Below are 111,479 nucleotides of genomic sequence, written 5' to 3'. Positions count from 1 at the left end.
AGGCAGGATCATCCCCCGAAGCCCCGCTAGCTCTTCCGGGCTGGTAGCTTGCCGGGCAGCCTGCACATTGCCGCCCGGGGTGAGGCCCTCCCGGAAACTCAGCGATGCGACCCACGCGTCGTGCAGTGGTGGTACCCCGGGTGTGGGCTGGCAACACCCGTTCCTAGGCGAACCCTTCCCTGGTCGGTTGCCGGGCTACACCCCAACTGACGCGTGGGTCCGACTTGCCTCGGGCCGGCGTCTCTTCGCCGTCCCACATACCCCGCCGTTACGGATGGAGTAGTGGGTGCGAGATTTTCACCGTAACCTCCCCTTTAAACGGGGAAGTTAAGGCCACTCTTCGCATTACCCTCCTGATTGGTAATTATCCCAACGCACCCGTAGGGTGCGGAACCGGCCGTTACCAAGCGACGGAGTGTTATAAAGTTTTTACTGCTGCGCTGAGGGGGAAACACTTAGCCCCCAAGCCTTCTTCCTCCAACTTTTTGCATCTTGCGCCCAAAAGCTCTACTAGCCTCCGCCCTCGCTCCCCATGGCGCCCCCACCACAAGGAAGGGAAAGGAAGGGAAGGCCCTGAAGAAACCGGCGGCCAGCAAGAGCGAGGGCGGACGTCTGAGCGCACGGCGAGTCAATGCTCAATCACCTCCCTAGGGACTCCGGGAAGGTCCGACGGCTCCCAAGCGAACACGTCGGCATTCTCCCGGAGGAAAGTGTTGATGGCGCTTTCCTATTCAGTAGTAAGGTTCGCACCGACGGTGACGGTGCGCTTCTTGTTGCCGGCTTGGAGGGGCAGCTTCTTCACCTTGGTGGCCTCCTCCCGGAGCTTCTGGCCCTTGCCGGGGCACGAGCTCGAGCCTGCGCTTCCCCCGGAAAGCTCTTGCGGGGTAGCGTGGGCCTTCTTCATTGCCGGGCCGTCACCCGGCAAGCCTTCGTCTCCGGCAACATCCTCGTCACCGGCGTCGGCTGCGGCGGCGGCCCTGATGACCTCGCCAACGCACCAGGCCGCGTCCTTGAGGTCGCACCTGATGGACAGGACTCCGTACACGGACGGCATCTTCATCACACCGTAGGCGCAATGCGTAGCCGCCATGAACTTGATCAGCGCTGGCCGACCAAGGATCCGGTTGTAGGGCAACGGGGTGTGCGCCACGTCGAACACTATGTGCTCGGTCCAAAACGCTTCCCGGGACCCGAAGGTCACCGGCAGCGTGATGCGCCCCATGGGGCGCACGATCCCGGGGTTCACTCCCCTAAACGGGTCAGTGGGTTTCAGCTGCTTCACCGGCAGCTGGAGTTTCTCCACCAACCTGGCGGATAGGAGGTTTAACCCCGCTCCATTGTCCACCAGCACCTTGGTCACCGTCATGTTGCTGATGATCGGTAAGACCACGAAGGGTATGACCCCGGAACCCAGCTGCCGTGCTGGGTGATCGTCGGTGCTGAAGGTGATCGGCACGTGCGACCACCTCAGCGGCTGCTGTGGCTCTGCGTCCGGCAACAACGCGCACACGTCGCGGGTGAGGCGCTTCACCGCGGCATGAGATGGGAGAGCGTAAGCTCCCCCATGGATGCAGGCGACGTCGCGGGGCTCCTGGAAGCCCGGCTCGTCGCCGCCAGTGCAGTCAGACTCGCGCTGCTCCTCAGCACGAGCCCTGTTCCGTCCCCGGGGAGGGCGATCCCTGCCAACGCGGGCCTGGCCGCGCCCTCCCTGGGCTTCCTCCCTGCCGACGCCGGCAGGCCTCGGCCCCGCCCTGGGGTCGTTCGGGCAATCTCGGGAGACATGCCCGATGTCCCCGCGGTTGAAGCAGGCACCGGCTACTCGGCGCTCCTCGTGGTGTTGTTCGCGCCGCTGCTTGATTCCCTGCAGGATGCGGCAGTCCTGCGCGTCGTGGGTGGAATTGGCGTGGATGGGGCAGCAGGGTGCGTCGCCCTGCTTGCCGCCAGACCCGCCACCGGGCGAGGCCTTCTTTGCAGGCCTCGCAGCAGCAGCCCCCGACTCCGCAGCGAGGACTTGCTTCCCGCTGCGCTTGCGGGAACCCTTCTTCTGCGAACCCTCTCCTGGGCTCGTGGCGGCTTTAGCCGCAAGTTCGGGCACTAAGCGCCCTTCCTCGGCCATGCCGCACTTGTGCGCCAGGGCGTAAAGATCCTGCGTCGTCCGGATCCGATGCGTGCTCAGCTTCTCGTGCATCTTGGGGTCGCGGACGTTGATGGCGAAGGTGTTGACGATGGCGGCAGCCTCCGCCTCCGGGATGGAGTAGGAGAGACTGGAGAAGCGGTTGACGAAGCTCCGCAGCGTCTCTCCCATCTTTTGCACGACAGTGTGCAGCTCCGCCATGGTCCCCGAGAGCTTGTAACCGCCTTGGAACATGCTCACAAACTGCTCGCACAAGTCCGCCCAAGTGGCGATGGACCCAGCAGGCAGGTTGAGCAACCAGGTTCTCGCTGATCCTTTTAGGACCATCGGGAACCAGTTGGCTCTGACCTTGTCGTCGGCGCCGATGGCATGCATCCCCAACGTGTAGGTCAGGAGGAAATCCTTGGGATTCACGGTCCCGTCGTACGTACCGAGCGCCCGCGCTCGGAACTTGCAGGGCCATGTCACCCGCCGCAGCTCGCGCGTGAATGCAGTGCAGCCGTCCTCGGGGCCCATAGGAGCATCTTCCTGCTCCTGCGGGCATTGGCGCTCTACCTCGCGCCGACGCCGGCGCTCCAGGCACCGACGCAGATCCTCCTGCTGGCGGGCATCAAGATGTCGCGCGTGTCACCTCGCGCGACGGTGGGTGATGAGTCCGAGGACCCCTCCGGGTCCCCGCCTCCCGGGCCTCCCTGCGGGGGAGGGTTTTCCCTTGTCGCGAGGCACGGGGCGCGTCTCCGAGCTCCGGGTTCTGCCCGCGGCCGGAGCCTGGCGGGACGCCCTCGCCCTGCGGCTGTAGAGCGGTGAGCGCGAGGAGCGCGTCCACCTCCTCGCCCCATGTCTCGTGCGCCGGCGTGCCCTGCTGCGGTTCGTACCGCACCATGACCCGCGCGGTGTTGATGGCCTCCGCCGAGGTCTGCGCGGGAGGCAGCCGGTTTCCCGAGCGGCTGCCCTCCGCCCTATCCCCAGACGCACCCGGGTGCGCGGGGTGCGACCTCGCCGGCATCGCTCGCGACGCAGTATGCTCGTGGCGCGGCTGACGCTGCGCGCCCTCAGCCCGTGATTCGACTCGCTGGCCGGCGGGGGCGGCACCATGTCCGCTCACACGGCTGGCCCCGGCACTAGGGGCCGTCGGCCCCCTCAGCCGGTTATTTGCTGACGGCCGATGAGGCGGGGCGGCACCATGTCCGCTCACACGGCTGGCCCCGGCACTAGGGGCCGTCGGCCCCCTTAGCCGGTTATTTGCTGACGGCCGATGAGGCGGGGGTGACAGCTGCGATTGCTGCACTCATGAGGGTTCAGGATTTTCCTGAACCCGCGACGCGGGTTGTGCGTCATGCGACCGCGTGTGTGCCGCTGGGGCTTCACGCGGGTCGATCCGAGGGTCACCAGCCTGCTTGGGAGGCATGGTGGTTGGCTCTGTCGTCGAGGAGGACGAGGCCGATATTGGTGTAGACGCCGCCGGCGGCGGCCACCGGGGAGCTCTCCTCACGCAACCCCTACCTAGCGTGCCAGATGTCGTCGCACGGGGCTTCGACACCAGGGCTGCGCGAGCACCCCCTTTTTAGGTTCGGCAGTGGGCTGCGGGGATCGCTCCGGCGATCGCCGGCGGGACCGATGCGAAGCGTAAGAATGCACCAAGAACACATGCACACACTTTTTACCCAGGTTCGGGCCACCTCGCGATGTAAAACCCTACGTCCTGCTTGTCTGAGCTTGTATTACTGTGAAATCGGCTGTTTACAGGTTGCCGGGAGAAGCCCCCGGGTGGTCTCTTTTTGGCTAAGTGTTCTTTCCTACCTCGGGCTATTGCCAGTGTTGCCCTATGAGTTGGCTCAGCAAACGAACCAACGAGCGAAATGAACCAACCCGAAAGCGAACCAACGAAAAACCCACCCTTTGACCGTTGGCGGGTGTCCTCCTTTTATAGCCAAGGGGATATCACAGGTGCCACGGTGTAGGACTCGAAGAGGGACTCGGTGGAAGATATGGTGGCGGCGGGAGATTATGGCGGTGGTGTGGCAGGAAGTTTGGCGGCGGAAGATTGATGAAGGAAACCTGCGTCACACGAAGAACAAGAAAACCAAAAGCAAGTTCGATCTAGTAGAAAAAATCTGAAAAACGATCCAATCTAATCCAACAACTCGACACGATTAATGCAGCAAAGATTCAACAATGCAAATACTAATGTGAAAATTGCAAGGCTCAGATTGGTTCTAGGACAAGGTAACTAATTCTAATTTTTTTTGGCTTTTTCTGGACGATAGGTAAAAACAGATCTAAACTACGGATAAACTGGAAAAATCTCACCGAGCAACCTTAAGCTCTGATACCACGTGATATGGGTCGGGGTGGCCCGATCTTTCGATGAGATTGATAACTCTCGATTTGTGTAGGAGGTGACGTTGACGATCTGACTACGGCCTAGGAGACAACGCCTTAGCAATCGATACACCAACTCTAAAGGGTTATTGATCACGCGGGGGCACGATCAACCTGACCACGAAGGTCTTTGTTCCTGCAAGCAATCGAAAAACAAGCAAGAACAAGATAAATAGCAGATGCAATCTAAAATTGCGAATATACTATATCAAACCAATGTCTCAACGAGACGATAAGTTGGAGTCTTGACGACGGTAAAACAGGTGGTCTAACCGACACACGCGATTACACGAAAGTAGCAAAGATGGCTAAACTTTATCTAATCAAAACCCAAGGCTCCTTGGGGGGGCTCATGGGGTATATAAAGGAGGAGGGAGAGATATTTTCGTCCACCTTGAGTAAGGAGGCCGAAATCCAACTCTATCCCTAACTTTCCTAACAAATTACAACTCTTTAGAAAACAGAAAAACAGATCCGTCAGCTTGTTTTGTCCGTCACGGTCAGCACGAGTCGAATCTCTTGATGGGGCCAGATCCGTTGGAAAGGTCTTGTAATTACCTTTCCAACAAGAACTTGTTTGCTTGATTTGGACATCGGATGCGGCCTGGGTGATTGAAACAATTTCGGGTCTCCTGGCAGCTCGGACCCGAATCGGATTCAACTTTAATTCGTGATATTTTTCTCTAGCAAGCTCCGAATCATGTGCCGTTTGATTTGTTGGAAAGTACACTTGAAATTTTTCCCTCTCAGCTGTATGAATGCTTGATTCTTGTTGGCCCTCTCGTTCGCCTCCATCGTATCTCATCTTGACCTTCGACTTGAAAAGCTCGACAAGATGCCTACGTAATAAAACGAGACCAGATAGTAGTGGCTCCGCCTCTTCATAAATATGACAATGAAAACAATTACTACTTGAATTCACTTGATTATAAATCTTGTCAAATATTATAGAATTGAGGGTACCAAAGGTCGTATCCATGGTTGGCATGTCCATATCAGCCCCGCCCTCGCGGCGGGAACCTGCGCCCGGGAACACCTCCTCCCGGCAAGTGCCTTCCCGGGAGGTGCCCAGGCGGGATCATCCCGGGCTAGTAGCTTGCCTTGCAACCTGCACGTTGCCGCCCGAGATGAGACCCTCCCGGGAACTCAGCGATGCGACCCACGAGTTGTGCAGCGGTGGTACCCCGGGTGCCACCGGTGTGACACTCGCTCCGACCCATATTAATTGTAGAAATATTACATGTATCTTTGGGCACATTTGAGACAATAATATCGGTCGGAGGGAATATGTTTTTGGCAACTAGTAATTGGCCACGCCCAACTCCTTGCAATTTACGTACCCTAGAGGAATCGAAAGAATTTTTTTTAGAAAGAAGGCTTTTCAGCCCTACTTTATTAGAAAGTCGACGAGGTTCTACTAGGGATACCAGTTTACAATAAGGACAACCACCAAACAAACAAACAAAAGGATAAACAGTTCAACGCCCAGCAATCCAGGGTTCCAGCCAGGAAAAAGAGTCTAAAACAGAGCTAACTCAGCCAATCCCACGAGCCTCCGTAGACTGGAAGTTCCTGTAGAGTCGCAATCAAGTGGAGCGTCGGCGCCCGCTTCTTATCCGGTAGGAGGTTCTTCCAGTGCGCCAAGAACGCCATTGCTTTGTAGATGACCTGCATAGGGGAGGCACAAACACGTTGATTGAAGACCATATCATTACGCGTAAGCCAGAGGGTCCATGCAATCGCCGCAAGCAAAGACCACATCTTGTGATTAGCCGCCCACCCCCTACGCCCAACGCAAGCTCATAGAAGTCGTTCTCCGAAAGGGGTGCTCGAGCCCAACCTAAGCAATCGCGGATATAACACCAGCAAAAGAAAGCCACATGGCAAGTAAAGAGCAAATGTTCCGCAGTTCCCGGCTGGCCACACAATCTACAACCTTCGGGACCTTGCCAACCTTTCTTCATCAATTCGTCAGTGACTCGAATTCGACCTTTCAGGCACATCCACGTGAAGATCTGCTGTTTCAGAGGAATAATGGCCTTCCACAAATCCATAATCTGGAGATCGCAGACCCAACGGTGCATCAAGGCATCATAGAGAGATTTAGTGGTGAAATTTTTCTTGGCTGTAAGCTCCCAGCGAGCAATATCAGCCGAAGAGTCCAAAACCACATCAGCCAGGAGAGCATTGAGGGAGTGCCATTCCTCCACTTCCCGCTCACCAAATGATCTCCTAAACGTCAAGTGAATTGTCCGATCAGGCAACACCTCAGCCACCATGGCATGCTGCTGTTCCGAGCAGGCAAACAGCCTAAAGAAGGAAACATTCAAGGGAACCTGTCCCAGCCAGATGTGGGACCAAAAGAAGACACTTTTACCACTATGCACCTCGTAAGCGCTCCCTTGAGCGAACCAGTCATTCACCGAATGAAGTCCCTTCCAGAACTGGGAAGTTTTAGAAGGGGAAGATTGGAAGAACCCCCCGTCTCCTAAATACTTCCTGCGAAGGAGAGTACAACTAAGATCATCATCACCCCTCTCAAGCTTCATGATCCACTTCGAAAGCAACGCTATGTTCCTCACCCTACTGTCCACAAAGCCCAAACCACCAAACTGCTTTGGGACACACAGCTTATCCCAGCTTACCATATGGTACTTTCTTTTTTCTCCGATGCCTTCCCAAAAGAAACGAGCCCGAATCATATCCAGCTTATAATGGATCCCTTCATTAAGCTTATAAAATCCCATCATATACGTTGGCATGTGATCCAAGCAAGAATCGATCAAAACTTTACGTCCCCCAAAGGACAAGCTACCACTTTGCCAGCCCTCTAAGCGTTTTTGAACCTTATCCACAATCCCCTGGAACCTTCCAGCAGAATTTTTGTGGGAGCAACAGGAATCCCCAAATATTTCAGAGGAAAACAGCCCACTTGGCAATTAATCTGATCCGCCAGCAATTTTTGTTCTTCCGGCTCCATCCCAACTCCAAAGACCTCACTTTTTTGGTAATTGATCTTCATACCCGACATTGCCTCATAACAATAGAGCAGAAATTTCACAGTTCTAATTGATCGAGGATCATTATTGATAAAGAGGATCGTGTCGTCAGCGTACTGCAAGTGCGAGATGCCCCCAGGCACCAAGTGTGGAACCAGCCCCTGCAGATGCCCTTTGCACTTAGCTGACTAGAGCATCGCCCCCAACGCATCCCCGACAAGATTGAACAGAAGCGGGGAGAGCGGGTCCCCCTGCCTTAGACCCTTAAACGTTCTGAAATAGCTACCCAATTCAGCACGTGAATTTTTGGCTCCTGGGAGCCAGGACTCTCGATAGAATGGACCAATGAGAATCGTTGCTTTGGGTGGTTCTGTCAGTTCGGCCCGAGTCTTTTTGGCCCAGTATATTGTAGAAAACAGTGACATATACTAGGCCGTCCATGTTTGTTTTGATGGGAGAATTCGAATTTGAATGGAACAACACTAAGGAGCTGTCTCTTGGGCTGGCACAGGAGGTTCCGTTAAACCTGGGCCATATGGAACATGGTAAACCTGGGCCATTTCGAAATTCTTGTACCTGTCTAAAAACCTCGAACATCTCAGATCCACGCAGGCCCGCTGGTTAATGGTGTCACTGGGCAGCGAACTCACTCGTGGGGGAAGTCCTGTTAGAGAGAAAAAAGAAGCTTCGTTCTTGCTATCGTCGTTCTGGAGGAAGTCGTGCCGTTGAAGGAAAGCGGCGATTTCACGACGATGGACAATACTGAAGCATGGTTTCCTATGGAAGATCTGGTGTCGACAGGTGTTTTCAGGTGAGTCCGATTTATGTAGATCTAGTGCTGGAGTGTTTTATCGTTCAGAAATCGTAGAGAAGAAATATGGTCGTTTCATCGATTTTTTCAGCGGATCGAATGTTGGGCTTTGCGGCGTTGGTATAGATGGGGACAGGCTAGAAGGATTTGCGGAAAGAACTACCGCATTACCAATAATGGCGCTTCGACCCCGCGTGATGAATTATGCGCGGATGATGGTGGAAACGCGACGCCGTCAGCCGGGAAATCTTCTCCTGTACCTGATGGTTGGATAAAGAGGTACGTGCTCAGAAGTGGCGATTGTAATAAGTAAGACAACAAAATATTTTACGATTACCCTATTTTCTTCTTGTAGTGTGCTTGCTAGTTATCGTACTGTAGTTCTGCCTGAATAGTATTTGTACTGGATTGAACAATTTGAACAGGGTTCGTGTTGCTGATTCGTCTGAAGAGAGGAAAACGAACCCTGATAAACCAACGGCTTTGGAGAACACCATCAGAAGCTACATTGAGAATAAGAGGCCAATGGTCGTGGATCCGTCTGTTGGAACAACGTTCGATTCACTGGACGAAGCATACAGCTTCTACAATCTTTATTCCTGGGAGATTGGGTTTGGAATCAGATACGGAAAGAGCAGGCTAAATGTTCATAAGAAGAAATGTATGCAGGAAATTTTGTGTGGATGCTCTGTAAGTTTACTGATTTCTGCTAAAGTATTATACAGTGTAACATTTGTGTATCTGAATGTCTGAATTTTCTGAGATGTTTTGGTATCAGGGACAGCCGCTAAAAGACAACAGCAGGTCGACTAGGTGTGGTTGCGGCGCCATGATTCGTTTACTGAGAACAACAGATGGAGGTTGGTACATTTCGGAACACAGGGCAGAGCACAACCACCCCCTGTCATCTACTTGTGGCGAGAAGTTGCACTGGCAGTCGCACCGACATATTGACAGGCATGCAAAGGATCTGGTGGTGCACTTACGTGAAAATAATGTCAGCCTGGGTAAAGTTTATAGTATAATAGGAATTTTTTTGGTGGGATGGAAAGTATTCCGTTCACGAAAAGGTCTTTAAGAAGCCTGTGCGGCAAGATCAGTCGTGAGCAGTCTGACAAAGATGCGATGAAGACAATGGATGTATTTGGGAAGATGATGGACGAGGACCCTGATTTCAAATACACGGTCCAGCTGGATGAGGACAGTCGTATGAAGACACTCCTATGGACTTCTGGAAATTGCATTGACAAGTATGCGTGCTTCGGAGATGTTATCACGTTCGATACAACCTACAGGACTAATCTCTATGATATGCCATTTGGTTTGTCCGTGGGTGTGAACAACCATTTTCAGAGTATAATTTTGGGAGGTGTTCTTATGCGTGACGAGAAGGAAGAGAGTTTTAGATGGGTGTTCAGGGAATTCATGCGATTGGTTGGTGGCAATGAAAACCATCCGAAGACCATCCTGACAGGTACTTATGGCAAATGTCTTGTAAGATTTATTTGGTTTGTAATATAATTTGATAACCTAATTCTTGAAATTTCACTTTACAGATCAGGCAAGAGCTATGGAGCTGGCGATAGCTGAAGAGCTGCCAAACACTAAACATCGCTGGTGCAAATGGCATGTACTGAAGAAAGCGAAAGAATGTCTTGGCGCTGTCTACGGTAAGAGGTCAAGTTTTAGGGCAGAGTTTCATCATCTGGTGTCGGAGCTTTATACGGAGGAGGAGTTCGAGTTGGGTTGGGCATCAATGCTTGAAAAACATGGGTTGCAAAAACAGCCATTTCTGACGCAAATATATGAGGTGAGGCAAAAGTGGGCTATACCATATTTCAGGGATACTTTTTGCGCAAAAATGACCAGCACGCAAAGGAGCGAAAGTGCGAACCATATGTTAAAGGGCTATATTCCTCCGGGTTGCTCTATGCATCTGTTTGTTAAGCAGTATGCGAAACTCCAGTTCGACAGAGACATGGAGGAAAGCTACCAGGAGAAGAGGACAGCGCTGGTAAGTGGTTATTTTATTTCTGCCAACTTCAGATGCATGTGTTCTACAACAAGGAGGATACTGTTCATGCATAATGATGTTTTATTTTTGTAATAGTTTGCAGTCTGGTGTTGTGTTGAAGTCTAATTTGCCTATAGAGAGGCATGCTGGGAAGATCTACACCAGAAATATGTTCGAGCAATTTGGTGAGTGCCTTTACGAGTCAGGTCATTACCTTGTAGACGAGGTGGAGGCAGGGAGGTTGTACACTGCAAGACATTCGAGGTCAGGCTCGCGAGAACAATGGTGCAAGGTTCTGTTCCAGGTCAAGGTTGATCGTGCGTCAGAAGAGTTTGAATGCGAGTGTGGATTTTTTAGCCACGCGGGGCTGCAATGTCCTCATGTGCTTAAGGTAAACTAATGATGCATGTATTGTTTTCCTCAGATTTCGAATTCGTGTGTCAGCTTGCTTATACCGGTGAGACCGCAGGTGCTAATTCACCTTGGTTATGAGGAAATACCCGGGAGGTATATTATGAAAAGGTGGACAAGGGATGCAAGGGACATTCTGCCGAAGCATCTTCGACGGTATCAGAAGGATATAGGTAACAATGGTTTGTTATTTCACAGTTCATGGCTCCGCTGATTGTTGGCGATGGTTGGTGCCTCTAGGTCGTCGATCGGAAGGACAAAGTGGTCAGGGTTTTCGACCCTGTGTTAACGGACAGTAGCAAGGAGATGTATGAGAGGAAGCACATTGAGAACGTCTATTCGCTGCTGGATAATATGGACGAAATAAGCAAATATCTGTCAGATGATTGGTCCTTTATTCTTAATGAATGGGGACCAACATTCAACCGAGGAATGCATCCTCCCGGACCAGTGTGAGCGTGATTTTTTTACTTAATCAAAATTGACTAATAGATATGTTTTTGCACTAATGTGTGCTAAATGTTTGCAGGAAGGATACTGGAGCCGTGGTGTTGCGGTACGCAATTGGGTACGAGGAAATGGCGAGGTTCAGCTGCCGGGTTGGGTAAGCCATAATGTGAAAGTGTATCGACATATTTAATTTTCATTAGCAAATATTTGAATAATCAATGGATAAACTGTACAATGTAACAGGATAACATAGATGAAGAGAAGATAAAGCTGTCATACGACCTTGTAACAATGGGCGAGAATGTGGGGGAGAGACTGGCGTTCGTCTGAATGCGTTCAAGTCCGTCAGCTTTGAATGAAATTACGTAGGGTGTCCAAAAGGTTTATTCCAGCTTTACGAGAGGAGTACGACAAATGTTTGTGGATTGTGTTAGTTCAGTGTCAGCTTACCTAGACTGGGCATGGATGGAATCCAAATTATGTGGAATTTCTAAATTATAGACTGAGTGTTATGTCCCATTCGTTATCGTCTGTTTGTTTAAGTACAATGTTCGTATGATTTTCATTCCACTGAGACAAGTATAATGAAAATCAGGAGTCTGGAAAAAAATGTTTCGTGGTATTCTAATAGCAAAACTATCATCTTACTAGATGAATGTCGGACAGTACGCGATCAGGTGTGCTGTTCCTCTATGCACATGAAATAATGGCTTGTAAATACTCGGACAGTTTAGATTATCGTCGTGAAAAGCTCATCCTCGGTATATGAAAAAAATAGCATATATATTGCTGTGGCATTGTGTGGCCTCTAAGAACTAAGAAATCTGAACGGCAGTGTCACGATTAGAGCACGAAGCAAGTGATATTGAATTTAGTTATATATCAAGAACAGATGAAAAAATACAGGGATGTAGGGAAGCGGAGAGAATACTGGAGTAAAATTCAAATGAGATTGCTAATCAGACCGGTTTATGTTGTCACATAAATGAGCGATCACAGGGGGCGTTAAATTCATTAGATACAGCTCCGTCAGAGGAGATAGTGTATGAAAACTACAAAACATGGAAGGATGATTTTATGGCTTCGAGAGCATCAGCTGGCATCATAGATGAATTCTCTTCTAGGCGCATGACTTCATATAACAAAGTTCGACGATGTTCCTTAAGGGTGTCTTGACATGTTAGAGAAAAATGTGTTGTCAAATGCAGATGAACTGGATTGAGAAACCAATCATTTTTTTAATATCGATATGTTCAACTAAATTTACCTTGCACAGTGGCTTCACTAGTTTTGAGCCATCATAGTGCCGTGCAAAAAAAGATGTGCACACTCCAGACTCTTCACTGATGAGTTATGAAAACAAAGGTCATTGCTCTGTGGCAGTTATTGTTAAAAAATATAAGTAAAAAATAATGTTGCACATTTGACGGACCCTTTAAAATTTTCTGAAATTATGATAGGGAATCGACGAGTCCATCCATCAGTACCACATGACCAATTGTCGTAGAACGCTTTGACACAGACGAACAGTGCTGTGAGAAGCTTGTCCGAAACGAACTGGTGTAGTTTGAGTTGGCGGTTGGAAAAACCGTCAGTACCAGCTGATGGGTCAAGCACGTGGACACACTTCTCTAACATGTCAAAGTGGTAAACGCACCAACAATCCTCAATTTGAGTTGGTATGACATACTGCGAAAATTGTAATAAACAAGTCAGTAGTGGCAGATGTTTAATATATAATTTAAAACTGGTGTAATTTAGAAACATTTTGGTGCGTACCATTCGTGCGGTTACCGGGTTGAATTCCCTTGCATCGCTGATGAATTGGTTGTGGATTGACTGCACTGACAATGGGTCGATGTTTGATAGCACGATAACTTGCTAGCAGGAAAAAACAGATTGGTGGACATTCTGTGAAAGCGGAAAAATCAAAGGATGATAAGTTTGTATCATAAAAAAACAAGAGTAATGGCTAACCGAGAAATCAGGTTCCATAATCTTCCACCACCGCTTTCCTTTAGAATCCTTAGATGAAGCGGCATCGATCTGACCTAAACGTCTCATTAGAAGAGAACACATGTCATCGCAGAGTGGATGTGATCCTACTAGCTGCTGCCTGATTTGAGATCCATCTAGCTTAAGCAACCTAGGATGAACATGAAAAATCCAATTCCTGTTAACATAAGAAAAACATACGTCATATATTGTTGTCTTGGTCAAATATTTGAATGGCTAAGAGTAATATGAAGGTGACCTTGCAAGGACTGACATTGGCGCTCTGGTCATCCAATCAACAATTGCGAGAGTTGCAACAGGAGGAGGTGAGCGGGGGATTGATCCAACAACCCATGGATCTCTGGACATCCTTGACGGTGTCAAAGATGTTTTTGAGAGTGGCGTAGTGGCCTTTTGCCCAAAAAGAATGACACTGCCATCTTGCGGTTGATCACACCATTCTATTATCAAGTTTGAGACAAACTTCCTCATGGAACTTTGTCAAGTCTAGAATTGCTGGGTCGTCTGGTTTTGGAAGCTCGCTGAACAATGCGCCAGTAATCACGTCTGATATGTTGGCGGTTTGCCTTGGCGTGTTTGAAATCGTAGCAGCTTGGCAAGAATCGACGTGGCGTGACAGTTTTAGCTTCTTTGTTATACCTGCAGCAAGGAGAATTCAATGTGTGATGGCTGGAGAAGTACAATATAGAAATCTCTAAATTCTAATTCGAGAAAAAAATTAGATGCTTGCCTGACTTATCGTTTGGGATAGAGCCGTCCGATGACCCGGTAATCTTAGGAAGGTGGTCTAACTTGCGATTGAGTGGGCTATGCCCGGTAGAGCTCTCTGCACATGTTAATGTAAATATTGGGTTTTACCTAGCGAGTGTCATGGGAGGATTTTTTTTTTAAATATATGTACCTACCTTCACACTCGGTGGGTGATTTCCGTGAGGTTGAGAATTGGTTATCTGAGGGAGTAGGCGCATCGCTGTTCAGCATTGGTTGGGGTTGCCGGGGGTGTCTGTTCAGATCACAAATCTCACGCCCTGCAATGGTGCAGCAGCTGCAAGGCTTGCCGTCTGGCGTAAGCAACTTGTCGGCGAAAGCAAACATCTCATCCTGACACTTACGCCTGAACTCGTTCATGAACAACAGAATTCTGGCGTTGTGCTCTTTCAGTAAAACTGGGGTTTTTGTTTGGATCTGACAGTGTGACAGGGAAAACCGATCAACATTGTAAGTTTAAGAATGCAGGGATAATATGCTTGCGGAACTTACGTGCATGGGATGGTTGGCGCGGAGGTGACGAGCAAAATCATTAGGGCCAAGGTTCGTGCATGATGCGGCTGTGTTGCTCTGTGGCGGGTGCGCCAGGTCGTTAGCATGGCGACCAAGACTTCGGTTTGCCGCATGGTTGTTAGATGGCGTGGCCTTGATTGCAATCTTGGCCTGTGAAAAGATAAATAAATCTGTTTATGAGTAATGAGGAACGATAAAAAAAACGATCTGGTATTGTATGTGAAGCAAGAGCGTGGTCACCTGTGCCGATGGCCCTGGAGGAAAAAATGACCCATCGCCACCGTTGACCGAAGAAAGATGATCAACCATTTTCTTAATAGTTTCATAATCGAATAGGCAAATCCGAGGTGACAAATTTCTGGGCTTATTATATACTCCAAGATCTATATGATCGAGGTAAAAAACCTGCATGAGATGATCAGGGAGCGGGTTAGAAAAAATTAAAATTGTGCCGACAAATGAAGATAATTATAGTCCTGCAAGGAAAACATGACAAATGATGTTGTTCAAAACAAGAGATTGAAATACCTGTAGAAACAGATGGCACCCCCCGATGTGAATTGACGTGTGGCCACTTGTGATATCAGACTTCAGTTTGGTTGCTGCTAGAGCGATATGCTTAAGCACGTACTGCCCCCAATTAAAAGATGATACATTTTTTTTGACCAAATTAAAAGATGATACATTTGAAATGCATGCCAGTGTGCCGATCAAATCCAGCGTGACATAATCATGTTTTGCCGTAGGGGCAAGCAAATTGCCAATTACGTATATTAAGAATGATATCTTGAAGCAATCTATTTCTAATTGTGACGACTGCTCGGATATAGGCTTTAGAAGGTAGACCTCGGCGAATTTAAGACTATGGATGCCCTTGTGTCCGGCAATGGCGGACTGACGAGTGTACTCATCAAGTGATTCTGAGAAATTTGTGGACTCTGCTAAAACTGTCTTGGAACCAACTGGTATATCAAAAACCTCGTGGACAGCTTGTGGGGTGAGTTGGAAACTGGAAGAATGATCTATATCAAGTGACATGGTCTGGGTATCTATTCTTTCAAGTAGCCATGCGCTAAAACGAAGGTTTATTTTTGGCAAAAGGTGTAGCTTGTTCATACCATGGAAACCCATCCCAGCAATGATGGATTTTTTGAAATCGTCAAATTGACCTAAAATTGTGCAAACCTTCTGAACAGAAATTCTGGAAGTGAAGGATGGTGTAACTTGGCCAGCCGTCTGGGCCAACGAGTCTTGTTGTTCACTGTCGTCTGCGTCGAAGACGAGAGCTAGATCCTTTCGTGGACAAGCGTCCACCTTTGACACTGTTTATTGATAAACAGAACACGGCGTCAGGAAAGGTTCAGAGATAATATAGGACATGACAAAAGACGAACGTCGTGCAGGTCCATGGCGAGATGAGTATCATGAGACGAAACAAGAGATCACGTTGGTGAGATTTGGACGAAGTGTTAACGTGTGACTGCCCTGGCGATCCTTCTATTGAAGGAGTTTCAATGAAATCTGGTGTTGGTGTCTGGTGGTTGAGGAAGGCGGATTAATGTGAAACGCGCAATTAATGTAGTTGTGGCTGGTGATTTGCACAAGTCTACAAAGGCTGAAGTCGGTCTGCGGTGTGCTCAGAATTAGCGTGCCCCCCTCGGCCTAGACACTCATCGTTCACCAGTTTGGGCGAGTGATTGATCAGTTCGGTATGTCGTCCACCAGCGCTAGGGGAGGCGTGCGCCGGAGAGCTCAGTACGGGAAGCTGCCGCTGATCAAGTGCACGAGCTTCAAGACGCATGTGGTCCGCCAGTTTACAGCTACGACCTGGATGAACAAAGGCTGCGATTTCGTGAAGTGCATGAACCGCAACGTAAGTGTTTAGCAAGATGCATTTTATGATTTATGCGGAAATTAATTAATACTTTATGTCGTACCAGTGGTCCACGGGGTCTCACCGATACGGGACGCGTGGGTTGCCAGTGACAAAGCCCCGTTAAGTTGGCCTCCCGGGAACGATAAGCCCAGGAAGCCTGCCCCAAGGAGACGGTCCTTGGTGAAGACAAAACCAAGAGCCGAAACAGAGGAAGCGCCCGGGAACCCTGGTCCCGGAAAGTGGAAGGAACACCTCCACGGCAACTGGCCGTGTGCGCTAACAAGGAGGGGGCACCCCAGCAACCCGCGCTCGGGCATGCAAGCGGGGCCCGAAGAACAATCAAGACAGGACGAGACGGCGGACATAGTGCATTTAATGCACGGACAGGAGTCACATCAGCAGGGCTAGTCTTGCTCAGCAAGGCTAGGACGTCTACTCTGCAATTCATTTTTTCTATCGTGTACAGTGGCCTGGGCGCTGCATGGCGTCCAGCGTGGATCAACGGCAGTGTAATTCCTGTGGCGATGACACGCGTATAGGAGACGTGTCGCGCTGCATGCATCGGCACCTGTGGTATCCCCTTGTCTATAAAAAGAGGACCAATGCCACCGGTCAAAGGATTCCGCTCGGTTCTGTTCTAGTCATAGCCAGTAGTAGCAAGGAGTATCACTCCGGTAGGCAACAACCTCTCTAAGGAGAGCAAGTAGCTCCCCGGGAACCTCGGGGCATCCTATAAGCCATACACATATTTGTGAATACAACTCCAAGCAGGACGTAGGGTGTTACACCTCCGGGTGGCCGGAACTTGGGTAAATTCACGCGTTGACACTTCGTGTCTCTCGTCACGCCGGCGATCGCTGGAGCAATCGCCTCGCCCTCCACCGAACCAAAAAGGGGGTGCTCGGCATCTCCGGTGCCAGAGACCCGTGCTCCGACATCTGGCGCGCCAGGTAGGGGGGCGTGCAGAGAGCTTCAGGTGACCGCCAGCGTCATCGTCTCCACCACCGGCTTCTTCATCAGCGACATCCTCCACGACTAGCTCGCCATGTCGACCAAGAAGGCAGACGGGCCCCGGGTCAACTTGCGCGACACGCTCGCCATGCGCACTCGATCCCACGATGCCGCACGTGCGTCGCCAGTTCAAGGGGACCAGGGGTCCCCTCCATGACAGCAGCAACAACCGCAACTGTCACCCCCACCTCCTCGGCCGCCGATGGACAACCGACTGAGAGGGCTTGCGGCGCCTAGTGCCAGAGCCAGCCGCGCGAGCGACGTCAACGTCGCACACGCCAACCAGCGAGCCCACTCGCGGGCTAAGGATGCGCAGCGGCAGCTGCGCCACGACCACAGCGTGTCGCGTGCGACGCCAACGGAGTCTCGGCCCTCACATCCGAGGGGACCGGGCGACCGGGCGGAGGGCAGTCGGTCGGAGAACCGGCAGCCTCCCGCCCGAACCCCGGCGGAAGCCATCATTGCTGCGCGTGTTATGGTGCGCTACGAGCCACCGCAAGTCACGCCGGCGCATGACGTGTGGAGTGCGGAGCCGGATGCGCTCCTCGCGCTCGCTGCCCAACAGCCGCAAGGTGAGGGCGGCCCGGCCGGTTCGAGCCGGGGACAGAACCCGGGATGCGAAGACACGCCCCGTGTCTCGTGGCATGGAGAGCACCCTCCACCATCGGGAGGACAAGGAGACGAGGATCCCGAGGGATACTCGGACACGTCATCGACCGTCACGTTAGGTGACACGCGAGGCGTCCTAAACGCCCGCCAGCAGGAAGATCTCCGCCCGCGCTTGCAGCGCCGGCGCCGGCGCGAGGCAGAGCGCCAGCGTCCAGAGGAGCAGGAAGACGCTCCCATGCGCGCCGATGACGGCTGCGCCGCGTTCACTCGCGAGCTGCGCCGGGTGACATGGCCCCGCAAGTTCCAAGCGTCAACGCTCGGGACGTATGACAGGACCGTGAATCCCAAGGACTTCCTCCTGACCTACACATTGGGCATGCACACTATCGGTGCCGACGACAAGGTCAGGGCCAACTGGTTCCCGATGGTCCTCAAGGGATCAACGAGGACTTGGTTGCTCAACCTGTCCTCAAAGGAAGAAGGGCTCTCGAAAACGCGGCGGAAAGCAAGTGCTTGCCGCGGAATCGCAGGCTCCCTAGAGGCCCACCAAGAAGGCGGCGTCAGCGGGAGCATCGGGTAGCAAGCCGGCGGTGGCCGCGCGCTGCCCCATCCATAGCAACGCCACCCACGACGCGCAGGACTGCTGCACTCTCCCCGGCAAGCTAGTCTTAGACGAAAAAGCAAGTAAAGAGCATTGAATATAATAAAGCTTGAGCAAATGAGTTCACAAATAGCATTCGGAATGACAAGAAAAGGCTAACACAAAGAAATTTTAAGGCGCCTTGCGCCACTTGCAAGAAAATGAGGCGCTCCCGGGGCGGCTGCGTCAGCGTCCGGTGCATCCTCGACGCCGGGGGCTTCTCCGGCAACCTCCTCGTCAACGGCTTCGGCTTCATCGACCTTGCCCTGCATCTGCGTCACCATCTCGTCCACCACAGCCTGCACTGCTTCCCGGTGGGTCTTGGCCTCTTCCTCGTCTGACCAGGCGTCTAAGAACGCCTCGAACTGGAAGTCGGGGTGGGCGGAGTGGACCTGGGTAAGGATTTCCCGGTGACCTGCTCGGCTGCAAGGCCGACCTGCCGGTCCCCGAAGGCCGTGATGCAGTTATGCAGGCCGTTCAGCCGGCCACCAAAGTCTGCGAAGAAGGAGGTGAAGCTGCCCATGTTCGCCCCATCGAAGGAGGTCACCGGGATGTCGAACCCCTGCAGCGCCTCCACCGCCGAGTCCGCCAGCTTCTTCAGCCTGGCTACCTTCCCCGTCCTACGGGCCCGCAGCTCGGTGCACACGCCGCTAGCCTCCTGGGCCTGCAGCTTGTGCTCGCGGCACTCGGACTTCAGCCTGCCGATCTCGGACGCCATGTCAAGCTCACCCTGAAGGGACGAGCTGGCATCTTGGGCGGCCTTGAGCTGCCCCGCCAGCTCGCGCTCCCGGGAGTGAACCTGGTCCTGCAGCTCCTTCTCCCGGCGCGCCGGAGCTTCGGCTGCTGTTGCAGCCGCCGTCTCCAGCTCTCCGACCTCGCGGCGGAGGCGCTGGATCTCCATGAAGTAGTTGGACAGTAAGTCCGTCTTCTCCCAGAGACGCTCCTAGAACGAGTCCAGAGCCACCTGGTGCTCGTCCTCTCTCTTGGCGTGCGTGGCCTTCACCAGCTCGAGCTCCCGCTGGTGCTCTTGCTGGAGGTCCCATAGTTGCCGGAGGACCTTGGCCTCCAGCACCCCTTGCACGGCGGGCGCCGCCCTAGCCTGCTGCGCCTGCTGAAGCTCCCCCCGCAACCATTGCAGCTCGGTGCGCCGCTCCTCCGCCTCCCATCGCGCTGCGCCCAGTTCCGCCACCACGTGGGCATGGTGCTGCTACGCGTCGTTGAAAAAAATCGACGAACATCCGCTGCTGCTGCTGGATGTTGTCGATCACTTGGTGCCCTTGCTGGAACACGCTGGGGTCGAAAGTAATCCGACCCCATGAACGCCCGGCGAACTCCCCTGCTCCCAGGCTGAAGGCGGCTCCAGCGGAGGAGGAGGACCCCGCCGCAACCGTCTGTGATCCCGAGGGCGCGTCAGGATTCGACGACGCGACGCGCCTCCGGCTTGGCCGAGCCCCGCCGCTCCTTGCCCGTCCAGAGGGGCGGGCCGGGGGCTCGGGGGCTTCTCTAGGGCGCCGCTGCTTGCTTCGGCTGGCGGAGGCTACCCTATGTCACTTGCCGCAGGCGGCGCCGTCTGTGTGGCGTCGCCTGCGGCAGCAGTCGTGGCCCCGGCAGGCACCGTGGCAGATTGTTGAAGGGCTCCGGCGCAGGCAACCTCCACCGAAGCATCGTCTTTGACCTCGCCAGTGAGGTCGATTACCCGCACCTCGATGAGCGCGAGCGCAGCTGGAGCATCCCCGACAACTGCACGAAGAGCACCTGCGTCAGTCTAGGAGATGGCACGGGTAAGTGAAAGAAATCTTGGAGCTTGCACGTACCTGCCGCCGGGCCGGTGCCCTGCGAACTCGAATCGGGGACCCCTGTGTCCGCAGAGGCAGCTGCCGCCGCAGTGACGGCCGCGTCAGCAGCGTCCTGGTCACCACCGCCCAGCGTCGGGCGGGGTTTCTTGGTAGGGGCGAAGTGCTGGCCTGCCCTCTCTTCCTCGAAGACCTGGGAAATGTAAAAGTAAGCTAAGCAGACATGTAAAATTCGCAAAATCCAGAGCGTTCAGAACAACGTCGAACTCACCCCGCCGGTTTGAGCTTGAGCACACTGTCTACCAGGATGCTCCTCGCCGGGGGGCCGCTACGTGCGGGGGGAACTGGCGGAGCCGGCGGGGTAGCCGGAGCGGCTGTTGCAGCCCCACCGCTGCCGCCGGAGGCCCCAGTCCCCGCATCGGCGTGAGGCTCCTGAGGCTGCGGGCTGACCTCCTGCCTGCTCGCCCGCTCCGCCGTAGACCGCCTCACCAGGGGGACGTCGTCTTCCTCGTCCTCCTCCTCCGACGCGACCCCGCTGTCTTCCGGGGGGGCGACCCCGCGGGCTGTCGGGGGAGCATCGTCGTCGTCGGAGTTGGAGTCTCCTCCGATGCCCAGCGAGGAGTCGTCGGAGTCCGAGTCCTCCGGCCTGGTGGAGCCCTGGTCCTGACCCCCCTTCCCCGAGTTGGCAGCCGGCTCCTTGCCATTGCGGGGCCGGGGCTGTGAGAGGGGGGGGGGTAGGGCTGCGCCGAGGGGTCCTCCATGATCCCCCACTCATCGCAGAGTCGGAGATCCCGGGCTCCCGGGTTCGGGATCACGGTGTGGAGCGGGTGTGCTCCAAGCGGCGGCAACCAGAAGGCTTCGCCCTCACCGGTGATGACCTTCACCCAGAATTGCACCTCTTCCGGCAAGAGCTCTGTGCGTTGCAGCCGGGTTCGGTCGCCCGGCCCAGTGTACATCCATGCCGGACCGGATGCGAGCGCCGCTGCAGGGGAGCCACGCGACTCCTGATGAAGTGGCGCGCCACGTCTGTGTCCGTGAGCCCAGCCTCGTGGAGCGCCCTGATCTTGGCGCAGATTGGGGCCAGCTCCTCGTCCTTCTGGTCGCGGATCGTCCAGTCGTCAGAGCCCTTTGGGGGTCCAAGGGGTTCCTCATGGAATTCCTGGAGCTCGTCGGTGCGCATCCAGCACTAGTCGCGGCGCCACTTGTGCTCGATCTTCTTCTTCCCCAGCCGGATGAACTCCGACTTGAGCCTGTCACGGAACCGGAACACCACGCCCGAGGACAGGAGAGCCTTCGCCTCTGTCCTCGGGTAGTATTAGTGGCGAAACAGAGCCACCGATGGCATCACCCCCACGAACGCTTCACCGAGGTGTTGGAAGACAGCCAATGTGAAGAACGACGTGGGGTGAATTTGGGCCATGATGAGCCCGTAGGTCTCGATGATGGCAGAGAGGAAAAAAGAGTGCGGTGGCACGAACCCGGCTAGCATGAATCTCCCGAAGATCCGGAAGTACTGCGGGTCGCGCTCCGCGCCGACGGGGAGAACCTGCGTCGGCCCGTCTTGGTGGCGAGCGCCAAGACCAGCTTGTCCACCTTCTCACCGTTGTACCCGGGGGGAAGAAGGCGAACTTGGCCCGCATTTCTTCATCCTTCCGGGCTCGGTCCGACAGCTCCTTCTTGCTGGCCTTCTCGCGCTTCTCTCCTTTGCTGGTGCTCCCCTTGGGTTTGTTCTGGCCCTTGGAAGACATCGGCGGGAGTTGGGGAGTGGTTTGGCTGGAGTTGGGGCGTGGAGAGCTTGGGGGCCAATGGCGGAAGTAGGAAGCAATGGGAAGTGCCCGCCGCCAGCCTTGGGTATTTATCGGGGCTGGCGGGCTGCAACTGACACCCGCACGATCGGCAATAAAGTGCCCTAAAGAATCGGGAATTAAGAAGGGTGTGCGCGACGTGGCCTTAACTCTTTGGTGATTATGGGGGATAAGGCATGAATCGTGCGTCCGACCGTTTCGCTCGGGAGAGCGGAACTGCAAATATGGCCCACAAGGCCGGGTGCTAGGGGACTCCCCTTCGGACCCACGCGTCGGATAGGGCGTAGCCCGGCAACCGACCAAGGACAGCACTTACCGGGGGCCCCAAGGCTGCCGGCCCACAGCCGGGGGCTACTATTGTACCAGTGGCCCACGGGGTCCCATTGATACGGGACGCGTGGGTCGCCAATGAGAGCCCCGCCAGGTTGGCCTCCCGGGAACGATAAGTCCGGGAAGTCTGCCCCAAGGAGACGGTCCTTGGTAAAGACAAAGCCAAGAGCCGAAACAGAGGAAGCGCTCGGGAACCCTGGTTCCGGGAAGTGGAACGAACGCCTCCACGGCAACTGGCAGTGTGCGCTAGCCGGGAGGGGGCACCCCAGCAACCCGCGCTCAGGCTTGCAGGCGGGGCCCGCAGAATAGTGAAGACAGGACAAGACAGCGGACGCAGTGCATTTAATGCACCGTCAGGAGTCACATCAGCAGGGCTAGTCTTGCTCAGCAAGGCTAGGACGTCTATTTTACAATTCATTTTTTCTACCGTGTACAGTGGCCTGGGCGCTGCATAACGCCCAGCGTGGATCAATGACAGTGTAATTTCCATGGCGATGACACGCGTATAGGAGACGTGTCGCGCTGCATGCATCGGCACCTGTGGTATCCCCTTATCTATAAAAAGAGGACCAATGCTACCGGTCAAAGGGTTCCGCTCGGTTCTGTTCTAGTCATAAAAAGAGTCATAGCCAGTAGTAACAAGGAGTATCACTCCGGTAGGCAACAAACTCTCTAACGAGAGCAAGTAGCTCCCCGGGAACCCCCGGGGCACCCTGTAAGCCATACACATATCCGTGAATACAACTCTAAGCAGAACGTAGAGTGTTACACCTCCAGGTGATCCGAACCTGGGTAAATTCACGTGTCAACACTTCGTGTCTCTCGTCACGCCGGCGATCGCCGGAGCAATCGCCTCGCCCTCCACCGAACCAAAAAGAGGGTGCTCGGCATCCCCGGTGCCGGAGACCCGTGCTCTCACTTTAACAGCCGCAGGAAGGGGGCTGCGATTTCTGGTACTGGGTCGACAAGTACGTCGCGATTCTGTGTGAAACCGGGACTGTACCTGCCAGATCAACACTGCTGATCCCAACTGGATGGGTGGAGGTCGAAGGGGTAGGGTCTGCGACAGAAATCAATTCAAGTATGTTGCAAGCTGGGGCTGAAGATTTGGGTGAAATAGGAAAGTCGTTGCTGTGCGTTGCGAGAGAAATTTCAGAAATGCTTAAGATTGTAGCATGCGTGCTGATTGTACTAGTTGTTGTTGAGATGTACAAGAATTAAGGGTAGTGTTTTGAGTTGTCTGTATGAGCAATGAACGATGTATGAAACAAGAAATATGGGCGATTTGAAATAATAAAACGATGAGATTTATTCCATCATTACATAAAATGTCTGGGATACAACGATGACGATAGAAATACTAAGAGCATGTACAATGCAAGATGTTTAGGTGGTGTTTAGAAAAAACATAAAATGGAAGCATAATGAGGAACTCAAACTAGATTAACGCTGGACTATCCAGCGGCTACTCTTCATCTGACGAGATGCCGATCACCGTGCGTTCCGCCACTGTAGGATCATGGGGTAACCAATCTTCATAGTGATTTCCTGGGCCGCAAACGCCCTGGACCTCAGAATCTGACAAGACGAACTCGAAGAAATCGTATGGGCGCGATCTCTGTCCTCCCGGGGAGCGAGATCTGCCCGGCGGGACTCGATAGATGCAGAGTGAGAAACAGGATTGCTTCCTGCAGAGCGTGGTTGCTGGTTGGGCGGCGATGCCTGGTAGCGTGAGCGTGATGGGGTCGGGCGCTGGCGACGTGGGGTAGTCGGAGCTCGTCCACGGTGAACGATGGCTCTGGCGCTCCCAGAAAAAGCAGTTCTGGGCATTGCGAAAGATGGTGGGGTGCGTTGGCGACCGCTGCATCAACGAGCCCTAGTCGGCCTGGGTGAGGATGGGAACTCATCGCCCGAGATCCACCAGTACAACGAGTGCTTTGGACCGGACATTGTGGTGTGCTTCTCTGTTATGGGGATGACGATGATGATACATATAAATGACGAGTATGTTGGATTGGTCGCGCATTCTTTCGTGATGACTAACTCGGCCAGGGGAACCATGCACCAGTTCGAGAGAGAAAAAGAAGACCGTGCGATGTGAGGTTTTGGTTATTCGAATTAAAATGCATGGATGAGAGGGCACGAGGAAATATATGAAATAGAAAAAAAACGTACGGAAAATGGAAGTGTGATTTCAGAAATAAGAAAAATGGTAGTGATAATTCGAATAAAAAAAATGATGCGGACTCTTTAGTATCCAAAAATATGGTTCAGGTAAATTTAACATGACAATGTCATATTGTTTGCACACCTCTCTTGGGGTCCAGATAATATGCTTCAGGTAGAATTGAAGTAAACTATAAAAATGGAAATTTATGGTCAATTTCGTTAGTAGGTGTTCCGGCCCAGCTGGTATGTGATAGCAAATAGTGGACCAGCAAATTTTGGGATTTTTCGCCGAACATGTTCATTGTAAAAATATGGCCCAGCAAAAAAGAAGGAATTTCCTGGACCGAACATGTTCCTTTTTAAATGAAGGTCCAGTCACCGCAAATCTTATGCCTGGACCGAACATGTTTCTTCCAAAAAGATGGCCCGTCAAAAAAAAAATTTACGTCGGCCAAATGAAAAATACGAACCAACCTGGGCCAATACAAAAAAATTGCGGTGGTCCACGTACCTCAGGACATGTACAATGGGGTGACGTCAGTCTTCTCTTAACGATGCCACATAAGATAAAATCTGACTTGAAAGAGAGAGAAATGAAGAAAAGGCACAAGCCTTTTTTTAATTAAGAGATGATCTCTTCACAAGAATGATAAGACAAAGATAAGGCAAATTTCACATTGTACTAGATTTTGTCTTTTCTTAGCATTTATTTAGTTAATTTTATTCATCTAAGAATTAATTTTAAGATATAACAATAAGAGATAACTCATTGTACAACATGTTTTGTTGTCTTTTCTAATTGACGTGTCACAGCTAAGATAAGGCAAGGCAGTCTTATCAACCATTGTGCATGCCCTTAGTGAGCCAGCCCATGATAAGGAAGGCCGGAGATGAACCGTTTCAACAATAAAAAACAAATGGGCTCCGGGAATACCGGGCCATACTAAAAGGGGTTGTCTCTATACTATAATGGACCGGCCCACCTGTACTGCCCGATAGGGGAATTAATGGTCCAGATATAGTGATCCCTGACTCTCGAGAGCCAAACTGCATTTTCGCCCAGTTCACCATTAAGATTGATGCAAACTTTCCCAGATTCTACCACCATACAGATCCAACGAATCCATTGCTGGCAGAAGCCCTTTCTCTGCAGCACCTCAATTAAGAAAGGCCATAACACCTTGTCGTATGCCTTCTCGAAATCAAGCTTCAAAGTAATGCCCGACGATTTTGTTCTAGCCAACTCATGTAGCACTTCGTGGAGAATAACAACCCTCTAAAGAATATGCCGACTCGGGATGAACGCAGTCTGCACTTTACTAATGATCCTAGCAGCCACCGGGGTCAGTCTCATCGTAAGCACCTTGGTCATGATCTTAAAGATGACTTGAGCAGACAAATAGGCCTATACCGTCGAAAAGCTGATCCCGGGTCAAACGCCTTTCAGTTTAGGGATCAAAGTGATCACCCCATAGTTCAAACGCCCAAGGTTCAGCCTCCCAGCATGCAGCTCATCCATTAGTTCTTTCACAAGATCCTTCACTTGAGGCCAAAATTCTTTATAATATTGCACCGGGATACCATCCGGCCTAGGCGCCGTATTGGTTTCGGTTCTTTTAATAGCAGCCTCAATTTCCTTCAACGAAAATGGGCGACAGAGCGCCTGATTCTCCTGCTGCGAGACCCGCTCGTCGTCCACCCACACATCCTCAGCGAGATGAACAGAAGCATCCACCTCTCTGCGAAAAAGCTGCTTGTAGTACTGTGTGATATGCTCTCTCAGCTCCTCATTTTCAGTAATCAATCTGGAATCATCTTCAAGGGAAAGGATAGAGGCCTTCCTCTTCCTTCCGTTAGCAATCTTATGGAAATAATCAGTGTTTGCATCGCCCTTGAGCAACCATTGTTCACTCCTCCTCTTCTGCCAATAGACCTCCTCCGCCGCATACACCCCGACCAACTGCGCTTCCACCTCATATCTAATCTTCCAATCAAACCAATCAGACGTAGCAGCATTTAACTCCGCCTGTTTGTCAATCTCTTCAAGTCTGGAAACCAGCTCCATTTTCCTTCTTCTGATCTCACCTCTGCAATTATTTCCCCAACCTCTCATAAACTTCCTCACCGCCCCCTGCTGCAATTTTTAGAAATCAGCAATCTCCTCCTGCCCCCTGACAGGCCACTTCTTAAGGACAACCTCCTTAAAAGAGAGATCCAGAAACCACCCTGGTTCCATGCGAAACTGGTACACTCTCTCCTTCTTAGTTTCACCCAAGTCCACCAACAAGGGATTATGGTCAGACCCAACTCTCACCAAGGTATCAGTAATTGCAAGGGGAAACAAGGTTTCCCAAGAACCATTCATGAACGCCCTGTCCAGAACCTCAAAAGTGGGGTTTTCTTGTTTGTTTGTCCAAGTAAACCTGCATCCCACCCAATGCAGCTCCCTAACTTGCATCATATCAATGGCTGCATTAAACTGCACCATTGCAGTTTTATGCAGCGCACCCTTAGATTTCTCATCACCAAAGCGAATCAAATTGAAATCCCCACCCATCAAAAGAGGCCCTTGAGCCTGCAGAACGTAGTCTATAATTTCGGCCAAAAAAGCAGCTTTTCTGTCATAATGAACAGGCCCATACACATTCAGGACTTCCCATTGAAGCCTAGACAATTTATTTCTGATCACCATACTAGCAAAGAAATCCCCCTGGGATGACGAGATAAACTCAAACAAATCTTCCCTAACTGCAATAAGCAACCCTCCCGAGTGTCCCACAGCTGGTTTAATCTCCCAGAAATACGAAAAAGAACCCTCCTGAGAGTGATTTGGCGGCCCTCGTGCCCGTGAGATTCAGCGTGAAAAGGAGCTTAGGGACAAGTTCGAAAGAGATAGGGATCGCAAGCAGAAGGAGATGGCTTCCAACGTGAAGGATGGTGAGAAGAAGCATCTCTTCGGCCACACGTGTATGGGTTCGGGTCACAGCCAGAAAGAATGCTCAAATCCGATGGTGTGCTATGCGTGCAAGAATCCGGGGCATCTGTCTGGACAGTGCCCTGAGTTGCGCAAGAAGAAGAAGGGGCTTCAGATCTGTGGGAGTGGAGCTGAGGGGAATATGTTCTACTCGCTTCAGGTTGAAATTCCCAAGAACTTCAGTATGCCGACGACGGTGGCGGGAGTGCTTCGAATCCAGAAGGGGATGTGCTCTGTGGAGGCGATTATCCGGGAACTGCGGGTTCTGATTGAGCAACCGTGTGAATGGCGGGTGAAATCGATGGATGAGAAGGCTTTCCTGGTGGAATTTCCCAACAAGCTGACCAGAAGTGGTTTGACTAAGTTCGCTAATGGCTTCTGTTTTGTGACTGATCCTTCGGTGCACGCCATAGTTACAGCTGCAGAGGGGGAATTTGAGAGCTTCGGCGAACTGACAGGGGTGTGGGTGAAGCTCTTTGGCCTTCCTGCATGGGCCAAACTGAGGAGGCTGTGGGGGATCTTTCGTATATGATTGCTGAACCCACGATGATTGATCTGGATTCGCTGGGAGGAAAGAGGCAGAGCCCGGTCAGACTGCGATTGGCATGTCAGTCGCCTAACGAGATTGATGGGCGAAATGAGGTTTACCTGAATGGTAAGGGGGTTAAGCTTGCTTGGGAGGTGGAGAGGAATTCAATTTCATCTGATTCTGAACCAAAGGATAAGCAAACACAGCAGGTGGAGCCAGGGAAAGGGGAAGACAAGCACACCGATGAGAATTCTGAACATGACAAAGAGAACTCTTCGGGTGATCTTCCTTCAGGACAGAATAGCAGATGTGGAGGAGCAGGTTCATCGCTGCCATCTAAGCAAGTTCCGTTGGAGGGGCCTGAAAACGTGGACCTGACACCGCTGGAGTCACCGGGAGGCTGTGGAGCTTTCCTGCAGCCGTGCTCAGGTCTTCCTGAATTGTCTTTCACTGCGCACAAGTAGATCGGCTTTCCAGAGAAAGTGTTAATCTCGACGTCTGACTTGTGGAATGAGGAGGAGGAGGATGGAGCAAAATCCAAGTTGGCGGATGCAGTGCTGCAGGCTCCGACAGGACTGTCAGTGGAGGCGGATACCCAGACGGAGGTGCTTGTGTCTGAGATGTTACCAGTGGCAGAGAAAGGATGGACTACAATCCCAGAGAAGAACAAGAAGGTTAGGTCCCCGGTGCGTGCGACCCGTCAGAGCTAGAGGATTCCGAAGGACGGCATTCCAATGCAGAAGCGAGCGGAGATGCGTGCGAAGCAGAAGGACAACATCCCAGGTACCTTTAATTTTACTGTTTTACAATTTGTTCCCAACTCTGAACTTGCGGATATTGCTCGTGATAGTAAGGTGGTTTTGGGGGGATCTAGTGAGGAAATTGATGCGTGCTTGGATCGATTTAAAGCTAAGGACCTGGCGGAAGCGCAGTTGGCGGTGGTGAGAGCTGAGATTCTGCAGGCTGCTCGGCAGAAGGCTGCCGAGCAATCAGCAACAGGAGACGGTGCCGGAACTGGTGGAATCTGAACCTTGGCATGTCCCGGAGGATGAATGTGGTCATTCTCTGTTGCGTGTTTTTGAGGATCAGCTTGATCGGGTAATGGATTATAAGTCTCCTGGTTCTGTTTTGCGCAAATCTTCTGGGAAGCATAAGGGGTCTTCCCAGAAGAAGAAGAAGAAGAGGGGGCGGAAAACGCGTTTCAAATGAGAGTTCTCTTTTGGAATGTGAGGGGTTTGGGGATGGCGGGTCGGCGGGGGCAGGTCTTGGACATTATTAGACAGAACCAGGTGGTGATCTTTTGTTTTCAAGAAATTGAAAGAATTAGGAGCTGAGGTGTCAAAAAGATTCAAGAACGACTATACATCTGTGATATACTCCCTCCTATTCATATTAATTGTCTCAAATTTGCCCAAATATAGATGTATCTATGCCTAAAAAGCGTCTACATACATGTAAAATTTTGACATTTGATATGGATCGGAGGGAGTACATGATTTTGGTTTGTTCTTCGGTCCGATTAAATTAGATTAATAGCATAGTCCTTTGAGTCGGAAGGAATATACTCCTTCAATCCCATATAAGTGTCACAACGTTGTCTAGATACATATCTCACAACTTTGATACGTATCTAAACGTGTTTTAGTGTGTAGATACATGTGTATCTAGACAAAGTTGCAATACTTAATAGTTAATTGGATCTATGTCATTATAATTTTCACCCGTTGGACATATGCCATTACAAAAACTTGACTCGGAGAAATGCCACTCTAACTTTTTTATACCTCTATTCATGCCATTTTGTCCAATACCATCACATATATTGTCTAAATACGTATATATATAGCTCTATACGAACAGTTTTTTTTTCATCCCAAGTCAAATAGTTATATTCCTCTTCCTCTTATTATCCCCACGCGCTTCTCTATCCTGACCCTAACTTGAATGTTTAAATTTTTATAAATTTCTGAGAAGTTTGAATTTTGGGCCAAATTTGAATGTTTTGAACTTTTATGGCGCCTGGAAGACTCGAATGTACTGATGAACGTTGTAAATAGGGGTATTATGGTAAATACTGTTGTACACGCTGAAATACATGTATTTTATGAACAGTAAATAGTTAGAGGTATAAGAAAGTTAGAGTGACATTTCTCCAAGTCAAGTTTTTGTAATGGCATATTTCCAACCGGTGGAATAGAGAGTGACATAGATCCAATTAACCCTACTTAATATGGGATGAAAGGAGTAATTATTTTTTATCGGTGTTAAACGTAAGAATGAATGTTCTTTATCATCAAAGTTTAAATTATTAGTGTAGGCTACTCACTATGTAACCCTAAAACCTAATAGAACATAGGGTGAGACAAACTGGTTGTCATCCGCGTTTGGGCGGTTGATTTCGGACCGGACACACAATTCTGACCAGGTGAGGAGCCGTCGGCGGCGGCTCGCCCTGGCGCCAGCGGTCTCCCGTGACCCGCGGCTGGCGTGCTGCCTTGATGTCGCGCCCCCGGTCCGTCGTGGCCCGGCCATCCTTCTAAGCACGGGAAACAGATGATCTTCTTCGGCTCCGGCCACGCCCCAAACCCAAAGTTGATCCTCGAGCCTTACCTCTTCTCCACGATCACCTCCTCTCCTCTGTCGCCGGTGCTACTCGGTCGCCAGAGATGAGAGAGCGAGGGAGAATGATCGAGGGAGAGAGAGAGCGACGGGAGGAAGAGATTGGATCGGGAGGAGGAAGAATAAGGGAAGGTAGGTGGAGATAATGGTGGATGGGGTCTTTTTGCGTCAGTTTTGTCCACCGAGAACGAAATGTGCGGGTAGGCACCAAAGAGGTTTTCCGTAGAACATAATCTAAACTATTAAAAACCAACGAAGCACCTACGGAGAGCAATTCAACATGGTTTTGACGTAAGCCGCGTATCAGGTTCTCGGTTCTCCACATCGCCTTAAAAGAACATAAAATAAAATAAAAACAAAGAAATGCTGATAAGTTATACACTTTTTCAGTTGCCCCATTTTCTTCCAATTATATTTCTCTTTGATCACACGGTCTTCTTAATTGTATATCTTTGTTGCTCGCTTGCTTGACACGAGACAAGTTCTAGTGCTAACAAGCAGTGCTACTTAGTATTACCAAAGAGTAATGAGAAAGTATTGCTTTCTTAGCCTCTATCTATCATGTTACAAGATTCGAAGTTCAAATTTAATCTAGACATTGACTTACAAAAAAGACATATTTTGATGTGGATAATATCTTAGAGAGAGAGATATGAAGGTACTATTGGCCGCATAAATGTCTTTTGTTCTTTGTGTTGTGTTTTGAGTTGAAGTTTTGTTATTAGATGTATCGATGTTTAAAAAACGTCTAGATGCATGTAATATTTCGGCAAATAATATGGGTCGGAGAGAGTAGTATATTGGCATCTTTTCTCTCTATTAATGTCAAAAGATCTGGATAGGATTACCACAAGGTACCTAGGGCGCATAAACGCAACTCTGTTGAAGAATCCAAATTCAGGCACTCCTGGTACATGCACATTGTTGTTGCTTCCACACCGGAGATACCTTCTGAACAAGTACTCTGCATTTTAATTGCAGAAATGAATGGAGATCAAATTATAGTATGGCATGGCATATGGCAGCATTCTCATACGCAAGGCCATGAACAGGCTGTTAATGTCAGAGATCAAGTCCTATTTAAACCCTGCCGTGTGGAACTACTAGTTGTAAATAAAAGCTCCAGCATGTTGGCCCAAGGCCAGAGACAGATAAAAATGCTTATACTCAACTGACACATCATTAATGTAATTGCCTAGGACAGGAGCTTTGGTTTTGATGCTCAGTAGCCATAGCATGAAGTACCCCCTTGTGGTATTGTTTATCAGTTAATTCAAGGTTTAACTGTCATTCTTGCTGTGATTGCTCAACTGCAGCTCATCCTTTGCTTGAACTAACTATGAATTGCAGATGTTTCTTGGAAACCACATGGGTGAATGAACTTGATGCAATTTCTATAGATCAGATCAAGTGGGTTACTTAAGCTGTATGTAGATCAACCTCTGTTTATTAGCAATTACCATAGAACGAGTAGCTGAGCAATCAGAAGTTGAAACCATCCCGGCAAAGTTTCATCTTCCTCGACCCTGACATTTGAGCCCACCCATATGTGACTACATTTCATTCCATGTGTCAATAAAGATAACCCAGACCAGCAGCAATCAAAGGGTAAATTTGTGCTGCCCTACAGATAACTTCAATTAAACTGAGTCCTGAACAGAATAAAAGGAAGCTCGAGTATAAATAGCCCAGGCATCGCAGCATAAATTACTGTCATATCCTCAAGCATATAAAGCAGAGGCTAATCAAGTTACAGTTCTGAACCAAATAGAACACCAGATATACCACAAGAAATACATGCCATGATTATTTAGCATCCAGAACAACCCATAATTAGAAAAAGGAAGGCCAAAAGGTAGAGGTGACAAACTCAGCTCAGGTACAGTTTATCCAGTAATACAGTACATTACAAGATTAAAATGGTGCCATATTTTTATACATAAAAGGAACTAAACACGCTAAAGAAAACAAACCAAGGTTTTCTCATGACGCTATCTAGTAGTTTCTGTAATCCACCGAGCCCCCTACAGTTATTAACACCTGAAAAAAGGCCTCGAGTCTCATCCTACATTTGTCAAGTAGAGATCTTATGATAGGTTCATCAAACCACCAGCCTTTCTACTTGCCTTAAAAAAACTCTATGTTATGCTAGGAAGATGCAGATTGCAGAAGGTACCAATTGAGGTTGAAAATGAACACCCAGAGTACCCCCATATAGCATGACGCCCTTAAACAATCTGGACGTAGTCTGGTGTGTCAGACCTTGGACCGGCAATTGTCCGGTACACATACAATTTCTCAACAGGGCTTTCATCCGGAAGTGCATCCAAGGGACATGCTCGTCCAGGATCGTTCATGATCTCCACAGTAAGGCGAGGCATCTTTTGTGCAAGCTGTCGGCATGCGCCCAGGGTCAACGAGCATGACGACATCCAAAGGGATCGCATTGTCTCCAGCTTGGCAGCATTTGCCAGCAACGGCTTATTCCCAAATGGGCAGTCCCTGATCTCCAGCTTCTTTAGGCTCTTGCAGCCTGAGAGGATATAGTGCAGGCCTAGATCGCTGTTCCCAGCGAAGGCTATTGAAAGCATCTCAAGACGATCAGCATGTTCACCGATTGATTTAAATACAAGATCTGTGAGAAGGCCGGAGACAGAGAGGCGCCTAAGGCCCTTGCATGATTCCACAATGGCACTGAAACCTGCATCAAGAGACTGTTGTGTGATGTAATCTGGAGTACGGGGCTCAAGGATGCATAGGCGGAAGCAGGTGAAGTTGGGACGGTTCTTTGCAATTGTAATAAGAGCCTCATTCGTCATCCGCCTGCAGAAGTAGAGGACCGACTCCAACATGGGACAACTGGCAGAAACATCAACAAGACCTCTTTCAGTCAACAAAACTTGCCCAGCACCAAAAGGGTCAGAAGGGAAGACCCGCAACTCTTGTAGTTTACTGCAAGTTGATGCCACGACAGCTAGACCATGGTCCTCAATGAGATCCATGACCTGAAAATCACAGATTAAACTTTAAATGAAAATGTGCAAAGAGCATGAAAAGACATTTAACCATCAGGGAATTAAGATCATAATTCAGTTTTGAAAACTACACTGCTGGAGCAAGTAAATATCTGAAAACATTTTGGCAATCAACAGAGGGGCAGATGATTTATGCCAGTACAGGAATCCTAGCTCACCAAGAGATGATGGTAGTTTCAGTTAAGTCATACAATGCAGCCAACATGATATTACACAACATTCCTGTGCAGAGTGCAGACTATACATATGCATGATAAGACAGCAATTACTGCTAGCCACAAACTCTTGTCACCATGACATCTATGTTTGAATAAAATGATATGTGTAATATTGATTATGCTTTTACAACCTTATACCAATAGAACTCCCGCAACATATTATTAAAAATAACATTTTCAAGTAGCATCTAGGAGATCACAAAAGGTATGAGGTACATCAAAGTGACATTCATGATTCATGCATATAGGTTCTCATGGAATCAAGCATTCATAGCAATATTCTCGCAAAAGGTTTTGAGTGTATTTGCAAAACTCTGTGGATATTAAAGTTGATATCTACTAAAAGCACGAGGAAGAGTTGCATACCCATAATTGCTGCAGATTCTTGCATCTGCTAATAAATTTAATGAGCTCAGGGCCTCGAACAGTAGCATAACTCAGATTAAGTGATGTGAGGCCTTCACATACACCATAAAATGCTGACAGGTAATCTGGAACAGCATCCCAAGCCCCAGATAGCCTTCTCAGGCTTTTACAACCTGCAAATGCTGCTTCAAGCTTTGCAAAGAGATCTGGATGATAATCAGCAGAGAATTTGCCAGTTCCAAGTTCTACTATGTGCGGAGCCTTACGAAGGAGACTAGCAACCTTATCAAGAGGGATTGCATTATTGAGCTTTAGAGTCTTGAGATTGTGACATCTGGTCACTAGCCGCTCAAGTACTGCAAAATTGACCTCCCCATCTAAGCATGAAAAATTAAGAGTTTCCAGAGAAGTGAAGGATTCTGGAAAGCTACTGAGCCAATGACTGGAACAATCCTCAATATAATTCTCTTGAAGGTCAAGTTCTCTCAAATTTCTGCAACATCAAGAGTGGATAGAAGTTAGCACTTGAAGATAGCCGATGAATCATATCTCAGAAGAATTATTAAAACTGGAACAAAGGTAGCCATTAGCACATTACCAATGGTACCATCACTTGAGAAACAAACAGAGCCCATACAAGTATTTGGTGGAAGGAGCAAGGAGATTCATGACAGAAGAAAATAGCTCATACAACTTGGCTATGGCATACAAAATCATGATAAAGTAAAATGGACTGCCACATGATGGGGTATTTAGGGGCTATTTAAGCCCTAGACAGAGGAGGCACGACAGCGTCTTGCCGGCAGTCATGCCTCAAAAGCAGGGGAAAAGAGGATTGTGAGATAGATTGTTTATCCTCTGATTCATTGATAAAGGATACATGCTCTCCTCTGATATTAGCTTAACTCATAAGAAAGCAATCTTTAACATAAGGTAATTAATATTCTCTCTAAGAAGGTAATCATAAAGAGATAAACCTTTGTAATAAACTGCTGCCTAATCCTTGGTGCGCCTCCTATAGGGTTGTAAGCCCATGACATCGATGCATCAAATAAAACATATAATTACCTAACATATTCATTCATTAATTGTTTTACAGATCCATGTATTCTTTTTTCCAGCTACACCACTATGTGTCAAGAAATTTATGCTTATAAAAAATTAAAATTACATTCCCAGTATTTTAGTTGCTATCCAGTGTCTCGTTGAGATGGAACCATCTGGAACAAGTTATATCATTTACTAATAGAGGTGCTACGGAGGAACGACCAGTGTAAACCGGCATACCAAAACGATTATCCTTGACGTAAAGGTTTGCTCTGCATTTTTTTATGCAATGATACTACGAGAATTTCCTTCACCAAAAAGGGACTTGCTAAGATCTCCATTATTTGCAGCCTCAGTATATGATCAGTTTAGGCTAGTCAGACTTTTGTATATCTTGGATCTAGAGCAGGGACCCACTCATCAGACCCAACCACCTCCAAACCACAAAAGTTCCGAGTAAACAAAAATAATATAAACTCAGCAACTCGGACCCAATGATGTAAACTATCAACTCCATCCACACCTCGATATTTAGGCCTTTAATTTGAAAACAAAGTAAATGTTGAATTTATACAGAAAAATATTTTGAGCTAAGGACTAAACAATGCTTGAAGTACATAACTAAAACAATATTTAATTACTATGACATCTCAACCCAAATGAAAAAACTGTGCACCCCTGCCTATGCTGTCAAAATCTTTGAAGGACAATAACCAAACAGAACATGAGAAAAAAGCTTGAGCATAACTGCAAAGTAGGTCAACAGATCAACACAAGGACTCAAAAGTGAATTTACCATTTGCTTTTCTTATATTAAAGGGTGCACCTATAATAAATCTATCAACCATAAACAGTAACAGTGATGTTGAATTCCAAGAGGCCCTAAGTCCAAAGACCCGACAAATTGTACCGGAGGTAAGTGGTTTCAGGTTCAAGACCGACCAACACGCTATTAGTAAAAATAGCTGCAACGTACATCAGAAGCTAGAGCTAAGAGAGGGTCAGGCATTACAATCCAACTCTCCCCCAAGTCTATGCAATTCAATGCCCAGGCTCTATCTAATGAGCTATCCTCACATGTGCAAATATGGCATGATACAATAACCGGAGCACATTTGGTTTTTCTCGAACTCTCTTCTATGTTGGAACATAACATCGGCATATCATCAGTCAAACCTCACTCACTAACCTTTCCTCAGAGCTCAACTATTTCCTATCACTCAAAAGTCAAAATGATCCATATGATGCTGGTTAGGCACATTAAAGTACTAAACAAATGGACCCCTATCAAATTCCTAAGTATCAAATCTTAAAGGTAGGGATCTAGTAAATTATTAATTCTTTTTTTTTCATTGATTCCAGCAAGCTCGACAGCTCGACCAATCACCCTACCAGAGCAAATTTGCTTGTTTCAATGGTCCATTACGTGCGAATATCATGAACATCAGGTTAAAACATCACATTCCCCCACTTAATGAAAGATTGTAGTCATAAGAATCTTCAGCATCCCACAAAAGGGGAAAACCGCTGAACGGGAATCTGCATATTGCAAACATGCTACTTCAGAATCTAAAAGCTCAAATCAGGAGGGTAAGTCCACATACACCCTTGAATGTGGAGTGAAAATGAAAAGGAGAACAGTTCAAGTGAGATCCGGTGCCTCATCATGTGCAAACAATACAATTTTTAAAGTAAAGGTGCATCCAATTGGTTCTAACTAAACCTGAAATAATCCCATCCTTTTGGGAAAAAGATAAAAAGGGATGAATCCATCATTGCTAATGAAATATTTTATATGTCAATCCCACAGATCCGTTCGCAAGACATCAAGCTCTCACAATCCAATCGATCGCAGTACACACATCTGAGGCAAAGCTTCTGCAGGACAAGATAAAAGCTAAATGCAAATCATAGCTCCATGTTTTGGAGAAGACAACCAAGATTTTCCAAGAAATCACTCTTTCGACGCTAGATTAAATAGTGAGCAGCTAAAAGAAAAATACACTTCAGCATCAGGGAAAATAATCGAAAAAACAAGTCCAGCTCACACCAGCAGAGCTAGAAGTTCAGTTTAACGCTCAGAAATAGATCAAATCTGAACTGAAACTTACATCTACCCCAAGTACTACCCAATCAGAAGAAGAAACAAAGCCAGTTGTGTAGCTCAAAATCGTTAAAAGCAACCCATTTTGAGAAAAACTCTGAAAGGTGAAATCAGTTCAGTGGAACAAGAACCGAGTTCAGATCACAAAAGGCACCAAGAAATCTCCCATCTTCAGCTAGAAAGAAGCCGAAAGAAAGCTCAAATCTCCACACAAAGGAAGCAAAGAAGCACCCAAAGCTCCAATGTTTAGCTCAAATCTTGAGTCCCGAGACGCGGCGCCTCACCTGCAACCCTCGGTAATGGCGGCGAGCCCGGCGGTGCTGAATCCCTCGCAGGAGACGAGGCGCAGGACCTGGAAGTTCCTGAAGGAGGCCGCGATCATCTCGAGGCACTCGTCGGTGACGACCATGCGCTTGAAGCTGAGCTCCTCGAGCAGCGGCCAGCCGTCGGCGGCGGCGGCGACCCAGGGCGCGGCCTCGGCGCCCCAGGCGGGCGGGACGAGCCCGAAGTCGGCGAAGTGCGGCTTGCCCTTGACCTCGGCGGCGCGCACGGAGGGGAACCGCTCGACGGCGTCGCGCGGGGACGTGGCGTAGCAGTTGGCGACGGCGAGGCGGCGCCTGGAGCGGCGCTCGGCGCGGAGCCAGCCGCGGCAGGCGCCCGCCGCGGCGCCGCGGTCGGCGGCGGCGGGGAGGAAGGAGAAGGCGTGCTCCCAGACCTCGTCCGGGAGCGAGTGCCACGGAGGCTGCGCGGCGCCGCCGCCGGAGCGCGAGCCGACGCCGCGGCCCATCGGGGCGGCGCTGGCCGTTAGGGGGCCGGGCTGCGTGCGTGTGTCTACCCGGCGGCGGCTGCTGGGACGGGCCGGTGGAGCGCGTGGGGAGGCGGCGGTAGGGAGAGCATCTGGAGAGAGATGCAAGAGAGTCTCTCTTCTCTTCTCTTCTCTTCTCTTCTGGGCTCTGCTCTCTGCCCTTTGGTCTTCTCTCTACTCCTTCTCTCCTCCCTACCTCCCCCTCGGCTCACTCTCTCTCCCCCTCCCTTCCTTTTCTTCTTATTCTGCAGATTGCCATTTTTTCTGTTATTTTTTCTGCTTATTTTTTATGTTATTACATACAATGATTGGGTGTCATTTTGTTTTCATTGAAGACATATCAGTAGTACATTTTTCTTCAAGTCTTATTTATTTTAACCATTTTTACCACATTTTGATAAGTTTATTCAGAGAGGTAGAGAGAGAGAAATGAATTTCCATTTGTTTTCTATGGTGAGCTAGGAATGAGGTAGTAGGGGAGAATGGACAGTGATGGAAGTGGTGGTAGGAGGAGGGTCCCTTGTTTCAGCTGGCGTCTTTGGGATTCCGGGCCATGTATCCAGGATTGTCTGCGTACGCATTCTTGCACGAGCGTCTACGTGGTAACTACCGGTAGTTGTAACCAGTACGTATTTCCTTTTTTTTTGGAGGAACCAGTACGTATTTCCGTTGGCTCTAAAATAAAACTTCATACGATCTAATCGTGAATTTCATTTGTATTTTTGGTGTGAATTGAGCTAAATAGGCGTGGATGCAGTTTGAGATGGCACTTGTAGTTGAATGTATGCGAGGTAGTACTGATTCTTGTTTGAGGTACACTAGTGAAGGGCAGGGTGTGTGTATTATTGTATTTCTTTCGATCCTAAATTTTTGTCGTGGTTTAGTTCAAATGTGATCTAAAACCACGATAATAATTTAGGATAAGATATCATATTTCTAATTTTTAGCCTTTTAGCTCATCTCACAATAAAACACTTCATAATTCAATATATATATTTTCCATCTTTATTATGTCTCGTCATCCTGTTACATGATTGTAGCCTTATCATTCCATAAACACTATTCCAAGATCCAGAAACTTTTACACATCACTATTCGCCCCTACAGGCCTTCGGTTCACCACCGTCCTCCATCATCATCATCCTTTACAGATAAGTTCATTTCACAACTACATTCATGAACACAAAACCTATCTTCTAAAAAAGAAAATACACGAGCCACATTCATTTCATTTTCTTGTGAGTTTTTGCACATTCGGACAGGAGCAATTGGGCCGCAGAAGATCCGGGGGTCTCTTGCGTGTGGTCCCCACGGGGGGAGGAGTGGTCAGTGGGAGCCAATGGCGAGCATGTGGTGGCCGCATGGGCTCTCGCCACTTTTTACTGCTGGTTTTATCAGAGCAACACGTCCAAAAGAGAAGACCAAAGAATGTTACGGAGTAACAACAACGAAGAACACAGTTAACCCCAAAAGATATCACGAGCAAGTTTTACTTTCCCCTTTTTTGACCTGCCTGCCCCCCTCTTCGGTCTTTCACGGCTTCACTTCTCAAATCCCAAATCTCGAGGAGTTTATATTCTTCTTAGCACTTTTTACTGTTGATTGAAAACTTGGAAAAAATCTTACTCGTGCAAGAGGCTGGGTTAATTCCGTCGACATGAGTGGAGGTAAGTAATTACTACACATGCTAAACCTATCATTAGTTCAAAAATCTATGATCTCTTGACTTTGATTTAAATGCTTTCTTCTCTTGTTAAAGTGAATATTTAGTTTTTTTTGCCATTTTTGTTGTAGTAATTCTATTGGAGCTATCCTCCGGTTTGGTGCTAACTCCATTACACCGATATGTTCGTTGCATAACACATATATAGAGTCTACCACATAAGAAGAAGATTTGGCAAAGACTTTATATCTAACGGTGTTAACAACTCATTAAACGGGATCCTTAAAATAGCACTACACTACATTTGCCGGTTGGATACACAAATAAAGGAGCATTGACAAAGTTTATAAACTACAAAGAGAGGGAAAAAAAACTCTCTTGTCACTCTCATTGTTTTCTTTTATAGACGTGTCACTCTCAAATTCTCAATGTTAGTAGTCACCACATTTCATAAAAATAAAGCCCTTTTGACAACGGGTCTATTTACAACGGCATCATCGTTAGTTACTGTTAATAAAAAAACATGCAAATTACCAGGCTGCCCCTAAGATCCTAAAACACCTGTCATCCACCGATAAGCACATCCCGTTCTTATCCCTTGACCTGCCACGTGACAACAAGGCTATTTTACTGCAACCCCTGCAGGAGGCACAAAAATAAACATACCAAGAAGAAGAAGAAAAAAATTAAAGGCTTCGAGAGCAGTGAAAAAATTATATATGTACCGCGGCACGCACGCAGCATCACGGGTCCCAAGCCACTGTTTGTTTACCGCTTGATTAGTATTAACCAGTAAAAAAGGCTTCGAGCCGCGTGAGGTTACGAAGAGGATTATTAGTTTACACCCCGATCCAAATCAAATCGAATCAAATGCGGATGGGAAGGCAGCTGATTAGCTTTAGTTAATTACAGCTGTGATTAGTAGGAGCAGTAAGTAAGTGGTGGTAATTCTATGGCAGTGAAATTTGCTAGGGTGAATTGTAACTAATGAGCCGCCGATTGAAATTAGATCAAGCTGGCTGCGGTTAGATTTTAACATCAAGAGATGGAAACGATCATAAATTTGTGAACAGATCTCTTGCCTTGCACTATTTATTTAGATAAGCTCCATTTAATAGCGCCAATTATTGGAGACAAAATGACCGAAGAAGCTTCCTTGCACGACGCAAATACTTTCTTTTTACCTTTTGTTTGTGACGTACTAGTGTCAAATTCTCTCACGCAAAGTTTTCTTCAAGCTTTGCCCTTGCATTATACCACAATTTTACCCTTTTTCTTTAATTTTCATACCTCGACACATTGGTGTGCTTAATACCACCGTAATTTGACTACAGGGCCTGATTCGTACAAAAATGTGAAATGTAAAAGGCTGGGCCAATAAGCCATCCATCTAACCCCAACAAGAACTTCATTATGCTCCTAAAAAAGTTGGAATCATTCCCTAACCCTAATCCTTGGAGCATTTAGTAGTTAGATCGCCTTCATGGATGGAGAATGGCATGATGCTTGGCTTGCTGCTGCTGCTGCAATCTAGTCTTTTCATGGGAGGGCCCCTCCTCTTTTTCCAATTTTCCTTGGCCGGCAAAAAAGGCTACAGGGAGGCACCACCAGCAGGCTTGGGTACACTGCATCTCGTATCATCACCTCCTGCTCTTGCTCTTGCCCTGCTACTGCAAATGCATCATCTCATGCTACCTCATCATGTACTTCAATCTCTCTATCTATCTCTCCTTTTCTTTTGTTTGCAAACTTTTTTTGAGGAAATTCTGTTTGCAATTATCTCTCAGGCTCCAAACCTGGCTCATGATATTATTATTATTTTTTGAAATTGTCCTCTTACATGATTTTTATTGAAACATCTTCATTTCCATTGAATAAAGAAAAGAAAAATTCATTGGCCTGGGAGTATATTTCTCCATTTCGGTACTTTCACAAAAAAATTGTGCTGTAGAGAGAGAACACAAACGAAAAAAGCAAAGAGGGGAGGAGTGAGCATGATGTGAGGATAGGGGCAGTGGGCCCGGCTGTCCAGATCCGATTGACCAAATCATTTGCCAACTCAAATTACCAAAGCACCCTCCAGATGACGTCACCACTCACCAGCACTGCTCCCCTCTCACTCACTCAGCCTGCTGCTGCTCCTTTGCTTTTTTCCCCGGACCTCCCGCTTTGGCCTGCTGACGCGGTGGACCCGGACGCCTTTTCCAGGCCTGCGTTGGCGAAAACATCATCGACCCGCCCCCAGCTTTTTCCCCCCTCTCTGCTTGCTTATCCTCTCTGTTTCTTTTTTTTTTTCTTACACGACTTATCTTCTCTTTTATTTTGTAAAAAAAATAAGAGTCAGTTTCTCTCTTGGATTAGTAGATGCTTGATGATGCGTGTGGGCTTTGGGGGCGTGGAGAGACGTAAGCCGGTGCAGCAGGCGCACATGCGTTTTTTTTGGTGTTGTTATTACCGGCCGGTAGGTAGGTACCCTGTCCGTGCATCTTGTTCCAATGCGATAAGAAGAAGAAAAAAAGAATGTTCATCCGAATTGATCTCATCTTAAAGGAAAGAGAATGAGGGACGTTGATCCCACTGGCATTTGTTGTTTCGGCCGGAGCACACGAAGCTTGTTTCAAAACTTTATTTAGTTATTTATTTTGTGTCGGTTTTGAATCCGGGAGTTCGAGAAGATTTATACATTATACATATGGTTTTGCTATTTTTCAGCCGACTGAGAAATAACTATTTTCTTAGCCAATGATAATAACCTTTTGATTCAAATATTGAGATTCATGTAAGATTAATGTACCTCCGATTGATAAGAAAATATTGATTGGATGACTATAATTATTGACTGAGAAATAACATTGGGAATTCATAATTCTTGTCAAGGCTATAAATCATGCTTGTTATGAAAAAGGACCATGCCCTGACTGCTAAAAAGTTTTTTGTTTCCCAACGGTTTGGCATGCTAATTAGGAAGCATGCTCACATGGATCAGCGCATGTGAGGTTATATATGAATGTGTTCATGTGTTTGTGTCTTTCTTGCCATAAGAAAGAAACGAGTTGACCAGAAAAGTTCCACGGGATAAGATCCAACAAGGCCATATGCATGCTAGTTGCTACATATAGCAACAGATCCTAACGGATGGCCGAACATCGAGTGGTGTCAAAAAATTCGGCAGGTTAGGCAACGCACGGACCAAAATACCTCCGTCGGCACGCTTTGATGCCACATGTGGATGTCACTTTGGGTTTAACATCTCTGCAGCTTAGGGAACATTTTCAGGTAACAGACACAACCAGCGTGGGGTACTACATACATTGCACCTGCAGGCTGCAGCCACGTTCTTTCCGACAGCTGGAGGGATCCTGGCCGTCCGTTGAAGGGGAAGAGGCTCCGGTTCTCCCCTACGTGTCGATCCATCCGTAGGCTGCAGGAAAAAAAGAGTTAGGAATGTGGATGGACAATGTTTGACAAAACAACACCCACACCTATGGATTTGATGTGAAGGACAGGCGATGAGACGTGCTTACTGTTCAGATGAATCGGCCGTAGCATGTAGGCAATGATCTCTGGACCTGTACTTGAGGTTCGCACATGATGATACAGATGGAGAAATTCTTGCCCAAAAACATTTCAGAGTCTGCATGTGTTTAGATGGATCATGGATTGCCAAAATGGTACTGACATGTGACCTCATTCATTTGTACATACATACCCTCACGAAGAAATCATAAACGACACTTGGGCCTACTAATATGCAATAAACCTGTGAGAACCAAAACCTGGTAAACACACAATCTTCAAGAAAATAAAAATAGCCAACTGATCTCCAAACAAGCATGACAGCATCAGTAGTATTTGTGTAAAAATTAGCAACTTAAATTGCACCATATGTGTTTATTTCATTTCAAGCTCACGTGAATAGATCTCAGGATCCTATCACTCCTCATACTACCTTCTGCGCTTCGACTTCGAGAGTATCGCTGATAGTCTCTCTTTTGCGGTGGTGAAACCCGTGGGTTGCTTCCGAGAACCCCTCTTCCTTTTCCTTCTTCCCGTTTTCCTGCCGGCAAGACGCTGGCGGCGTGTCTCGGGATCTGCCCAACCCCTGCCCCACTCCGAGGAAGAAGAGAAGGATTTTGGGTTACTCATCAGCAGCAACGTAGCGGCATCAGGGTATGCATATAAACCTTCCTCGTCTGGTTGTGAACTCAAAAAGTTTAATCCAGCTCTTGTTGGCTCTGGATGCTGGAGTACAACACGGGGCTGTAAGCGTAACCAATAATTAGTTGAGGGATAAAAAGAAAGTAATGTCCAACAAATAAACAAATGTATTACACTGCCACAACATCAAAGGCGGATACGTGTTTTCAATTAGTGCAGTGTTAAACCCTAATAATTTCTAAATTAATTACTGTGCTTTCATTTATATTTGTTGACATTTTTCCCACAGAAAAGAGTAGGGGAGGCAACATCATATCTGAAGTAAATTGCTTACAATTTCAGCTGCTTCCTGTATGTATCCCATGCCCTCTAATATACGAGCAAGACCTTGCCACCATATCTTGTCGGTCGTGACAAACCTAGGAAACTAGAAGTAATGTTTAAATGTAAGAACATCTCTGAGCACAGAAACACACAAACTCATAGGAATGAAAAGTTAGTGAAATGATAATTCAAGTATGTGTGTTGCTGTGATGTTTACAAAGAGAAGTTCATGTTGACTGCTCCCAGTTTTACAAATTTTAGATATAAATGATGGGAAAATGAATCAGAACACAAACCTTTTCCCTTATATAACTGACCGCAGTTCTGAAATCAGGTATCGCCCCAAAACTTCGCCTTCCAGATTTAGAACGGGACATACTGTTGCAATCCATATCTTCAGTTGCCTGTCCCTGGATGTATGTTCAAGATTTACTTAAGTTCCAATAATATCAAATGGCCAAAAGTACTTTTATAATATAAATTAAAATGTATGTTGCAGAGACCAAAACAAGCTCAATTCGCTTATCCCATCACAGCTCTTTATTCAGAGACATCTGATGGGAAAGGGTATCTTAAAATTGAAACTGCGTAATTGCGGAATATATCCGCAGCACCAAAACGTCATTTGAAGGGATACTTCCTCATGTTTCATCTATTTATCAATATCACCTCAGCTTTATGTTTCTTTCAGGAGTTAAGTAGTCAGACCAGCAGACTATAAGCAAATAAATCCTTGCATGGATATTTTATCTAATAGAATTAAAAAATACAGCACGAAGCCAATGTGCAAAGAGAATTAAAAGTTCTAAAAAAATAATAGTTCTAGTATTCAGAGAATAGCAGGTCCATGGCGACACTTATGCTGCTGCACCTAGAGATGTATTTGGCTTTGGAATGGGATCATTGGATCTTAAGTAAACTATGCTTAACCACATTGGTGCTTTCAGTTATTTCAAACGTTGAATAACCTAGCTACTGCATGTATCGCTAGGGCGATCAACTTAGAATACTTCCTTAAAAAACTTGGAATACTTCCTCAACTACTGAGCGTCATATCCCTTATGGATAGGGATTGAGGTGATACCATGTCACGTGCTTACTTGACCCAGCAAATTGCCACATGACATACCACGTCTTTCTTTTTAAACAGGATCTCTCGTTTGAAAAGTCAAGAAGAAAACTCACAAACTTCTAAAGATGGTATAACAGAAAAGAAAAGGAAATTATAAGCTACTGTATACTGGCAAGCAGACACAATTGTAATGGACATCACATTCATCAGCGGTTCATCACTAGAATAGGATATGGACACATGGCGAATACTCACGGTTTGAGCTCGGAGCACATTCATGAAGACAACTGCTTCGTCCTTGAAATCATGCATTTGAGGAGGGCCATTAATACAGATGTCGCACCTGAGGTGAAAAATGAGCCCAGAGAGACACAGAAATGCTTGACAAAATAAGTTTAAAACGGGGTACATTGATTCATTCCACTGTAAAAAAATGGAAGTTACAAAAACACCCCTTTTTGATCACTGAATATGGGCATCGCCTCGAATGTCAATGCCATGGAAAGTGATGTTCGTTCAAGTTTGGTTTTCATCAGTGATATGGATATTAAAAGGATTCTGTCTACAAGAATGGTTGCCTGATACAAGTAATCAGACAGCAGACGTCTTGGAAACTGTTATACTCCCTCCATCCCAAAATATAGGGCATATAAATTTTGTCATAAGTCTTATTTTGCAATGGAGAAAAAATTATCAACATCTATGTTACCAAATCAGAACACCATGAAACATATTTAATGATGAATCCACTGTATTGATTTGATATTGTAGATGCTGTTTTTTTCTCTATAAACTTGGTCAAATGCTAAGAAGTTGACTTAGGAAAAAGTTCATAGGCCTATATTTTGGAATGGAGAAAGTATGATTTATTTGAAAATTACATTATAGTACTGGTAAATGGAAACTGGAACAAGCCTGTCCTTATTTTATAGAAGGAGAAGAGGCATGGAAAAAGTAGAAAAGTACATTTGACATCCATCAGGACCAAATTCCTCTCCGAAGTACTTTACTAGTATTTTGGCCCTACATGTTGAAGTGTTCAAAGCATACCTGCAATACATAAAATATACATAGCCATTAACCGCTTCTATTTGCTCAAGAATTAATCAACATACATTTGGGCCATTGTCAGAGTCTGAGTTTATGGTTCTGAGACATACTGAAAGCAATCTCGTAGCATCCTATGTGCTGCCTTGGTCTGTTCATCACTTCTTTTGTTAGGAAGGAGTGTTGGTGTTCTCAAAAAATTACAATATAGAGCTGCCAACAAACATTGTAAAAGAAACAAGTGAAATTGTGCAGGGAGGAAATAAAGCAAGCTTCACAATTGCTGATACAAGTAGTGCATGATACCAAAAGCTTTGGGGCCCAATATGTACTTTGGATAAGAAAAAAGACACAACATTTAGCAGATCTCCCTTAAAATCTACTGACAGTAATATAGTTCCGCTATTCAGACAACAGAATAACATGTTTCAGAGCACAACCATATACTATCTACCGCTTACCTTGTAAACCCAAAATTTCAATTCAATCGACCAAATAAGAAATGACCAAAACTAGCATAAAAAAACTTTGAATTCAATTGTCACTACAGAGCTGCAGTTGTGTGGCTAGCACGACGATGACAACATGCTGCCAGGATTCAAGGTCAACTCTACCAGTGCCTTTACCAAAGGAATCACGGCTCCCGTAACATGCATACTGAATGGGAATTCATTCTTAAACATTCAAGCTTCAGAGCTTGGTGCCTTCAGTAGCAGCTTGCAATTCATTCTTCGACATTCAAACTTCAGAATAATTATTTTAATTACATTGACTAGTTTTAGCTTGGCTTATGGAGTTATGCAGCAAACCACTGAACCAGCAAAAAGTATTGAGATAGAAGTTCATTGCTTGGGACCTTGGGGGTTGACCGGCAATCAGAGAATGATGCCTCAAGACTCCAACGGTAATAGATCAATCATTAATTTAAGAACCAGATCAGCTTGGTGGTTCAACCAAAGAAACAGGACCAGAGCCTGGTCTGGTTTGATTAGCCAAGGAGACTGGACAAGGGAAAAAAGAGATGATTTTTTGGGTGCAAAGCAAAACTGAGGATCAAAGACCAGACCTCGCGCAAGATATGTGCCCAAAGTAGGTGGGCTAGCATGACTTTCATGCCATGACAGGCAGAAAATAGATATTAACCCCTAGCTTTTGCATATAGTCACAAAATCAAGTCAATTTTACTCAAAATGTAGTCATTTTCCCCATAATTTGAATAGCAGCGGGACCGGCTGAACAAACAAACCGAAGACATGCCCGGTTCACTCACCAGCCTGGTTTTTACAGTTACGGTTGCAAGCAAACATAAATGATACATGTAAGTACTCCATTCAGCATATGTTTCACCATTTTCTTCAGTAAACCTAAAACCAAGCCAAAGAACATTGAAGAAGTTTGAAGTATAATACGGAGTAACTCACTGCAATCTGACAACTTCCCATCTCTACCAGCGCGGCCAGCTTCCTGATAATATGCTTCCAAGCTCTGGATCAATGAGGGCCAAGAGAACTCAGACAAAAAGTACAAACGCGAGTAAAGGTTAATCCAACGTGGGATGTATTTGAATGCTTGGAGAAGAATGCATTTATATCAGAACAACAAATCATACATTTTTGTTTTGCAAACAGGGACACACACTCACGTGTACACTGAAACCATGTTCACAAGGAAATACAGCACAATGAATGCCAAACTAACCTGCGGGAAACCGTAGTGAATAATTCTCCTGACATTTGATTTGTCAATCCCCATCCCAAATGCTATGGTAGCCACAACCACCTATATAGAGAGGCTTACGCCATTAGTGTAGGGGAGAAACGACTGACGGATTCAAAAAAGTGTGGCAGAGACAAATGAAAAGTTTGTGGTGCCTAAGGAACCGGCATCTCCATTTCGTATAAGTGTATGATATGGAGTTTAAAAGTTCTATAGAAGAATTCGTGGATGTATTACACATAAAGTTATGACAACATGCAAATTTTCAAACTTAAATTTATCCCTGGTATGAATAGTGCAAGAAATATCAAAAGCTGAGAACGATACAGGAGCATGAGCCAAGTAATATCAGGATTCAGAAGAGTCTTCAAACAAAGTCATTTTCTCAAGGATTGGCATAACATAGTAAATAATGTTGGCAAGATTGCACAGGTTCTAATAGATACAGTAGTGTTGAATTTTTTTTAAATGATTAAATCCCTACTCTTCCTAAACAGGTATGTGGTTAAATTGTAGAGAAGTACCATCAAGTGTATCCAATTATCCATATCAACAGCATCACACAATAACTAACGTAAGGAGTGCTAATTACACTGTATGGATGCAACGTTTCATTCTTTTCCCTGGTGATAAACAGTTTTAACTGGCCAAATTAACTCCATATATATGGTTCCGAATTAACACGTTTCCATAAACTGATCTCATGGTTGCCTTCATCTCTCACTTAATCTTAGCCGCAAAATCAAGATCAGTTGTTTAAATAATAAATAAAAAGACTAAAAGTTATTGTAGTGGCTTCAAAGGAGCCTCTAATTAGTATATATAAGATATATTGAAGATGAGTCTTACCAATCAGAAGTTCTCATAACTAAATCAGACTTAAGAAAATGAGTAGTATCAATCATTATCTCTTTCAGGTGTACAAAGTTTGAAACATTAAGTCCCTTACTCATGATGCTATCTCAAAATAAATTTGCACATCAGCTGATGAGAACATGAAAATTGCATCAATAAATGGAGGGGCAACCATCCATAGCATATTCCAGTCATAAGTGAGATGAAACAATAGCAACTGAAAATATTTATTGTTACCTCTAACACATTGGAATGGAACTGCTCATGCACCTGCCTCAAATGCGATCTAGGCATCTGAAAAGAAGAATAAGATAGCTTCAAATAAGGTACAGGACTGCATATATTATTAAGAGAACAGATAATCCGTTTGCAGTTTGCAAACTTTTAAGCTCATTCTTATACAAAATTAGCATGTATACTTAAATGGTCCCAACCCAACCTTTGCATTATATGCTGCAGCTCTAAGGCCAGATTTGCACAAATAGTTGGCTAGTTCCACAGTTTCTTTCCTCGTTGGTACATAAATAATTGTAGGACCTTGATCCAAACTTTCCAGTGAAATAGTTTCATTGGATTGTGCAGGAGATGCAAAGCTCTCAGGTCGAGAACCTTCAAGGAACTCTCCACAAGAAACTACAAGAGAAACTCAAGTGTCAGTCAGAAGTATACATTAGGCTACACAAAGATGAATATAAATCTTCAAAAACACTGCTATCATGAACTCTGAAGTGTCAATAGCCATATCAAGGTTACAAAATGCGTTTCATCAAAAGATCAACGTTCTGAAAACAGGTTTAGGTCAACGTTTTCCTTTAAATGGGTTAAATCATTAAAGCAATACAGTGTCACTCAAAAGCAAGTTGTACAGAAAGTTAATAGACGATTAGTCCATTACCATCAAAATCATCTACTCCTTGATACTGATCCAGCTCATGCTCAGCGTTTTCATTTACCAAAGACATGCCAACTTTTCTTCTCTTAATATCACCATGGTTCGTAGAACCAGCAATTGCATAGTCATCATCTGATGCGCTATCATCCAGAGACTCATATGAACTGCTTTCAGAATCTGGTTCAACTGCATGAAGAATTTTCTGGCCTTTACCACCAAAATTCTTTGAAGCATTATAAATCTCTGTTAGTTCTTGGAAGTCCTTTCCATATGATGAGGCAGAGGTTTTACTGTGCTTTACCTGCCACCAGAAATAGAGAAGGGGAGGGTACCATGAAGTGGAATAAGACAATCAGTAGGCAGTTATTTTTACTGAAACAGTAGGCAGTTTAAAAGACCACAGTTCATCTGCATAGCTCCATAACACATCGTTTCATGTCCTCATGTTATGCTACTCCAAAAGAAAGAATACTTCAATTAAAGGAACTCAAAGTATTTGGATCCTGCTACACCATGTAACAAAATGTACATTCAGATGTGGGTCTACTGTCTAGGCACAAGAAAACATTTGTTTCGTGACAATCATTACAATTTCCTGCACGTGGTTTTAGTGGTTAGTAAGGTCGAAGGATTTCAAATCTATAGTTTGACGCGGCATGCCACAACATAATTCTGTGGCAAGAACATGATATTTTTTTAAAGGGAACCAGCATAATAACAATTCAACAGATTTACTCACATTAAATCGAAGATTCGGTCTGAAAAAAGATGTCAAGACAATCAATGTATCTTCTGACATTTTCAGTGACTTGACAATGTCTTCTCGTACAGGGAAAGTTGCAGTAGCAGTCAATGCCATCAAAGGAATATCATGTTCCAAGAACTTCAAGTTGCTGGAACTGAAATTTTCTCGAAGTACAGACAATCTCCTGTAGGTGGAAAATAATGTGTATATATTAAACACTAGCGCTGGAAAAGGTTGCAAGAAAAGAGAAGACCCTGGTTGGTTCTTAAGGACAAACTAACTATTATCTCACTGGAGTGCATGTCACAAACTAAACTGGTAATGGTGAAAAGCAATGGTAAACACTGGCTTGCACCTTTAAAAGAGGATATCAAACACAAGAGCAGACCTATAGTCAGGTCGGAAATCATGACCCCATTTAGAAACACAATGAACTTCATCAATGGCGAAAAGTGCAATCCCTGGCTTTTCTGCAAGTTTCTTCAACGGCTCCATCAGTCTGCATGACAAGGCGTTTCCGTATTAAGCACAGCAACCCACAAATCAAGTTTAGCGATAAAAAGAAGAATGATTACCATTACCTTAAAACGGTCTCAGGGCAAACATAAACAATCTTATACATGCCAGCCATCGCTTTGCCCTCAACACGATTATCGGGTTGCCCTGATCCAAGGAAGCATGCTGATATCCCATGTTTTGCAAGTTTTAGACACTGATCGTGCATTAGACTAATCAAGGGTGAAATCACCACTACAATCTTCGTGGTCAAAAGAGCTGGGATCTGAAAGCATAGGGACTTCCCTGTCAACATGGTCATATCAGATCATTCTTTTAGCAAATGATGGCTCAAGCCTTGCATCACAATGCATATGGTCCCAAATTATTAAGAAGATCAAAAGATGAGATATTGTATAAAATAGACTACCTGATCCAGTTGCCGCTAGAACAAGACAGTCCTTGTGAGCGAACCAAGCATCCAAGGCTTCCTTTTGGAAGCCCTTCACGGACAAGAAACCAAAATGCTTTCGCAAAACAGCACTAATTTTGTTACTACGGTCAAACCCACCTCTTGGATTCTCTAGCAATGGCTGAGATTCAGGTTTTGATTTAGAACAAATAGCAGCAGTCAATCCAGGGTCAACGGAATCCACTAAACAAGAATATGAGGTACTCGCTTCTTCACCACGAGATTCCCTTTTACTGCAAGTGGTTGAGGAGACATGGTCAGTAATGCTAGACTGCTTAAATCTCCCTCTGGGATTGGCCAATCTAGTTCTCCTGTCAGACGCGCGTGACCCTGAATTAGACGGAACAGAAAGGTCTCTTCCAAATTCCTGACTTGGCTTCCTTTGTCCGCTGCCAGAACCATTCAACACAAACTCCACAACATCAGCACGGTTCGGACCCACAACCCCAATTGCTTCGCTGATCTTGTCGAAGTCAAACCCCATCTCGAGCAACTCGGCGATGACATGATCAGCAGATACATCGCTGCTGACAGCATCGACTTCCATGACTATAATCAGTGAACTGCACTTGACAACCAAGCTCGACACTCGCCAGCTGAAGATCAGATCTTCAAGGTCAAGACAACCAAGCTCGACACTCGCCAGCTGAAGATCAGATCCTCAAGGTCAAGACTCGTTGTTAGGCACGGTGCTCAATACGGCCTCACACCGTCGAACAAAGCATCAAGGTAGGAGAAAGTCTGGTAATGTCCAACGATCTCAAGCACGTCCAAATCCAATGCTAGGAAACAAGTGAACATGCACTAATTTACAGCACGGCCCGTAATCTGTACAGACACGCTTCAGTTGTGCAACTTCTCAATCAGCAAAATTCGTCAGCAACTGGAACACCATCTGCATTAGCAACCGGAACACCAACCAACTCTCTGCGTGAGGGCGACAGGCAGCACTGACGACCCAAACCTGTCAACAAAATCGGAACGCGGCGATGATTAATCTCAACGCAATTGCTTGGAACAGACCCTAATTCCGCCTTACTCGGGCGAGGAAACCAATCACGTCTGCGGCGTTCAACGGTTCGAACCAAACCGATAGGTCTAGAGTCGAATAGGAGCGGCGAGAAGAAATGGCGAGGATTTACCCGTGGAATCGGGCTCCTAGAGGCAGAACCCCAACTTCGCTTCGCGCCCCTCGCCTTCCGCCGTCGGCGCCGCCCACTGTTCGCAGCTCCAGAGAGAGAGAGAGAGATGGGGACGGGGGATTGAGATGGCGAGGGTTTGGTTTCGAATCGCGGGAGGGAAAGGATGAAGAGAGAGTGGCTGGCGTTTCAGCCTCGGCCGACGCTGACATGTGGGACCACGGGAACAGCGGTGCGACGCCCGTCTGCAAGACCCGCATCGCCGTGTTTTCCATCACAAGGCAAAATTGGTCGTCAGTCGTGACGCCGGCGGTCCGTACCTTCATTTATTGAAAATAATAATCCAACTGACTCAAATTTGCGCACATATCTTTATGCCTAAAAAACGTTTAGATACACGTAATATCTCTTTCTAAAGCAAATTATAAAAAAAAATATAAAACCACGTCAGTTAATTCGGGACGAAAAAAAATACTAAATAAAACTAGCCAAATTACGTTAATGGATGATACATTTTGATTTGTGGATAAACTAGCCATGAGAAAAATAAGTACTTCTAAAATGAAAATCATAAGAGGGAAGCAAAAGGGGGGCGGGGGGTGCACGGAGGATCCAAGCCGGATGGTGCGTGATGAAAATTCCGAAAAATTAAACCTCCGCGGGTGGGCCCAGTGTGATGAAGTATTTATGTACCCCGTCGGGAATCCATAGCCCAAACCCTAACCCTCCAGTCCTCCACCGCCGCCGCGCTCACAGATCTAATCGATGGTTCTCCCATCTCTCTCTCTCTCCTTCCATTTCATGCTATCCTGCCGTCCTCCCTCGCCGGTCACCACCTCTTCGCCCCACCACACCCGGGCAGCAAAAGCATATCAGTTTGTGGGAAGTAGATCGCCACCATACCCACCCTCCTGCATCAATTGCTCCGCCCTCATGCCCCTGCCGCCCCGCATCTACCTCCTCCACAAGTGAAGCGTCGCCGTGGCCAAGAAGGAGCAGTAAGACAAGGTCATCACGAGGAGACCCCACGGCACCATCCGGGGAACCTCACAGGGCGTGTTCTCCCCTCCCCCCCCCCCCCCCCACACACCCTTTTCGGTTTTTGTCTCGCTCTCCATGCAGACACTGTCGCGCGCGACGGTGGAGCCGGAGCCTCCAAAGCATGGACGAGACGGACGGGAGCTGGATCTCGGCACAGATCTGGTGTCTTCAGCCTCGGCTATGGCAGGCTGCTACAGAGCAACGATGAAGTAGCTGGTAGGAACATCGACGTGGAATAGCACCAGTGTCAGATCTATCTCTATTGGTGTCGCTGATCCGGTGGATTCTTCTTCTTCGACTCTGTGGTCGCCCTCGTTTTCTCGGCAGGTACGTCTATGATCTCCCACCTTACTTGTTCAGCTATTTCCTTGTGGTACAATTAGATTTATTTGAACAAGAGGACAATACTTGTTGTGTGTTGTTTGATGTAATGTTATTTCCAGCTTTGATGTGTAGATTAAAGCAACTGCCTTCGAAAAAGTAGAAGGATATCAGGGAAGAAGTCCAAGAAAAAGGCCCAATGCATACTGGTTCTAGTAGAGGGTGTAAACCGACAAAGATGAGTTGGACGCTGAAATTTTAAAATATGCATCATGTACGTCATACTTTTGCCTTAACTTATTGTATCTGGTTTTAACTCGTTTGCCATTTCTATTTGTTGTTAAGACAATTTTGTGTGTTTGGACGTGCGTGGATCTGGACAAAAAGGTCGACTATGAGTCCTTTTATTCACTATGGTTTGACATCTACACCACCGGGAAATGACAAAGTATTAAAGAAAAGAAAGTATTTTCAAAACGATACGTACGTATTTGTTGCTAACTCTGTGGTCGCACTCTGACAAATAACTTATTTAGTTTATGCAAATGATATATCAAATTTCATTTCACTATAGGGACACTAGAACCTCCTTGTGCTGTGTAATTTTGGCGAGAAAAAAGACATTCTTCTCGCCAAAATTACACAGCACAAGGTGGTTGCGGTGTCCCCTATAGTTAAATGATTTTTCATATATCACTTGTGTAAAACAAATAAGTTATTCCTCGTAGTGGGACCACAAAAATATATTCTGCAATATCACAATACGAGAGAAACCTTCTAAAGAATAATAAGAAGAACAAATTTATATCATTTTGAAAATATTTTCTTTTCTTTAATACGTTGAAGAACATCTGATTTATTTTTATCAGTCCCAGTGGTATAGATGTAAAACCATACCGAGTTGAACTACTCATAGTTCATCTTTTTGTCCGGATCTACACACGTCAAAACATCCCTACACAAAATGTTTCAGCAGCAAATAAGAATCATAAATTACTCAAAACCAGAGACAAATTAAGAAGTTAAAACAAAAGTAAGACATATGCCATGTATGTTTCAAAAATTTCAGTGTCCAACTCGTGTTTGTTTGTTTAACTGCCCTACTCCCCCTGCTAGAACCAGCATGCATTGGGCATCTTTTATGGGAGATAATTATGGTAGGAGGATAATGCGTTTTTCAAACTTCTTTCCTAATCCGCTTCTACTTGTTCGACGACACTTGCTTCTCCAATCTACATTAGAGCGGCCAATACGGACATCTTTTGTTGGACGAAGGAAATACATGACCTAGCAAACACAAGTCTGTAATATCACCGTTAACTATTAATGCTGCAATATACTGTAGATCATCGGGTTTTTTTTTTGCACAATGGGGCCCATGTACCATTAGTATATCACTAAATCACATGATCCAGTAAACTCAACTCTATAATATCATTGTTAATTATTCATGGTGAAATGCACAATGGCTGCACACCTGCACGTGAAGACATGGGTGGGATCGTCGGACCGACTTCCTTTCGTTCCTGAAGAGCCTCGTCTCCCTCCGACACTCCTTCGTTGTTTCTTTTTGAGTAAAATAAGCTGTGAACTCACGAACTCGGAAAACGCACATTTATATCTCTAAACTAGGACAACTGTGTCATTTTACTCAAAAATGGTTCGTCGAGGTTAAATACACCACGAGGCCGCCACGTCAGCTTCGGCCAGGACCGCGGACTGCTACTCAATTTTCTTAGGATTTCTTTTTGCAAAATCACCATGCGAGCCGCTCGCGAGGGGCAAGGCGGCCGCGCCCAGACGGGAATCCTGGGGCCTTGAGAACCACGCTGTTGCCGCCGTCGCCTCGTCTAAGGTTGCTATTAAGCCCGCAATGCTTAATTTTGACGAGAGGAGGCCGGTGAAGGAGTTGCCGAAGCCGACGTGACGGCCATGTGGCGTGATTAAGCCTCGCCGAACCGTTTTTGGACTAAAGTGACACAATAGTTCCAGTTTAGGGGTTTATATCTTAAACATGCCACCAAAGTAAAATCTGATGCGGCATTTTAATGAAGAAAGAGAGAGGCATGGTATCTTAATCTAGATACAACTCTTAGCGTTAAGAGATCTCTAACGTTAAACCCAATAAAATTCATAATTGCTCTCTCACAAAACATAATAAATGAAAGCATGTTTAGATACGACACTAAGATACAAAGCACTGTAAGAGTTGTATCTAAGTATGTATTTAATGCATAAGATACAATATAAGATATGATGCATTGGGAGTGTCTTTAGGGAGTTAGGGGCTATAAATACCAACAAATCATTTGAGGCTATATTACTTTTAGCAACTAACAGTCGAACCCAAAATTATCTATTATCAACGACAAACATACAATACAGTACTAGTCGAAATGCCCGTGCGTTGCAACGGAGCAACAAAATAAGACGATACACTCGAAGACATGTATCAATTTTTTCTCTATTTGGTCTTTGATGACCACAAAATATCCTTGTCAAAAAAAGTTTCTACCGAAGATTGTCTGTATACTCTGCTCTCTCAGAAGACAAACAATACCTTTGGTCAAAACTGAACTGAATAGTGCTTAACGTGTCGCGTTGCACAAAATGAAGTAACTAATGTCACTGCTGGTAAACGTGTTTTGCGATGGTCTCTTGTCGGTCTCCAGGAGTGTATGGCTTCATGAGCTACCAACGTTTTCTTTTTTTTAGGCAATCATGAGCTAGATACGGATGTTAATCACTGTTACAGTGATCCATAATAATCTAGGAGTAAAAAGCACGAGGGATTTCAACACGAGTGGCGGCACAGCTGAGCGTGTGGAGGGGAAAAAAAGTTCGGGTGTTTTCTAACGTGTGGTGGTATCCCTCGTAATTTTGATGAAAAGACCCATCACCACCGTTTGTAATTTAATATATAGTAATAGAAACATTAACTATACATGATATGGCAACAATATGGATTAGCAAAACATATGCACACTAAGGCAATGCCGATAATTCCATTCTAAACACTAAGGTAATGCCGATAATTCCATTCCTTTAGAACCTTGTCAGAATTATTGTAAATTAATACTAATAAAGACAATAAGAACTGATTACATGCAGAAAAGATGCTTCCTCAAATAGATATTGACAACAATGATAATCTTAAGGGCCTTGTTATTGTAGTAGCTTTAAGACAAGACAAATCATAAGCAGACTCAGTTGTAGCTCATGGTAGGTTTTATGTGACCTGAGTCGCATCAATTGCCCTTATATTATGTTACCTCAGTGCATCAGGTGACAAGGATTTTGGGGAACTAAGCTACTAAATGGTGAAATGCATCTGAAGATACTCACAACTAAAGACCACTATGGAAGTTACAGACACTGTATCTGATAGTTTAAAATTAGGATGAGTGAAAATAACTGAATTGCTGCTGTACAGCAACAACAACAGTTTTTGAATTCAACGTGCGAGTTGGATTGGTTTTGGCGCTGGCTTTTGTTTATGTTCGTGAATTTGATCTCAAATCTGAGATGTGTTTTTCTGGGTTTGGTTGCAGATGATTTCAGAGGCGATTGCTGCCCTGAAGGAGAGGACATCGAATCTGTTCAGTCGAGTTGTTTAGACTTCAACTATCCAGTCAGACTAACGTGTTGTTTGTTACTGCAGAACCTTTCAGAAGATGCTAAAGTATATTAAACACTTTTTTTTGTCCCTGACATATAAGACTAATTTGAGGTTTTAGTTGAGGTTTTACTTGAGGTTTTAGTTGAGATTTTAGTAGAGGTTTTAGTCGACGTTCATGTTTAATTTTAAATTAAGGTTCAGTTTAAAGTTTGAATTCAGGTTTAAGTTTAAGGTTTATCTGCTGCAGTTAAAGTTCAGGTTTAACTGCTGCAGTTAAAGTTCAGGTTATAAGTTTAAATTGACTTTCAGTTTAGAGAAGAGAGATTGAGATTGTACCATCTCATGCTAATCTAATCTAAACAGGTTTAAGTTTAGGTTTAGTTCAGGTTGAGATTGAGGATAGATTGAGATTGAGTGAAGAGATTGAGATTGAGATTGAGAAGAGAGAGGAGAATAGATTGAGATTGAGAGGAGTATAACTGTTCAGTGCATATATGATATAACTGTTCACTGCATATAATGCAGTTTAAATAGCAGAAGGAAACGCTAATGTAATCCATTCACTGCATATAAGAGAAGAGAGAAGATTAAACTGCATCATCAGACTTCTGAGAGAGACGAGAAGAGAGAAGAGAGAAGAGAGAAGAGAGGAGAGATTGAGAGAAGAAAAGAAACAGAAATAGAGATTGAGAGAAGAGAGAAGAGAAGAGAGAAGAGTTAAAGTTCTGGTTTAACTGCATATAAAGTTCAGGTTTAGAGAGAAGAGAGAAGAGAAGAGAAGAGAGGAGAGAAAAGATTGAGAGTGAATAGAGGAGTCAAGGATGCTTAATTAAACACTTCTGCTAAACATGAACATAAAGGAGTATTTTTACAAGGCGTCATATCCTATGAATCCTGGTCATCTGTGTACCCGTGCATCCAACTCTTCACGGCCTTCGGATTGCAATCGTGCGTGCCTACTCAGTTTTAGAAAGTTTTGCATCTAAACGCCCGCTTTCAGCCATTGTTTTGCAAATTACTCCTAAACACTGGAAGCCTTACAAGTGACGACCCTTTTTGCCAGCAATCAATCCATCATCTTCTCCCGCAAGAACAGCGCTGGTTCTCTCGACGGCGACGAGGTCAGCGGACGTGCTAGACGCATCCCAAATAATATCCAACCATGTTCACCGTCGCCGTCGACTCGGAGCGAGCCGCCGCCCCCTGTCCATCCCCATGCTGTCGCCTTCTTGTCGGGCATGACGCCAAGGAAGCCGCCGGCGACGACGTCCCTGCGAGTTCGACGTACTGCCCTCCTCCAGTGGCTTGCTACACACTCGCGCGGGAAGGGAATACAACCTGCAGAGAAACGACGACCACATCCATGAATTGTTTAATGTATCATTTGCAGATTGTCCTCCTCCTTGTCTTGTGAGCTTATCGACTGCAGCTGTTGTCTGTTGGGCGTATGTGTAGCTTTAGGTGTCTTTGTTTAGACTTGAGCTTATGCTTATTTGGCTTCTAGGGGCAACATGCCAACAAGCCTAAACAAACAGCAAACTTGCAGCTAGCAGAAAAGAACAAGCTCTAGCGAGCAGCAGAAGCACCAATTGAGATGCTTCTTGTTCCGGCTGGAGTTGGAGCAAACTCCCACGCCCCAATGCCCTCATCACTTATTCGGTATTTACACCTAAATTGCCACTGAGGCGACCATATCATCCGAACCGTTTTCTCCTCCTTTCCCCTCCCCTCACCGGTCACCACAACTCCCCAACACTCAGATCCAGACCGAGCGGGCGAGCGGCGACGGCCCGACCAGATCAAGCGTCGCCCGGCCGCGCCGACGGCCCGCCTCCGCCGGACCCTGCTTCTCCTCCGCCTCCCGGATTCGCCGAAGCCTCCCCTCCTCCTCCTCCTCCTCCAAGGACGCCGCCGCTTCTTGTTCCACGACCAACGCCACGACGCTGCTTCTTAATTATATTTGTATGTTGAATCCATCTTCATTCCTTGCTCTCTATCTGCCGTGACCATGATTTTTTACGGTACTTAATTATAACTTTAATAATACTCCTTGAAATCAAGCAACGCTTGCTAAATCTAGCCAAAACACACAATCTCGTATAAATCCCATAAATATTAGGTATTTTAAAACAACTCTTAAATTTGGCAGTTGCACTTACATCAACAAACTCAACATTTGATCAAAATTTGCAGCAAGTAGGGCCATTTCAGACATTCTACTGCCATCCAGCTAGAGCCACAGTTTCACTGCTACCCTAAACGAAAAGCAAGCGAGGTTCAGCTCCAGCAGAAAATTAGTTTCTTCCAGCTCCAGCTAGCTTGTTATTAGCTCCAGCCTAAACAAAGGCAGCCTTGGAGTTTAGAGTGTGTATGTACATGGTTGGTGAATTTTGAGAAACGAATGACTGTATTTTTTGTCGTGAGTGGAAATTTCAGATAGAAACAAATTCATATTGCCTTGTTCTTATTGGAAATTGAGGTGTTCCTTATGCGTAATACATGATGGTCTGATATTCTGATGCTCTGGCACACGAGAAACAGAGGGAGGCATGCAGATAAGTGCAGCGCAAAAAGGAGATTGATCTTTGAGATAGCTCTATGGGACTTCTCCATTCAAGTACAGTTCAAGCGTCTGGTTATCCAAGTCGAACCGACAAGGACGTCGTTGCCGGCGGCGGCCTTGGCGTCAGGCCAAAGCACCTCGTTGCTGGCGGCGGCCTTGGCGTCAGGCCAAAGCAAAAAGGTGACGGGCGTGGCCAGGGCTGGACAGAGACCTGGACGTGTGCTGACTTCGTCGCCCGCCGCCGTCGAGAGCTCAAAGTGGGCTTTTAACTGCAAAACTTTCTAAAATTGAGTCGACCGGCACGATTACAATTCGAAGGCTGTAAAGCACCGGATGCACAGATGACCCAGGATTCATAGGATACGACGGCTTTTTACAATGCTAATCTAATCTTTACTTCTGCTACTCACAGGAGTAGTACCATGCTAATCTAATTAAGCACTCGACTACTCCTATACATGTACAGAGACAAAAAGTTTTGATATGTGTTCATTTTACAGTATCTTTACCATGGTACTCCTCCTAGGGAGTATGTTTTGTTGTCTTCTGACATGTGGATTCAGAATGGTACAGGAGTAGTACAACGCTCATCTAATTTTCAGCACTTACTACTGAAAAGCCCTAATCTAAAGGCTTTTGCATTCAGAATACTAAAAGCAAAATCACATCTCAAGGCACAAACTTACATCAATCAGCAAAGCATTCCTAGCAGATTCTCGTAGCAATCAGCAAAGATACTCCATATACAGAAACTCATGCTATACAGAAACTTAGGAGGAGTACAACAATCAGCAAACCTCAACAGAGTAACCTAGGAGTAGAGTACAGCAGTTATCTTGATATGGATTCCAGATATGCTCCACTCCTGTAGATGGTGTTGAATTTTTTTTTAGAAGAACACCCCATATACAGAACCTCATGCTACTCCTATTTGAACCCATCGTATACAGAAAAACAGCCTTTTTTTTCGAAAAGGGGAAAGAGCCCGGCCTCTGCATCAATCGATGCACACAGCCATACAGAAAAACAGCCTATATACACAAACATTCTAGTGACAGAATACACAAAGATTTCAGGCGACAAACTGCTACACATTGGAACGATTGGATGCAGCATACACAAAGATTCTAATGCACGGAGTTGAAACACAAAGCACAATCACATCTCAAGTCTTTTGCATTCAGAAAACACAAAGCAAGATTCTACTCTCGTTGTCGATTGAGGTTGCATTCAGAATACAGAGTAGCGGCTCAAGGTGAAGATTCTAAGGAGTAGGGACAGAATATACAGTGAAGATTACACATGCTCCTCGTTGTCGATTGAGATTACATGCAGTAAAAACACTGAACGGGACAGAGTAAAAACCTCACCTTGAGCCGCTGCTGCTGCTCTTAGTCGCGCCGCCGCCTTGAGCCGCTCCTGCTCCTCTTCTTCTCGCTCCTGCTTCTCCTCGATCCTCGGGCTGCGGCGGAGTACTCCTCAAGCTCCTACGCCGGCGCGCCTGAAGCCACCGGATCCGGCGAGATCCACTTCTTGGACAAAAAGGAGGCGCCCTTTTCTGGTGGGAGAAAAGCGGAGAACAGAGGGGAGCGCGGCGGAGGCAAAGAGAAGGTGGAGCGTAGCAGAATCGAGGGGAGCGCGGGTGAGGAGGCGAGAGGGAGAGCGGCGGAGAAGGGAGAGCCGAAGAGAAAGAAAATGAAGGGGATTTTCGTAAAAAGACCGTCGCGTCATTGCGTGAACAATTTCGGATCGGAGCGGAGGGAGTATATTCCAAACCGGGCCAAGGCCTAGCAGGCAAAAATAGAAACAAAAACCCGAGTGCCCTCCTTTTTCCTCCGGCCTCTGCTGTCCCCTGTGCCCTCCCCGACGCCAAAACCCTAGACGCGGCGGAGGCACCGGAGCTCGACAGGAGCCGGGCACGGGAATCCAGACCAGGGAGGCCGCAGGAGGCCCGTGGTGACTAGGGTCCCGGGAAAGCTGTCACCTGCGCTCGACGGGAACCAGGCAGCGGAGTCCGGAACAGGGGAGCGGGAGGTCGGGCCGCAGGGTCCGTGCGGTGCGGCAGGCACCAAGACTGCGTGGCACGGTCCGTCTCCGACCAAGTCAGAGATCCATTGAGGACTGACCGAGAGGTGAGTTGACATTATTTAACTTGTTTTTATGTTTTATTTACATTAGATTTTATAGTCACGGTTCAAGAAATCGGCCGATTCAGCGATACGATCGGGAGGCCAACGTGTAGATTTATGCGAATTGTTGAAGGCAATCGTCCGGACCGATTTATCAGAAATCGGCCGATTCAACGATCGATCGGGAAGCCAACGTGTAGATTAATGCGAATCCTTGAAGGTATTAACCTCCCGATCCCCGACTAATCCTTCCTATTCCAGATTAATCGCAGCGGTCAGGGAATAACCCCGACCAACGGAAAAAGCTGCTTTCAGTTACGCCCTACCGGGCTCAATTCCCGGCCCAACCCTGCCCGGTCCAGTCCATTCCACCAGGTTGAAAACAATCGAGTGATGAGGACGCGTGCAACAAATCCTGTCGAGACGCGTCGCGGGGCGAACAGCAGGCGGCGGCGGCCAGAACTCGAGGGCGACGGACAGACGGTGCTGCAAATACTGCATCTCCGGCACCTCTAACGTGTTCCGGCGTCCGGTCTCCTCTGTCGCGCAACCAGGAGGCGAACGGCTGCGGCTACGGTGCCGCAACGTCCGCGTCTACGGCTCCCTCCGAGTCTCTGACGGCTGACTTCTCACCAGTTAGAAGATGCTCCTCCTCATCTTTTCCTTCTCATTCTGAGCTCTGATGTTAGTATTGTGAATTCCGACGATTCTTATGATTCAGTGTTTGGCTTCAGGTGAATCTTTGGGTTCCGATTTGACCAGCTCTGCATGTCCCTGTTTTGTTTGTTTTGAGAAGCAAAAAGATTAGCTACTGCAGCTTGGTATCGATGCATAACAAAAGATTCTTTTTTTTTAATGAATCTCGACCATGATCTGTGATCTCTCGATGTTGAGCTCCCATGCTTGCTCAGAGTTCATTTTTGTTTGGAGTTCTTTTAAGTTCCTGTTTTGGGACCTCATAAAACTTCCAGCTCTAGGTGAGGCCGTGGGGCTCCCGCGGGCTGTGGTTTGGGACCTCATAAAACTTTTTTTTTTGAACTCATAAAACTTTTTTTTTTAACTCCGAGTACGGCTGATAGTTTCTACGGTTCAGGCCATGTCCAGTGCAGAGCCGCTTACATCGACGCTAAAACTTCCAGCGCAACCACAGGCGCTTAAGTCCACCTAAACAAAAGCCCACACGCACGTGAATTGCTTCGAAGCGTCCAGAGTCCAAACGAAGCGACGATGCCAGGATTAACGTCCGCAACAACAAAACGGGAAGGATTATTTTCCCTAGCGCCTAGATTAGCGCCAGCGTTGGACATGGCCTGATAAGCTGGCTAAGAGTAAATTACAAAAAACCACCATATTAGTGGTTAGGGTTTCACTTCGGTACCAGTTTACATTTTATTTACTAAAAACCGCCGGATTATAGTAAACGTTCAGTTGCTAGCGAATAACCTCAAAACTGATGAGACGGGCCCACATGTTAGGCCAACATGGCGTGCCACCGTGCCACTGACTTCACTTGAGAAGTTGACCGGCGCCTCTCCCTGCCGATCCTCACCCTGCTCCTCCTCCTCCACTTCCGCATCCTTGTCGCAGCGGGCCTGTTCTTGAATTGAAGTTGTACAAGTACGCTAGCCGCTCGCAGCAATTGAAGCTCCATTTAATCAATCACCACGACTCCATGAATTGAAACTCCTCCATGTGCGGCGCCGCCACCTACTGCTATCGTGTGCGCGTGCAGACGCCGTGGAGTTCCAATGTGGGACCAGATCCAACGGAGGCAAGGGGGAGGAGACGTCGTGGAGTTCCAGTGTGGGACCAGATCCAACGGAGGCAAGGGGGAGGAGTGCCTCTGCCATGCGGATCCCTTGTCCTCTGCATGGCCTAGTCAACGCGGGCGCTCGCCGCCCCCTCGTCTTGTTCGTGCAGATTGACTGGCTGGGAGGAGCGTAGGAGCGTTGCAGCAGGGGCGAGCGGCGGCCCATGGCGAAGAAGATCGAGTGCTTCGTAAACCAGCGCCCCTGCGTCGTGATTCGTGAACCGCTACCGCCCTGCGACCTCGCTGTCGGGAGCCATCCCCAGCGCCGGATCCCCGTTGCGCGCACGAGGCGAGCTTCCTAGCATCGGACCCGACCCCTTCTTCCTCGCGTCCGGATCTCCATGCCGCCGCCAAGGACGGAGTGCACGAGGTTGGGTCGGAACGCGGAGGGCTCGTCCACTAGCCCTTCAAGCCTTCTTCGGCGACCACCGGCTGATGTGCGGATCGGAGCGTGGATGGCTCGGCCGGACTTGGAGAAAAAGGCCGCAGGGCTGGCGCTCGGGCATGCGTCGGCTTCCTCCTCCCGATGGCGGTGCTCGACTGGCTCCCAGCGGGCAGGCAAGTCTGGGAGCTTCCGCGCGTCGGCGGCCAGGATGGCGGCGGCGGCAAGGACGCAGGTCCATGGCCAGACGAGGAGATCGCTATCGTCAGTGTGAGGACGCCGGTGAATGGTCACACTGGCAATCCGCGTTGGCAAGACACGTAGGCCGGACAGTGGGCCATCCTTATTAATTTCGGGCTTACACGCTAGTAACCGAGCGGTTAAACAAATCCGGTAGCTTTACTCAGCTGGCTAATGCTGTCTTATTGCAACAGAAAAAGACTGTGCCCTGGCTGTTTTGTTCGGCCGATTATTTTTTGGAAAAACTGTGTTCTTGCCCCCGGTCCAGCAGTCCAATTGTGATTTTTTTTAGGGAGACAGTAGATCAATCCAATTGTGATTTTGCTCTTGTTTATTATTCGATTTTGTGATTTTACAATTGGTATTTTGAAGTGAAATGCCCCTGGTTTGGATGCCCGTTAGATGGGGCTGGAACAAATGAATTATAAAAATGTACGTAAATGTGTAGATACAAAAGGAAAAAAAATTAGATTGCCCCTTATCCTTATGTTCAGTCACACCCTCATCCCCGACTAGGAGGAAAACGCGTGCGCCTGGTGCGCGCTGGAGGAGCGACGGTGGGAACAGTAAACCAGCAACCTGCTGGAACGGCCACCACACTGGAGGTGCCGGTGGAATGACGACGATCTATGTTGCCGCTCACTGTGTGGAAATGTGGATTTCAGTAGCTATCACTACATCATTGTTCAAATAATGGTTATATTTAGCCCCGTTTGGCAGGGTTACTCGTTTGAGATCCAACTCCTTTCTGCCAACCGGGTAAAATAAAACGGCTTCACTGTTGAAGCCTCCTTAAAATATGCTCTCATAGAGGTTTGGGTTGGGATGCAGCAAAAAAAAAAAGTGGCTTCACCTCGCGTCCTCACCCACATGGACGCGAGAGAGACATGTATCAAGGCGCACAGGCCCAAGCACGGCCCTATGTATCATGCCGGGCTAGCCTGGGCCTGCTACTTGCCGGGCCATGTCATGCTCGTGCAGGGCCAAAATGCCGGGCTTCGGCCCGTGCCAACGGGCCACAGGCTGCATGGCCATCTAATCATCTATACATTATGCATAGGCGTGCGCCCCCACTGGAGCACACGGCATGGGCGCGGCAGCGCGCGACCAACGTGGCACGTGACGTGGGAACCACCAGAGCTCGCGACACAGACGTGGGCGGCCGACGGGGCACGCGGCGTGGGGGCGCGTGGCGGAGACATGCAGGGGCAGGAGCGATTGTCGGGGTGAAGCCCATGAAATTGAGGTAGAAAAAAAAATCTACTCCCTCCATCCAACATCTGTTGCATTTTTTTTTAGACGCTGCTATTGTTGTTTGATGCTGTGCGTTTATGTGTTGGTTCTTGGTAGTAGCTTGGAGGTTGATTAAAATTGATATGTATGTGTCTGCACTATTGACTCAGGAACCATCTGTTATTTTCTCCTGCCTGTTATTTGTCGGGCTTCGGGCTGGGCCTCAGGTTTACGGGCTTTCTGTCGGGCCTGGCTCGGGCTTGAGTTTCAGGGAAAAAATCGGGCTTCAGGCTGGGCTTGGGCTTTAGAATTGATGGTCGGGCTTGCCCAGGTATACTCCCTGTTAGCCCCCCTCGACATCTCTTCACCGGCCACGCCGCTCCCCGTTACACCCGTTAAAAGCTTAAGTCGGTCAAAGAAAGAATTCTCTCATGGAGTGAATGAGCAAAGAAGATGGTACCATGTATGACTAAAGCATTAACCAACTTTCCCTAAAAAAAAGCATTAACCAACTATACAATCAATTCATTATCTGAGAGTTAGGAAGGAGAGTAGACAATTAATGAGCACACACAAATGTATTGTGCTATCAGGTTCATGAAAAAAATTGTCCGACCTACTCAAGCCCATCATCTCCAATGAGGTGGATTTGACACCATAATTCTATTGTACATAACTTGTGTATAATTTGAACCTGGTGTATCATGGGGATGTAGATTACGTATTGACTCTTATTATCGATCACTACACTTGCTTTTGTTACCTTTTTAAAACTAATGTTTGGTGATCATCAAAGAAGACCAAAAAGAGGAAGAAAGAGTTTGATGCATATGTCATTGAATGTATCACTATTTTGTCGTTCCGTTGCAACACACACAGGGAAATTGCGAAATCCTTGTGTTCATCGAAAATTCAATTCTCAAAATGAATAATAAGTGTCACCACAGGAGTTGTCTCAACTATGGCTTAGGGTAGACCATTCTCCTATTTACTTGAACTTTTTATCTTTTCTCGGAATGTGAGAATTTGGAGACAATCTTCGGAAAAACATTTTTTAAAGTGATGTTTGGTGCCCGTCAAAGAAGATGAAAGAGAAAAAAATTGATGCATGTCCTCGAGTGTATCTTTTTCTTTGTGTGTGTGCTCCGTTGCAACGCATGGGCATTTCAGGCTAGTAGAAGAAAAAATAAAAAAGGTGAGTATTATAGTCATTTTGTACCTTTTGTCTACCAGGAGAGCCGTTTTGCCAAATGGGGCACAAAAACAGCTCCAACTCCATCGGGATAGCTGTTCGTGGAATGAAGCCGTGTCAAAATGGGACCTTAATTATGCGAGGAATTTGTTAGAAGCATCCACAATCCCATTGGCTCCTCGCGTGTACCGTATGGTTCAGATTGTTTGGGGATGGATTAATTTTTGTTATACAATATAAATGTATTATTCCAAATTAGGGGTAAAATCACAATCAAATAGGACATTTTGTATAAAAGTTAACACCGTTAGAGGAGGATGACGGAACAGGGGAAAAGTAGTGCTTCGTCTTCAAAATGCAGGGGTAAATTTACAAAGTTAAAAAAAGGGGTAAAACCACCATTTCGGTACAAAACAAGGGTATAAATGCAAGAGCTTCTTTTTTGTGATTGCAAAGTACATCATAGATACTCACAACGTAGAACGCAAACCTTACCCATATGAGCATCTTCGAAGGCTGGACTGACAAATCCTCATGATTGACAAAGTCAGCAAGGTGTCTCGCTATTGACGGAAACATCGTTTACCACTGAAACCACAACGTCGTTAAATCATGGTAAATTCGCTCTCACGAGGAGTCAAACACAGGACTTGGGGTGCTACTAAGGCTCTTGAAACCACTAGTCTATAGGTCCTTGGCGCCACTGCTACCGAAAAGGTCATCAGTAACGGTCGAAAAACCGCATCACTAACGGGCGGGATGACCGTCACTAACTTCCTGCCAGTAATAATGGTCATCATCACTAACGGTTGGAGCGACTGTTAGTGATGATCCCATCATTAGTGGTGGGTGGTCCACCCGTTAGTGATGACGTCCATCATTAGTGTCGGTCATGTTTCCGTACCCATCACTGATGATGAGATATACTTCGTTTTGTAGTAGTGGGCAACTCTAAGTATTGGTTGGGATGAGATAATCTCATATACAAATATTTGCAAACTCCCTCTTGATCTCGAATCTATCTTTGAGATCAATAAATGATATAATTTCTCTAAAAAAATTGTAGGATAAAAATAAGAAAGTACAGATAGATATGCAATTAAAAACTCGTTAAAATCCAAAGAGAAAATAAGGAGAAAGAATGAAAGATACAACATATAGTGTTATTGCCTCACTATATGGATGGCCCAGTGAAAATTCCTTGTGGATCCACAATGGCCGACGAAGAAAATTTTCACATTTGCACTAAAAGACAGTTTCACTGAATACGTTCCTTGTATGTGGATGTAAGAAGTTATGAAAAGAGCTCTTTTACGGTATCCCGAGATGAATATGAACCGTCTATCCATCCAAATCTAATGGCTAATTATATTTGATAATCCAGCACAATTCTACGGAGTGCCATGCATCTCAAAAAACTAGGGAGTACCACAATGCTAGGGGCAAAACCGTAATTAAGTCAGTAGTTTCTTATTTCGCTAATCAGTATTTTTGTAATAGATCTGTACAAGATTGCTAAGGTATCAAGAAAGGATCAAAACTCGTGCTATATCCTAATCCCAAAATAGCGAGATGCATGCGGCGGCCAGGGCAGTGCTCCGGCATTGTACGTGACATGGGAGCGGGGAGCTAGGGATCAAGGACGTTTCAGCCGGATGGTCTGACGTGTAAGGAGATGCCTGAATTTGGTTGGTCGAGGTGAAGCCTGAATAGGAAAGGAAAGTCCAAATTATCCGGTGAAAAATCTAGATTACTAACCTTGTGCTGTTGTGCAAATATCTAAGTTACCCCCAAGAACGAACGAATGGTTAGATTTACTTGGCACCACATCCTGGTTTTTGGGGTACTGTAAAATTCCTCTATGAAAATCACATTTTCCAGATCGGATGTACACTTGTGAACTTCTATAGACACTGTTTGTATAGCCATCACCATTGTCACTCCCATATTAACGCCCTATTGGCATCATATTTCGACCCAAATTTTGAACAATCATCACTTCAGTTATCATCTTAAACAGTCCAGTGATATGTTGATTGTTCCTCAGGGAGCCTTAAAAATTACTATCTTTAAGATGAGTCATGCTATAATTTGTCATGGTTCAAAACCAATATAATTTATCATCATATTTCAACCAAGTTTGGAAACACAACAGAAATCCCAAACCATGAACCTTCAGTGATCTGTCCATCACCTCAGGGAGTCAAGTAATTTTGCTATCTTTAAGATGAATCTTTTAGATTCATATTTCTTTTTTAAAAATCATGCTATAATTTGTCAAATATATGTGCCAAAACATCCCCATTTCACCTGCTTATTAACAGAACAAAGAACTAAATCCACTCTCAGTTCACATTCCAACAAATACCAAGAGAATCATAACAAAACTAAAATTCTTGCTCTGCATGCATTCCCTCCATGGGCATCTAGTCATCATATGCGGGGAACAATTACCTCACCAATTCCATTCGACGCCCAAAAAACAAAAGGAGGGGAAAAAGGGGAAAAGAAAATAAAAACCAATGGGATTGTCCCCTTTCTCTCTCAGATGCTATTTAGCCATGTCCTTCCCCAGGACCAAACTCTGCCACTCTCTGTTATTCTGCCCCCCTTCCTCCTTTAGCCTCCTGGAGCAACCCTTCTAAGCCTTCTTCACTCCTCCAGGTCTCCACACACTTGCAACAACAGTAAGCAAACTCACACACATACACCACCCTTTCTTCCTCCTGACCTCTCTCCATTATTCTCACATCCATGGCAGCTGCTGAAGAAGGCACAGAGCCACTCATGTACCAGGTAAGCAGTTTCAGGGTTCTTCTTGATTAGCAGATGCATATGCAAGATGTGCTCATCTTTGTTTGCTTGCTTTTTTGGTTTCTTATTGCGAAGGATTTTATGACGTTGTCATGGTTTGGGATTGCTGTTTTGTTTTCAGACTTTGGCTCTGAAGGTTAGCATCCACTGCGAGGGATGCAAGAAAAAGGTCAAGAGGGTGCTACAAAGCATAGAAGGTGGGTGTAGATGGAGAAGTAAAAAAACAAGCAAAGCCAAAACACTTTCAAATCTTTGTAAAAGTTTACTAGAAAGGAAGTGACAGGATTTTCAGATTCTCTCTCTGCTTTCTCCAAATAGGATTTCGAAAACTTGAAAAGGTGTCCAGGGTCTATCATTTTTATTTTCTTTATTTTCAAAAGTACTTTGGTTTCTACTTCAGTTTCATAAACGCAAGATCATGTATGCGTTTTAAAAATGGAAGTGATATTTTAGGTGTTCATGGAATGGAAGTCTACCCCTACAGGAGTATTTTGCCATGAAGGGGGCAAAAAAAAAAGCAAAAGGCCTTTGGATAAAGATTTGTTGCAAGCAACAAAATGCGAATACAAATTTTGGCACCATTTGCATTGAATTGCATGCTAAAAAGGAAATGCTGTATCAATTGGTTGTGCACAAGAAAATGCCTATGAGCTGCAAGAAATTTGCAAGAGTTTGCTGTTGCTAATTCCATTGCTCTGTTGCACCAACTGGGCTGCAGGGGTGTACAAGACGGACATAGACGTCCAACAGCACAAGGTCATCGTCACCGGCAACGTCTCCCTGGACGCGCTGGTGAAGAAGCTCGCCAAGACCGGCAAGCACGCCGAGCCATGGCCGGAGCCCGCCGCTCCTCCTCCTCCTCCCTCCGCCGCGGCCAACCCCGGCACCGGCAAGAAGAAGAAGAAAAAGAACAGGAACAAGAACAAGCCCGCCGACCAGCCGCCGCCGCCACCGCTGGAGTGCGGCGGCGGTCCACCGGAGAACCAAGACCACGCGGGCACCTGCGACGAGGCGTCCGACGGCGAGCAGCCTCCCAATTCTGAAGCCGCCGCCGCCGGCAGAGGCGTGCATCCGGTCCCGGCTACCGTCAATTTCAATGGCGGCGGCGGAGGCGGAGGGGGGAAGAAGAAGAAGAAAGGGAGGGGATCAGGCGGCGGCGGCAATGGCGACGGCGGCGGCGGAGCAGTAGCGGAGGCGAGCCCCCCACACGACGCGCCCCCGAACCCCGGCGCTGACGCCGGGGCCTACCCGCCGCCTCACGGCGCGGCCATGGGCATGAGCTACCCGGGCCCGGGGTACTATGCCGGCGGCGGAGGGGGGAACATGGGCATGGCGGCGCCGCCGTACGGCGGGGTGAGCTACAGCACGGCGCACCCGCTGCGGAGCAGCGCGTACTACCACCCGATGATCGGCGCGGCGGGGTACGCGGGCCCGGGCGCCGGGTACTTCTACTCCACGGCGGCGCCGGCGCCGGCGCCCGGGTCGTACTACATGTTCAGCGAGGAGAACGCCAACGCGTGCACCGTCATGTGAGATCAAGACTGCGAGGATCTGATTAGTAGTAGTACGATCCTTTTTTTTTAATAATCTAGAGTGGTTCCCTTGTTGTAAACTGCAGCATTTTGCTTTGTACTACAACAGAAATTACAAATTTGTGTCCTGTCATTTTGTCACTTTTTTTCTTTGTTTACAGCACACAATTTTATCACGTCAGAAAGTAGAGAGGAAGAGCCCGATAGAAAGATGAAAAAAATAATCCAGAGAATACACACCTAAATATTCGACTCATTTGTGCTTGTAGAACTCATGTACAAAAGATTAGTTTTGCACAATGTGTAAATGAAAATGCAAGTTTAGGTTGTAATTTAAAATATGCTATCCCCGGATAGATGCTGGCATGGCAAATCAGGTTTCCTGTGATTGTATATGCGATTTTTTGGCCCGGGCAGTTTTCAAGGAATATATGCTCTATAATTTGACGAGAAAGATGATTCTATTTGCTGGAATAAATAATGATGGACTCCATTTACGGGTCAAGGAAGAATGTCAAACCGATGTCCATGTTATAAGGAGTGTCTCAAGAAATCAATGAAGCTTCTCCATTTTTCAAGAACGAAAATCAAATAATACTGCCAACTAATCAGAGACATAGCCTGATATTTGAACTTGTATTCACTATTCTACTTCTTGTTGTAGTTTAACTGAGTAAAGTTACACTTTTTATTAAGTACATTAAAAAAATATAAACATCTAATTAAAATATTCTTTCATCTAATCACAAGATCGACCGAAGAGAGAAATAAACACTTTTAAATAACAGAGAAAAGATAGTGTTGAAAAAGGAAAACAAAATTTCGACATGAATCAAAGGAGCCTAATTCCAACATGACTTGTTGAGTCAACTCAAGTTGCAAATATGTATAAGATGTAGGCTTTCCAATCAAAATGAGTATGTATGGATTGGAGACAGGAAACGTAGGGCTTGATTCTAGCTATTTAGCACCATCTCATATTTCTTCAGTCTTGAAATATATTTGTTTCAGTGCAAACTTGCACTAAAATAGCGACAAATATTTAGGAACGAAGGGAGTACTACACTTCAAATGATATATTGAATTCACTAATACTGATTGCATTTATTTTACACTTCATTTGAGCAACTTAAGAAACTTGCCAAGATTCGTGTATAAGAGAAGGCAACAATGAGAAGATTTGCTCACACCAGTTACCAATGTTCTTCCATGTATCGAGGCAACACCGGTAGTACCAAACAGCACAAGAAGATCTCAGCCTTTCCTATCAAAGAAATGGAGCAGGGGAGCACTTCTCCATGAGACAGTACGATCCCTTTGTCCTTCCTTTCTTCCTTCCTTTTGGAAGCACTCTAGCTTTGTTTATTCTCTAACCACACACTAATATTCTAGGCTTTGATTAACTGGTCACTTGACCAAACCGAGGCAACTAAGGACAAGCTCATTGCTCGAAGGAAAATGCAAAGGGAATTAAAGCTTTAGTGCTTGTTTTTTTTTTCTGTAACGGTTATAATCCCACAGTGATAGATTTCCTTTTCGGCTGGTTCTTGACAAAAAAGGGATTATCTTTTGCTCTCTAAAAAGGGATTCTCTTTTCGGCTCACCCAAAGGGTAACTAGCAATCCCTGCCGTCCATTTCAAAACTAAGGCCTCCTTTGATTCAAAGAATTTCCATAAGAATTTTGAAGGCTTGAAATCCTTAGGAATTTTTTCCTACGTTGGTCGTTTGATTCGTAGGATTAAATCCTATAGGAATTTTTCGTAAGGATTCATTTGTACTACATTACATAGAAAAATTTACATCCACTCCAACCTCTTGAAAGAAATCCTTTGGTCCAATCAAACAAACTTTGATACAAATTTTGTGGACATGACATTGCAATCCTATATTTTTCCTATTCCTTTACTTTTTCAATCTTACGAATCAAAGAGGCCCTTAAGCGGTGTCGATGTGGCCATACCTTTTAATACAAAATCTAGGTATCTTCTTTAATTTTGAATTTTGATACTTTTGCAGTGTTAATATCGAAAAAAAACTGAACATGTGTTAATATCAAATTTTGATTGGATAAATTAGGAACAATTCCAAAATTCAGACAGTAATCTTGGATAAAATAGTAATTTGCACATATATGTCCGTTTTCTGCCGAGAGGACGACGGTGCAGCCTCGATGGTTTTTGCTCTGGGTCCCTCACTCATCGCACCAATCAACACGAAAAGCATCCGAATTTTTTGATTGGACAGTTTGCGTACATCAAAGAACACCACTTATGTCGTCGTCCTTGAATCAATCACCGGTACGATATGATGCCGCTCATCCTTTTCCCAAGTGAGATGCATCTCTAGCTGCTTGCTACTGTGTTCTCTTCCTGTTCCCTATTGACCGTGACGGATGAATGGATGTATGGAAGGACATATACTCCTACATGGGTGTACCTTGCACATGTTCATGGCCAATTTCAAATTTTGGTGTCCAAAGGGAGAGGAGAAACCTTTATGTCTCTCTCTCTTTCTTTCACTCTCCAAGGCTGACTGATTCTCAGGGCAGGGAGCCACGGTCCTTTCTTTATCTGAAAATTGTAGCATCAGAGCTCAACATATTCTGCGGAAATTTTATAACTCTATGCTCTGATAGCAACATTTCTCATGATTTCTTTTTCTTCTTTTTCTCTTTTGGTAAAAAGAAAGTTGAACCAATTTATTTTGACTGTAATTTCTATATGTTTTGAGGTTATATGAAGACACAAGAACCATCATGTGCAAGTACCCACGTTTTTCGTTAAAGGAAGTTTTTATCGATCTCAAGAGAGTTCAAACCTCTAGTTGGTCCGATCCTTTAACGCATGGTTCTCGACTGCTACCCTTAAGTTGACTCCTTGTATTTCTGGACTGGTCAATAGTACACTCCCAAACAAAAGTACACAAATTATGAGGTCCAAATTATAGTTCCATTTTGAGAATCAAACATGCAGGTCCAAATCTTTTGCTTAGATCTCCATGTTATCCCTCTAGCATATCTAGAAAGTGGAGGAAAAAGAGAATCGAACCGGAGAAGATGTATTGGAGCATGCATGATTCTTTATGCAATTATTCATTCATATCATCAGCTAGCAGTCCACTGGTGCTGGTTGATCCTCTTTACCTAGCTTCATTCTTGTAGCATCTTCTCGATCTCTCCGGCCTTTCCCGGCCGGCCCCATCAACTATCTCAGCCTCCCTCTATCTCTCTATCTCTCTTTCCCTTGAGCAACTGGATTTGGTACATACCGGACATATCCATTCTGTCATTGCTATTCGACCATGGAGAATGAGATGGCTCCATCGATCCATGGACCATTTTGTGATGCCAAGAAGATGCACCGGTACAGTTAAAGTTCAAAAGCCACTCGTTCAAAATATCTCGACCATCTCTTTATCGGAACCTTTCGAGCTCTTTGACAATAAATAACTCGCTGATGGTTGTTTCTCCAGTGGTGCTAGGGCACAACTTGTCAAAATAATCTTGTTTTGACTTGATTTTGCGTCCTTAAACTCTCCTCAATATTGTGTATATGTTGTTGGAACACTGAATTTGCTAAAAAAACAAAGATAGGAGAATACATTAAATTTCCCAGTGTCTGAACCTGTGATGCAACTAATGGTGCTTAAGTAACTGCTTATGCTTTCCTGCTGTGCTGGACCAACTTTGGTTAAGTGCTGGTTGACGGATAACCCATTAGTTGAGTCAGTTATATACTATGCAAATTAGAGTAGTGTGCATGTGTATTTACTAGAAAGCTAGCTACATGCTTTTTGTTGATACAAAACTGAAAATAGATTAGGTGATAGGCGCTAGAGTGGTAGGATTAGGCTACGCCAAAACTTTAACTCGACAGTTGTTTGCTTGAGCTAGTTAGAATGGTTGGATGCATGGGAGTCACCAAGCAATTACTCTCCATAAGTTTAGAGTGACATTTGATTTCGCACTATCCATGATTCATGAGAACTTTCTTTTTTATGTGATTGCATTTGCACCCATTTGTCCTACTTGGTACTACATTTTCCTACCTAGGCCCCATGGATAATCAAGCTTTTCCAATCAGTTTCTGACTATTTTTCCTTTTGTCTAAGTGTATTTTTCCCACAACAGATTATAAATAAGTTTAGCACAACAAAGTTCGGCAATGACAAACTGAATCTTACTAGCTTCGTTCCTAAATATAAAAAATCTGTTTGAACAAGTTTATAGGAAAATCTACCAACATCTACGATATCAAATAAGTATACTATGAAAATTATATCATAACAAATTTAATAAAATTAAATTAGAATTGTAGTTATTGGTAAGTTTTTTTACAAACTTTCTTATATTTAGGAATAGAGTGAGTACATTACACCACTTTAACTCACGCGTACGTCTCCCGAATGAACGATTGAAGGTAGAACATGTACGGTATCTTCCAAAGGATGACATGACACGGCAATTTTATTTTATTTTTCATTTTTTAGGGTAATTTTCTTTTTCATGTCTCTGCGTCTTAAGAATCATGCTATCTTTTTTTTAGCAGCAACAATCATGCTATCAAGAAGCCGAAAAAAAGCCCTTGGAATTAAGAAAAAGGCTTAGAGAAGCACCTTGCACATTCATGGCTCCCTACGTACGGCCCTACCCATCGTCCATTTCAGCCAGTTCCTTCGTACGAGTATTTTGCAAGGTACTCCAATGCTTAGAGAAACACCCTGTGCAAGGTACCCATGGCCCAATGGGCCTTGCTGATCTCATGTCCCCACCCACTCCTCAGCGTACCACTAGATTCGCTCCCCCGCCGATTCGTCTCGTCGCGACACCCAGAGAGAGAAAATCTGGTTGCTACTCCAATGGCGCAGATCATCGACGGCAAGGCCATCGCCGCCGAAATCCGGCGCGACATCGCCGCGGAGGTCGCCGCGCTCTCCTCCGCCCACAACATCGTGAGTCCCCCCATCCCTTCCCCTCCTCCCCCCTCCCGACGCTAGCTTTGGATTGGGGATAGCGACGACCGTGACGCTGATTATTATATTTATATAACTTTTGGCCGCCGCAGGTGCCGGGGCTGGCGGTGGTGATCGTGGGGAGCAGGAAGGACTCGCAGACGTACGTGAGCATGAAGCGCAAGGCCTGCGCCGAGGCCGGCATCCGCTCCGTCGACGTCGACCTCCCCGAGGACACCTCCCAGGCCGCGCTCGTCGCCGAGGTCCACCGCCTCAACGCCGACCCTTCTGTCCACGGTATCCCCGGCTCCCCGCCTCACGATTCGAATCAGCAGGATTTTGATGTTGTAGTTGCCCACTCTTGTGTCAGTCAGACTGCTTGTGCTGTAAACTGTAAATGCAGTCGTCCGGTCATCCCTAGTTGACTTGTTCAGATGGGAGATTTGATAAGTTCGGTCCTAGTGACATCCAAGCTGATGATCCTTAGTGGAGATGCCATTCGTTTTGCTGCTTCGGATCGCCTGGCCCAGATTTGATCTTCAGTGGAATTGACCTGAAAGAACAGAGAGGCTTGATCCACCTGTTTATTTGCTTCCAATTGTTGGAAGTGGAACGTATTTTCACAGGGTGACCCTCTTGGAAGTTCTCGAGTGTCAGGACCTAAAAGTTTAGCCGACAATTGTCTTGATACTCACTGTCGTGTGGGTATTGTGCCTCAATTTTCTGAGGGATCCACTAGATTGGTCATGGAAATTTTAAGTGGTCACTTAGGCGGTCATGGAGTTCAGTTATTTTAAGTTCCATGTGAACAGAACGATAAGTCATAGTTCACATCTCTGCAGTAACTATTGTTCAAGGGAATTATGGCTTCAATGATGCTAGGGATTTTCTGTTCCACTTATGGATTGTCAATCATGCATTCACTTTAGGTACTGGTTAGATTTGTTCTCCTCGTATTAGAATATAAGAGATCTGTTATCGATCACCATCTGTAACTTCTGCCATGGTAGCGAAATCATGAATTTGCTTAAACGGCAAGTACGAGACTGTAGGTCAGAAATTGTAACTTTCGAGGGTTTTTTTTGATATAGTCTATCAGCCTGTCTTTCTAAAATGTGATTGCCATATTTTAACCGTACATATGAGTATTGGTTCAGGACGATGCACTTTCTTTTTGTTATTGAGTAGGCCTCTAGTATCTTTCTGGTTGCTATAAAGCCAATCTGTTTAGTTTCAGGCTCTAGCTAGTACTACTAACAGGTCCATAGTTTCAGGCTTAAATCTAGCCTAGTGTTGGATTATGATTGATTATTTGACTGCAGCAGTCTGATTTTTTCAAATTCTTGTTATCCTATAGTATTACTATTATGTAACAAAGGCATTGACTGTATCATGTGCTTTTACAACAGGCATCCTTGTCCAGCTTCCATTGCCCAAACATATCAATGAGGAACATATATTAAATGAGATTTCCATTGAGAAAGATGTCGATGGTTTTCATCCTCTGAACATTGGGAAGCTTGCAATGAAAGGTAGAGATCCACTGTTCCTACCATGTACACCAAAGGTACTGCAACAATTGACACTGCATTTCCCAACACTGGTTTGACTACCATTTTTGTTTGTAATAATATCCTGGCCATCGTATCATTTTTCACTTTTGAAGGGATGCATGGAGCTCCTGTCACGAAGTGGAATCACTGTGAAAGGAAAACAAGCAGTTGTGGTTGGGCGTAGCAACATTGTCGGTTTACCAGTATCCCTTCTTCTTCTGAAGGCGGATGCCACCGTGTCGATTGTGCATTCACGGACCCCAAATCCTGAAGCCATTGTGCGTCAAGCAGACATTATCATTGCAGCAGCTGGCCAGGCTATGATGGTATGCTCTGCTGCAACAGTTTCAGTTCTGCAGTTCATTGCCCAAAATCTAACTGTGCTGTTTGTTGGTTGTTAGATAAAAGGAGATTGGATCAAGCCTGGTGCTGCGGTCATCGATGTCGGGACAAATTCCATCGATGACCCAACCAGGAAGTCTGGTTACAGGCTCGTCGGCGATGTGGATTTTGCAGAGGCGAGCAAGGTCGCTGGTCACCTGACACCAGTTCCTGGAGGTGTTGGACCAATGACTGTGGCGATGTTGCTGAAGAACACGGTGGATGGCGCAAAGAGGGGTATAGTCCTGTAGATTTTTTTTGATCTTGCCGTGACAAGATGTTGTACGATTTGGTAACGTGAGGCTGGTGTTGTAACTGAGTCCTTACTCAGACAAATTCGTTCTGCATTTTTTATTCTTGCGCTATTTCAAGAACCATTAGTTGCTAGTGTATTTTTTTATAAATAAATGCAGAACCAACGTGGGGTAATGGGGACACTTACTCCTGGTTACCACGAAAAAACTAATTTCAGATGTCGAATTCATTTGGTAAAATAGACATGTTTATGTTCGGGTCACATCTACCTGCGAATTTTCACAGAAGAAACAATTTTGTGTACACAACATATATTTAACTCCTTAAAAAGTTACTTTTACCGAGCAATGTAAATTTTCACCAATGGCGCATAAAATATTTTTAATGAAATGTTCCAGCATACAAATGACAGCATTTATATTTGCAATTATTTTCAAATCACATTTCTATATTATTATTTTGAATCTACTCATCACAGTGAGATGTTCGCTGCTCTCAACCAATGTAGTTCTACTTCAGTTTTTTTAAAGTAATATTCATTTTGCACAGTACTGGAATTCAGGGATTTCATGCAAAGCCAATTCAAAAAATAACTGGTATAAATCAAAGATCATCTTCTGTTGTAGTTCATATCTCAATATTGGCAGTCGACGGATGAAGCTGAGACCAGTGTATCCAAAAGTACATAGACGATCCACATTTTCCTAAGACGTCATCTCTAAGGGCTAGCTAATCTCTGCTTCAGCACCTGAACAAAATCCTTCCTTAGAACCTCCTCTTCCTGGTTGGCCCTGATGTCCTTCAATTTCACCTTTCCATCCTTCAACTCGGACTCACCAACCAGCACCATCCACGGGATGCCTGACTGCATGGCATACTTTATGTGGTTCTGCACCCTTGTAGTGAGCTTGAACTCTGCCTTTATCCCAACACTCCAAAGTTCGCTCACAAGTTCAGCAGCCAATATTAGGTCCTTCCCAAGAATCGACACCAAAACCTCCGTCTCAGTGGCACGGATCACCTGCGATTCAGGAGTCAAGATCAGCTCTGCTATGCTAATGCAAATCATCAATGACGTATTGACAGGGGGATTGAGAAATACCTGATTCTTTTCTTTATCTTGTTGTTGTTGCTCCATGATCGCAAAGACTCTTTCTATTCCAAGACTGACGCCGACAGCAGGTACTTGCTTCTTCTCCCCTTTGATGAAACTACCAACAAGGTTATCATACCTGCCACCAGCCGCAATAGAGCCGACCTAATGTGAAATAGTGTTAGCACATGGAACTTTTGGTCTTTGTTGAGATAGAAAAGTTATGTCATATGCTTTCAAATGAGAAACACAATGGCAAACTTCAGATGTAAGATGATAAATGTAGAATATGCTTTCACATGATAAATAAAAATGTCAAAATCCAGTGGATCAAGCAATGTGCTCATAATGGTGATAAATTGGGTACACTGGAAATATAAAACGAAGAACAGCATATAGGTACGATTGCACAAAAACATAACTAACTGAAAACACCAACAATATAACAAAGATACGTATAAAAATTCCGAACCTGTGTAGCACCCTTGAACACAGCTTCATATATCACACCAGAATAGTAATCAAGGCCTCTAGCAAGGCTTAAATCAAAACTTATCCTGTCTATCGCATTTGCCTTTTCCAGAGCTTTGAATAATATGTCCAGCTCATTCAATGCAACAATAGACCCATTGTTCTCCAGAAACTTGCTACCCTCCTTTCTCAATTCTAGCAAAACTTCTAGTGGTGGTCCTCTTGTCTTTACCAGATTGCCAATTTTTTCAGCAGTTTCATTTGATATACCCTTCTCTTCCACCTAAGTCAGCATTATGTATAATTAGGACTATGAAAAATGAATCCACATCAACATCACCTATAAGAGCACTCATCTGAAACAAAACAAAACAAAACAAAAACAAAAAGGAGTTTTGATGCGTACCAGTTCCTTTTTCACCTCTTCGAATGATAGTTTGTCTAGCTTGTCAATACTCGAGCAAACTGTTCTGAACTTCTCAGGAGGCACACCACATATCTCCAACATTCCATCAAGCAACTTTCTGTGATTTAATTTTATCTCATACATGCCAATATCCAGCTTATCCAGCAATTCAGTCAAAACTTTGATAACCTCAAAATCTGGCTCCATTGGCTCATATACCCCAGCAATGTCAAAGTCACATTGATAGAATTCTCGATATCTTCCTTTTGATGGGTTATCTCTCCTGTATACTTTTGCTATCTGGTATCTCTTCAATGCACTTATGTTATTCATTGCAACATATCGGGCAAATGGGACAGTTAGGTCATACCGCAAAGAGCAAAGCTCACCACCCTGCGGGTTATTTGATGGTAAGAGTTCGAACAATAAAGAGAGCTTTATATAAATAATATGCTACAACAAGGGAGTGATCAAGTTGTTGAATGCCACGAATACTAACAATTCTACTTTAGCATTGTTTCAATCATTATATAAAGAACTGGCACCTGACAAATCAAACATAAAGAGATTTTGTGCAAAATCAATACCTTCCACTAAATTACATAAGAGGACATTAAAACTGTACCTGATCAGCAAGGTCATATATCAACTTTGAGTCTTCACCATATTTGCCCATTAGAGTCTCTCTCAACTCAAATACAGGTGTATCAAGTGCAACAGCACCGTGCATCTTAAATACACCTGTTATTATTGAAAATGCGCGCTCCCTTATGGCCATTTGCTCTTTCCCAAAGTCACGTGTTCCCTGGCAGCAGTAAGGATAAACATTTAGACAGAAAAAATGCACTTTTGCTTGACAGGCTCTTAGGATGCTTCTGAAATTTACTCAATATAGGTAACTGGAGCAGAAAGACAATGTAAATGCAACAACACCATATGCAAACAAATGGTTATTACCTTGGGAATTTTAGGCAATCTCCCTGTTTCATTGCTCTCTACAATCCCCTTCACTTTCTCCACAAGAGACTCCAGTTTAGGACACTTGGGATCAAACAAGATCGAGAGCTCGATTCCCCAATCTGCAATTAGTGCAGAATTCATGCAAGGAACATCCTTTCCCCCTGTAGCATGATCCCTAAGAAGCATCAGTACATCAGAAGTGCCCTTCCCCAACGTTTTCTTCTTGCTTTTTTTGTCACCCTTCCCTTCCTTCCCACCAGCTTGTTTCTTCTCCTGTGAACTGCCTGTTTCATTCTCCACACCAGCTTGTGGCTTCTGAATTGAACTGTCCATTTCAATCACTGCCATCGCCACAGCTGCCTCCCAGGCAAGGAAGTCCCTAAACTTGAGCAAGTGGTTGTTCACCCCCCGCAAGACCGACACAGCATCTGAATCGACCATAACCTTATCAAGCATCCCCTTCAAATCATCAACATTAATGCCTCCCACAAGCTTCTCCTGGAGGTTGGCATCAGCAATGCTCCCTGCACAGAACCTTGCTCGAGCAACGCTCAGCTCGCACATTGCATGCACTGATCTTGCAAGCTGTGTCGCGACCACCATCAAAGCCTTCTCCTTCCCCTCACCAGTTCCAGCGGTACTCCTCTTCCCCAGCTTGACTGGAGCATTGAGCTCGATCCGCACCCTCTTGTGCAGGGCACGCACTGCTTCACGGAAAGCCCCATTCACGGCGGGCACCTCGGCGAACAAGGACCCAGAGGGGCCTCCACCGCTGCTGACTAGCTTGGACCCAAATAGAAGTACCCTGACATCGGCGGCCACATCAGCCTCGTCCTTGTCACAGAGGCCATCGCCGGAGGCGGGAACGTCGAACGCCGCAACGTCCCCACGCGCGGCCTCGCAGGACAGCGCGGCAACGGCGTCAGCGACGCGAACAAGCGGGGCGGCGCAGCAGTCGATCACGGCGGCGAGAGCGACAGCCACCGGCGCGGACGCGGCGGCGACGGAGGCCTCGTCACGGGAGGCGGGGGGCATCGCGGCGGCGAGGTCGAGCGACCCGGCGAGGCCGTTGGCCGTGGCGGCGGTGACGAGTGCGGAGGAGGAGTCGGCGGCCGTGACGAGGAGCTTGTTGAGAAGCACCGCCGCGGCGGCGCGGGACTCGGGCGGCGCCAGAGCGAGGCCACGGAGGGATTCCGGGGTCTCCTGCGGGGAGGGGGCGCGGGTGGAGAGCCTTTGGAGAGCGGAGGCGTCGATGACGGGGTCGGCGAGGCCGAGCGAGAGCGCGTAGACCGCCGCCGGGGACAGCGTGGCGCCCTTGCCGCCGAGCATCACGGCGGCGGCGGCGGGAGGAGTCGCCATGGTAGAGGGTTCTAGTTCCTTGGCTCTCCCACAGATGCAGAACCCTAGAGCGGTAGAGAGGAAGCAAGGAGACCGCTGGATCTGGATGGAGGATGATCTTAACCCTTGAAACAAAGAGCACAAAGAATAAGTTCCGATGGGGGAGTAATTTGACAAGTTTTTTTATTTGCAAAACTCTATGTTAAGTCGATAAAATTTACGAAAGATATTGAAAATTATTTTGTGGCTTCTATTTTATGTTTGCATATGTATGCAACGCTGAGTTAAATTTTGTTTTTGCGAAAAAGCATGTTAAATCAATAGAATTCGCAAAAAAAACATTACTCCCTCCGATTTTAAATTGTTGTCGGAATATTACATGTATCTAGACGCTTTTTAAGAATAGATACATCCATATTTTAACAAATTTGTGTCAAGAATTTAGGATCAGAGGGAGTACAATATTCAAGATACATGGTGAAAAAAACAAATCTGTATGCAACAAATGTTGGAAAAGGGACCTCAACAAAAGAAGGCTGCGGATCGAGTGAGAAATCCACTTTACAATCAAAACTCCATGAAATTCTTTGAAAATGTTCAAAAAGTTCTCTAAAAAATTGTAGATGTCCGGGAAGTGACATTTATTTATTTATTTTCCTGAAAATGAAGCTTTTTTTTATCCCGCAAGTCGTATCGATCCATACAATCACAGAGTATCAGACCTGGACTTTGCGCCAAAACGCACATAGCCAATACTAACATACCACAACTTTATTACATCAAAAGGAAAAAAAACTCCGTTTATGATGGCTGAAAATGTCGACCATTTGCTCTAGGTTGTTGCATGCTATTAAAGCCATCTAGCGATCCACTCTCTCGAGGAGAGAATACCAAGTATGAATACAAGATCGGCATTGGAGAAGTTAAATCCTTGCAATCAAACACATGCGTATTTATGCATAGCCAAATAGCATAACATAAATCTGCAACCCCAACCAAAATAAGGGCTCCCTGTCTATTATTTAGCCCACGTAGCCAGGACCCAAAGATACAACATATCATGACAGGGATAAAGATAGAAGCTATTTGGACCATTGACCATATAGATCAAAAGACATGACACTTGAAAAACATGTGCACAATAATCTTATCCTAATGACATAAACTACACTTAGAGATACCCTTCCAATTCCGTCTTAGCAGGTTGTCTTTAGTTAGAGTAACGCTCTGCCGCAAGAACCAAAGGAAGTGACATTTATACACGTGGAAAATTTGAAGTCCAAACTCAATCGCGTTTTCTAGCTGAAAAAAATAGAATTCAGCAAGAGTAGTGTTTTTTTAATGTTTGGTACTATTCATTTCTGTATTTTTCTTTTTAATTCCTTCTAAACGCAATTGAGTTCTGAGTTAAATTTTGCACGTTTTTAGAACATCATACCACCAACATATGGCATTTTTGTAGGACTTTTTGAAACTTACATGCATGATTTCTATGAATTTTACACCACAATAGTGATTTGCATGTGATATTTTCACAAAAGAAATCAATGGATGCAACAACGGAAAAAGAATATGTGCACAACTTATGCAATGTCTATTCAGAATCATTAGAATATATCATCCTCGTGTGTAGTTAAATATGTCAAAACAACCTATGTACCTTGCAACATGAAAATTCAAAGCCTCGTAGTCGAAATATTTGTCGAGTATGAACCCATTTTTGGTACTACATCCGTTCCAAAATACAATTTGTATTTAATTTTCTTTGCCCAATATTTTGATGATGATTTACTCCATTTACTTATGATTTATGCTACTCAAATCATAAATAAGTATTTTTGAATACAAATATAATGACATCAATTTTATGTCATAATATTTTATATAATATAGACTGGTCCAAGACTTATAAATTAAAGAAAACAAAGTACGTCTTATAACTGAGAGAGCAGTTCATGTATATATCTTCCCAAGTTTAATTGTGCATTACGACAGTTCCTTATCTTTTCCAAAGTGTTTTAAGATTCATCTTTGCTCCATCATGGCAGAAGTGTTTTTTTTATACGTGCACACCGACTTGACACATTTCTCAATTCGAACTTTCGAAGTGTCAATTTGCAGCAGCAGCAGCCGCAACAAAGTGCCAATTTCCTAGGCGAGCTGGAAGAAGCCTCTGGCGACGGTGCCATTGGCGCCGCTTGGCAAGAACCCGCCGGGGACCTGTTCGTTCCGCGACCCATACAGAATCCTCAACGCCTCCGCCGGCGTTCGTCCGTACCCGAGCGAATCGACCCCGGCGCCAAGTATATTGCTCACGGTGCGCCGTTCCGCCCCTTGCCGCCGGTCGAGCACCTTGACGCCCTCGTCCTTGGCGCCGCACCCGGAGAGCCCGTTCCGCCAGTCGGAGATCCGTCTCGTGAACTCCGCCACCGTCCTCCCCTTGTACGGCGCCACCGCCTCGTCCGCCCGCTGGTACAGCAGCAGCCTGATCACCGCCTCCTGCCCCGCCTCCACCGCCAGCATCCCCGCATGCAGCTTCAGACCCAAATCCAGGACCCCAAATCAGCTTTCTGCAATTCATCCATGGTGGGGAATCAAGGAAGAAGGGTTAGGGTTTGGTTTGCTGACGCGTTTGGAGGCGTAGCCCATGAGGTTGGGGGCGATGCCGACGGCGACGGAGGCGGTGACATGGGGGAGGATGTAGGACGCGAGGAGGAAGTTGAGGTCGCCAGCGTAGGCGTCGAAGGGCGGGTCGAGGCGGGCGCCCATGGCGTCGTCCATGACGGCGGCGAAGCGGTCGGCGCTGAGGTCGATGGCGGGCCGCGGGAACCCGCCCATGGACTGGGTGATGGCCCGGATGTGGCCCACCTCCTGGTACCCCAGCTCCGCCGCGATCTCCGTGGTGCGGAAGTCGAGGTTCGCCTTGCGGGCTCCCGTCGGGGCCGGCCCGCCGGCGGAGAGGTTGCGGTCGAGGTAGTCGAGCCCACGGCCCAGCGCGCCGTGGAGGAACCACTCGGCTTCCACGAATTTGGCGTTGAGGAGGAACTGGAGCTGCTCCATGTCGCTCGGGTAGACGGCGATCGCGCCGCGCCGGAGCGGGAGCGTTGGACGGCACCGTGGGTCGTCGTTTTGCGGCACGGCTGCCGCGGTCCCCAGCAGCAGCAGGAGGAAGAAGATGGTGCCGTGCAAGCGAGCCATGGCCGCCATGGTGGTTGTCTTGTGCTAGTGAGTTTGGCTTGGCAGAGGCTGGCTTTGCTCGTTCATGTGTGCGCGCGTATTTGAGTTGAGCTGCGGCTTTGAATATTTGTTTGGTGATGGTTAGCGGGGGTTTAGGTTGGCAGGCAGCGCACGGAATGCTTGTGTTGTGTTGGCCTATGTTTCAACGAACCTGCTACAAGTACGACATCATGCGTATGATTTTCATACCACAATCAGTACTAGCCATCCATCGCATCAGCTGGGCTGGCTACAACCATCCATCGTTGTGTCGTACCAAGTTCGGACACACAAGTGTCGTACGCATAGTGATTTCGATGTTTCAAAACCGGATATGATATGAATATGAATATGCTAACCTAACATAACATGTTTGCATCGCATGTTACACTTATCAATTGGTTCAACACTAGTACATATCTAGAACAGGTAACAAGATGATTATGTCCACGAGTAACCTCTGCAAGGTTAAATAGACAGATAAACAATGGAACACGGCAATTATTTCCCTCAGCAAGTTTGGTTCAATATTGCACTAAGGAGACTACCACAGTTTTTTCATTTCAGCCACCTGACAATCAGGCAACTCCGCTTATTGTGCTTTCATCCTCTGACTTCTCTTCCTCTGCCTGCCTCGAAAGCTCGAGTATCATGTTGGCAGCCGCAGACCACCTTGCTTCTTGCGGGGTCATACGAAGACCACCCTCGATGCTCAAGTCAAAATCCACGCCCCTCAGATGTACACTGGCCTGGAACATTCCTAGAAACACAAGAAGACAAGCCAAAAATGTGCTCATGGCAATGTGTAAGAACCATGAAGAGACAAGAATGATGGTCATTCAAATAGCAGTTCTTGACAAGTAATTGTAACGGCTAGAGGTGATCTTGCAGCAACGCCTACAAGATTACATGTGTTTGCTAACCATCAATCAAACCCAACCGCTAAATAAGACAACCACTTCAACGCACCACAACATGTGGTGGATTGCTATAGGAGAACCAGGAGCTGTAGGGATTCAAATTCATAGACGACAGTCATAAAGTATGTGGCACAAGACTCATTCGTGTGATACTCTTAAGTTCATGCCCATATGGCCCAAGGACCCAATGCTTGTATACGCAGAAAACATAAAACATGAAAGTAAATATTTCCACATACCATCTTCTGAAGGTAGTACTGTATATCTGGGAAGTATCCAGTTGCTGTCACGAGAGATCTCATCTAGCTCCTGCATTAAATAATGTCAAAAGCACATTCCATTTAAAAGTTCTAATACATCAATTATCTTGAGGTTTCTTACCTGACATTTATTGCGTAGGAGGGGTGCCTCCCTCAATTTGATCCTCTTTGTGGTCAAGGTTTGACCGTCACCTCCAGAGCAAGATGAATTGGCAACTTCTGCCATATTTGAGCCCATGTTCTTATATTTGTCTATTATTGATTTCACAATTTGTGTCATCTTCCCTTCTGCATAAGGTAAATAGACTGAGTCCTAGAAATGTAGAAATCTAATACAGTATAAAATAACTTGGAAAATTTTAGTAAACTTTGGACAGACAACTTTTTTGCCACACTCTGTGGCTGACAATTTGTCCACCATGAGAAGTGTGGCATGCCACAGTTTAACACAAATAAATAAATGCATCCACCAAGGTAAGCATGCCCACCATGTTTGCCCCAAAACCTTAATGATTGTACAGTTTGTGATTGTAAACTTTAACCATGTTTAAATGTGAAAAAGCAGAATACCACTCAAGATTGTCTGAATGTCCATATCACATTGAGCACTAAGTTCTGCAAGTATGTGATGCTTGTGAAGCTGAAACAAAGAGAACCGGATGAGTTCAAATCAGCTTATCAAGTAGAACAAGAACTAGGAAACAAGCAACATTGTGTTTCAAGAAAGAAGAGAAAACATAAGATACAAGATCATCCCGCTTTTTCTGAATTGATTGTAGTGAATCATACATCTGATCAATGTTGTTCTCGGTGATGCCTCCTTCAATGAAATTAGAAATACATAGATCAGGATTTCTTTCTTTTGCGGAGAACATAGATTAGGATTTTGGGAGACTAATAATAACAAATTACAAGAAACAAGCTGTCTTGGGTATGATTGTCCAAACCTGACTTTTCTGAAACTCCCCTGTTTTGACCTTCCAAAATAATGTTCTTGGTTACATAATCAATGCTTGGTGCCTGATATAAGAAGCAGTTCTTTAAGTTAAAGCAGAATTAAATGTGTTATGACCGCTAGATCATACGGTTGATGAGGCTAGGCTTGAGAGAACACCATGACAAGAATAGTTTACTTCTTTGGTTAGACTTAAGGGCAACAATCAACATGACAAGATTCATATAGATAAGACAGAAGCATAACATTTATTGTGATTATCAGGTCATCAGCTTTGAAGTTCTTTTATCACCATTTAAGGGGGTGCATATGATCCTATGTGTCCAAGTATTGTAAATTTTCAATATTTTCAAGCTGTAATTTAGCTTACCTTTGTTGGAAAGACATCTGGGGTGATGTCATCACATATAGACTGCCTCTGTGTCTTTTTGTTGTCCATTTGAACATCTAAAGTTAAGTGATTATATCATAACACAAAGAAGGAATGATGGATCAGTAAAATCCAGATGCTGTTAAAGTGACTTACCGGCTTGTAGGACGATTTTTCCTCCACTTGTTGCTGCTGATTCTTTTGTATTTCTAGGCTTAGTTGGTAGTTTTGAAGTATCCACATCAACAGAAATGAGCGGATAATTTTCTCTCACGGGGCTCTCACCATCCCGATCCTCCACGTTCAAAGCCGCTGCGGTCTCGGCTTCATATGTTCTCTTGCTGTTTTTCGTGCCCTTGTCGGTGCTGCAGCTGGTGTTGCTATTGGTAACAACTGATTTTATTGCTTGTTTGTTTTGCTTTGGTGTTGAAATTTTTCTAGTTCCTTTTTGCATCTTGGACTTTCTATTTGCTTCATGTTGTTCCGCTGCAGCATCAGAAGACCATTTCCTGAAACATGTCAAGTGTTATCTTTACCATCATAAAGCCAATCAAAGTTGATGCAACGTGTATGCATAAATAGCTGAGTACAGATCTTATGTTACCTCAAAATCTGCTTATAAGGGAGAATATGATAGTGCTCAACGACAGATGATGTTTTGGGAAATGGACCATTTACAAATAACGGTCCAGTCATACTGTCCAAAGAAGAAAAACCCACAAATGTCAGGAGTTACTATCATTCAGAAACAGAAAAACCTAACAATGATACATCATTAAGCAAAACAGCTCGTTTTAGAGGACAATCAGCACATTTTTTTTTGTAATAGCCATGAGCAATCATATATACATGCCATGAGCAATCATATATACATGGAACACGGTACTGCTAGAGGGAAAAACGGAAGAGCCTTAGCAAAGCAACTAGTACCAACATAGTTTAAAGGGTATCACTTTCCATCAAGATAAAGTTGTTAATCAAAAGGGTTAATCAAACTACCCAACAGGTAAAAGCAAACCTGGATATCAACTCTTGAATAGGAATTTCCCTAAGGTATCTGTTCATGGTTTGCTTATACTCCACAATGAATAACATGGCAGTTGTCCTTTTTGTACTCAATGAGTATGCCAAATCTTCACCGAGAAGACGCAAGTTTGAGCGCTTCATACCTATTAAGACCATAAGTTTACCATAAGGAGAAGAAAGTGCGCCAATCGAGTATTATATACATCCCACTTTTTACATGACTATATTTATATCCCACTTTCAAGCATTCTCTAGGAGCCAATCGATTGCTATCAGCTCATGTATGAGGTAGATTAATCATTGTAGTCTCCCAGATTATTTTTAATGTGCTAGTTTATGAATAACGAAATTAAATCAAATTTCTGTGACTAGTAGGCTAGTAGCTTGTATTACCATAAGGAGAATAGTACAAGTGATTGTATTTGCATTTGCTCATGTTTTGTCCCCGAACTAAATGATTTCAAATGAGTTTAAAGCAAGTGAGAATTGCACTTTTTGGATGTCCTGTGCCATGATGCCCTTATCTTGTTTTCTGTAAAGCAAATAAGCAAGGGGACACCCAAACCCCTTTTTAGGTTCATTAGTAGTTCAAATTTAGGGCATTTGCAATAGAAACTCGTATACATGCTTTTCTACAAACTTAACAGAAAGTAAGATCCACACTAAACAATCTCATTGGAATACTAAAATGGTTAATTCCCCTTATTCTGATAAAAGTGTTAGCAAACGATAGAGACATGTCTCTTTAGATACAAAGGTTGTATAATTGCATCGAAATACTTAAGGATAAGGATTAACAAACTGACAGTTTAATGTCTAATAGAGGAAACACTTGCCAAATCAAATTGAATTAGATATATATCGATATATAAATAATGGGCTGTGATGATAAAAATCCAACCTGTTCTACGATCCACCTCTGTAAATGCTAGTTGCTGAAGCATATACGGACTTTGCAAAGACTGGTTGCTGCCATGTGAATTACCAGCTGATGCAACAATTTTCTTCTCTATCATTGACCAGACACCTTTGGTATCAGAACTATACTCAATCAAACATTTTTTTCTTGTCGGGTCGAGAAGAAGCACAGCAACTTTTGCTATTGGCCACTTTAACATGTCTGGAAAATCTTGACTTCCATAGAGTGCTTCAGCAACCACACAAGCATCCATAGCTGCTTTGTCAGTAACAGAGGGCTTCACATCCTCCCCAGGATTCTTTTCATGGACAATACTAGAGAAGGCAAACAAATCTTCTCCAACAGAGAGTGAAGCACACAGTAAAAATTGTTTGACATCAGCAAAATCAAGCTGTGGAGACAGGTTTCTATGGTAGCAATTGTACAGAATGACAGCTGCGTGAATCTGCAAAACCACATACCAGTGTGATAAGTTAGCAACTAGCCAGCTATACATCACAAGTCTTATATGCACAGAGGAACTGTCTTAAATGTATTTAAGCAGAATGAGAAAAGGAAAATACTAACGAATAGAAAATGCATTGTCTATTATGGGCAGAGCCAAAGCAGTTAAAGAATCAAAGAACATGGGACTTCCTAAGAAAGGTATTCTTCAATATTCTTTTGCTAGTTATTTCAGTTCTTTCCTAAGAAAGGTATTCTTAATATTCTTTTGCTAGTTGTTTCAGTTCTTCTTTACATCAGAAAGCATTAGCTGTTGATGTTTTATTGGGACCTACTCCCTCTTTATCTTTACAAAATGTTGAAGCTATGAAAATGATGAATCTTGCATGCACAAATTTAATTTGGATTATCCTGATAAGTTTTTACCTGACGAGAGTATTTTATCTGAACATGTTGACATGCAATTGGGGAGGCTGATACTGACTCTAATGTTGATGTCTCTTCTGATGACACAATACTTAGATTGTGTCATCAGAAGGAGTGACAGAAGTAAAAACAAAACAAAACTACGTCTAATCTGGAATGTTAGAGGTCTTAAGAAACCCCTACTAAGATCCTTAAAGTTAAAGAATGTATAAAATCTACGCCCGCCCTCCTGTTTGTTTGGTTTATCTGAAACAAAGAACTCTGATTTCTGTATTCGTTTCCTGGAAAATCTGGCTAATTAAGGAGATTTTGATTGGAATTGGCACAGCAGGAGGCATTTTACTTGGAATTGACAATGACATGTTTGAGGTGCGTGCGTTGAAAAAATATTATGTGACGACCACCATTACAAATAAAATAGATTGTTTCCTTTGCAATTTTATTGTTTTTTACGGGTCAACATATGATCATATAAGCAGGAATTCAAAGATGAGTTGCATTCTGTTTTTGCTTTTACCTCGCCTACATTAGTAGGAGGAGATTTCAATTTGGTCAGATTCAACTCTGATAAGAGCAATGGACATATTAATCAAAATTGTATTGTGAAGTTCAATGAGTGCATTGACAGCATGGCATGATTGACAGTTGTGGTCTGATGGAAATTAAATTGGCCAATAGGCAACTCACCTGGGCTAATAACCAGGAAAAATCCAATTATGGTTGCTATTGACAGAATTTTTGTCTCAACATGTTGGGAGGCACATTTTCCTTTATTTGTGATTTCAGCATTAGCTAGGACCACTAGTGAACATACTCCTCTTTTATCGAATCTACTCATATTAACAGACCTTTCAGATTTGAGAAAGTGGTGGTTAGAGGTGGAGGGCTTCCATCAAATGGTTATTAAATCATGGAAAGCTCGTTGTTTCTCTCAGGACCCGTTAGAGGTGTGGCAGTTTAACGTAAGGAGATTTCGGAAAAATGCTAAAGGTTGGTGTATTCATATTGAGGTTGCTAATAAAAAACTTAAGCAAAGCCTGGTGACAGAGTATAAGGACATTATGTCTGAAACCAAACATTTAGAAGATAAGGAAAAACATACTCCCTCCGATCCATATTAATTGTCGAAATATTACATGTATCTGGACGCTTTAGACATAGATACATCCATATTTGGACAAATTTGAGACAATTAATATGGATTGGAGGGAGTAGGATGAAAGAGGTGACGACATAGCTTAATAAACTCTGCTATTTGGAAGAGATAAAAATTAGACAGAGATCAAGAGAAAAATGCAGTATGGAAGGAGATAAGAATACCAAATATTTCTAGGCAGCAGCCAATCAGAGGAGGAAGAAAAAAAAATCTAGCCAAACAGGGGAATATGGCTTAGTCCAGGATACCCCTGGTATTTTAAAAATTGCAATTCAATTAACACAAGTACTTGTTTGGACAGGAGGAGCAACTCGATATTAATCTAGATGACAATTTTTCGTCAGAGCAAGACAAAGTCACAACGGAGGAGAAGTTTGAGTTAGAAAAAGACGTTTCTGAAGAGGATGTTAAGGCAGCTGTTTTTCAGTTCTTATGCTGAAGGAACTCCTGGCCTGATTGCCTCTCTTTCCTCTTCTATAAGACTTTAGGGAATACTATTAAGAAGGATCTTATGGCCTTATTTAGATGTTTTGAACAAGGATCTTTAGGTCTTTATAGATTTTTTGCCATGATTACTCTTCTACCAAAGGAACATGATGCTGTCGCCACTCAAAAGTACAGGCCTATTGCTCTAACTAATTGTGGTATTTTTTTTTACTAAAGCCAGTACTAACAACTGGCTCAGCCCTTGTGCTAATAGGTTAATTAGTCCCATTCAAACTGCTTTCTTATTAGGCGGATATATTCTGGAAAGCGTGGTAGCTGAACATGAAATTATCCATGATACTCACCAATAAAAAATGCCTGGTCTTTTCTTAAACAAGACCATGAAAAAGCCTATGACAGAGTAAGCTGGAAATTTCTTGAAAAAGTTGCTCCTACAGAGAGTTTGGTCCCAAGTGGAGAGGGTGGAGATCAGGGATTTTCTTCATAAAGGTTCAGTTGGTCCTAGGGTGAATGACCTGGACAGTTAGTTTTTGAAACTGGGAAAGGCCTTAGTCAGGGGGATCTTTTTTCTCCCCTCATTTTTAATCTGGTTGCAGGTATCTTCACCAAATGCTTATTTAAAGCTGCCCAAAATAATCGTATCTCTGGTTTGTCGTTAGTCTACAGTGTGCTGATGACACTCTTCTCTTCCTGGAAAATGTTTTAAACAAAGCACACAATCTTAAATGGTATCTCTCTTTGTTTGAACAATTTTCAGGAATGAGAATTAATTTTTACAAGAGTGTTTTACTATGTTTGAAATGTCTGATGAGGCCACTAGGCCCTTTGCCTAGACTCTAGGCTGTAAACTTGGTTCCTGGTCTGTTACTTGGGGGTGCCTCTTCATCACAGTAGGCTCAGGAAAGAGAACTTAAAGATAACTACTGCAGTCTCTAGCTGATATTTGGGAATTGGGATGGTACCTCTTGGAGACTTACTTTCAGTTCAGGAGAGGGTTTAATAATGAACACTTAATGCAAGTTTTGCTTAGGTTTGTATATTTGTACGGGTTAGTACTAATACTTGCATTCGATATTTCAGAAACGATTTGAAAAAGTTGGATTCTCGAATTTTCCAAGTAGATGAGCAAATCAACTCGAACTAAACCAAGCAGCCAAACAAATGTTGCTAATCCTGTTGACAAATTGGCCAGAGGATTAGAGAAACCTGCTAGTGGCTCCTAGCCATCTTGGCGCTCGGCTGCTCTGCCGGTTTGCCTCCTCGCCGTCGACCGCACGCGGGGGACGCCGCCCAGGAGTAGACCCCCTTGGCAGCCTCGCTACCGCCGACCGCGAGACCACGCCGCGCCGCCATCTACGAGGGCTGTGTGTGCCTGTGTCGCCGCCTCCACCGCCGCAATACACAGCCGCGGAAGTCGTTGGGCTTGGCCGATTATTGGGCCTCCAACGTATCCATCTAGGTAGGAAAGGCCCACCACTCGTCCTAAACGCAGCCCACTAAAGACGAAGATGGAAGGCCCACCACTCGTCCTAGACGCAGTCCACCTTCGTCTTCCTCCGCGCGACACCTCCCGTCCAAGTTCCCAACCCCTACGGCTTCCTCGCCGGGCAACCAGTCCGCCACCAAAAGGACATACGGAGTAGCACAAGACAAGCAAGTTTACAAGCAACACCGACCCAACACAACCAAAATCGCGGAAGCAAAATTAATTGCGGAAGCATTTCCAAGCGCATCAATCCGCTCCCGGAGGAATTCCGCCCCCACCACAACCCCAATCCAGCATATACACCACGATGAGATATTGAGATCGAAAACAAAATCAACCCCATGGCCTCAGAAAACCTCACCTGCTGTGCGACGGCTTGCTCCATCTCAGGCGTGATGTCGGCGGCGCGCATCCCCCGCGGAAGCACCGGGAGCACTAGGTACTCCACAAGCATGCTCACCGCCTCCTCCATCTGCACCACCTCTCTGTCGCCCCCTGCCGTCTTCATCTCCTCTGCGACGCCGCCACCCTTCATCGCCGCCACAAAGCACAAGCACGATAATTCGAGTCACTCTGCTTGCCGATCGCGCGCTTGCTAGGGTTTAATTTGTTTGTGGGCTGAACACGCTGCGTTGCGGCGGCCGGTGGTTGCCTCTCTTGCTGCGGGTTTGGGGGTTTTGTATAGAGAGAGAGAGAGGGGGGGGGGGGAACGCGACAAGAAAGGAAGTATGGAGGAAATGGGAAGGGCGTGGCAGGCGAATCTGGCCGTCCATCGCCCTTGCCCCAACCGGATCGCAGCCGTCCAACGCGCTGGTCACGTGGACCAAGTGGCCCAAAACACACAACTGGCAAATGTCGAAGAGGACAGCTAAGTGGAATAATGTTTTTCTTTCTTTCTAAAGGCTGACCAGTGTAGTTCAAAAGAAGAAAACAAAAAGAAAAGATAGCCGGTGCGGTTGTATTTTTTTCTTGTTCTGTCTAGCGCATTTACTCGAGATGATCGAACGATTTTATTGCTATTTACGACACAAAAGATTTCTAGGCTCACGACAATTAATGACACGATATGGTCACACGCTTGTTCGATCGCATGCGTTGGAGCATGATATGCCATGAGTTTAGTTGAACATGGATTGAATTGGCTACAATTTTGTTTCAAAAACTAAAGATGTTTAAACCAAGCGTCGGAATTACAATCCGCCACCGTTGGATCTCTCAAGGCAAGAGTAAAACCAAGTCATATCGGGTCAACACAAGTCAAACCTTTTCAAACGTATTTGAAATTTCGTGAGTGGCCATGACTTTCCATAGAGAATCCATCCACGCATTCACATTCACATTTTGTGAAAGATGATTCTCGAGGGTAGTTACAAAATGGTCCATTTTGGTATGCTAAGGGCATAGAAAGTAGAGTAAAATGCGTCAGAGATCCTAATTTTTTCGAAAAAGTCCCAAATTAGTCCTAATTATTTGAAACTGCACGTTTGCGTTCTAATTGTTTCATAAGTAGTTCAGCGCGGGTCCTACGATGGTTCGGTCGTGTGGCTCCTACCCACGTGGCTATTTGGGCCCACATGTCAGATTCCCAGGTGGACGCATTTTTGCTAAAAGAAAACCCTGCATCTTCTTCCTTCTCCCCCATCAGTCCTTCACTCTCTTTCCCCTCTCCTTCTCTGCTCTCCTCCTCTCTTCTCCATATGCTGTTGGATCATTGCTGTTGGAGCCAGATGCCGGCCTTGATTTTCTTGGAGAGGTGGACAACCTGCTTGTGCGTGAGGAGCTCCTTGCTGACGTAGCCCTGGTGGTAGATCCTGTTCCCGCTCTGCCTCAGCACGGGGCTGACGACGCCATGGCGATGGGCGGCGCACGGCGGCAGAGGGCTACGAGGCACGGGAGCGCAAGGGGATAGAGGGAAACAGACGAGAGGCTCACCGTGAACGCACTTGAGTGGTCGTACGGGAAGGAGGAGCTCGGGATGGTGGAGTTCAACGGCGTCCGGTGGCGCCCGAGACAGAGCGACGAGGCGAGGGCGGCTCGAGGCGAGCTGGGGTTGGGGAAGAGCATCAGTGGCTTCAGGACTTCTTGGCAGATCCGAGGAAGGTGGCGGTGGAGTCCAAAACTCACCGGAGAAGGAGATCAAGCGGCAGCAGTGCATGACCGGACTTGGGGAAGAAGGGCTCGATGGCGGCGATTCCTAGCACCTCAGGTCGATTCCTTCCTCAGGAGAACTTAGCGCGACGAGGCGAAGCTCGGAGGCAAGGTGGTGCGGCTCAGGGAGGTCGATGGCCGCGACGGCGAGAAGCGGCGGTGCGCTGGTGCGCACAGGACGGAGGTTGAGTTGACAAGGCAATGGCGGGGTTTGGCGAGTACGGTGGCCTCCTCGGCGGGGGGCACGACGGCTTCCCGGACTCGCCGGAGGATCCCCTGCTTCACCGCGCACTTCCCCCGCGGACTCAGCCCCTGCCTAATCTCCACCTGCACCGTGAACCTCGCCACCATGCTCATGAACGGCCACGGTGACGACAACAGCTCGTTGGTATCATCGTATTCCTCTCCGCGCCGCTGCCACTAGTCCAAGAGCGCGGAGAACGGGGCGCCACCACTGGGTTTGGAGTCGGGACACGAGGTGTCCTGAGGGTCGGGACGGAGGCGCCGAGGTCGGAGCGCTAGAGGCAGAGGAGGCGCTTGACGAGGCCGTCGGCGAGGAGCGCGTCGAGGACCTCCCTGCGGCAATGGAAGCCGGCACGGAGGGCGAGCATGCGGACGCGCAGGTCGGCGGCACAGAGCAGGGCCACGAGCAGCGGGAGCTCGCTGCGCGCGTGAGCTCGTCCACCAGCGGGGGAGAAGGAAGAAAGAGAGTGAAGGGCTGACGGCGGAGAAGGAAGAAAAAGGCAGGGTGTTTTTAGCAAAAATGTGTCCACCTTGGCACTGGGCCCAAATAGCCACGTCCAGTCAGCCTACAGTGACCGGCCCGGTATGAATTCTAAGCACGTAGGACCCTAGTTGCAGGGCTACCCATCATGCATGCAAGCCAGCACACCGAGGGCAAACTGCCCTAACTCTTTGCTCGCCACTTGTCACCCATGCACCGAGACACCTATGGTATCTCCTTCAGTATAAAAGGAGAACCCCTGCCAACGGTCAAAGGGTTCGGTTCGGTTCATTTTCAGTTCACTACTAGCTCTAGCCAAGAATAGCATGTAACACTTAGCTAAAGAGAGAGAGCACCCAGGGACTCCTCCTGGCAACCTGTAAACCCTTTTTCACTGGTTAATAGCAAACACCGAAGCAGGACGTAGGGTTTTTCACCTTAGGATGGCCCGAACCTGGGTAAACGATCTCGTGTTCATTGTGCTCCAACGCTTGACATTGGCCTCGCCGGTGATCACCGGAGCAATCCCCATCGCCCACTGCCAAACCTAAAAGGGGATTCCCACGCATCCCCGGTGTCAAAGCCCCGTGCTACGACATCTGGCATGCCAGGTAGGGGGCGCGTGAGGAGAGCTCGCCGGTGACCACCGACGCCGTTGGCTGCAGTAGCATCAGCCTCGTCTTCTCCGACAACAGAGCCAGTCGCCATGCCCCCCAAGCGGGCTGGTGACTCTCGGATCGACCAGCGTGGCGCCCCAGCGGCGCACATGCGGTCACACGACGCGCAACCCGAGTCGCAGGCTCAGGAGAACCCAAAACCCTCTCGGGCGCAGCAGTCACAGCTGCCACCCCCACCTCCTCGGCCGTCGGCGGACAACCGGCTGAGGGGGCCAACGGCTCCCAGCGCTGGCGCCAGTCGCGTGGGCGGCCACGATGCCGCCCGCGCCGGCCAGTGAGTTCACTCGCGGGCCGAAGACGCGCAGCGGCAGCTGCGCCATGAACACCCCCCGTCGCGAGCGACGCTGTCGGGATCGCACCCTACTCACCTGGGTGCGTCGGGGGACAGGGCGGAGGGCAGCCAGTCGGAGAATCGACTGCCTCCAGGCCAAACCCCGACAGAAGCCATCATCGCCGCGCGAGTCATGGTGCGGTACGAGCCGCAGCAAGGCATGCCGGCGCACGAGGCGTGGAGAGTAGAGCGGGACGTGCTCCTCGCGCTCGCCGCCCAGCAGCCGCAAGGCTAGGGCGCCCCGGCTGGCTCAGGCCGTGGGCAGAACCCGGGACGCGGAGACACGCCCCGCTCCTCGGGGCAGGGAGAGAACCCTCCCCCGCAGGGAGGGCAAGGAGGCGGGGATCCTGAGGGGTCCTCGGATTCGTCACCAACCGTCACGCGGGGTGACACGCGGGGCGTCTTGAACGCCCGCCAGCAGGAAGATCTCTGCCAGCGCTTGGAGCGCTGGTGCCGGCGCGAAGCAGAGGGCCAATGCCCAGAGGAGCAGGAGGATGCTCCCATGGGCGCCGAGGATGGCTGCACCGCGTTCACCCGCGAGCTGCGCCGGGTGACATGGCCCCGCAAGTTCCGAGCGCCAACGCTCGGGACATACGACGGGTCCGTGAACCCCAAGGATTTCTCCTGACCTACACGTTGGGTATGCACGCCATCGGCGCCGATGACAAGGTCAGGGCTAACTGTTTCCCGATGGTCCTCAAGGGATCAGCGAAAACTTGGCTGCTCAACCTGCCTGTCGGGTCCATAGCCACCTGGTCAGACCTGCGCGAGCAGTTCGTGAGCGCGTCCAGGACGGCTACAAGCGTCCGGGAACCATGGCAGAGCTGCACACCGTGGTGCAGAAGCCAGGAGAGACGCTGTGGAGCTTCGTCAACCGCTTCTCAAGTCTCTCCTACTCCATCCCAGAGGCAGAGGCTGCTGCCATCATCAACACCTTCGCCATCAACGTCCGCAACCCCAAGATGCGGGAGAAGCTGAGCACGTATCGGATCCGGACGACGCAGGAGCTCTACGCCTTGGCTCACAAATGCGCCATGCCCGAGGAGGGGCGCTTAGCGCCCGAACTCGCAGCTAAGGCTGCCGCGAGCCCCGCTGAGGGCTCGCAGAAGAAGAGGTCCCGCGAGCGCAACAGGAAGCAAGTCCTCGCCGCGGAGTCGGGGGCTTCCTCGAGGCCTGCGAAGAAGGCCTCGCCCGCTGGCGGGTCTGGCGGCAAGCCGGGCGACGCGTCCTGCTGCCCCATCAACGCCAACGCTACCCACGACACGCAGGATTGCCGCATCCTGCAGGGTATCAAGCAGAGGTGCGAGCAGCGCCACGAAGAGCGCCGAGCGGCCGGCGCCTGCTTCAACTACGGCGATATCGGGCATCTATCCCGGGATTGCCCAAACGACACAGAGCGGGGCCGAAGCCTGCCGGTAGGGGCGCCGGCAGAGAGGAAGCCTAGGGGGGACGCGGCCAGGCCCGTGCCGGCAGGGAGCGCCCTCCCCGGGGACGAGACAAGGCTCGTGCTGAGGAGCAGCGCGAGTCCGACTGCAGCGGGGGCGACGAGCCCGGCTTCCAGGAGCCTCGCGGCGTTGCCTGCATCCATGGGGGAGCTTACGCTCTCTCATCCCATGCCGCGGTGAAGCGCCTCACCTGGGAGGTGTGTGCGCTGTTGCCGGACGCGGAGGCGCAGCAGCCGCTGAAGTGGTTGCACGTGCCAATCACCTTTAGCGCCGACGCTCACCCTTCCCGGCAGCTGGGTTTAGGGGTTTTACCCTTCGTGGCCTCACCGATCATCAACAACATGACGGTGACCAAGGTGCTGGTGGACAACGGAGCGGGGTTGAACCTCCTGTCCGCTAGGTTGGTGGAGAAACTTCAGCTGCCGCTGGAGCAGTTGAAACCCATTGACCCGTTCCGGGGAGTGAACCCCGGGATCGTGCGCCCCTTGGGGCGCATCACGCTGCCGGTTACCTTCGGGTCCCGGGAAGCGTTCAGGACCGAGCACCTTTTGTTCGACGTGGCACATACCCTGTTGCCCTACAATGGGATCCTTGGTTGGCCGGTGCTGATCAAGTTCATGGCGGTGACTCATTGCGCCTATGGCGTGATGAAGATGCCATCCACGTATGGAGTCCTCTCCATCAGGTGCGATCTCAAGGACGCAGCATGGTGTGTGGGCGAGGTCGTTAGGGCCGCCGCCGCAGCCAATTCTGGTGACGAAGACGTCGCCGGAAGCGAAGGCTCGTTGCCGGGCGATCGCCCCGCAGCGAAGAAGGCCCACGCTACCCCGCAAGAGCTTGTCGGGGGAGGCGCAGGCTCCAGCTCGTGCCCTAGCAAGGGCCAGACGCTCAAGGAGGAGGCCGCCAAGGTGAAGAAGCTGCCCCTCCAAGCCGGCAACAAGGAACGCACCGTCATCGTCGGTCTGAACCTCAATGCCAAATAGGAAAGCGCCCTCATCACTTTCCTCCAGGAGAACGCCGACGTGTTCTCTTGGGAACTGTCGGACCTTCCCGGAGTCCCTAGGGAGGTGATCGAGCATCGACTCGCGGTGCGTCCAGACGCCCGCCCCGTCAAGCAGAAGATCCGCCGGCAAGCACAGGAGCGCAAAGATTGCATCAAGCAAGAAGTGGACAAGCTCAAAGCTGCGGGGGCTATCAGGAAGTACTGTACCCCACTTGGTTAGCTAACCATGTAGTAGTACCCAAGGGGGAGAATAAACTCCGCATGTGTGTAGATTTTACTGATTTTAACCGTGCGTGTCCTAAAGATCCTTTCTGTGTACCTCGCATTGATCAAATTGTAGATTCCACCGCCGGTTGTGATTTGCTGTGTTTTTTGGATGTTTTTTCCGGCTACCATCAAATTAAGATGGCAGTCAAAGACGAGGAAAAAACGGCGTTCATCACCCCGGTTGGCTGTTACTGCTACACGTGCATGTCTTTCGGGTTGAAGAACGCGGGCTCAACATTCCAGCGGGCACTACGCGAATGTTTGGGACCCCAGCTAGGCCGAAACGTTGAGGCCTACATGGACGATATCGTCATCAAGTCGAAGCGCGGGGATTTGCTGATTGATGACCTGCGGGAAACGTTTGATAACCTCCGCAGGATCATGCACCTCCGGTGTAGACTCAGGGCAGCTTTTGGGCTTCTTGGTTTCGCACGGGGGGATTCAAGCCAACCCAAAGAAGATAGAAGCCATCAAGAAAATGGAGGCTCCCCGCAGGGTGAAGGACGTGCAGCGCCTCAATGGCTGCGTAGCCACGCTGGGGCGTTTCATCTCAAGGCTGGGCGAACGCGCCCTGCCTTTCTTCAAGGTGATGAAGAAGAAGGGCCCAATTGACTGGACCCCCGAGGCTAAGGCGGCGTTCCAGGATCTCAAGCAATAACTGAAATTGCCGCCGATCCTCGTCGCCCCCAAGCCGGGCGAGCCGCTGCTACTCTACCTAGAGGCGACTGACCAAGTGGTCAGCTCGGTGTTAGTTGCCGAGAGAGAAGAGGACCTCCCGGGGGCTGAGCTTGCGGGGCAGGGGGCTGAGCCAGCCCCTGCAACCGCCTCGGACCCGGGAACTGCCGTCGAGCCAGCAGCGTCAGCACCGCGCAAGCGGCTCGTGCAGCACCCGGCGTACTTCGTCAGCACGGTGATGTGCGACGCCCGCACGCGGTACCCACAAGTGCATAAGCTCTTGCTGGGGATCCTGCTTGCATCACGCAAGCTGCGCCATTACTTCCAGGTGCACCGTGTCACGGTGGTGTCGGGATTCTACCTCGAGTGAGCCCTCACCAACAGTGAAGCCACCGGAAGGATGGCCAAGTGGAGGATGGAGCTGTCGGAGTTCGATCTGCACTTCACCAACACCAAGAGCATCAAGAGTGCGGCTCTGGCTGATTTTTTGGCAGAGGAGATTTCGACGGGCGTGGAAGAAGAAGAGTCGGAGACCAGCCTGCCCGGCAAGCTGGACGAAGGCCACTGGGTCCTGTACTTCGACGGCGCGTTCAGCCTGCAGGGGGCTGGCACCGGAGTCATCATTGAGTCACCCACGGGGGATCAGCTGAAGTTCGCCATCCAACTCGACTTCTCCATCTCCACCAACAACACGGCTGAGTATGAAGGGTTTCTCGCTGGGTTGCGGGCGGCGATTGCCCTTGATATCAAGCACCTGGTTGTTCGCGGGGAATCCCAGCTCGTGATCAACCAAGTTAACAAGGACTATGACTGCCCGCAGATGGCAGCATACGTGGATGAAGTCCGCAAGCTGGAACGCAAGTACAAGGGTTTGCGATTTGAGCACGTCAAGCGCAAGGATAATTTTGCGGCTGACGAGCTGTCCAAGTTGGCAGCAGAGGGTCGGAAGGTTCCGGCGGAGGTGTTCTGGCACAGGCAGACCGCGCCTTCGGTCGCCCCCAAGCTGGCTGCCGGGGAAGCCCCCCCCCCCCCCCCCCCGGCAACCGAAGGAAACCCCGCAACAACGGAGGTCCATGCCGCCGATATAGCGGCATGCATGAGCAGGGAAACCCCGCCTTGGGCGGTGGATATCGCCTGCTACCTGTAGGGAGAAGCCCTCCCGGAAGATGATGTTGCCGTGGAACATGTGGCCCGGCAAGCCAAGATGTACGCTCGGGTGGACAGGAACCTCTACCGGAGGCGTGCAAACGGAGTGAAGCTCCTCTGCGTGCCCCAGGACGAAGGGCGCGCGCTGCTGGAGGAGATACATCGAGGCACATGCTCACACCATGTGGCCTCCCGGGCTCTAGCCGGCAAGGCTTTCCGGCACGGCTTCTACTGGCCTACGGCGCTAGTTGATGCCGAGCAGCTGGTCAAGACGTGCGAGGCGTGTTAGTTCCATGCGAAGAAGAGCAACCAGCCGTTGCAGGCCCTGCAGGTCATTCCATCCTCCTGGCCGTTCGCGGTCTGGGGGCTGGACATCATCGGCAAGTTGCCGAGATCGGTGGGCGGCTACGAGTATCTGTTCGTGGCCATCGACAAGTTCTCCAAGTGGGTAGAAGTGGAACTGGTGCGGAAGGTGACCGCCCAGGCGCCATCACGTTCTTCAAAGGCATCGTGTGCCGGTTTGGTGTGCCTAACGGCATCATCACTGACAATGGCACACAGTTCACGAGCGCAGCATTCCAAGCCTACTGCGAGAGCATGGGCACCAAGATCCACTTCGCGTCGGTTGCTCACCTGAGGAGCAATGGGCAAGCGGAGAGGGCCAACGCAGAGGTGCTGCGGGGGCTCAAGACGCGAACCTTTGACAAGCTCAAAGGCCACGGGAAGCACTGGATTGAAGAACCCCAACCCGTGCTGTGGTCGATCAGGACCACACCTAGCCGGGCAATGGGGGAAACTCCTTTCGCCCTTGTCTACGGGGCAGAAGCGATTCTGCCCCTTGAGCTCAGGCATGGATCCCCTCGGGTACGCGCGTACGGCAACCATAGCCAACATGAGCAGAGGGTTGACGATCTAAACTTCATCGAAGAACTTCGATGCTGGGCTGTTGTGCGAGCTGCACGCTACCAGCAGGGACTCCGCCGTTACCATGACAGGCGGGTCCGTCCCCGGGAGCTCGAGATCGGAGACCTTGTCCTACGCCGGATACAAGGAACGAAGGCTGGAAACAAGCTGGCTCCGAAATGGTAAGGGCCCTTTCGGGTAGTGCAGGTAACCAGACCGAGGGCTGTCCAGCTGGAAACCGAAGAAGGCTTGCCGGTGCAAAACAGTTGGAACCTTGAGCACTTGCGCAAGTTCTACCCGTAAAGCAGCAGAGCCTGACCCACAGGTGATGCTCCGGTAGCATGCCTCTCGAGCTAGTGTAGCCAGGCAACCGCCAATTGTAAACCGCTAGTTTCTATGAATAAAGATAAGTGATTTCCTTTGAGTTTCAAGTTATCTCGATTATTTGCATGTTTTTTTTCCTGTCTCTTGCTTTAGGTGCACAGAAGTCTCTTTCCATCCTTGGTTGTGAGCAGGGGGCTGCCGGAGCCTTAAAAACAATAACCCGTTGCCGGATCACTCCGGCACGGGGCCATGCCGTTGCTGGGCTCCCCGCAACGCGCATCACGCAGAAGCTGCGTCTTGGAATGGAAGAGTGCTCACACCCAAGTTTGGCATCGACCCTTCTATGCTCGGGGGCTGGGAGGCAGGAGGGTTACCTTTGCTCTGTCTGTGTTGCGTATTTTTTCGTGCATTTCAATTTTTTTTGCAGCATCTTGGGCTCGATAAGAATCTGACATGCAAGACAAGGACGGAATTGCGCGCACTGTGATGCTCGTGGACCACTCACGGGCTGTGTCATTTAGCGGTAGCCAGTAGTGCATGGCGACTGCTTCGAGGTTCTTACCTCACTTCAAGGTTCTTGACGCAGGAGGGTGTCGCCACGGGTGCCGCGGTGACTCGGTGCGCATGGTGGCAAGGCTCTTACCGCACTTCAAGGATCTTGACGCAGGAGGGCGTCGCCACAAGTGCCGCGGTGACTTGGCGCGCATGGGGGCGAGGTTCTCCACCGCGCCTATAAAAGGGCGTGGTGGCCATGGAGCAACTCATAGCGAAGCCAATAAGATAGCTGCGAAGGCGAGGGAGGCCGCAGAGATGCGATGGTGGTGCATGCCATCAGTGCTCAGTGCAGATGGGTGCACTGCCATCGCGTCCTTGCCGCACCCCTCCAGCAGGCGGTTCCAAGGCGAGGGTTGCCGCGGAGACGCTGTGGTGGTGCATTCCATCAGTGCTCAGCGCCGATGGGTGCACTGCCACAGCGCCCCTACCGCATCCCTTCAGCAGGTGTTTCCAAGGTGAGGGTTGCCGCGGAGACGCTGTGGTGATGCCGCCATCAGTGCTTGGTGCCGACGGCGGCCCCGCCACAGCGTTCCTGCCGCATCCCTCCGGCAAGCGTCCCGAGTGCGAGAACAGACAGCTAAGTGCATGATCCTAGCCACCTAGCTTTCTGACACTTAACATTGGCTCGTTGGTGTGGCTCGAGTCCTGCGTGTGGCTGGGGTGTTAGAAGGACGCTTGTGGGGCGAGTGCGCTCCCCATGCGGCTTGCGGGTCCGTCCCGTGGGTGCGTGCTTGGGTGTAGCTATCTCGCAAGCGGAGTGGCTTGCCACTGCTGCTTGACCCCAGGTCGGCACTGCGGGTCCGTCCCGGGTCCCTGGTCCGGTTGAGTGTGTGGCGCGCGAGTCCCCGGCAACACAAGGCATAACACGCGAAGGTCAGAAGATCCACCCCGCGAGTCAATTTCGGGAACAAGAAACAAGTACCAAGTAGAACCAGAAAACGAAATTCATAGAAGCAGTGAACGATTACATAGAGTAATTAAACATCAATTGTTCAACGGCGCCAAGCGCGGTACTTGCAGGATCAAGAACAAAGAAACAAAGATAAAACGAGGACTGGAAGGGGGCTGCGGCGACTAGTTGCCGGGGTCTTCAGCGGGGGGCTCCGCCTCTGGCTCCGGCTTCCTTTGCATCCGGTCCACCACCTCCTCGACGAACTTGCTCACCACCTTGCAGTGAAAAAGAGTAGGGCCGTCCTCGCTGTCCGACCAGGCGTCCAGCAACATCTCGAAGGGGAAGTCCGGGTGGCGGAGGTGCACTCGGGGAAGGATCGTCTCGGCGATCTCCTTGGCGCACGAGGCTATCTCCCCATCGCAGAACTTGGAGATCCACACGTCAAGCGCCCCAAGCTTCCCCACCATGTCGGAGAAGAAGGGGGTCAGGGTGCTGACGTCCGTGCCATCCACCTTCGCGGCCTGCAGCTCGAACCTCGGCAGCACGTCATGCACGGCTTGGGCGATCTCGCCGAGCTTCTCGGTTTCCCTCCGCCGCTGCTCCGCCAACTTGTCATGGTTGCCGCGCGCCAGCACCACCGTGCTCCTGGCCTTGCTGAGGAGTTCCGCGAGCCGCGAGATCTCCGTGGCCTTGGCCACGTTGTCCTCGCCCATCTTGACGAGCTCGCCTCGGGCAGTGGCCAATTCGGACTAGAGTTAGGCGCTCTTTTCCTTGGCGGAATTAAGCTCCTTCTCCCGCCGTGCCAACGCCGCTGCCGCGTCCTCCGCGGCCTTGGTCTGCTCCTCCAACTTGGTGCGCAGCGCCTGGAGCTTGGAGAGGTAGCTGCAGACCAGCTCGCTCTTCTCGTTGAGGCGAGCTTGGGCCGCAGCGAGCACCTCCTTGTGCTCCTTGTTGGTCTTCTCCTGCGCCGCGGCTAGCGAGTCCAGAGCTTGCTGGTGCTCGGCGCGCTGGGCCTCCAGTTGCCGGTGTACCTCCGCCTCGGGGACGACCGGCGCTGCGGCTTCATCCTTGGCCTGCCGGGCCAGGCGCGTCTCCTCCCGTAGCTGGGAGAGCTCTTGCCGCCCCAAGTGATTGGGTCCCAAGTCGCCCCGGCAAGGATGCCGAGGTCTGGGCCGGAGGTAGCGGCAGATGACGACAAGGCCCCTGCCGCCACTGTTTGGCCGGGGGGAGCGTCGTCCACTTGCAGCGGGACCGCCTGTTGCTCCCCTGCCGCAGCCTCCTCCACACCCACACCCATAGGTTCGGGGCTGGTGGAGTTGCCGCGCCCCCGGCAGGAGATGCCTCTTGCTGGGTGCCCGCGAGATCCGCGCCCTCGGCCCGCGTGGCTGGGGGACGCGCCGCCGAGCCCCGCCTCAATAACGACGGTGGGTGCCGCCACCGTCGTGTCCGTCGCGGTGTAGCTTGGCGCAGGAGCCGCCTCAGGCTCCTCCCTCACCTCCGTGTCCTCGACGTCGGAGCTGAGATCGACCACCGCATCACCCGTTTTCGCTGCCGGCGCGGTGTGGGCTGCGACAAAGAAGAGATTAAAACTTAAAGTTGAATGGAGGTACCCGGCGATGAATGCGAGGAAGCTCTGGGTGAGTACCTTGCGGGGCCGCCGTGCTTGCGGGAGGAGCCTCCTCCTCCTCTGTACCGGCTTCTGCTGCCGGGCCGCCCGCCGCGGGATGGATTTTGCCTGCGAATCAAGGAAGCAGTACAGTTGCGGATCAGTGGGCAGAGGAAGAATAAACAATGGAACCAGAAGGGGGATCAGTACCTGTTGCCAACTCTTCCTCCACTAGGATTGGGTCGGCGGCAGACGAGGGGGCGGCATCGCCAGCCGCCACGCTGGCCGGGTCGGCGCTGGCACTGGCCGGGGTGCGCGGCTTCTTGCTTGGCGCAGCGGGTGGCGAGTCGGCCCTCCCCCTCTTGCCGGCTCCCGTCAGGGTGCCGTCCTTCGGGGGGTTGATCTTGAACTCGTAGCCCCGGAAGAGCCCCCGCTTGGGCGGGGCCGCGGGCGCCCGTGGGGTTGCCGCAGCCCCGGTCGCCGCGGAAGCTGCCACGGCGCTTGCGGTCACTACGGAGGTGGCCGCTGCCGCGGGCGCTCTCGATCTTCGCAGGATTAGGGGTGTGTGATACTCCTCCTCCTCCTCCTCCCCTGCCGTGGGGAGGACCGCTCGGGTCCCGGCAACTTGACCCGCCTCGTCGCCGGACGGCTCGAGGTCGGGCCAGCTGAGCTCCGACTGCCCCTCACTCTCCTCGACCACCCGCTTCCCACAGGTTGCGGGTGGAAGGGGTCGCGGGGTCCGAGCGGGGGATTCTGACATCAGCCCCCCCTCGATGCAGGGCGGGTAGCTGCTGATGATCAGGTGCAGCCCCTGGACGCCGGCGTGGAGGGAGGGATCCCCCGGCAGTAGTTCTGTGAAGGGGGCATCTTCGCCGGTGATCCCCTTCACCCACGCCCGAATCGCATCCGGGGCCACGCCCCCGTTCTGGAGGCGGGTGGTGTCCCCGGGCCCTGTGTACATCCACGCGGGGCGGGAGCACAGCCGCAGCGGCGCGATGCGCCAACTGATATAGGTGCGCGCCACGTCGAGGTCAGTGAGCCCCGCTAGCCGCAGGGCCTTGATCCTCTCGACGATGGGGAGGAGCTCGGCGTCGCGGCTGTAACGGTCCCGCCAACTGCCGTTGGTCACCGGCAGCTCGGTGGGCGCGTACATGAACTCCTCGGGCTCCTCCACGCGAACCTAGCACCAGTCCGTGCGCCATTCCTTCTCGATCTTCTTCTCCGACCGGACGATGAACTCTGACTTTATCCGGTCGCGGGCGCGGAACACCACCCCCGATGACATCGCCTCCGCCTGCTCGACGCGCGGGTAGAAGTAGTGCTCGAATAATGCCACCGACGGCATCACTCCGACGAACCCCTCACAGAGGAACTGGAAGACGGCAAGGAGGAAGAGGGAGGTGGGGTGGAGCTGGTACACCTCCAGGAGTGCGTGGAGGAACAAGGAGAATGGAGGCACCAACCCGACGAGGATGAAGCGCGCGAACACCCGGAAGTCGTTCTCCTGGTGCTCGGTGCCGGCGGGGAAGATGAGAGTCTCCCCGTACCCGTTGAACCGCGAGGCAACGGCGTGCTGGACCTTGTCCAGCCCCTCGCCATTGTAGCCGGGCTGGAAGAAGGCGTGCGTGGCCCTCAGCGCCTGCTTCTTCTGGTCCTTCTCCGAGATGGGCTTCTTGGGAGCCTTCTCGCTCTTGCCGGCCACGGAACTCTTGGAGTCTTTCTCTTTCTTGGGAGCGGTGGGAGCCATGGGGAATGTGGGCGGAAGCTAGCAGGATTCGGGTGCGCAAGGAAGCTTGGGGAGGAGGAAGGAACGCTGGGGGGCTAAGTGTTTGCTCCTCAGCGCAGCAGTGGGGTCTTATAACGCCCCGACGCTAAGCAACGGTCACATCCGCACCCTACGTGTGCGCTGGGGATAACTACGCTTCAAGAGGGTAGTGCAGGGCGTGGCCTTAATGACCCGTGTTTAAGGGGGAGATTAGGGCAGAAATCTCGCGCCCACTACTCTGCCCGTAACGGCAGAGTCCCGGGAGCAGCGCATAGACAGGGACCCGAAACGGCTCGGGACCCACGCATTGGTTAAGGGCATAGCCCGGCAACTGACCTGGAAAGATTCCACCCGGGAATAGGTGTTGCCGGCCCACGCCCGGGGGCTACTGTCGCACCAGTGGCACCCGGGGTACCACCGCTGCATGACGCATAGGCCACCTCGCTTGCTCCCCGGAAGGATCGCACGCCGGGCAGCACTGTACAAGCTGTCCGGCAAGTCACCAGCCCGGCAGGGATAGCCGGGCTGCGGGGCTTGCCCTGGAGGGCAGCGAGAGAATTACCGCCTGGGTCCCAGGGAGGTCACTTGCCGGGAAGGGCGCTCCCGGGCGTAGGCACCCGTTACAGGAGCGGGACCAAGCGGGCAGGACAACGACGCCACGTGGCCGCTCGGCGGGCTCCCTGTGCACCAGGCTCGTCAGGGCGAGGAGTGAAGTACAAGCAAACATTAAATGCTCCGACAGAAAGCGGATTCCCCGTCCAGTCAGCCCACAGTGACTGGCCCGTCGGATCATTTTCAGACCATTCTTATCCGTTAGATCATCCTGCCCTCCCACCTGGGCCACTTATACCTATGGGCCGCTACTCCGCCAGAAAATTCCGCGTTTCCTGGTTAAGTGGACCATTTTTACGGCCCATTAAGTTGCACTGTCTGTCGCTCCCTTCTCCCTGGTGTGACGCAGGTGACGCCTCGCCTCCCCTAAAAAAAAGAAAAAAGAAAAGGTGACGCCTCACCTTCCGGAAATGAAGCGGCTCGGCGGCTCGTCGTCTTCGCATGCTGTCCCCTCTTCTCTCGATATTTTTACTCGTCCGTCCCAGCAATTCCCCTCCTCCTCCGCCGTCGCCTTATTCTATCCCCTTCTCTCCCACATTCAAGCCCCCCTCTCTCCCCAGATCGACGCCGGCTGCTGGCTCCGGCAGCGGCCGCAGCGGCGGTGGAATACATCCCGGCGGAGTTAAAGGTGTGGTAGAGCCCGCCACTGCCGCCGATGGGCCATCTGCTACTGCTGCTGCGAGTGGAACATCATCTGCTGCTGCTACTGTTGGGTCGCCATGGTAGCTTCATGGGGGAAGTGGGGACGGGTGGAGGCGGCGCCGGAGGCTAGCTTGTTATCCCTGATCTGGTGGTCGTCCAAGAAGCGGGAGACGATGTTGTTGGTGCCGACGAGCCGAAGCTGAACAAGTGCAGCACACGCATCACGGAGGTGCCGCGGAGTCGCAGTTGGTGCTGTACCGGGTGGTCTTGACGGACGCCGACCTGTTAGAATTTGGTGGGTCCGATCAGCTAAAACCAAGTTTTAATAAATTCTGAAAATCTCTAAAGCCCATTTATTAAGTGGGACGAGGAAGCAGGAATGGGAATAGTCTCACCTTACTAGTTGTTTAGAGTGAGTGAGACTAACATATAAGAGATGTTGCTACTCACCTACTAAGCAAGTGAGTAAGGAAAATCCCCACACGCGCTCCTCCTCCTCCTACTCCTCCTCCTCGCCATGACGCGCGCGCGTCGTGTTTCGTGGATCGAGGTCGAGCCGTGTCGTGTCGGTGCGGGGCCGGGCTTCCTATCTTTTTGTCAAGCGCGCGAGGTATTTTTGACGGACGCGTGCAGATTTTGTGAAGTCGGTTCCTGAACCGAACCGACCTATACCTGTGTGACTATTTATACATCCGTCCTGTCTCTACGATCGATACGCAACACAACCGAGTTAGGATTTCTCTTGCCTCTCGCTCTTGCGCTGTCTTCGTAGTCTACTCCATCCCGAACGCCGCCATGCACTGGCGAACGGGAGAGCAGGTCTCCAGAACCTTTCGCCTTTGCGATCCT

At 47.9% G+C, this 111,479-nt stretch overlaps 7 protein-coding genes, 1 long non-coding RNA gene and 1 pseudogene across 8 annotated transcripts; 3 read left to right on the top strand and 6 right to left on the bottom strand.

Moving 5' to 3' along the window:
- The first annotated feature begins 8,187 nt into the window (after nt 1–8,187).
- Nucleotides 8,188–10,872, top strand: LOC100831940 (annotated as a pseudogene).
- Nucleotides 10,873–32,635: 21,763 nt separating this feature from the next.
- LOC100822026 (transport inhibitor response 1-like protein Os05g0150500) lies at nt 32,636–38,624 on the bottom strand. The gene is made up of 3 exons (XM_003568874.4): nt 37,908–38,624; nt 34,473–34,965; nt 32,636–33,858 (listed from the first exon to the last, which is right to left on the bottom strand). The coding sequence occupies exons 1-3, from the start codon at nt 38,408–38,410 to the stop codon at nt 33,082–33,084; spliced, it is 1,773 nt and encodes a 590-aa protein (XP_003568922.1). The 5' UTR covers nt 38,411–38,624; the 3' UTR covers nt 32,636–33,081.
- Nucleotides 38,625–43,732: 5,108 nt separating this feature from the next.
- LOC100821709 (ATP-dependent DNA helicase Q-like SIM) lies at nt 43,733–53,198 on the bottom strand. The gene is made up of 16 exons (XM_003568873.4): nt 53,010–53,198; nt 51,826–52,831; nt 51,482–51,701; nt 51,289–51,399; nt 50,895–51,084; nt 50,159–50,456; nt 49,703–49,896; nt 49,501–49,557; nt 48,391–48,471; nt 48,114–48,177; nt 46,806–46,905; nt 46,612–46,695; nt 45,901–45,988; nt 44,870–44,983; nt 44,584–44,676; nt 43,733–44,351 (listed from the first exon to the last, which is right to left on the bottom strand). The coding sequence occupies exons 2-16, from the start codon at nt 52,412–52,414 to the stop codon at nt 44,037–44,039; spliced, it is 2,598 nt and encodes an 865-aa protein (XP_003568921.1). The 5' UTR covers nt 52,415–52,831; nt 53,010–53,198; the 3' UTR covers nt 43,733–44,036.
- Nucleotides 53,199–61,159: 7,961 nt separating this feature from the next.
- LOC112270888 lies at nt 61,160–62,359 on the bottom strand. Its single transcript, XR_002963473.1, has 2 exons — nt 61,921–62,359; nt 61,160–61,415 (listed from the first exon to the last, which is right to left on the bottom strand). It is a non-coding gene; the product is annotated as an uncharacterized LOC112270888 (long non-coding RNA).
- Nucleotide 62,360: 1 nt separating this feature from the next.
- LOC100831331 (heavy metal-associated isoprenylated plant protein 35) lies at nt 62,361–72,023 on the top strand. The gene is made up of 4 exons (XM_024459438.1): nt 62,361–62,682; nt 67,578–70,332; nt 70,472–70,547; nt 71,069–72,023. The coding sequence occupies exons 2-4, from the start codon at nt 70,291–70,293 to the stop codon at nt 71,881–71,883; spliced, it is 933 nt and encodes a 310-aa protein (XP_024315206.1). The 5' UTR covers nt 62,361–62,682; nt 67,578–70,290; the 3' UTR covers nt 71,884–72,023.
- Nucleotides 72,024–76,669: 4,646 nt separating this feature from the next.
- On the top strand, nt 76,670–79,233 carry LOC100831025 (bifunctional protein FolD 2). The gene is made up of 5 exons (XM_003566501.4): nt 76,670–76,833; nt 76,947–77,130; nt 78,243–78,400; nt 78,500–78,712; nt 78,788–79,233. The coding sequence occupies exons 1-5, from the start codon at nt 76,741–76,743 to the stop codon at nt 79,016–79,018; spliced, it is 879 nt and encodes a 292-aa protein (XP_003566549.2). The 5' UTR covers nt 76,670–76,740; the 3' UTR covers nt 79,019–79,233.
- A 359-nt stretch (nt 79,234–79,592) lies between these two features.
- On the bottom strand, nt 79,593–83,376 carry LOC100820903 (histidine--tRNA ligase, cytoplasmic). Its single transcript, XM_003568870.4, has 6 exons — nt 81,950–83,376; nt 81,618–81,797; nt 80,993–81,385; nt 80,588–80,869; nt 80,125–80,280; nt 79,593–80,043 (listed from the first exon to the last, which is right to left on the bottom strand). Exons 1-6 carry the CDS (start codon nt 83,309–83,311, stop codon nt 79,741–79,743), a joined length of 2,676 nt encoding a protein of 891 aa, XP_003568918.1. The 5' UTR covers nt 83,312–83,376; the 3' UTR covers nt 79,593–79,740.
- Nucleotides 83,377–85,200: 1,824 nt separating this feature from the next.
- Nucleotides 85,201–86,663, bottom strand: LOC100830719 (desiccation-related protein PCC13-62). The gene is made up of 2 exons (XM_014898898.2): nt 85,919–86,663; nt 85,201–85,825 (listed from the first exon to the last, which is right to left on the bottom strand). The coding sequence occupies exons 1-2, from the start codon at nt 86,495–86,497 to the stop codon at nt 85,442–85,444; spliced, it is 963 nt and encodes a 320-aa protein (XP_014754384.1). The 5' UTR covers nt 86,498–86,663; the 3' UTR covers nt 85,201–85,441.
- Nucleotides 86,664–86,846: 183 nt separating this feature from the next.
- Nucleotides 86,847–94,823, bottom strand: LOC100830098. The gene is made up of 12 exons (XM_010233392.3): nt 94,636–94,823; nt 90,939–91,401; nt 90,030–90,180; nt 89,616–89,708; nt 89,168–89,520; nt 89,012–89,088; nt 88,634–88,706; nt 88,433–88,506; nt 88,257–88,326; nt 87,808–87,974; nt 87,666–87,735; nt 86,847–87,266 (listed from the first exon to the last, which is right to left on the bottom strand). The coding sequence occupies exons 2-12, from the start codon at nt 91,207–91,209 to the stop codon at nt 87,085–87,087; spliced, it is 1,581 nt and encodes a 526-aa protein (XP_010231694.1). The 5' UTR covers nt 91,210–91,401; nt 94,636–94,823; the 3' UTR covers nt 86,847–87,084.
- Nucleotides 94,824–111,479: the final 16,656 nt, after the last annotated feature.

The sequence above is a fragment of the Brachypodium distachyon genome, chromosome 2 (genome assembly GCF_000005505.3).
Source record: "Brachypodium distachyon strain Bd21 chromosome 2, Brachypodium_distachyon_v3.0, whole genome shotgun sequence".
In the NCBI taxonomy this organism is placed as follows: domain Eukaryota; kingdom Viridiplantae; phylum Streptophyta; class Magnoliopsida; order Poales; family Poaceae; genus Brachypodium; species Brachypodium distachyon.
This window is presented reverse-complemented; position numbering and strand designations above follow the sequence as displayed.

What these genes read in the sequence shown, in the direction of transcription:
- LOC100822026 (XM_003568874.4), bottom strand. Translation starts at nt 38,410, where the DNA reads ATGGGCCGCGGCGTCGGCTCGCGCTCCGGCGGCGGCGCCGCGCAGCCT. An exon ending in GCCATTACCGAGGGTTGCAG is followed by an intron (nt 34,966 to 37,907) that starts GTGAGGCGCCGC and finishes TTGATGTTGCAG; the next exon opens with AAATTTGAGAGAACTTGACC. An exon ending in AGAATCTGCAGCAATTATGG is followed by an intron (nt 33,859 to 34,472) that starts GTATGCAACTCT and finishes TGTGATTTTCAG; the next exon opens with GTCATGGATCTCATTGAGGA.
- LOC100821709 (XM_003568873.4), bottom strand. Translation starts at nt 52,414, where the DNA reads ATGGAAGTCGATGCTGTCAGCAGCGATGTATCTGCTGATCATGTCATC. An exon ending in TGGGAAGTTGTCAGATTGCA is followed by an intron (nt 46,906 to 48,113) that starts GTGAGTTACTCC and finishes GTTTGTTGGCAG; the next exon opens with CTCTATATTGTAATTTTTTG. An exon ending in ATGCTACGAGATTGCTTTCA is followed by an intron (nt 46,696 to 46,805) that starts GTATGTCTCAGA and finishes TATGTATTGCAG; the next exon opens with GTATGCTTTGAACACTTCAA.
- LOC100831331 (XM_024459438.1), top strand. Translation starts at nt 70,291, where the DNA reads ATGGCAGCTGCTGAAGAAGGCACAGAGCCACTCATGTACCAG. An exon ending in CAGAGCCACTCATGTACCAG is followed by an intron (nt 70,333 to 70,471) that starts GTAAGCAGTTTC and finishes TTTTGTTTTCAG; the next exon opens with ACTTTGGCTCTGAAGGTTAG. An exon ending in GGTGCTACAAAGCATAGAAG is followed by an intron (nt 70,548 to 71,068) that starts GTGGGTGTAGAT and finishes ACTGGGCTGCAG; the next exon opens with GGGTGTACAAGACGGACATA.
- LOC100831025 (XM_003566501.4), top strand. Translation starts at nt 76,741, where the DNA reads ATGGCGCAGATCATCGACGGCAAGGCCATCGCCGCCGAAATCCGGCGC. An exon ending in TCTCCTCCGCCCACAACATC is followed by an intron (nt 76,834 to 76,946) that starts GTGAGTCCCCCC and finishes TGGCCGCCGCAG; the next exon opens with GTGCCGGGGCTGGCGGTGGT. An exon ending in TCCTACCATGTACACCAAAG is followed by an intron (nt 78,401 to 78,499) that starts GTACTGCAACAA and finishes TCACTTTTGAAG; the next exon opens with GGATGCATGGAGCTCCTGTC.
- LOC100820903 (XM_003568870.4), bottom strand. Translation starts at nt 83,311, where the DNA reads ATGGCGACTCCTCCCGCCGCCGCCGCCGTGATGCTCGGCGGCAAGGGC. An exon ending in AAGAGGTGAAAAAGGAACTG is followed by an intron (nt 80,870 to 80,992) that starts GTACGCATCAAA and finishes ATGCTGACTTAG; the next exon opens with GTGGAAGAGAAGGGTATATC. An exon ending in AAGATAAAGAAAAGAATCAG is followed by an intron (nt 80,044 to 80,124) that starts GTATTTCTCAAT and finishes CCTGAATCGCAG; the next exon opens with GTGATCCGTGCCACTGAGAC.
- LOC100830719 (XM_014898898.2), bottom strand. Translation starts at nt 86,497, where the DNA reads ATGGCGGCCATGGCTCGCTTGCACGGCACCATCTTCTTCCTCCTGCTG. An exon ending in TGGGCTACGCCTCCAAACGC is followed by an intron (nt 85,826 to 85,918) that starts GTCAGCAAACCA and finishes TTGGGTCTGAAG; the next exon opens with CTGCATGCGGGGATGCTGGC.
- LOC100830098 (XM_010233392.3), bottom strand. Translation starts at nt 91,209, where the DNA reads ATGGATGCTTGTGTGGTTGCTGAAGCACTCTATGGAAGTCAAGATTTT. An exon ending in TCCTACGCAATAAATGTCAG is followed by an intron (nt 87,736 to 87,807) that starts GTAAGAAACCTC and finishes TATTTAATGCAG; the next exon opens with GAGCTAGATGAGATCTCTCG. An exon ending in AGTACTACCTTCAGAAGATG is followed by an intron (nt 87,267 to 87,665) that starts GTATGTGGAAAT and finishes TTGTGTTTCTAG; the next exon opens with GAATGTTCCAGGCCAGTGTA.